The sequence below is a fragment of the Mytilus californianus genome, unplaced genomic scaffold, assembly GCF_021869535.1.
Source record: "Mytilus californianus isolate M0D057914Y unplaced genomic scaffold, xbMytCali1.0.p SCAF_4, whole genome shotgun sequence".
Classification (NCBI taxonomy): domain Eukaryota; kingdom Metazoa; phylum Mollusca; class Bivalvia; order Mytilida; family Mytilidae; genus Mytilus; species Mytilus californianus.
The window spans coordinates 90,104,974-90,249,152 of NW_026262690.1; the positions used below are offsets into that span (position 1 = coordinate 90,104,974).

At 32.4% G+C, this 144,179-nt stretch overlaps 3 protein-coding genes, 1 long non-coding RNA gene and 11 other non-coding genes across 18 annotated transcripts; 3 read left to right on the plus strand and 12 right to left on the minus strand.

The window, feature by feature from the left end:
- The first annotated feature begins 2,504 nt into the window (after window positions 1–2,504).
- LOC127698834 (uncharacterized) lies at window positions 2,505–7,109 on the plus strand. The gene is made up of 4 exons (XR_007980962.1): window positions 2,505–2,644; window positions 3,565–3,697; window positions 3,881–3,921; window positions 6,821–7,109. It is a non-coding gene; the product is annotated as an uncharacterized LOC127698834 (long non-coding RNA).
- An 18,478-nt stretch (window positions 7,110–25,587) lies between these two features.
- Window positions 25,588–55,251, minus strand: LOC127698796 (pre-mRNA-processing factor 39-like). Of its 3 annotated transcripts, XM_052202473.1 has the most exons (15): window positions 55,156–55,251; window positions 50,376–50,503; window positions 49,489–49,614; window positions 47,498–47,604; window positions 45,641–45,799; window positions 44,884–45,085; window positions 43,880–43,990; window positions 42,910–43,074; window positions 41,988–42,114; window positions 38,576–38,784; window positions 37,923–37,982; window positions 30,072–30,256; window positions 28,959–29,051; window positions 28,137–28,263; window positions 25,588–26,179 (listed from the first exon to the last, which is right to left on the minus strand). In XM_052202473.1, the coding sequence occupies exons 1-15, from the start codon at window positions 55,244–55,246 to the stop codon at window positions 26,114–26,116; spliced, it is 1,956 nt and encodes a 651-aa protein (XP_052058433.1). In that variant the 5' UTR covers window positions 55,247–55,251; the 3' UTR covers window positions 25,588–26,113. The 3 variants fall into 3 exon arrangements, with proteins under 3 accessions (XP_052058433.1, XP_052058434.1, XP_052058435.1); XM_052202474.1 differs by lacking the exons at window positions 50,376–50,503; window positions 55,156–55,251 and adding an exon at window positions 47,758–47,851 and having other exon boundaries at window positions 49,489–49,616; XM_052202475.1 differs by lacking the exons at window positions 50,376–50,503; window positions 55,156–55,251 and adding an exon at window positions 47,758–47,851 and having other exon boundaries at window positions 49,485–49,596.
- Window positions 26,369–26,451, minus strand: LOC127699289 (small nucleolar RNA SNORD53/SNORD92). Its single transcript, XR_007981166.1, has one exon. It is a non-coding gene; the product is annotated as a small nucleolar RNA SNORD53/SNORD92 (small nucleolar RNA).
- On the minus strand, window positions 29,533–29,613 carry LOC127699273 (small nucleolar RNA SNORD53/SNORD92). Its single transcript, XR_007981150.1, has one exon. It is a non-coding gene; the product is annotated as a small nucleolar RNA SNORD53/SNORD92 (small nucleolar RNA).
- LOC127699277 (small nucleolar RNA SNORD53/SNORD92) lies at window positions 30,975–31,055 on the minus strand. Its single transcript, XR_007981154.1, has one exon. It is a non-coding gene; the product is annotated as a small nucleolar RNA SNORD53/SNORD92 (small nucleolar RNA).
- LOC127699280 (small nucleolar RNA SNORD53/SNORD92) lies at window positions 32,505–32,585 on the minus strand. The gene has a single exon (XR_007981157.1). It is a non-coding gene; the product is annotated as a small nucleolar RNA SNORD53/SNORD92 (small nucleolar RNA).
- Window positions 32,733–32,813, minus strand: LOC127699276 (small nucleolar RNA SNORD53/SNORD92). The gene has a single exon (XR_007981153.1). It is a non-coding gene; the product is annotated as a small nucleolar RNA SNORD53/SNORD92 (small nucleolar RNA).
- On the minus strand, window positions 33,559–33,639 carry LOC127699278 (small nucleolar RNA SNORD53/SNORD92). Its single transcript, XR_007981155.1, has one exon. It is a non-coding gene; the product is annotated as a small nucleolar RNA SNORD53/SNORD92 (small nucleolar RNA).
- On the minus strand, window positions 34,038–34,118 carry LOC127699281 (small nucleolar RNA SNORD53/SNORD92). Its single transcript, XR_007981158.1, has one exon. It is a non-coding gene; the product is annotated as a small nucleolar RNA SNORD53/SNORD92 (small nucleolar RNA).
- Window positions 35,625–35,705, minus strand: LOC127699275 (small nucleolar RNA SNORD53/SNORD92). The gene has a single exon (XR_007981152.1). It is a non-coding gene; the product is annotated as a small nucleolar RNA SNORD53/SNORD92 (small nucleolar RNA).
- LOC127699282 (small nucleolar RNA SNORD53/SNORD92) lies at window positions 36,102–36,182 on the minus strand. Its single transcript, XR_007981159.1, has one exon. It is a non-coding gene; the product is annotated as a small nucleolar RNA SNORD53/SNORD92 (small nucleolar RNA).
- Window positions 36,886–36,966, minus strand: LOC127699279 (small nucleolar RNA SNORD53/SNORD92). Its single transcript, XR_007981156.1, has one exon. It is a non-coding gene; the product is annotated as a small nucleolar RNA SNORD53/SNORD92 (small nucleolar RNA).
- LOC127699274 (small nucleolar RNA SNORD53/SNORD92) lies at window positions 37,551–37,631 on the minus strand. The gene has a single exon (XR_007981151.1). It is a non-coding gene; the product is annotated as a small nucleolar RNA SNORD53/SNORD92 (small nucleolar RNA).
- LOC127698827 (transmembrane protein 179-like) lies at window positions 55,246–70,155 on the plus strand. Its single transcript, XM_052202520.1, has 4 exons — window positions 55,246–55,626; window positions 62,948–63,076; window positions 64,066–64,150; window positions 67,107–70,155. The coding sequence occupies exons 1-4, from the start codon at window positions 55,337–55,339 to the stop codon at window positions 67,266–67,268; spliced, it is 666 nt and encodes a 221-aa protein (XP_052058480.1). The 5' UTR covers window positions 55,246–55,336; the 3' UTR covers window positions 67,269–70,155.
- Window positions 70,156–78,112: 7,957 nt separating this feature from the next.
- On the plus strand, window positions 78,113–127,848 carry LOC127698785 (YLP motif-containing protein 1-like). Of its 2 annotated transcripts, none has more exons than XM_052202447.1 (21): window positions 78,113–78,425; window positions 83,319–83,502; window positions 89,614–89,730; window positions 91,213–92,641; window positions 95,512–95,542; window positions 96,534–97,625; window positions 99,932–100,033; window positions 104,672–104,859; window positions 106,377–106,516; window positions 106,862–106,939; window positions 108,153–108,381; window positions 109,238–109,391; window positions 110,024–110,143; window positions 110,833–111,009; window positions 111,557–111,640; window positions 112,071–112,154; window positions 112,839–112,934; window positions 117,552–117,600; window positions 119,021–119,142; window positions 119,801–119,975; window positions 127,455–127,848. In XM_052202447.1, exons 1-20 carry the CDS (start codon window positions 78,174–78,176, stop codon window positions 119,945–119,947), a joined length of 4,875 nt encoding a protein of 1,624 aa, XP_052058407.1. In that variant the 5' UTR covers window positions 78,113–78,173; the 3' UTR covers window positions 119,948–119,975; window positions 127,455–127,848. The 2 variants fall into 2 exon arrangements, with proteins under 2 accessions (XP_052058407.1, XP_052058408.1); XM_052202448.1 differs by having other exon boundaries at window positions 106,380–106,516.
- Window positions 127,849–144,179: the final 16,331 nt, after the last annotated feature.

Sequence of the window (144,179 nt, forward strand, 5' to 3'; positions counted from 1 at the left end):
ACCACTATCAATAAAGTGCTGCGCCATGAGCGCATTATATGCCCATCTTTTTTTCAATGAATAAAATCCCATAACTCAGAAACAAAAAATGTTTAATTGACAAAATCGAAAGGGAGCTTACGTAAAAATGAGAATGGAAATGGGGAATGTGTCAAAGAGACAACAACCCGACCTCAGAGCAGAAAACAGCCGAAGGCCACCAATGGGTCTTCAACATAGCGAGAAAATCCCGCACCCGGAAGTGCGCTTCAGCTGGCCCCTAAACAAAAATGTGTACTAGTTCAGTGATACTGGACGTCATACTTAACTCCAAAACATATAAATGAACTAAAATTAAAAATTATACAAGACTAACAAAGGCTAGAGGCTCCTGACTTGGGACAGGCTCAAAAATGCGGCGGGATTAAACATGTTTTGTGAGATCTCAACCCTCCTCTTATACCTCTAGACAATGTAGAAAAAACAAACACACAGAAATGCGCACAGTAAAAACTCAGTTTAAAAGAAGTCCGAGTAAATAGAGAATATCATATGGCTTTTTCAATATCACATCCGTATCAACCCGAGACACCAATATAATCCCAGGAGCTCTGCTCGAGGGATTATATTGGTTGAGGGTTGATACGGTGTGTGATATTGAAAAAGCCATATCATATACACTTTATTATATACATATACCTCACGTAGATGTTTTTTATGTGACATGACGACATACAGGTAAGGAGGTTTGAAATGACGTCATGCAGATTATAAGTTTGACATGACGTCATACAGATTAAGGGTTTGATAAAGCCTTTGCAACAGTGACTGCAATCGATGACGTGACGTCATACAGATTAAAGGTGTGATAAAGCCTTTGCAACCGTGCTGATATCGATATCATCACGGGTGGCTGATACAGCACGCTTGCCAATGATTGTATTACACATACAATTTATCTGTATTTACTACTAAGTATATAATAAATAGATATAAACAATTCACCAATGTTTCATTAAAATTGGTTAAAACGTTTGTGAGTTATTGCCCGACATGTTGACGACAAACAGAAGGACGGACTTACATACGGATATACGGATGGACTGACAACCAGACGAAAAACGGTATACCATAAAACGAGCGTATAAAAAAAAACCAAGGAACATGAATCAGGTTAATCTTATTCGCTTGGAGTATTCGATATTAAAAACGGTATTGATCGTGGCTCTTAGGTCGAAACCAATATTTTTTCACGACCTACCTAGTATGTACGAACACCTGCCTCGGAACCTTCTCTTAGTTCTTTTATTTTCCTTTGGATTTTGAGTTGATTTTTTTATTCTCTCCGTTTAACATATCTGTATTTGATATCTTCTATCTGACATTTAAGAAGAAAGACATGTTTAATACAATAATAAAAGTTAGGGTTAAGATTAATATAAGATAACGTTCAGCATTTACCAATAAACTTCTGAGGTAATGTTTCGATATGAACTTGAATTTTCAGTTACAGATCAAGTAGGATAATATTAAAGGGGCATTAGCTACGAGATATAAAAAAAATAAAATATGATTTTTTTTTCAATCATTAATGAAATTGAAATAGTGCAAAAATAATTCGCTTTTAGCAACCAGTTTGGTTCAATTTTGTAAAACATAAGCAAAGAAACATCGCTGATGAACTATTCACTTGCAAGTGAATAATTCGACCTCATTGAATCCGTATGCATGTGACCTTCAATTTAACCCCATAGCTAGAGATGGGTTACGCAGGAATGAGGCGTGTTCAGTTATTAAAACGAAAAGGATGTCAACATTGAAAGTGAAACAAGGGTATACCTTTTGATTGACCGATTCGATCCACAAAAACTCATTCTTATACAGGTAAAAACGAAGATTAACATATATTTTTGACCTATAATATGAATTCAAACAGACCTAGAAAAATCCAATTGCACGAGTTTGCTATCCATTTATGTTTATATTTATGTTTATATCGGGTTATATGACCGTCGACAGTCTTCGGAGGTCACCTCGATAGTTAAGTAGATGGCTACTCGACTTAAATACACACGAAATGCTGATATATTTTATCGAATCTATGCATTATAAATTGTTTATTTGAGACTTTTTATAATTTGGATATATGTTTTAGTATGTCATAAATCAAATATGAGAATTTGTGTGAAATCGGTGAACATGAATTTGACAGATAATGGTCCTTAAAGGAAGATATGGTTGTACAGTGAGTTCCATTATTTAAATCACATTTTTGGCAGTTATGTATGTTATTCGCTTAATACAAAATAAATTGGCCGAATGAAAGAAGTGACTTGGGATATACAAAATAACTTATTACATAATGTCTATACATATATAGAGGTAATAGAAATCCAAACTCAAGATTTCCATCACACCTTTAGATAAATTTCCTAGAAAAAAATAAAAAGAAAAGAAAACATGTCACGTCATGTCCTTTTCAAGGACATACTTAAATTTTTCTAGATTTGTGAATAATAATGACACGATTAGTTCCTAAAAATATTTAGAAAAATATGTTGTTGTCAGTGAAAGAATTTTTACGCAGGGCGTGTCTCGTGTCGGTGTTCACTATACATAAAACTATTAGGAAACACATTTATATTCTGCTTTTCTTGATTTACATGTAAGTATTATGTTGCTAAGAAATGAACACAACTTTTTGTTCATATTTGATTTGTTTAGATTTAGTTAAACATTTGAAGCTTACCAAAGTAAGATATTTATCACAAATTGGTCAAAACGATACTGTACATAACTTGAACAGCTATTTACTTACGAAAAGAATTTGAAAATTCTAGCTTAAGATTTTTTCCCCAATAAATGAAAAAGTTTTTTTCACTGTATAAAACAGACTAATTATACAAATTATTTGAAACACTTAGGTTTTGATACACAAAGCCATAGATAGCCTTAGTCGTATTTGGCTCAACGTTTCGGAATTTAGAGTTTTCAATTACCTCTAACTTTGTATTTTATTTGGTTTTCAAACTATTTTGAATCGAGTACCACTGATTAGTTTTATCAAGATGAAACGCAGTCTGGCATACTAAATTATAAGCCTGGTATCTTTGGTGAATTTTCATAAATAAACTTGATGATAATTTACAATTCATATATTGCAGCTGATTTTATATCCAGTTACTTTCCTACTGTTATACGAACTGTAACAGTGTTTGCAACATTTTATTTTATCAATGAACACAACGATTGGCCATTTGGTCTCGATAGTGTATTTGCTTTTCACACGCCAAATTTTGTTCAGAGGTGACTTCATTTTGTTGTCGCAAAAGCCATTACTAAAACTATTTTTTTATTGATATACAAACGATACAGACTTGACAAAAGTCATTTCTTTATATAATTGAATTATAATGAATACACTTGTACTTAGAACTACTGACAAGTTGCTGTCACGGTCAATTCATTCATTCCATTCGTTGTTGTTTGCCTTGTTGAACGCTTTTAGATAACTTTAGACTCAAATGGACTATACCTAAAATGATAATTGTCTACGTTGTTTGCTCAATATTTTTTTCATGTTAGATTGAAAATACTTCACAAGACTAATCAGATATGTCTGGACGTGGTGAAAGTGGTTCGTCATCAGACAAAAAAGACAAATCCGGAAAACCAGTTACAGATGAAAAATCTGGAGATCGAGAAGACAGTTTTAAAAGTAAGCGTTGTATTAGATTTAAAGCCTACAACACAAAAAAACACATATCCTTATTCTAGATTACTTTTTTTTTTTACAGATAACTTGAAAAAAAAAAATCTGAATTTGTTACAAAAAAAAACTTTTTAAATGTCCTGCTTTGAAATTCTTTCTTGATTGAAATATTTAAAATTCATATTGCAGGTTGTGGTGTGACTAGTGTTTTTGCGATGGCGCCTCCTAAAGTAAGCATGGCTGTGTAAAATAAGTTAAAATATATCAAAACATTTACAAAGATCATAATATAATCTTTTTTTACGCAGTTGAATACTCGCTAACTTTCCGGCGAAATCAACTGTTATGCTTATATATGTTTACTATTGGGAAGGGAAGTCTGCATCTGATTCATTGTAATTTGCAAAATAAGTCTTGAGATTTTGCAAGAAAAGCTAACTTCTAATTCGACAAAAAGGTAATTTTCTTGATAATTTTGATGTTCATACAATTCGAAATACTGAGATTTTATTACCTCTAGACATATATATATGGCCTCGGCGATATTTTGTGCATTTTTTTTGAATTTTCGGTTTCCAATGCATTTCAACTATTTGATTTATCCTTCCAACTGTTGAATCGAGCGCCATTGGTTAGTCTTGTGTAGAAGTAACGCGCGTATGGCGTACAAATTTATAAGCCTTGTGTCTTTGGTGATTTTCTAAGCAATATTAAAATCCTCTAATCATGGAAATATACAGCAAAACTCATTTTGACGAAAACCCGACCATTTACTATAAAACATGCCGTAAAAAGTGCAGAGGGAGTTTCATATGTCATAAAAACATTGGTTTTAATTTCGAACAGGGAAGATACAAAAACGTTTCTTACAAATTTGTAGAAAAACTAAATTTCAAACGAAATATAATTGCTTGATGATTGATTTATATCATGGAGAAAAAATATGAACTGGAAATTAAAATATTCCGATAGTTTCATTTCAAACAATAACACAAAAAGTTCCGGTGCCTGCGTTCTTGCCGATTAATAAATATTTGAACATGCTACCTTAACATTTTATAGAAATAAACGAGTTTAAAAAAAGCTTTCCTTTGAATTGTACAAGACCTTGAATCTAACTAAGGCGTATGATTTTTATGGAGTAAAATGATTATCAGCAAAGAATAAATGATTGATACAAAAGGGTTAAACAAAATTTAAGTAAAAAGGAAGCGACAACACAATTGCAAAAATCGGGGAAAAAAAGATTCTATAAAAAAGCATACAAAAACTAAAAACTATTTAACACTGAAAACAAGGACTGATCCCATGCTCTGAAAAAGGAAAAGCAAACCTTGCTCGACATATGAACCCGATCATGTTGTGTATGGTAAGTACAAATTCAGTGATGAGTCCCATTTTGTGATGTCACACTCGCGATAAATGGACAGGATTGAAATAATGATAAACAGTGAAACTATTTGTCGAAAATCGCTGTGTACGTGTTCAGATGTCGATAATTGATTCGTTAATTCGAGCTAAGAAAACGAAGATTCCACGGACAAATGTTCTCTACTCTAAAATAAATCTATGTTAATCATGTTTGACATTGTCTGTTCTAACAGTATCATTTAATCGTTTCATGTAACTATTTGTAAAAAAGGGAAATAACAACTATAAGTTGTTTTTTTTCTTCATAGTTTATGATTTCAAATTAAACAATTGTCTTAACGTTAGCCTATACATTAACCGTGAATTCTTTTTCTAGAATAAACGCTTCCTTAATCTTTCGCTTAAATGGACTCACCAAATTATATTCAATTGTTTCCTTTGTCTGCCTAATTTCATTAAGTTTGAATTGGCCAATTTACTGATTTCTGTTCACTAATGGAATTATTTTAAAAACTTACCGTTAGTTTTTGTAATTGTTATATGCCTTCACTTGGATTCGAACCCATCCTTGAAACCTGATTTGTGTGACTGACATCAACACATGGACGAAGCCTCTCGGCAACCAATGGGTTGCAATTTTAATTTTTAGTTTATATATATGAATATGAACATATGATACACATCGGTACAACAGACACAAAGGGCTTGTACCTTAATGTATACATAATAGACAATCGTATAGTATAAGTTGGTAGCCGCGAGGTTAACGTGGTTAATATCAATGAGTTAGAGAGTCATGTTAAAAGTAGAGACTTGTCGGTTTAGGTTCGAATCCCTGCATTCTCTTTGTTGTCTCTATTCTTTAGTTTTTCCGATTTTCTTTTTTGTATGTTACTGTGGATATTTTTGTAATGATAGTGGGTTTTCCCGTTTCTTTTTGGATTATTATTAGCTATGTCACATAATTGAAAAGAAAATGATTACATTCAATTTGTCCATTTTTGTTTTATAAATTCATCATGCTTTCATCTGTTTTACTACATATCTTTACAAATGTTTATTCGCAAGTTACTCCTATGCGAGTAAATCGTGATGTGTCTAGAATTAAGCTTCTTCAAGTTGATAGAATTTTCGGTAGCATACTTATTATATGTACACAGAAATAAGTTAGAATATGTCTTATTTGTAAATTACGAATAATGTTCAGATGCCTATTAATTTAAAGACAGACGTGTTATTTTATATTTATTTTTCTCTAACCAATTAATTGTGAACTTAGATTTATTAATGCATCGTTGAACATGATAACATGGTTATTTAAACTCACCAATTTAGAAAAGCCTTCAATTTTGAAAAGACATTAACACAATAGTTTAAGTTAGAGATACAATAAATAAGCGGTGATTCATGAAAAACAAACCATTCGCCCTCCAGGCTCATGGTTTCTTTTTCAAGAATAAACGCTTATTCATTGTATCAATAATACGGAAACTTGTCCGTTTGTTTCAAATTGAACATAATTGTATATTCATTATTTTTGTTTTACCCAAACAGAAATGTTAAAAGAATCAAATTGTTATCAAATTCACAAACAGATGCAAAATTTAAAAAGAATGTCCAAATAAGTACTGGAAAGAAATATTATATAGTAAAGAATATTTAGCAGAAAGTCCTACGGTAATCAATATAATGCATTTTTCTTTAGCTACATCAAATGCAATGTAAGCATATTTTGACCAATTATTTTCTGTTTTTCAGACCAAGAAATGACTTTGCGAAAAGAATGACACACAGATTTGGCAGAATTTTTTTTTTATATTTAATAATGACTTTCTTTAATATCTCTCTTCAAATGTTTTTTTGATAGAAAATAATAATGCAACGGTTTTCTCGTTATTTTTTCATGTCTTTTCGGCTGTGTTAACACAATACTTTTACTATTGAATTATTTTATCAGTTTCCACCATAAAAGATTGTTGTGTGATATCTATATTTCAGTATAGATATAATTTATGATAATAAGATAATAAAGTGTCTTTGTCTTTGATCTAGTATGTTCCTTTTGGTTGTATGACTCCTGACGTGACACGGTATTTATACATCCAGCTATCGGGTTTTGGGTTCCGCAAGAAGTTTTTAAAATGTTGTTTACACTTTTTTTACCCTCATTTTGTAAAACTTTTCTCATTATGAAATTCCTTAGAGTTCGGTATTCTTGTTAATTCTTTTGAAGATCACAGAATGTATAGTACTTGCTCCATGTCAGACAAATTTAACAATTTTATAACTGATTGTAGTCCCCTTTGAATTTAGCTTGTATTGTTCATAGAGGTTGATTTGTAAGTTATATATGCATATGTTAAATTGACCGTCTCGTAGCTTCTATTTGTATTATTCCTATATATATTATCCCTTAATTTGTATTTCTGATTCCGCCTTTCAGAATTTTATTTTCGAAGATGCCAATATATTAGCCAGCACAATTCGTATTCATACGAGTCACCAGTGACTCTCGAATCATAAATCAATTCAATAACGAATAGCATTTAAAAAACAGTGCAAAATCTGGTTAAGGAAATCTTCACCTTGAGTTTATAAAAAAAATGTCGCTGATGATTCTAACATCTAATGTACAGTAAAAGGGTTGGGTAATTTCTCCCTGTATTTATAAATCAGGGCAAATTCCTAAATTTATTTTAAACTTTACATAAAGTATCCACCATTTTTTTAAAAAGGAAATGCCTCTACCAAGTTAGGAATGTGACATTTGTTTTCCATTCGTTTGATGTGTTTGAGCTTTTGATTTTGCCATTTTAAGAGGGACTTTCTGTTTTGAATTTTCCTTGGAGTTTGGTATTTATGTTATTTTACTTTTTTCATAGTATTATAGCTCCAAGTGTAGTCTTTAAGGTTCGAACAATAGTGTGGGTTGTTATCTATAACCGCAGTTTTTGTTGATTTTGGAACTTTTAGAGATTATCAAAAAATGTATGAGAATGATATCCTTTACCAAAACGAAAATTGTATTAGAAGAAAAAACTTTCAGATACAAATCAACTCATTTTGATTAGCGACGTCCTTTGAAGCTAAACTTAATGATGTTGACTTTATGAGTGACACACGTACAGAGATAATTGACCCTACCTCTTCAAAGGAAATGGCCGCATCAATATTTCATATCAGCACTGTAGTGACTAGCCTGTCACAGCTGTTTGATGTCTTTTCTTAATACAACCCCCTCAAAGAATTGATGCGAAAGTCTTAACATGCTGCGAGCGTGGCACTTTGTCTTCACGAAACATCGAATTTAACGTTCATTCTGGACGGACAGTGCTGCGAATCTATACATTCCTGACAGCTAAACGAACACTCCGCTGGCAAGGGTTTGAAGTAAATTAAACTTTCTCTAAATCATCGACGTACCGTAAAGTTGTTAATCGTCGTCCATGTTTAAGATGGGATGGTGGAATCGGCTCTGGATCTTGGATATCTGTGGAAACATAAGTGATTAGTCGGTGATTGTGCGTGGCTTCGATCTCTGTTAATAAAGTCCTCACAGTCTCATCGTTGACGGCATTTAAGTTCAGATTTACATTCAGCTACTCTATGATTTCCAAAACAGTTAAAACATACCTTTGTTCGCTTTACAATTTCTATGCGTTTTTGACCATCTTTCACGTTTCTGTAGGTATTTGGATGATGCAATTCATAAAAAAAAACAAGCCTTTGTACATGCCTTTCTTACGTGTCATCGACTGAAAGTGTTTTTCGTTAATCGTTCCGGCAATAAATGAAGCGGTCGGTAAAATGTCTAATTCTTCATTACTTTACCCATAGATTGTCCTGCGACCAGTAGCATACTTCCTTCTTCATTGCTTCTGTCAAGTCCCAGTCTTCGTTTCCGCGGTCTCGAGTTATTTTAATTTTTTTTTCGTACATCGGACGAAAACGTATTGTATATAATAGAAGTAAGAATGGTTCCAAATATGCTCTGGCTTGTTCCTAAGGATTCTAAACCGTGTATGCTACACTCAATTCTGTCGGAAAGTTTCTAAAACGGTCTCCATTTGACCTCGGTGCAGGCAAATCAATCAAATTTTGAATATATGCGTTTGTAATTTTATAGTTCTGACCAAACCTCTCTTTCAGTAGTGACACGGCTTGATAGTAATTTGCACTTGTGAGTGGTAATCCGGCGATGCATTTTGCGGCTATGCCCTGAATTTGATTTTGTAAACTTTAGTACGTCTGTTAATGATTGGTAATTATGAGTTGTTGATTGAAACGGACCCCAGAAAGGTTGCCAGTTTAACAAATTGCCATTAAGATATGGAAGATTCAATTTTCAAATTGGTAGCTTTTGATAGATGCTAGAATTTGTTGCGCTCATTGACGATCTGTTGTGTATATCATTAATCTGCACGGGCTGTGGAGTATTGTATGTAGATGTGGAGTTCATATATACGAAACTCGCTGAATTTGGATTTAAGTTCTGATTAGAGCTAGTTTCATTTGATTTTTTTTTTTTTCTGTTTTGAACCTGATGTATTGCGTACTTTTGTCGAAATACGTTCTATATCTATAATATACCGGTCTGAGTCTCCTATCCTAGCTTCCATGTTTTCTTCAGTTATCTCCTCTAAAATGTTATCTTCCAGTTGCGTAAAAATGTCCTTTTTCTTCTTCAAACTCTCACATTAACATTTAATTTCGTCACGTTGTGTTGTTGATTTTTTCCAACTCTTCTTCTATCTTGGAAATTGATTTTCTTGCAGCTCCTCGATGGCCCTCAATCTTATGGCATTTTTTCCGTCATTGTATCCTGGTCACGGCAACAATGGGACGGATGGGTAAACAAAATGTATGGAGAGGCAATTAACACCATCTATTTCGTTTGACTATGTAATCTCAACTCAGTATAATAACTGATTACATAATGATAAAATAAACCCAGCGTTAACGTTTGAAGTAAATTAAACTGTTTCTAAATCGTCGGCAAAGACAGTCACGTTCTACCAACTGACAAAAAGATTACTTTACCAGAGCAGCCAATGGAGGATAATTATATATCTTCTATGTATATGGAAGCACCGCTACAAAATATGTTTACTAGAAACCCTCCGGAACAATAGCCATTAAGTTCTCAAAGCGGTTTGCTAGAATGAAGCCCCAAAAGTTCCCCTCATTTTAGTTTGTTTGAAAGTCGTTTGAAAGTCCATCTTTTTTCAATGTGGCTTTATATAGTAGACTTTATTGATATGTTTCATTTACAATCACACAGCATCTCTTTTTAAAAGGGTATTTGATTAATGTTTGTAAGTTTAAATAGATGCCCTCAGAATATTTCTAGTACCAAGTCGTTGTTGCTAGGGCTCCAGTATACACGACTTTAAATACTAGTATTTTTTTACGAAATATTGTTAAAGAATAGATTAAATTTACTAGGCCCTGCTTTCTTAAAATTTCACGGCCCTTCATACCAATCACCCCAACTATTGCTTTAATTGTCTTATTCTTCCTGGTCAGAATATCCATAAAGGATAAGTTAAACAATCTTGAGAATTATTTCATGAATATTCCGGACGATAGCAATAACAGATCCAGTAAGATAATATTTAAAATGATATGGTCTTATATGTATTTCCGTTCTTATTTAAAAATAAATGTTGTCCCTAGGATCTAGAAAAGATATTTGTCATATTATTTAACAACGCAAAATAAATTGTTTGCATGACAACAATGAACTAAATGCAATATAGAAAATCTTATATAACCTAGTTTGAATACAAAAGATCTGCAACATGACTTTAAATATAGATTATCGGAATGAGTCCAAACAAATTGTATGTGTCACGCCATGTATTTTCCTAGAAGACGTTTATCTTTCAGAGAATAATAATAAATGATTACAATGCCAAAACTAATGTGTTATCCTACAATGGACATTTTGCACATTTACTCATTTTAGGACAAACTAGAGAAGATAGGACTTATCCACAAGGATAAATTATCCTCAACATGCACAATAGCATCTTTCAAATAAGGCATCTTGCGAAATATCTTGTTTGATAAGACCAAGGCTCATATCTTGGTATTAATGACAAGACCTCAAAATGAGACTTTTTGTGCCAATTTTATTCAGTTCTAAGTAGTAATGCAAATATTAAAAATAAAATTTCAAATATATCAATACTGATATCTATCACGACATAAGAACTTCTGAGGGGTGTCATTTGATATATTCATAACAATTTAAAGGGGCAATACAAGTGGCCTTTTCATAACTTGTCCTTTTGCAAAGATACTAGCTTCTAATTCAGTAAAATGTAAAAACGATCTCACTTTTGTTGAAATCCTTTTGTATCAGATTGATACAGAATGATATTTGTTTCGGATAATGACGAATTATTTCGCAGAACTTTTAGTTTACCTTGATTATCAAAATTTACCTACTAGAGATTCAGGATTGGTTTAATACTGGCAAGGTTATTGCGTTTGTTGTTAAACAGAGAAAAGTGAGAGATCAATAAACGCCATTTCATGATATGCTGCATACTAATAAAACTGGTTGAATCTAAATAGGATTTCCAGCTACTGACAAGTAGTCCGACTTCAATTCGAATCACAAACTCCGAAACAGTGGTGACGTTGCTTCGCTAAACTAAAGTCAACGTAGCGTAGCAAGGAGGACGTTACCACTGTTTCGGAGTATGTTCGAATCAATCAGATCCCATCATGGTAATCATTTTATGAAAAATGACGCGCGTTTTGTCTACATACGACTCATTAGTGACGATAGAATCAGATCAGTTGGGCGGAAAAATAAAAAACGAAGTGTTAGAACATGTACTGTCGTATATTTAGAAAAAAAACATTATAAATTCAGTATTGCATTGACTTTTGGGAAGTAATGACAGGAATTTTTGGACAAAGGTAATGTTTTTTTTACATAAATGACGATTTATTTTACATGTACATGCAAAACAACAACTGGATTATATAAAGATTGGTTTCATTATCTATCAGATAACCTAGGGTTATACAGAGCTAACACTCAAATTACATTTATTTTGTCTGTTTAGCCAAACAATCTTATATATCTGTAATCTTGCGGTGGCAAACTTTTGTCCTTTATTAATCGGATTTGATGCATGTGCTGTGACTTTGAACAAAGAAAACATGTTACCTATTGAATTATTAACTAAAGTTTGGAAGTTGAAATGTTCACATATCATGCACGGAGCGTAAAGCTAAATAGATGTATCAACCATTGTCATACATTTATATAATAGATTTTGTTTATTAAAGGAAAGATGAAAAATTAAGATATACTGCTATAATAAAGGAATGTGTACGAATAATTAGTGGCATCAAGTTACTTCAGAAAAGAAATTTCAACCGTACTCAATATGACGCATTTGTTTTCAGCTAAATGAAATGCAATTCAATACGTATATTTTGACAACAATACTTCTCGATTTACAGGATTTAGCCAGCCCTTTCGAAATAATATGTCAGATCTGGAGGAAATTCTTCAAAATTTAATAGTAAAATTGAGAATGGAAATGGGGAATGTGTCAAAGAGACAACAACCCGACCATAGAGCAGACAACCGCCGAAGGCCACCAATGGGTCTTCAATGCAGCGAGAAACTCCCGCACCCGGAGGCGTCCTTCAGCTGGCCCCTTAACAAATATGTATACTAGTTCAGTGATAATGGACGTCATACTAAACTCCAAATTATACACAAGAAACTAAAATTAAAAATGATACAAGACTAACAAAGGCCAGAGGCTCCTGACTTGGGACAGGCGCAAAAAAGTGACTTCTTAGATTTTTTCTTGAAATGTAAAAATTTTAATAAAATTATCTTCTCAATAGCTTTTCGGTTGTCATAATTCAACACTTTAGTCTGTTTCTGGAATAACTTTCGTGTACAATAGATTTAATTAAAGTTTGGAAAGTCACAATGTTAAACATTTGTCAATGAGAGCTTAAAAACCAAAAGACGCTATATAGAACAGTCAAAACCATTTAAGGTCATCGTTGCCGAGTTGCAACCTTAGTTTAAACATAACAATATATGTAGACTTTGTGTCTGTCTTCAGTCAGGAACCCCTTATGTCATATCTTTATTTTTTTTTTGTTATTTCGGGAATTCGGTTTTGGTGGCAAGGTTGGGCGAAGACTATCGATTAAACAGTGGTATATAACGCCCTTATCAATACTCCTCAAGTAGTCAATACTGGTAAATACTGGTCAATTGAAATTTTCATGGTTCTTTCGACAGACGTAACTATTAATATAAAGCTCCCGTCACACTAGACCAAGACCATTAAGATCCTACTACGATCTATAAAAATAATAAGATCGCAGTGAGATCGTGGTATGGTTGGCTTGACTATTCAATATTTCATAGTTTTCACGTTCATGCCACGACCTTGCTATCATCCTGATTATATTTTTGAAGACTGTTCAACCCTTTCACCCATGGAGATTTCTTTAAACACAAGATTCGCATAGGATATTTCAACTAGACGCTGTAAAGAGCCCATGTCGCTCACCTTGGTCTATGTGCATCTTCCATCTGAAAAATGGACACTATCCTACATTGCAGACTAGAATATAATTTTTGACTAAAATCTCTTTTGTGTTGATCTTGTATTGATATTTTTTTATGTTACTGTTTCTCTCCATCTTCTATATGTATAGCCAAAAACACAAAAACAAAATCGTCATGTAAGGGCAACAACTATAAGGCAACTGATAATTTTATATGTGCTGACCGATTTGCAAATCTTGTTTTGCTGATGAATTTTGCTTCTTACAGTTTACATCTACCTATAACAGTTACAAATAATAGGCAATTACATAATACAAAAAAATATGTGCAATCACTCCTATACGGAGTCGCTGACTGAAAATTTCGGCAAAAATAACTTATTTGTAGATCTTGTCTTGAGCTGGCAATGTTTTTTGCTATTCAGATTTCTATCTTTTTATTATAGTTTAAAAGATAAAAGGCAAAAACGAAAAAAAAAATGTAAATAAAAGAAGAATGTGTCCGAGGACATGAGTGCTCCCACTTAAAGGGGTATAACTCTAGAACGGTAAATGACTCACTGTCCAAATTTATCTCTTATCTTTACATGTTTTCAAGATAATAGAAAAAATTGCATGTTACGCCCATATTCCATTTTAAGGCTAAGCTATATGCTGGCGGACTGGATCATCAAACCCATTTTTAGAACTAGATACACAAAGGATGATTGCTGCCCAGTAGTTTCAGAGAAAGATTTACGAGTAAGGTGAACCTAATCATTCCTTAGTCAACCTTTCAAACAAAATCGAATATGTCCCTCAGAATCCAAACTTATTTAGGATTTTGGAGAGGGATTAGGACATTCTACTTCCAAGAGAGAGTAGGGAAAAGTGGTCAACTTCTTGGAGAAGTGAAATTCAATCATCATTTCGGTTGTGTTGTGTTTTCATGCTTATCTAGGCATATACATCGTGTTATATATATGCAATAAATGTGGATAGTGTCCACATGTGGACACAGATGATGCTCCCGCTTGCATAGCATATAGTTATTAAGGGACATAACTGAAGAACGGTGAAAGTGACGCTACCCAAATTTGAATATGATCGGAGTTTTGTGGTAATAAGCATTGTGTGTAAGTCTCATAACATTTGGTTGAGGCTAACTTAAGTAGAGAACAGAAACTAAAAATTCAGCAATTTTTCTATTTGTAAACACGCATAACTCTAGAACGGTTGTGTGTAAGTCTCATAACATTTGGTTGAGACAAACTAAAGTAAGAGAACTGAAACTAAAAATTCAGCAATTTTTATGTTTATAAAGGGACATAACTCAAGAATGGTAAAAGTGTTCTCACCAAATTTCTTACTTAATCTGTATTATGTAGTAATAAGCATTGTGTATAAGTTTCATAACATTTGGTTGAGGCAAACTAAAGTTAGAAAACGGAAACAAAAAAATTGTACTTGATCTTAGTTTTGTGGTAATGTATATTGTGTATAGGTTTCATAATGTTTGATTGGGGCAAACTTAAGTTACAGAATGGAAACTAAAAATTTTGCAATCTTTCGATTTATAAAGGGGCATAACTCAATAATGGTTAAAGTGACACTACCCAAATTCAACTTGATCTGTGTTTTATCAGTGGAAGTCAAAATTAAACATTGCATTGTATAAAGCATTGATTGTAGTTGATTCAACTATAATCATGGACAAAGGAAGATAACTCCAATTTTAAAAATAACTTGATATTTAGAAGAAAATAAAAATTTTGCAATTTTTCCATTTATAAAGGGGCATAACTCTAGAACAGTAAAAGTGACGCCACCAAAATTCAAACTTGATCTGTGTTTTGTGGTAATAAGCATTGTGTATAAGTTTCATAACATTTGGTTGAGGCAAACTTGTTAGAGAACGGAAACTAAAAATTTTGCCATTTTTTCATTTATTAAGGGGCATAACTCTAGAACGGTTAAAGTGACGCCACCAAAATTCAAATTTGATCTGTGTTTGTGGTAATAAGCATTGTGTATAAGTTTCATAACATTTGGTTGAGGCAAACTCAAGTTAGAGAACGGAAACCAATTTTGGGACGTACGTACGTACGTACAGGCGGACAAGGGTAAAACTCAATGCCCCCACCGCTACGGCGGGGGCATAATAAAAAATATACCTGCAGCGTTTTTATATGATACTTTATCGCTATTTCTCGAAAATTTCCTTTGATCTTACCTGGGAACAGTATGTCTAACATATATGTTCCTGATCTTACTGACTGATAATTTCCTTTATCACATATTTGTTACGAATACGTTGGGTTTTGCATATGTAATAACCTCAAAATTGCCCGGGGCAAAAAAGAGGTTATTGGTTATTGTGCCCTGATTCCAAATGACGTGACGTCATTACGTCCTTAACGACAATGGCGAACAATGACGGTGCTCGTTTCATCGCAGTGGAGGAAAGCGATACGGCAGACTTTGTAGAGCAAATGTGCCCTAATTCCAAATTCCGAAATAAGTGGAAATGTGACAATAAATTTCTATGGAGTAAATGATAAAAACTAAATTTGAAAATGTGACAAAACTTTTGTGATAAAATTTTTAAGATTTTACCTGTTATATTTCATTAAATTGTTATAATTGAAATTTTATCTCTTTTCTGCAGAACTTAAATATGTGATAAATAGATTATAACATGTCTTTCCATATTGGCCCTGGTATCATCCCTCGACCCATATCGGCCCTCGGCTAAAGCCTCGAGGCCGATATGGGAGTCTCGGGATGATACCAGGGCCAATATGGAAAAGGGCATGCTATAATCTATACTTCTCAGCGGAGTCGAGTGATATGAAAATTATCGCTAGAAACTAAGGGGGCACGTGCCGTTGCTAATGAAATTGACATGAAATTGACAACGTCGTCATAGGTAAAATAGCGATAAACAGATTATCATTGGTCATCTCAACTCGATTGCTTTTCTCGCTTTCGCCGTACCGGCTCAAGCGAGAATATCAATATCGTTGAGATGATCAACGATAATCTATAAATATATATTGAAAACCCTGGTTAAAATAGTATTCTCCGGCTTCCTCCACCAATAAAAACTGTCCGCCACTAAATAGCCAACAGTGCTGAAAGTGGGTTTAAACACCAACCAATCAGTTAAAATAGTATTGAGAGTTAGTTGCTATTCTAATATGACGTGCTGCTTTCGCTTTGTAAACAACACCGTGATAAAATACTCGATATATATCTATACTTAGCGCAGACTCAGAGATATACATAATAATGGATGTTACAAAATACCTCCTACGTAAATCCACATGTATCGGAACCTATTTGCAAACGCTATTCCGATTTTATTGTTTTAAAAATTGCAATAGAAAAAAGACTACAGAACTTCTATTCTTATTCGGATGCATAACAAAAAGAATTAATGCACCAGAGCTCAGAGAAATCTATAAAACAAAAATAAAATAAAATTCCGCGAAAGTCCATTAATGCTTTTGGCGCATTTAAGTCATTTCAAAACATGACGTCATACAAATGAAATCGCTAAAGCTGACGGTTTTCCGTTACGTGAACCATCGAAGTTCGTATAAAATTGCATTAAAATGGATTTCTGAGGTAGGGTTTGTTTTATTTTCTATCCTATTGCATTATTTGCATATTAACGAATTTCAGTAAGTCAACATGGCGGCTCCTTTGTTACGAAATGTCAACTTAGGATTTGACGGTAGCTTACGAGAAAAACAAGTTAATAAAAAATGGCAAATGTAGGATTTGATAATTAAAAGAACTAAACACATTTTTTCTGGCGGTTATTTACGAAATAATTCATGCAAGCTACAGATTTATTAGAATGTTATAGCTTTATCTAACAGGGAGTAAAAAGGAACAACCACACACACGGCGAACCCACCCCCGCTTCAGTTTTTTAATGACCGTATTTGTCCTATTAGAATCGAAATAATGCATGGAAGCCATAGATTTGTTGTAAATTTACACATGGCCTGGGCCATGTGTAAATTTCCAACAAATCTATGGCTTCCATGAATTATTTCTTTAGTATATCATGCATTAGTTTCATGTGCATTTACATCTATTTCAAAAAGTTCAGAGAATAATTACTCCCAGTTTGTGTCTGATCAGTTGTTTTTTGTTGTTTTTTTTAGAATGATTGGGTAATTTAATTCAACTACTTAATACAATTTTGTAAATCATTATTGAATGTCCAAAAACATCATTTCAGTAATTTGAGATTCTCATGATAGATTGTAGGCCTATAAATGAAGATATGTGTCAATCACGTATCAATTAAACAATTAAGAGCATTTTTTGTTTTGTTTACAAAGGTCGTCGTCTTATTAACAAGTTGGTGGAAACAAAATACCATGCTAATCACAAGCTGATCGGTGTCATATGTTTGCAATCAAATTATCCATCAGCTGTTTTTATACTTTTTACTTTTTAAATTTAAATTTTTATTCAAAGAACAGCAAAAAATAAGCTCTTAATTCCCAACCAATAACCTTTCGAATAGTACAACGGGTCTGCTCGTAATAAATACAAATAAAAACAAATCAGCTGAGCGATTAAGCAACATTGTCATGATGAAAATCATCATAAAATGGTAAATCAAACTGTCACTCACTCGGTTTCCCATTTAAATTATTTTGAATGTTAAACCCAAGGATGTTCAAAGTCGCCGCTGTATTTATTTGATTTAATCATATACAGTATTATTCCTTGGTTATTTTCCTTGCCAGCCTCCATTTTGTTTACCTCTCCATCTTGTACATTCAAAGTTGACTCCCTTATACCGATTTTGATAGCGACTTGATAGTGAAGTTAGTCTGCGGGCAAGCTTTGGCATTTTTTTTTTTATTTTGCAACCTATATCGTCATTTGGGCAGCAAGATTATGCCTTGACTAACTACTGTTTCTTAAATACAGAAAAAATACTAGAAGTACAGAACATAAAAAAAATCACTATTGATTGTTGCTCATGGAACACCCTGTGACAAGACGAACAAGCATTCTGCGCGTATTGCCTGGCAATACATAGCCCCCTACTGGTTAAAAATGCATTGTACTGGAACAAGATGCAAACTTGATCTATAACTTGTCATGTTGTAAACTATACAACAAATATCAAGTCAATATCTTCAAGCATGACGAAAAAAAATGTTGAAAATTGATTACATGTACATGTATTTGAGTGAATTTTTCAAAGTCCAAGAACCATAAACTTTGCACAAAATCATTAGAGCAACATTCGAACTTGATCTGTAACTTGTCATGATAAAACTATGTACCATTCATCAAATCATTATCTTCAAGCATGACAAAAACAAGAGGCTTTCCAGAGCCTGAATCCCTCATCTGTAATTTTTTGCTTAAATCTTTCATCAATGATTATTTTTGCTTTTCAATACATATCAATGAGTGGCTTAAAAATGCCATTTAAATGTTCTTTGTATCCGTCATATTTTCTTCAAAAGCACAATAAAATGATTCGCTGGGGGCGCAGCTTGATACGACCGCAGAGGTCGAACCCTGAACAGTTGGGCAAGTATGGACACAACATTCAAGCTTGATACAGCTCTGAATTTGGATTGTTATTAAATATTTGACACAGCATAGGTTTCTGACACAGAAAGAATGTGGTCTAAGAACTTGAATTTTTTCAATTTACCTATTATGGTCCAATGTCCAAAATCAAAATACATGGTTAGATTCAGCATATCAAAGAACCCCATATATTCAATTTTTGTTAAAATCAAAAAAAGTTTAATTTTGGACCCCAACTTGGACAAACTTGAAAACTGGGCCCATAATCAAAAATCTAAACACATGTTTAGATTCAGCATATCAAAGAACCCCAAGAATTCAATTTTTGCTAAAATCAAACTAAGTTTAATTTTGGACCCTTTGGACCTTAATGTAGACCAATTTAAAAAAACGGGACTTAAAATTAAAAATATAAATACACGGTTAGATTTGGAATATCAAAGAACCCCAATAATTCAATTTTTCATGAAATCAAACAAAGTTTAATTTTGGACCCTTTTGACCTCAATATGAACCAATTTGATAGCGGGGCCCACAAATAAAAAATCTAAATTCATGGTTAGATTCAGCATATCAAAGAACCCCATATATTCAATTTTTGTTGAAATCAAAAAAAGTTTAATTTTGGACCCCAACTTGGACCAACTTGAAAACTGGGCCCATAATCAAAAATCTAAACACATGTTTAGATTCAGCATATCAAAGAACCCCAAGAATTCAATTTTTGTTAAAATCAAAATAAGTTTAATTTTGGACCCTTTGGACCTCAATGAAGACCAATTTAAAAAACGGGACCCAAATTAAAAATCTAAAAACACGGTTAGATTTGGCATATCAAAGAACCCCAATAATTCAATTTTTGATGAAATCAAACAAAGTTTAATTTTGGACCCTTTTGACCTCAATATGAACCAATTTGATAGCGGGGTCCACAAATAAAACATCTAAATACATGGTTAGATTCAGCATATCAAAGAACCTCAGATATTCAATTTTTGTTGAAATCAAACAAAGTTTAATTTTGGACCCCAATTTGGACCAACTTGAAAACTGGGCCCATAATCAAAAATCTAAATACATGTTTAGATTCAGCATATCAAAGAACCCCATATATTCATTTTTTGTTGAAATCAAACAAAGTTTAAATACTGGACCCTATCTTGGACCAACTTGAAAACTGGGCCCATAATCAAAAATCTAAACACATGTTTAGATTCAGCATATCAAAGAACCCCAAGAATTCAATTTTTGTTAAAATCAAACTAAGTTTAATTTTGGACCCTTTGGACCTTAATGTAGACCAATTTAAAAAACGGGACCCAAAATTAAAAATCTAAATACACGGTTAGATTTGGAATATCAAAGAACCCCAATAATTCAATTTTAGATGAAATCAAACAAAGTTAAATTTTGGACCCTTTTGACCTCAATATGAACCAATTTGATAACGGGGTCCAGAAATAAAAAATCTAAATACATGGTTAGATTCAGCATATCAAAGAACCCCATATATTCAATTTTTGTTGAAATCAAACAAAGTTTAATTTTGGACCCCAATTTGGACCAACTTGAAAACTGGGCCAAAAATCAAAAATCTAAATACACATTTAGATTCAGCATATCAAAGAACCTCATGTATTCAATTTTTGCTAAAATCAAACAAAGTTTCATTTTGGACCCTTTGGACCTTAATGTAGACCAATTTGAAAACTGGACCCAAAATTAAAAATCTAAATACACTGTTAGATTCGGCATAACAAATAAATAAATGTGATCAAAGATTTTACAAATCTAATGCGCCATACTGTGCAATTAAAGATTACTTCTTGAAATTTTTCAATATTTGAAATTTGAAAAAAAAATAATATTTGAAGAATAATTCTTTTTAATTTCTGAAATCTGAAATGAGAAAAAATTGACCCCCCCACAATTTCTTTTTACCCCCCCCCCCCCCTTTTTTCCCCCAAAAAATTCTTTCCCTCAAGATATGGCCATAATCTCAATTCAAATTTCCAATGGAGTTGGCAACCATAATTACCCATTTAAATTTACCATAGTGCTAACTTAATCTATTTTATAATAGAATTAAAAATATAGTGTCAAATCTTTCATATGGATTTTTTTGTAAAAAAAAAAGATGCAACATTTGCAGATATTTTTACTGGTCTTCCTTTATAAATATGCATTTCTTTAAACATAATTTAAAAGCAGTGTAAGGGAAGTAACCAAAACGTTGTATTTGGATTACCTCCCTTACACTGTTTTAAATTATCTTTATTGTTCATTAACCATTACTTTATACATAATTTAAAAGCAGTGTAAGGGAGATAATTTCAATGATGTATTTGATTTATCTCCCTTACACGGCTTTAAATTATGTTTTGTACTAAAGTATTTGTCCATTAACCAGGACAACCTTGTTTTCCCCCTTTTTTGCCCCTAATTCCTAAACGGTTTGAGCCATAACCCCCCAAAGCAAATCCTAACCATCCTTGGTGGTATGGAAACTTGTAGTATAATTTCAGAGAGATCCATACACAGTTCCACAGTTATTGTCTGAAAACTAGAAAATGCTTATTTTTGGCCCCTAATTCCTTAACTGTTGGTACCATAACCCCCAAAATCAATCCCAACCTTCCTTTTGTGGTATTTAACCTTATGGTCAAATTTCAAAAAGATCCATTCACTTAAACTAAAGTTAGAGTGCGAAAACCAATGTGTCTTCGGACGACGCCGCCAGACGACGACGCCAACGTCATACCAATATACGACCACAAAATTTTTTTGCGGTCGTATAAAAATGCATTTTACCCCTATGTTCCAAAATTGATACTAGATACTCTGAAACTCATTCAGCCAAAGTTTGGCTGAAATTGATTCAGCAGTTTCAAAGGAGAAAATTTTTTTAAAGTAAGCAAACTAAATCGTGAAAAATTGTCTTTAAAGGGCAATAACTCTTTAAGGGATCAATTGACAATTTTGATCATATATACTTATTTGTAGATCTTACTTTGCTAAACATTTTTTCTGATTACAGTTTCGTTATCTATAATAATATTCATAATAACAAATAAAATGCTCCGCTGGACGCAGCTTGATACGACCGCAGAGGTCGAACCCTGAATAGCTGGGGCAAGTATGGACACAGCATTCAAGCTGATACAGCACTGAATTTGGATTGTGATTAAATATTTGACACAGCATAGGTTTCTGACACAGAATGAATGTGGTCTAAGAACTAAAAAAAATTTAATTAACCTATTCAAACCATATCATTATTGTTTGCTTTTATATATAAATCAGAAATAACCAATTTAAAATGGAAAAGAAAAAAAAAAGGAAAAAAAGTATAAAAAAATCCCCCCCCCCCCCCAAATTTTTTGAACTCCCTTATGATTCATCACCCCCAAACTCAATCCCAGCCTTCCCTTGGTGGTATGGTACCTTGCAGTACAATTTCAGAGAAAATCCATACACTTGAACACAAGTTATTGTCTGGAAACTAGAAAAATTCGTAAGGGTTCCGCGGAACCCAGTGTCTCGCCTACTTTTGCTGTTAATCGCAGGCTCAACAAAAATGAGGAAAAAAATAAATAAAAATATTCCTCTCTATACTATCTTTTGATTGTTAGTAGCTTCTGTCCAAGTTTCGTAAAAATCCAGGATAGTTTATGAATCTAATAAATGTTTTAAAAACTTAAACTGCAGACTGTATGTAATGTTAACTGGAAGAAAAACAAAGTCCATTTATAAGTAAAATACGGAAAAAATCAAACAAAATTTTAACAAAATTTCCTTCTAGATACTAGCTTTTAATCATAAACAAGCTTCTGTCCAAGTTTGGTACAAATCCAGGATAGTTTAAGAAAGTTGTTAAAATTTTAAAAACTTTAACCACTGAGTGAATGTAATGTTAACTGGCAGAAAAACTAAGTCCATTTTTAAGTAAAATACGGAAAAAATGGATTTTTTTTTTTACAAAATTTACTTCTGGATACTATCTTATGATCATAAACAAGCTTCTTTCCATGTTTGGTAGAAATCCAGGATAGTTTAAGAAAGTTATTAAAATTTCAAAAACTTCAACCACAGATTGAATGTAATGTTTCTTGGCAGAAAAACTAAGTCCATTTATAAGTAAAATACGGAAAAAATGGATTTTTTTTTTTACAAAATTTACTTCTGGATACTATCTTATGATCATAAACAAGCTTCTTTCCAAGTTTGGTAGAAATCCAGGATAGTTTAAGAAAGTTATTAAAATTTCAAAAACTTTAACCACAGAGTGAATGTAATGTTTCTTGGCAGAAAAACTAAGTCCATTTATAAGTAAAATACGGAAAAAATGGAATTTTTTTTTTACAAAATTTACTTTTGAATATTATCTTATGATCATAAACAAGCTTCTGTCAAAGTTTGGTAGAAATCCAGGATAGTTTAAGAAAGTTATTAAAATTTCAAAAACTTTAACCACAGAGTGAATATTTGTGGACGCCGCCGACGACGACGCCGACGGAATGTAGGATCGCTATGTCTCGCTTTTTCGACAAAAGTCGAAGGCTCGACAAAAATGCTTGTTTTTTGGCCCCAAATTCCTTAACGTTTAGGGCAATTACCCCCAAACTCAAACCCAGCTTTCCCTTTGTGATATGGAACCTTGTAGTACAATTTCAGAATGATCCACACACTAACACACAAGTTATGTCTTGAAGTTATAAAAATGCTTATTTTTGGCCCCTAATTCCTTAACTGTTGGTACCATAACCCCTAAAATCAATCCCAACCTTCCTTTTGTGGTATTGAACCTTATGGTAACATTTCATAGAGATCCATTCACTTAAAGTTAGAGTGCGAAAACCAATGTGTCTTGGGACGACGAGGACGCCGCCAACGTCATACCAATATACGACTGCAAAATTTTTTTGCGGTCGCATAAAAACTGCAAATTTCCTTAAAATTACCAATTTAGTGGCAGCAACCTACCAAAAGGGTTGTTAGATTCATCTGAAAATTTCAGGGCTGATAGAACTTGACCTAATGAACATTTTTACCCCATGTCAGATTTGCTCTAAATGCTTTAGTTTTTGAGATATAAGCCAAAAACTGCATTTTACCCCTATGTTCTATTTTTAGCCATGGTGGCCATGTTTTTTGATGAAACAGAAAATAAAACACAAAGTTTATTCTAGATACCCTAAGGATCATTCACCTAAATTTTGATTGGAATTGGTTCAGTAGTTTCAGAGAAGATGTTTGAAATAGTTTACACCGTATGGACGACGACGACAACGGAGGACACCAACTGATGGCAAAAGCTCACATTTCCTTTGGAAAGGTGAGGTAAAAAGTGCCGAAAACTGATTATTTGAGTGAATATTCTAAGTTCAAGGACCATAACTCTGCACAAAATCGTCAGACCAGAACAAAATTCGAACATGATCTGTAACTTGTCATGATTAAACAATACACCAAATATCAAATCAATATCTACAAGCACGAAGAAAAAAAGTGTGGAAAACTGGTTTGTCGGACTGACGGATGGACAGACAGACGGAGTGCAAACCTAAAGTCCCATTCGACTTCATTGGTAGGTGACTAATTAAAGAGAGCAGTGGTTTGCAAATTTAAATTTTTGGACTACTTCACTGATTATTTTTGAAGTTCATGTTGAAAGTCATCCAGATTAATGTCCTAGTAAAAACGTAACATTATAAATGATTAAGGTTAGAGAACTATATCAGACAGACATACAATTATTAAATACAAAAAATATAGTTCAATGATTTCTTACATTACCTTAGAAAGAGACATAATCACAAGTACTAACCATTAACTAATGAACCATGAGATCAAGGTCAAGAAAACTGTATCCGACAGATATGTATACCTTGCATTAACTGATACCAAATACACTTAACTATTGCTCACAATAAAGATCACATCAAGGACTTTTTACATTTTCATTTTGTCAAAAATATTCTAATAGTTTTATGAACTTTAAAGTTTCGCCAGAAAAAAAAAACTAAATATTTGATATAAAATGATACTAAACTGACAAACTGAGAAGTAAAAATGTTTGTCAATGCTGCATAATATTTAAGCACAAGTTTTTTATTTTTTATTAATCTAGCCTAACAATCAACCTTGGGCACTTGGGCATACAAACTACTACTTGAACCATGGTTATCTACTGTTGCAAGAAAGAGTACATTACTGGATGGAAACACGAAAAAGCATCACTTTAAATACTAACTTCCTAGCAAAGGGTAAAGCTCCATCTTGATGGTCACAAACATGTGTTCATATAAACATCACCATACTGAATATTGCATTACCAACAGGAATTTTAAACTTTAATTATCATTCCATCAAAGTCAGTCTGCTATTGCGTACTAATGGCTCATCTCTTCATCTAAATGATCCTTAATGACATGTGTTTATTTATTTTAATCAACAAATTGATATACTAGTAACATGATACAAAATCATAACAAAGTGACAATTATGACTACATGCACAACATCTATTTATCATTCTCACATACTTCCTCATTCATACTAAAATGAACATTTGATTTCAGAAAACAAATATCAACATGATCAATTTCAATCTAAAATTTACATTTCCAATCCGAAGGAAAGAGTTGTTTTCATGAACGTTGTTTACACACATACTTTCTAATACTTCCATAACCTTTACAAATTGGAAGATTCTTGTTCATTAGTGCCCTTTGAACACTGACAGAAAATCTTCTTTAGAAATTCAAAGGCAATCTAGTCAAGGAGTACCAAAGCAGATCTTAGTTCAAGACTGACTTGTTTAAGTTGCCATAATGAACAATGATTGAGTGTGGCAACTGTCATGTTTCTCATCAGCATATGCATTCAAGTTTCTACACATTTGATGTTTTTAAAAATATTACAGTCAATCTCTTCATGGGTAGTAATGAGAACCATATGTTGTCCAGTGTTGTCCATACCCAGCAGCATAGCTTGAATTCTGAAAAAAAATTAAAAAAAATTCAATAATACTTTGAGAACACAGTGAAAAAAACATATATCAAAAATAAAGATTAACTTACATGTAAAACTATAAAAGGCCTGAGGTATTATTGAAAACATACAATCTTCATGTATTTAACTCAGAACTTGACTAATTTATTCGTGGTACACATAAAACCTCTAAAAATAGTTCAGACAGCCAAGGATAGTGTCATCAATAATAAATCAGGTTGTAGTTGCGAAACCATATCCTTTACTTCATCACCACTATTTTCAATGGCCATTGTACAAGATCATTCTTTTTTTTTTATAAACTATCAATTATGTACGAAATTGTTTTGTCAGTACTGTAGCTGATATTCAAATGCAAATACACCAGGTAAAATACTTTGAGCTAGTTTAATCAATTCTTGTTAATAGAAATAATAAACTGTTATCACAGAGATATGTCTCGCCTTTTTGTAATTTTGATAATGCAAATGTTGAAATTAAAATTGCAATACTTTAACATGTAAGTTATGCAAATATTCAAAGTCGATGAACCATGACTGAAGGTACATGGCTAAACAATCTCCATGGAATGAGATGTGCCAATGCTAATACAACTGCATATCAAATACCATGGACTTATTATAAGTCGTTCCCTTAAAACAAACCTAAACACAAACATTAACTTGTAAACTATGTAAAAGATTCAAAGTCAATGAACCATGATCAGGGGTGGGGCTATATAATCTCCATGGAAACGATACTTGCAAATGCCAATAAATTTGCATACCAAATCTCAATGACTTAACATAAGCTTTTCATCTTAAACTGATCTAATCACAACCTAATACATGTAAACTAAACAAAAGTTTCAAAGTAAATAGACCATGACTGAGGGGGCGGGGCCAAATATTCTCCATGGAAATGAGATGTGATAATGCTTATACAACTGAACACCAATTAACATTGGCCTACCACTAATGGTTCCCCTTGAACTGACCTAATCACAAACTAATACATGTAAAACTTAGCAAAATTTTCAAAGTCTATAGACCATGACTAAGGGGGCGGAGCCAAATAATCTCCATGGAAATGAGATATGCCCGTGCTTATACAACTGCATACCAAATATCATTGACCTACCACTAGTGGTTCCCCATAAATTGACCTAATCACAAACTAATACATGTTAACTTTGAAAAGTTTCAAAGTCAATAGACCTTGACTGAGGGGGCAGGGCCAAATAATCTTCATGATAATGAGATGTGCCAATGCTAATACAACTGCATACCAAATATCATTGACCTACCACTAGTGGTTCACCATGAACTAGGCCTAATCACAAACTAATACATTGTTGACGCCGCCGCCTGAAACAACATACCTATGTCTCGCTTTTTGACTCTGTCAAGGCGAGACAAAAATGAATGGGGCAAATGTCAACGAGGCAGCAACTTAACAGCACTGTTAAGAAAAATAAAGTCGAAAAATTTCAAAAAATCAAAAGGGAACTTCCTTTTATCAATTCCCACAATTAAGTAAAGTTTGGAGGAAATCAATCCAGAAATACTCGAGCGTGATTTGTGAAAAATAGCCTTAAATTAAAAATCGTAAGGGAGCTTCCTATCATCAATTGTCACAATCTGGTACAGTTTGGAGGAAATCAGTTAAGATACTGGAGTTTTTGTGAAAAATTGCCTTATATCTAATGGTTAAAGTTCTGGAATATACAAACCAAAAAAAATTAAAAATTAAAAGAGAGGTTTCTTCTGTCAATTCTTATGTTGTGTTAAAGTTATATTACAACTGGTTAAAGCAGGTTTCAGTTATCGTATGAAGTGTTGACGGACTGATGGACATTGGTATACCATGATATGTCCCTTCATCGACAAGTCTATAAAAATAACATAGACCACTTTCAAAAAAAATTTGTAAACAAATTTGTGGTTTCAGTTTATAAAACTTACATTATATGATCCCCAGTATGGGTAACTACCATGTTCTGTACCAGCAGACTGTGACATTGACTCACCAGCACCATTTGTTGGAGGTTCACTTTTCTGTTTTTTCTCAGGTGGCTCTTCACTCAAACTCCTGTTCAAATATTAAATAAAACAGTGAAAGGAGTGACACATTTTATAATTTTGGCTATTCCAGGAATAAATGTATGGTTGGGTTGGACAACACTTTTTATACCCCACCACTGATAACTTATTTTCATTCATAACAGAATTGTATTTGTTTTAACTCCTATTACCAACAGAAAAAATAAAGCATGTAATGTCCAACCCTCCAATATAGTTTTTCCTGAAATAGCCACCAATGTAAAAGAAGGTATATAATGTATTAAATTGTGACACACATTTAACAAAACTGACTTGTATTTCTGTTCTTCCTCTCAAAAGTCACAATTCAGCCTTCAACATGGAGCAAAAGATCACAGATATAATATATTCCTAAATGTGTATATTCATATCCCTTTTAAGTAGTCTCTTGGCATTTAATGAGATGAAAATACATATATCAAAATTTCCAGACATTTAATCAAGACAGAATAGCAATTTAAAAAGACTGAGACTAATAATATATTTGTGGTTATTCACATAACAGATAAGGTATTAGGTATATATTGAAAAGCTATGCCACATACAGAAAATGATTTTGAAAGACTAGTGTTATAACAATGTAGTTGCATTGCATTGTATTTCAACCTAATTTACAGGAATTGAAGAGTTTTCCCACCCATAACTCTTTAAAATACTAAAATCAAATTGTAATTCAATACTAACTGTGTATAATTAGCAGCATCATAACTTCTTTTCTTTCTCTCTGTATGTAAATCTTTCATCAATTTCTGGTGTTCATCATAAGCATCTTTTAATCTGTCAGCAAAAATTCATAATAAATAGAAAAAGTCCAGTTAAACATCTTGATAGTTGCCCACATACACAAAAATTGGGAGAAATATTTTGAACTGACTTTGTTTCTTGAGACCAAAGTATATGTTGTTAAATTTTACATAGATCATCCGAATGATGAAGATATTTTCAACTGTTGGTCAAGTATCAATAAACAAATCTTACTTTCAATGCTGTATCGCCTTGAACATGCGTGAAATATTTGCCCCTGCAACCAACAATCAATTCAATGCTTTACATTGAAACTGTCATTAGTAGTTTCTTTTTCTCTTTTTACTTTGGATAAAAACAATCTATATTTTGCAATCAGATCATGCTTCATAGTATAAATTTATGAAAAGTATATTGTCCTAGGTTTAACTAATTTTTTTTTAAGTATTATTCTATGTTCATTTTTTTATAATCGTTTTAAAAGACATATATATACACAATTATCTATGGTGTACAGTTCAGACAGCCAAGGATGGTGTAATCATTATTATCAGTATAAATATGCGAAACCATTTCCTTTGCTTCATCACTACTGTCAGGTTCATACACTTGTAAAATTAAATGTTTTTCTTTGGTATTTTCATGGGCATCCCACCACTTCGAGAATTTCTTCAGAGGTTAAAAAGTACCGTTAACAGTAAAATGGAAAATACATTTATAGAAAGCCACTAGAAGTTCAGCTGTCGCCTGTTTAAAAGTTGTCTGAGCCAGCTATTTTCTTGATAAAACAGAATTAGTACAATTTTACAGGCTTTTATGACTGCTATACAGCAAAATAATAAACCCTCTTTCAAGACCGTGAGTGAAAAGACTACAACAATTATATCAATTAGTAAACAATGTAGCTGAATTCATCATTTCTGCATATTTTACTGTCACACTGCACAAAACATTTTATTCATGTTATTTGTAATGTTTTACATAATTTAGATCACTTTATAATTTTGTAAACACAAAAACGTTTTTCTGCTTTTTTTACCTTTAGTAACTTACTTTTTTATATCTGAACAAAAATCTTCTAAAAATTCCAATTTTCTTTGCGACATTTTTGCCTTAGTTTCTAATGAGAAGTTTTCACAGTTCAATAAACTTTCAAACAGTATGTTGACTTTTTCTTCGTCGACAGGAGTACATTGATATTCCAAGTCCAGTGTTTGAAGGTATAACTTAAGATTTCCCTACAAAATTAAATTAAAAATTATTACACGACAAAAATTAAAAACAACAATTGATTATATCAGTTACTTTGAAAGTGAGATATCAAGTTTCACAGATTCTGTGGTAAATCAAATCACAACTTTTATTAACAGCAACTAAATGTTTTTCTATTCATGGGACTGAAAAATTAGTTCCATTTCTCATGTATTCCGTGTTCTATGTAAAAAGCTACTCCAGTTCCATCTACAGATGTTTGACAGTGTCTCTCATGAAGTAATGGTGGAGCATTCAAGACTGGAATTTGAAGGACTTTACACTGAAATGTCATGAAACATATTCTATTACTGTTAAGATATTTTAATTGATTTGAATAGTTCAGACAGCCAAGGTTGGTGTAATCATTATTATCAGTATAAATATGCGAAACCATGTCCTTTACTTCATCACCACCGAAAAAGGCAGCATTCTATTGATGTATTTCTTGTTTAATATGAAACTGAGTTTTATTAATAGAACTTTCATAACATTTCCAGAAAATGTGTGGTATTCAAGCTTACAGAGTTTTAGCTAACACAGCCCAATCTACTTATATCTTTGGAAAGTGACTCCCATTGAAAGACCATTTCATGAAAATGTCACGAAACAAATTCTATTACTGTTTAGATATTTTTGTTTTTGTTTTGAAAATGTCATAAAAACAAAATCTTTTTTATTGTTTAAATGTTTTAGTTTATAAAACAGTTCAGACAGCCAAGGTTGGTGTAATCATAATTATCAGTATAAATATGCGAAACCATGTCCTTTACTTCATCACTACTGCACAAAGGCAACACTCTATAATCAAGTATTTCATGTATAATATTAAAATGAATGTTGGTAATAGAAAACAAAAGGGTTATCTAACTAGAACAAATAAGAAATAATAAGCATTGTGTATAAGTTTCATAACATTTGGTTGAGGCAAACTCAAGTTAAAGAACAGAAACCAATTTTGGGATGTAAGTAGGAAGTACGGACAAGGGTAAAACTTAATGCCCCCACCGCTACGGCGGGGGCATAAAAACATCATAGTACTTTCATAACAGCTCGTGAAAATGTGTGGTATTCAAGCTTACAGAGTTCTAGCTAACTGGCTCATATTCAAAGACCTTTAGGCCAATTAAAATTAATCGATAGATTTTCATCCCCGCCCGCCCCTCTGAAATCGTTCTGCCATAATTTTTTTTATTTTGAAAAATTTATGATTTCCGGATTTTGTTCATTTTCGTTACCGGGAACTGTCGATAATTTCGTTTCATTAACAACTTCCTGTTTCAAATTTTGGTTTTTGCATTTTTTTGGGTAATTTAAAATGAGCAAGTCAATATATTTTCCTGCTCTATGATGACAACATCATCAACCGAGAATCGATATTGATTACATAAGAAGGGCATAAAATATCCAGGATACAAGTAACACATTGTGTCCAAGAACGCACATCGTGGTATGTCACACATTTCTGTGATAATCGAAAGCCGTGGATTTCTTTATTTAAACAATGATTTTGTGTCAGGGAATTAGGACTGTGAATGATATCCAAAACGAAAAAATCTAGAACACATTGGTACAAAAACATGACTGGATTAAAGAAATTGACACAAGCACGATTTTGTTCGATTTATGACTGTATATGGAGTTCAAAAAGTCCGCAAACATTCACGTTGTGTTATTATATACCATGCACTTAGATTTACCCATGGCTGTCGTTTTTTGTTGACAAACAGCAAACACCCTCTGTCCGAATACCCTCAAAAGAGTCATTAAACAAATGTCATTAAACAAATGAGTTTTCATTTTATTCTGTACTTCAAATACTTGTGTTGCATACCAATGCATTTGCTTCATTTTAATGAAACTACAAACCATCCATTAGACAGCAAACAAATTTAGTGCAGGTAGTCCAATAGAAGAGAGCATTTCTCCTCATATTTTGCTGTATACTAAAAATAGACGCAATTACATGTAGAACAGTGGTTACCAATCAGAGATATGTATTTAAGAATTTGAAAAATTATGTTTGATTCGTTATACATGTATATACATGATAGAACCTTATTATTACACTGACATATATGAAGAACACGTCACAAGAGCGTTTCATATCTAATAAAAAATAATAAATAAAATCCTCCCACCCGCCCCATTTTTTTCAAAAATTTAGTTGGCCTTACATGAAAATGTCATAAAAACAAAATCTTTTTTATTGTTTAAATGTTTTAGTTTATAAAACAGTTCAGACAGCCAAGGTTGGTGAAATCATAATTATCAGTATAAATATGCGAAACCATGTCCTTTACTTCATCACTACTGCACCAAAGCAACACATGCTAACAGAGTTCCAGCTAACACAGTCCAATTCTACTTGTATCTTTGTAAAGTGACTCACATTCAAAGGCCTTTACATGAAAATGTCATGCAACAAAATCTATTACTATTTAAATGTTTTAGTTTATAAAACAGTTCAGACAGCCAAGGTTGGTGTAATCATTATTATCAGTATCAATATGCGAAACCATGTCCTTTACTTCATCACTACTGCACCAAGGCAACACTCTATTGAAGTAGTTCTTGTATAATATGAAACTGAGGGTTGGTAATAGAAAAATAACTAAGTTTATCCAACAAGCACAATTAAGAAAAAAACATCACAGTACTTTCATAACATTTCAAGAAAATGTGTAATATTCAAGCTTACAGAGTTTTAGCTAACACAGCCCAATTCTACTTATATTTTTGGAAAGTGACTCCCATTGAAAGGCCTTTACATGAAAATGTCACGAAACAAAATATATTACTGTGTAAATGTTTTAGATTATAAAACAGTCCAGACAGCCAAAGTTGGTGTAATCATTATTATCAGTATAAATATGCGAAACCATGTCCTTTACTTCATTACCACTGCAGCAGGTCAATACTCTATGGAAGTGTTTCTAGTATATGTAAATGAATATTAATACTGGTATAAAAATAAGATGTGGTGTGAATGCAAATGAAACAACTATCCACCAGAGCCTAAATAATGTGGATGTATTAATGCCAACTACATGTCTAGTTTTATACTAGGTAAATTCAACAAACACCTAACCGAAAAATATTACAGTAATTTCATAAGTTTTTGAAAATGTGCACAATTCAAGCTAACCAAGATTCAGCTAATTGCAGTCCAACGCCATGTTATATCTCTTATAAAGTAAGGAGCATTTAATGCTCCCATTTGAAGGACCTTATATGAAATTGTCATGAAACAAATTCTATAATTGTTCGATATTTTAGTTTATTTGAACAGTTCAGACAGCCAAGGTTGGTGTAATCATAATTATCAGTATAAATATGCGAAACCATGTCCTTTACTTCATCACTACTGCACCAAGGCATTCAGTATTAAAGTATTTCTAGTAAATGTAAGTGTATGTTGGTAACAGTAAAAAGATTGCTTCCAGTATAAAATTAAGATGTGGTATGAATGCCAAAGAGACAACTATCCCCCAGAGCCTAAATAATGTGGATATAAGCAAACTGTATGTCTAGTTTAATACAAGTTTCTTCAACAAGTATAGAAGAGAAATAATCACAAGTTTCAGGAAATGTGTGCTATCTAGGCTAACAAAGATTCAGCTAATGAAGTCCAACTGCCAGTTATAAATTACATCTTTTATAAAGTAAGAAGCAATCTAGACTCGCATTTAAAGCACCTTACATGGAAATGTCATCAAAATATATTCTATTACTGTTAAGATATACATGTATTTTAATCTATTTTAACAGTTCAGACAGCCAAGGTCGGTGTAATCATAATTATCAGTGTAAATATGCGAAACCATGTCCTTTACTTCATCACCACTGCACAAAAGCAACACTCTTTTAAAGTCTTACTTGCATAATATGAAAATGAGTACAGATAGTAGTAATGGATTACTTTGGGATTGAAGAGATTTTATAGGCCAAATGGCTTCTCTGTTCATATAACCTCAAACAATGCAGTAGCTGCTATCTTAGGTATCTTTAAACACACGAGGCTTGCAACTTCTAATGGTCATTTAGAAATTTTTTTTAGAATATTTCCCATAAATATGTTGCATGTACACTATGAATGTAATAGAAACTTTGAATGTGTTCAGAATCAATGAATACCTGGATGTGAGATCACCTTAAGAGGTCCATGATTGCTAAAAAATTCGTAAGGGTTCAGCGGAACCCAGTGTCTCGCCTACTTTTTCTGTTAATCGCAGGCTCAACAAAAATGAGGAAGTAAATCAATAAAAATATTCCACTTGATACTATCTTTTGATTGTAAGAAGCTTCTGTCCAAGTTTGGTAAAAATCCAGGATAGTTTATGAATCTAATAAATGTTTAAAAACTTTAACTGCAGACTGAATGTAATGTTAACTGGAAGAAAACAAAATTTCCTTCTAGATACTAGCATTTGATCATAAACAAGCTTCTGTCCAAGTTTGGTACAAATCCAAAATAGTATAAGAAAGTTATTAAAATTTTAAAAACTTTAACCACAGAGTGAATATGTTGTTTCCTGGCAGAAAATCCAAGTCCATTTAAAACTAAAATACAGAAAAAATGGATTTATTTTTTTACAAAATTTCCTTCTAGATAATAGCTTTTGATCATAAACAAACTTCTGTCCAAGTTTGGTACAAATCCAAAATAGTAAAAGACAGTTATTAAAATTTTAAAAACTTTAACCACAGAGTGAATGTGTTGTTTCCTGGCAGAAAATCTAAGTCCATTTAAAAATAAAATAAGGAAAAAATGGATTTATTTTTTTACAAAATTCACTTCTGGATACTATCTTATGATCATAAACAAGCTTCTGTCCAAGTTTGGTACAAATCCAGGATAGTTTAAGAAAGTTATTAAAATTTCAAAACTTTAACCACAGAGTGAATATTTGTGGACGCCGCCGCCGACGGAATGTAGGATCGCTATTTCCGCATTTTCGAATAAAGTCGAAGGCTCGACAAAAAGCAGTTTAGAGCAAATAAATTTTTTTCGACTACATGTCAGGTTATTAAAAATTCCCACTACATAAACATATTTGGTTGGCCTAGAACAAAAAGTAACTACTCTATGGAAATGTTAATAGAAAATGTAAATAGTCCTGGTTATAGAGAAAGATCAATAGGTTTATTTAGAAAAAATAAATAAGAAAAACCTCGCAGTACTTTTATAGATGTTCAAGAATATGTGGGTCTTTCAAGCTCACCAAGTTTACCAAGCTACACATAATATCTCTTGTAAAGTAGGACCATTCAAGACTCAAATTTAAAAGCACTTTACATGGGAATGTCATCAAAAAAAATCTATTTACTGTTTGAAATTTTGGTTTATTTGTACAGTTCAGACAGCCAAGGTTGGTGTAATCATTATTATCAGTATAAATATGCGAAACCATGTCCTTTACTTCATCACTACTGCACCAAGGCATTCAGTATTAAAGTATTTCTAGTATATGTAAGTGTATGTTGGTAACAGTAAAAAGATTGCTTCCAGTATAAAATTAAGATGTGGTATGAATGCCAAAGAGACAACTATCCCCCAGTGCCTAAATAATGTGGATATAAGCAAACTGTATGTCTAGTTTAATACAAGTTTCTTCAACAAGCATAGAAGAGAAATAAACAAGTTTCAGAAAATGTGTGCTATCTAGGCTAACAAAGATTCAGCTAATGAAGTCCAACTGCCAGTTATAAATTACATCTTTTATAAAGTAAGAAGCAATCTAGACTCACATTTAAAGCACCTTGCATGGAAATGTCATCAAAATATATTCTATTACTGTTAAGATATACATGTATTTTAATCTATTTTAACAGTTCAGACAGCCAAGGTCGGTGTAATCATAATTATCAGTGTAAATATGCGAAACCATGTCCTTTACTTCATCACCACTGCACAAAAGCAACACTCTTTTAAAGTCTTACTTGCATAATATGAAAATGAGTACAGATAGTAGTAATGGATTACTTTGGGATTGAAGAGATTTTATAGGCCAAATGGCTTCTCTGTTCATATAACCTCAAACAATGCAGTAGCTGCTATCTTAGGTATCTTTAAACACACGAGGCTTGCAACTTCTAATGGTCATTTAGAAATTTTTTTTAGAATATTTCCCATAAATATGTTGCATGTACACTATGAATGTAATAGAAACTTTGAATGTGTTCAGAATCAATGAATACCTGGATGTGAGATCACCTTAAGAGGTCCATGATTGCTAAAAAAGCAGTTTAGAGCAAATAAATTTTTTTCCACTACATGTCAGGTTATTAAAAATTCCCACTACATAAACATATTTGGTTGGCCTAGAACAAAAAGTAATTACTCTATGGAAATGTTAATAGAAAATGTAAATAGTCCTGGTTATAGAGAAAGATAACCACTAGGTTTATTTAGAAAAAATAAATAAGAAAAACCTCGCAGTAATTTTATAGATGTTCAAGAATATGTGGGTCTTTCAAGCTCACCAAGTTTACCAAGCTACACATAATATCTCTTGTAAAGTAGGACCATTCAAGACTCAAATTTAAAAGCACTTTACATGGGAATGTCATCAAAAAAAATCTATTTACTGTTTGAAATTTTGGTTTATTTGTACAGTTCAGACAGCCAAGGTTGGTGTAATCATTATTATCAGTATAAATATGCGAAACCATGTCCTTTACTTCATCACCACTGCAGCAGGTCAATACTCTATGGAAGTGTTTCTGGTATATGTAAATGAATGTTAATACTGGTATAAAAATAAGATGTGGTATGAATGCAAGTGAGACAACTATCCACCAGAGTCTAAATAATGTGGATGAAAGCAAACTATAGTTCTAGTTTTAATACTAGGTATATCCAACAAGAGAAAAATATCACAACAGTATGTTTTTAAAAAATCCAGAAAAAGTGCACTTTTTTAGCTGTCCAAGATTAAGCTAATGAAGTCCAACTGTACATATATCTTGAGAGAAATTTAAAGGTCCCAGTAAATAAACTCCACTGAAAACAATACATACTGTATTCTTCTAATGGGACAGTTCATTGTCCAAAAATTTTAAATAGACACAGTTAAAGCTACTCTAACTGGGGAAATGTTTTATTTCCTTCTCAATAATAAATCATTTTGACTAGATCTATAAAATAAGCTCATTGATACTTTAATTCTGTTCATATTTAAATATCTTGAAATGTTTTGAACTTTTAGAAGTAATAACTTAGTGAAAGAAAGGAATTATCCAAACAATAACGTCTGTATGCAGGAAATGTTTTCCTTACAGTTCAGACAGCCAAGGATGGTGAAATCATTACTATCAGTATATATATGCGAAACCATGTCCTTTGCATCATCACTACTGCATGAATCCTCTAAAGATTTGAAATCAAAATTCATATTATTACTGTAGAATATAATGGTGTTTTAATTGTTGCAAGATGAGTTAACTCCCCTGTGGCTGCAATTTGACACATTAGCATATATTTGAACCCAGTAAATTAAATTTCAGACGTGATTTTTTTATAACTTTGTTAGAAGTATTTATCATTTTTTAAGTCATATAATCTGATGTTTACTGGGACCTAATGTCAAATTTAAGGATTTGATTTTTGAGTTGACAATAAAATGTCAAAGCTGACCATCACATGCTTACCATATCTTTTTCTATAGCTTGTTTAAACACTTCTCTGGCAGCATCTGGGTCAACCTTTATCTACACATATCCAAAAGAGAAAACACAATTTAAATGAAAACAACGTCCATTTTACAATTCTGTAAATATATGTTTCCCTGCAAACACTTTAAACATCTATTTAGCATATTTTTTAGATTGATGTGTGTGCAAGCTTTCTTTTTCAATTTAATAATCTCCTATACACAGTAATAATATCATTATTAGTAAAGAAAATTATACATAAAGCCTTTGGTGTCCATATATGTGTAATTTTTGCATACAATGCTATTAAAAGTGAGTAATGTTATAAAAATACCAAGTATAATTAACTTTGAATGAAAAGTGTTATTTTTCTGCAATTGTTCATAAATGTTTGGATCAGTTCTTGTACGATTAATACATAATATTGCCTGACATAAAAACCTGTCTATTTTGGCACTTAAACAATAATGCTCTGACCTCTAGACAATAATTCCTGCTGGCGTTTACAAATATTCAGTAATTTATAACAGCTCCCCACAATAAAGACAATGATGCATGAAGATATCTAGTCTAAAAACTCAACTTATCCAACCTTAATATGTTAATCGAACTGTCAAAAAGACACATGTATTGATAACCTATAATATTACCTTCAAAAGAAAACGAGCATATTTAATAGAATAAAAAGATGCAATCTCTGGTGATGCAGCATTTTCAATATAGTCTTTGAAAAATGTTTCCACAGTTGGTAAATTTCCTCGTCTTCTTTCTAAACTTATTCTTCTCATAGCAACCATAATCAGTCCAGGAACACTTTTCTCTAGAGTTGCCAGCACATCGTAAGCACCATCATAATTTCCTACAAGTGAGCAAGAAATTCATTGTATTATGGCAGAGAAATGATTTCTTCAAAATAGACAAGGAGTTATCATAGTTCGTAAATAGCCTAAATGAATGGCTTATCTGAAAGTTATTTCCACACAGTTTGAATTTGCCAGTACCTAGTCAATGAATAAAATTATATTAATAGTACAATCATAAACATAAATATTGGGTCAATTCTTTTTTCAATGAAAGAACCTTAGTGAGCGCACTCACAAACCTCACGTCCCCACATTGTCATTGGAGAAATAAAATAAGTGTAAGACAAATAAAATGCTCCGCAGGGCGCAGCTTGATACGACCGCAGAGGTTGAACCCTGAACAGTTGGGGCAAGTATGGACACAACATTCAAGCTTGATACAGCTCTGAATTTGGATTGTGATTAAATATTTGACACAGCATAGGTTTCTGACACAGAATGAATGTGGTCTGAGAACTTAAAAAATTTTAAATTGGACATTCACCTATTATGGTCCAATATCCAAAATCTAAATACATGGTTAGATTCAGCATATCAAAGAACCCCAAGAATTCAATTTTTGATGAAATCAAACAAAGATTAATTTTGGACCCTTTTGACCTCAATGTGGACAAAGTTGATTACGGGGCCCAAAAATCAAAAATCTAAATACATGGTTAGATTCAGCATATCAAAGAACCCCATATATTCAATTTTTGTTGAAATCAAACAAAGTTTAATTTGGACCCCGATTTTGGACCAACTTGAAAACTGGGCCCATAATAAAAAATCTAAATACATGTTTAGAATCAGCATATCAAAGAACCCTAAAAATTCAATTTTTGTTAAAATCAAACTAAGTTTAATTTTGGACCCTTTGGACCTTAATGTAGACCAATTTGAAAACGGAACCAAAAATTAAGAATCTAAATACACGGTTAGATTCGGCATATCAAAGAACCCCAATAATTCAATTTTTGATGAAATCAAACAAAGTTAAATTTTGGACATTTTGGACCCTTTGGACCTCAATGTGGACCAATTTAAAAACGGGGCCCAAAATCCAAAAACTTAATACACGGTTAGATTCAGCATATTAAAGAACCCCAAGAATTCAAGAATAAAACCCCATTGAAATTGATCAAGAAATAAGCAATTTATACGAAGTATCTTCTTTTGCACAATACTGTGCAATTGAATATTTCTTGCTATTGCGCAATACTGTACAATTGACAATTTCTTGCTATTGCGCAATATTGTGCTATTGGATATTTCTTGCTATTGCGCAATAGAAGATTTCTTGCTATTGCGCAATACTGTGCAATTGAAGATTTCTTGCTATTGTGCAATTGAAAATTTCTTGCTATTGCACAATACTTATTATATAATAATTTACACATCCTGTTTGGTGTGTATCTCCTACCATATCATTATTATTTGCTTTTAAATATAAATCAGAAATAACCAACTTAAAATGGAAAATTTTAAAAGAAAAAAAAAAGGAAAAAAAGAAAAAAAAAGAATCCCCCCCCAAATTTTTTGAACCCCCTTATGATTCATCACCCCCAAACTCAATCCCAGCCTTCCCTTTGTGGTATGGTACCTTGCAGTACAATTTCAGAGAGATCCATACACTTGAACACAAGTTATTGTCTGGAAACTAGAAAATTGTGTTTTTTGGCCCCTTTTTGGCCCCCAATTCCTAAACGTTTCGGGCAATTACCACCAAACTCAATTCCAGCTTTCCCTTTGTGATATGGAACCTTGTAGTACAATTGGCACTTAATTCCTTAACTGTTGGTACCATAACCCCCAAAATCAATCCCAACCTTCCTTTCGTGGTATTGAACCTTCTGGTAAAATTTCATGGAGATCCATTCACTTAAACTAAAGTTAGAGTGCGAAAACCAATGTGTCTTCGGACGACGACAACGACGCCAACGTTATACCAATATACGACCAAAAATTTTTTAGTTTTTGCGGTCGTATAAAAATTGTATCAGAAAAAAAAATTGAATCATAATTTCCTGTAAATGTGCACATCTACATAGTATGTCCTTTTTATCTACACAGTTTCATGAAATTCTGTTGTGTGGTTTGAGAGGAGTTGCAATGACAAAAGGTTGCAGTAGTATATTGGGCAAATAAGTTCAAAGGGGCGTAACTCCTGGAAAAAAAATTGAATCGAAATTTCCTGTCGATATGCACATCTACGTAGTATGTCCTTATTATCTGAAAAGGTTTCATGAAATTCTGTTGTGTGGTTTGAGAGGAGTTGCGATGACAAAAGGTTGCAGTAGTATATTGGGCAAATAAGTTCAAAGGGGCGTAACTCCTGGAAAAAAATTGAATCGTAATTTCCTGTCGATATGCACATCTACGTAGTATGTCCTTATTATCTGAAAAGGTTTCATGAAATTCTGTTGTGAGGTTTGAAAGGAGTTGCGATGACAAAAGGTTGCAGTAGTATATTGGGCAAATAAGTTCAAAGGGGCGTAACTCCTGGAAAAAAATTGAATCGTAATTTCCTGTCGATATGCACATCTACGTAGTATGTCCTTATTATCTGAAAAGGTTTCATGAAATTCTGTTGTGTGGTTTGAGAGGAGTTGCGATGACAAAAGGTTGCAGTAGTATATTGGGCAAATAAGTTCAAAGGGGCGTAACTCCTGGGAAAAAAATTGAATCGTAATTTCCTGTCGATATGCACATCTACGTAGTATGTCCTTATTATCTGAAAAGGTTTCATGAAATTCTGTTGTGTGGTTTGAGAGGAGTTGCGATGACAAACTGTTGCAGTAGTACATTAAAGTAAATAAGTTCAAAGGGGCGTAACTCCTAGAAAAAAAATTGAATCCTAATTTCCTGTCGATATGCATAACTACATAGTATGTCCTTATTATCTAAAAAGGTTTCGTGAAATTCTGTTGTGTGGTTTGAGAGGAGTTGCGATGACAAGAAATAGGACTGACGGACGGACAGACAGATGGGTCAAAAACATTATACCCTCCGCAACTCGTTGCGTGGGGTATAATTATCTGAATGTAGAGAACCGAAAGTTATTCTTTTTTTTCCCCTTCAATTTTTCTTTTTTTTCTTTACCTGTAATATGATATGCCATCACACATTTTACCTATATTCACAAACCAATGTAAAAAACACTATATCCTTGTATTCAATTCTAAGTCTGAACTAAAGGTAATAACAAATATAAATAAACCTTGTCTTTCTTCAAAAGATGCCCATGCCATGTGTATATATGGTTTCTTTGGTAGATGGATTTTACAAGCTCTGCTGTATACTGTTCTGACAGCATCCAAACTGTGGTCCTCCATGTATTTAGCATACTGCCAAGTAAACCAAGGTTCAAAATATATCATGTATGTGAATATTGAAATAAATTCAAACCAATACACTACGATCACGAAAATTAAGCAGCAACTTATTTTTTTTTTATGATCTTAAGATAAAAAGGATCACCAAAAAGTGTTTTATACACAATGAAATATTAGGGCTATTCCATTAGATTGTATGTGGGAGGGTAGGAAAGGACTTTCAAAATATCCCTACAACCAAGAACCATTTTTTAGATAATTTTGCATAATGGTAATAGACACATACTGAAAAAAGACCCTTGACCCACATTCAATAATTCAATAACTTCCCTTCCTACCCTCCCACATACATTTTAATGGAATAGCCCTTACTAGTTCCTATGAAATAAGAATTCTGATGGGACAGTTCACCTTCCAAGAATTTAAACACCTTGACCAACACCAACTGATTCTCATGAAAGGTTTTAATTTTTTTCTTATTTTTTTCACAAATAATTGGTTACTCAACAATAAATGTAGGAATCGATTGATTGATTAATAATTGCTTTGATAACATCACACCAGCACAAAAAGGGGATAAGAAGCTAAAGCCTAGAGCAAATGCGTAAGATAAAATTCATCAATACTGATACATGTGTACTGTAAATTTCTTATTAAATTTCTCATCACATTGTTTTTAAAATGTTTTACATCTAACTTTATTCAACTTCTGTACATTTGTCCTCTTTTCAATCAAACATAATATTAACAGCATATTATTTTTCCACTTGTATTTAAATTTACACACAACTGTATTTTAACCCTTACCTTCATCCAGAAGTCCTCATACAAAGCACATGCAATCATGCATCTCTCAAATAAAACAACAACTCGCTCATGAGTTCCATTCTGTATTTCCCAATCTAAATACTCTCTCCAGTTTTTCAGCTGACCTCTTTCTAATGGTTTCACATGGAAATAAGGTCTCTTTATCTGGAGAAAAGAACAGATTGTATAATACAACAAAGCAAGTAATACTTTTATTAGCAAGCAATCTAGGTTTTAAACCAAAATTTATCTATATGGCTTCCTTACCAAACCTTTCTCAGCATATTTAAGAAACACCATCAGAAATTTAAGAGGTATTTAGACATTGTTATATGTGCATTCAGAACAGAGACAGAATTAATCCAGAACAATGGAATTTCAAGGGTTGGAATGAATGATAAATAAAGATTATTTTTTGTTTTTATTTTCTTTCCCAAAACTTATTATAAACGCTAAAAATGCAAAAATCAGTATGTTATTGCAAATGTCTGTCATCAAAGTATTTCTAAATAAAGTTTTTCAATGACCATCTACATGAGCAATCTTCAACTGTATACATTCAAGTGCAAGGTTTTTCATTGAACATCAACATAAGCAATCTTTAACTGTTTACATTTTGGTGCAAGGTTTTTCATTGAACATCAACATAAGCAATCTTTAACTGTATACATTTGGTGTAAGGTTTTTCATTGAACATCAACATGTGTAATTTCTAAATTTATACATTTTGGTGTAAGGTTTTTCATTGAACTTCAACACAAGTAATCGTTAACTGTATACATTTTTGGTGTAAGGTTTTTCATTGAACATCAACATGAACAATCTCTAACTGTATACATTTTGGTGTAAGGTTTTTCATTGAACATCAACATAAGTAATCGTTAACTGTTTACATTTTGGTGTAAGGTTATTCATGGAACATCAACACAAGCAAACATTAACTGTGTACATTTTGGTATAAGCTACTTACTGCTTCTTCAAAATTCCATCTCTTACTGACTTCTTCCTCATTCTTTCTATACATAACTTCCCTTGTAGTGATTAATCTATCTTTTAATTTTATAGCTTCATCTGTATCAGCCTAAAAATACATCACATCAACTGTCAGTCAATAAGGTTAAATCCGTGAAACTGAATCTTGCAGTGTTAAAAACCACCAAAAAGTTACAAAGGAGTTGCACAGCTTATTCTAAGACTATGCATATGAAAACTTTTATTTGTGAACATTAACATAAATAGTATACTGTATCAGTAATACCATTACCTTACAAATTTAATCATAGCTATTCCTTTAATATTAATGTGGGATGATTGGATGGATGGTTTCCATGTAAGAAGTGAGATGTGGTTCATTTAAGGTTGTGTGTCTATTTGATGTATGCAAATTACCCAAGAAAGTGTATTAGTAATAGGGGGATTTTTGGTAGATAATTGTTGCATTGGAAATCATTCCTCATTTCCTAGTCTTTGTATGACAATTTTGTTTCATTTGTTTTTTTAGAATTTAAATAAGATTCTAGTATATTTCATACATTATTGGATTGAACACATTTCCCCCCTCTGATTTATCTTAATGTTAAACTAGCTAAACTAAACTAATTCACTCACAAACAAGTAAAAGTTGGAATTACATCACATATGTTATTTTTGATTGTAAATAATGTTTGCATACATCTTTTGCTTGTTTTATGTGAATGCAGGCTAACAGTTTGGTTATAAAAGTAGCCTGGTGAACACAGAATCTTGAATTGAATTAAATTGCAACTAAAAATCACTATGGACAAATGATGGAAGTGCTTTAATAAACCAAAGGATTTTTTATTATTTAATCACACAAGTTACAACAAAATTTCAACTTTCCATTGTTTTTCTATGACAAAACTACAAATCTGTATAACAAACAAACAATAGATGTTTAAGTAATCTCCCCCCCCCAAAAAAACCAACCAAATTGGGATTATTGAATAAAAGTACCTTTCCCCCTTCTGTGTCTTCCATTCCTGGTGGTACTTCAAGCCCAGGAGGACCTATGAAGGCAGGGGGACCTTCATCCATCACATGCTCATCATCATCTCCAGTCAAGATGGTCTTATTCACTATTTCCTTTCGAAGCTTAAGAAAATCATCAAGAGACAGGATTTCTTTAGGATGATGTGTTTCAACATGGTGCTTAAAACTGAAAATAATAAATTACTATAGCTGAAAATAGATCGATTGTGAGACAAATACAAATTTCATGAGATTGTGAATTGTTCTCGTAAAAAAATCCCATTGTTTCTGAATTTCAAGACGATTTCTTTAAAGTTGTTCTTCAACTTTTAATTCCAAGCATATAACATCAGTAACACATTGAAATTCAATATCAAGAAAGAAATACAATTATTAATCCAAGAGAAAATAAACGGGGAATGTGTCCATGGGACACAGATGATGCCCCAGCTTGCATATAATGTTATAAAGGGATATCAACTCAAAAACGGTAAAAAGACACTACCCAAATTTGTACTAGACCTGAGTTTTGTGGAAATAAGCATTGTGTATAAGATTCATAACATTTGGTTGAGGCAAACTTAAGTTAGAGAACGGAAATGAAAATTCAGCAATTTTTTTCCATTTGCCAGAAAGCAAATTTTGTTTCGCTGCATGTTTAGTATTACACTAAATCCATTGTTTTTGGTATGGTGTCAGTTTTCTGGACTCCATGAATGAATATATGAACAAAAATATATACCTGTCATAATGATGTCTATATAATTGTGTTGGAATGGTTAATACTCTGTCATGTAATGATGTAACATTTGGAAGATCTTTTTCCCAAGAAATGTATGAATCCCAAAGTTTATCAGATCTGAAGTCAGTACCGGCAGCTTTGATTGCCCTCTCATATAATCTAAAATATAACATAAACATTTTTTGACAGCAATAAATTTGATCTGATTTGTCAAAATATTTTTGGTATGAAGTAATAGTAATAATAATAATAAACTCTTTATTTAAAGTTAGTTACAACAAACTTATTTTCCCAGAGGCTCTCAAATACAAATTACAATACAATCAACAACAGATATTTACACATAAAATTTTCCCAAGATGTTGTTTTCAATCAGTTTTACCTTTGTTCTTCCATCCCCCTCCAGTTAAATTAGAAAACCCTGTATAAGAATCATTGCTGTAATTTTATATCAAAATAACAATATTGTCAAAAGCTTTTTCATTTTGCAAAAGAACTATGAGAATATTGGTTAAGATGTTTTAAGATGCATGCGAAATAGACATTGTCTTGGTAAAATGAGGGTTCTGCAGGAATGTAGGATTTGCTTTGATGTTTTATCAATATAAAAATGTGTGATGGGTTGCTTAAAATTTTGAAACCTTTGGATTACTTATTTTAACTTTTATCCACTAGATTATTTGATATAATTATACTGGATATATTTTAATTTTTGAGCATCTATCTTGCTAACATGTAAACATTTATAGGGTCTTTGCATCCGCACTAAACACATTTATTTAAAAACCAGTTGTTGGCATGACACGGGTTATGTTCTTCTCATATATGTTATGATGGTATGATACTAAACCCCTAACGGGAAGGATTGTGCCTGATATTCATATGATGAAGACATAATCTTTCAATCAGTTTAATTGAAGTCTGGAGCTGGCATGTCAGTTAACTGCTAGTAGTCTGTTGTTATTTATGTATTATTGTCATTTTGTTTATTTTCTTTGGTTACATCTTCTGACATCAGACTCGGACTTCTCTTGAACTGAATTTTAATGTGCGTATTGTTATTCGTTTACTTTTCTACATTGGCTAGAGGTATAGGGGGAGGGTTGAGATCTCATAAACATGTTTAACCCCGCCGCATTTTTGCGCCTGTCCCAAGTCAGGAGCCTCTAGCCTTTGTCAGTCTTGTATTATTTTTAATTTTAGTTTCTTGTGTACAATTTGGAGTTTAGTATGGCGTTCATTATCACTGAACTAGTATATATATTTGTTTAGGGGCCAGCTGAAGGACGCCTCCGGGTGCGGGAATTTCTCGCTGCATTGAAGACCTGTTGGTGACCTTCTGCTGTTGTCTGTTCTATGGTCGGGTTGTTGTCTCTTTGACACATTCCCCATTTCCATTCTCAATTTTATTCATTTCTAAATTCCAAAAGAATTTTTTTTAAGTGCATAACAGTTAAAAATGTCCATAAATTTCAAAAGCCCACCCTTTAACATTATGCAGCTTTAAAAAAAGCTTGATTTAATCATGCCGAAAGTTTTCCTTCTTTTAGAATCAATATGTAAAGGTATTCAAGCATTATTGCCAACATGGTTATTTAAATAATTGCAGATGACCTATGCAAAGTTCACGACTTCAGCAAACAATGAAGAACTTCAGTAACACAATTAATCTAGCAAATTTCTTTGGAATATTCATACAGGATTTTATGTTTTGACTTCCGAATTTGATAATATTACATTTTTCCAAAATAAAAGATTACAACTTATGGTTTGAATTTATACAGTGACTACTTTTTGCAAATATTTGACCATTCTGTTGATGGTCTGGTAACCATAATGAAGATAATGTCTACTTACTTCCTTATATCCTCAATGCTATCAGGAAAATAAGTTATGTAAAATGATATGTAATGTAACCATAATTCTACACAAACAGGAATGGCTTTCACTCCAGTCTCATACACCTACAAAAAATGGAAAAAAAATATTGTTTAGTCAGGAGAAATATTATCAACTTGACATGATGAAGAGCACTAATTGAACCGCAGACGGACATAATCGACATAACTCTATATATTGTTCAAATACGACAATGAAATGACCGATCGCGACATTACCATTCATAGGATGTTTCGACCAATGTGTTAGTCGGCAGTCCATCTTCTATTCCAAGTATCCAAGGTTCAGTCTGCTCCCTAGCACAGCTTACAACTAGGAAGAAATTAATTATTTCCTTTTATCAACTGAAACAGTCATGCGACAGTTTGAATATTTGTTGACATTCATCAATAAATTGTGAACTTTATTTCTGCAAAATAAAATTCAAATCAAATTTTTTGGGGGTCATGACTAGCTGACTAGAGTGGTGCTACAAAATATTGAGTTTTACGATGTGCTGTTAATATTCCCCTCTATTGTTCCTTACCTGTTTTGTCTTCAACATATATAGATCCCATTCCTTTATTTCTTCTGAAATCATGCTTTTAAAATTACAGGAGTTGAAAAAAGATTTTTAATAAGGACTAATTTATTTTTTAGGCTTAAAAAATGTTTTTCCAGTTTACTGTTTCAGAACCAGTATGATTACAGGTGATTTTATTGCTTACACACCAAAACTAAAATATTGTTAAGTCACTGGTATTATATCCATTGGTTAGGATGTTAACAGCCAATTTTTGGTGTACGCTTTAGAAATTATGCATTGGATTCTGAAACCATGAACTTTTAAACCCATTTACCAACCTAGGATAATATACATTTAGGTCATAGGAACATATGGCAGATAACTTTTAATGTTTAATCTGCTGTCATGAATAAGATTCCATGATTTATGGTAACACAAAAATAGATCATGTAGATGGATCAACAGATTGTTCATTGACACCAGCACACACTCATGAGTCAACTCAAATCATGTGCCAAGTGAAATGCATTTTTAAATCTTTAAAGTATATGTATTAATAATACACACAAGGTGATTTTGTTTAAAATCTTAGTAAAGTTGATTGATTTACTGTGAAATGTGGTAAATACTGATAATTGAGGTTAATTTACAACATTCTATGATCATACTGTGAAGGTTCGTATCACAAATTACCAACAGCACTTTTTGAAAAATTAATGGCAAATTAGACAATGAAATCACCAACTTTGTACAGTATGGACGAGAGTACAGAAATTAACATAGCTGTATCAAATGTCATTGACCTTTCAAGTGTGGATCCTATCAAATTTGCCCAATCCAAATACTTCAACCATTGCTCAATGCTTAAAAAGGAAAATCTTACTCTAGCCTTCTACAGCATCACAAAAATAACATCAAGAAAAAAAATCCCCCCCCCCAAAAAAAAATGAATATCTTACCCTTAAAAACAAACTGTTTTTACAGTATGAAATATTTTACCAACAGTTTATTTGCTTGTAATGTACAATAAATTGTGAAAATAAAACAGCAATAAACATATAAACTTGCAATGAGCTGTCATGTTTTAAATCTTGTAATTGGATAATAAAATGGCTTGTGCAGAAAATTTTGTCAACAGTATGGTAATTTTAGGTTAAAAATACAACAAAACATTGCATTTTGAAAGTTTTTCATTACAGAAAAATGCAAAATGGGGAAATTTATTGATTCTGATCTTTTCAATTTTATTTCTTTCAATTGTTTTTCATTAGTGTCACCAAAATGTTTTCCCCATGAATGCATTCATATTGGTCATGTTGGTGAGTTCTCAAATATGATGCCATATCTGATAGCTTTATTATGATAGCTTGAAAAGACACACAGACTTTCAGAAATAATAGAATATGTTGCCACATAAGGCAGAAGGTATGGTATATTCACCTACAGCTATAGCTTTATCTGTAAAACCATGTCGTTTTTCCATATCGGCTTGTTTCTTCCAATAGCCGTAACAGTATGCGTAGTGTTGGAAAAATGCATCATAAGCTTCACGGGCATCGTCAAGTTTGTTCTAGGAAGAAATGAAAATAAAACATTATCAAATGTTTCAAATCAATCATATTACCATGCTTTGCTCAAATATTTTTTTTTTTTGACATATGAGTGAAAAAACTGTAGGCTATACAGAAAAAGTGCAGACAGTTTTGAAAATTTTCACCTGTCCTACTTTTTTTTAATTGTTGTACTCTCTCTTCCTTCTGCTTATCCCTACAGGTTGTTTGGTTTGGTTGCTGTCTGAATAACGTATATACCCCAAAATTCCTTTTATTCATACAAAATACCAGGAAATAGACAAAACCAAAATTTTGTTTGTTTACATCTTTGCAGGTTAACTGTTCTTTCTTTGAAAAATGCAATACCCTCTTAACTATATATCCGTCTTAGACTTGTAATCATGATAATTGGTAAATACTATTTTCTATTTATATCATTTTCAATATCTATTATTAATGTATTCGTCTGTTTCAGTAAAAGTGGTTGTAAGACTAAAATTATCCATAATTATCAAAGTTGTTTTTATTGAAATATAGTTCTGTTAGTTTTAAAAGCTTCACTATGTAAAGGAGCAAGCCTTTAAAGAGAGATGAAGGAGTGATGGTATGAAGAAAAAGATACCAAATGCTGTCTTTATACCCTTAAACACATATAATTACCAATCATCTAAATCATTGTCATGAATGTGCCAGAATTATTTTCCAATGTACAGTGTACATAAGCAAACAAAAATCACTTAATTGAACCTTGTCATGTAAAGATAAAATTATTAGAAACCTCTTGCTCAACATATTGAAGTAAATATGTCCATCCTGTAAAATCGGACACATTTTCTTTCACAGCTTTCCAATATTTTCCTAGAGTTGTATTATCTTCAACATGTTCAACAGTTTTCACAGCTTCATCTGAAAAGACATATAACATAAAACAGTAGTCTCAACTTCTTTGCAGTTAGTAATCCACAGCCTTTAAGAGCCTGAATAGGCCCCTTCACGGTTAGTGCAGCCATGTTGAATAGGGGGCAGAATTTCATAATGGAGGTAAAAATGGTTTGAAATATACGGGAAAACATCATTAAAACAGAACAGTTGCTTGGAAACAAGCATAGGATTTCCCATACTATTTCCACCTCTATCCAAAAAATCTGCCCCCTATTCAATATGACCGAACTAACCGTGAAGTGGCCCATTGCTCTTCTAGTAATCCCCTAGCGTAATATTTACCCATACATATGATCATCTGGTCAGTCATAAATTACATTTTTGAAAACAAATTAAAATGGATGATTCATTTATGTCCAGGGTTGTTGACTACAACTTTCCTCATCATCAACTTAGTAAAAATGGAAAATTGCAGATGACAAAAGCCACTTTTGTGAACACTTGGGCTACTTAATATCGCTTTTGGCAGTCCAGGAAAAGCGAATTGATGAAATGGGAAAGTTTGTTGGCGCATCTTTTCTCAAAAATGTGAATTGAGTATGTTGTGTATAGCTGTGGAACAGTACCTCTTAGGAACATGTGTGATATACATGTATGTTGATATTTTTGTGTTTTATTGCCTACAAGTACAAAATGTACGTGTTTTAAGTGAATATCCTTATCTGCTCTTTACATTGCATGTGCTTTGTCTGTATTCATGCCTTTAATGCCTGTGTGTGTTTTATAAATATGTTGCATATGCTCTGTATTTAATCATATGTGCTGTAAATGTATATGTAGCTATCTAAAGATTGATCCTGTTATGTTATTATATATTTTTTAAGCTAAATAAACACAGTCTTCGAATTTAGCGACAAGTCCATCCCCAATGGCTTGTAAATCTTATTGGGGACTTGTAAATATTCTGTTGGTACTAGTCCGACTGGCATGTGAAAAAAAATTTGACCTGGGGGACTAGTATATATAGTCAAACAACCAGTCCGATGTGCTTTTGTATTTTGTCACTCTCTGCTTCCCTAAAAATCCAGTCGTTTTCAACAGACTGGACTTCACCATATGTTCAACTGGTATCCTGGTGTACTGCCCATTTACTCTTTATAATGAGGCTGCTCAAACTATTGCTTACGGTAATGAAGACAGTGTTCTCCCCATGGCCTTTTAGCATCATGGTAATGTGATGCTATAATCTTAAATGTGATGCTATCTGAATTGGTTTTCTTATAGATTATGTTATGGATGTGATGCTATAATTTTTAGAAACAAGATGGTATTTCAATTTCCCCTGTTTACCAGGATGCTAAATGAAATATCTGGGGAGAACACTGGAAGATAAATAAATTTATAGCGGCTTCTTTGATTGGTCAATATCTTAATGTTGACAATCATGACATGATGGCGTCGTTTTTGAGGTATGTGAAAGGTGCCCAACCTAGAAAGCCAATTAAAAGACCGGGCATCAACTGAAAACAGACATATTTCAAATCGCAAATACGATCAAGAGAACGTAAATTTCTCCATGTTTGGACCAAGGACAGACCTTGGTTGTATCTTTGAATTTACAAGAGAATGAATTAATAAAATTTATGAAGAAAACATATATTGTGTTCAATATTACTAATCCTTTTGAATTTATATATTTGGTATCTTCAAAACATGACTCTCAAAGCTCTCAGAATGCAGAATCCGACGACTGGTTCTTTTTTAAAAGTAATACCGTAATTTTGAGCTATGCAGTGAAAGTTTGTTTACATTAGCAACCAGTTCAAAAGCTATCTGAATACCGAAAAGATGCTAAAACAAAAATGAACAACCACCAAAATTTTGTCAGTCATCAGGACTGCCACTGCACATGCAATTGTCGGTCCTAGCCAATTTTTGGCGGTCAGGACCGACGGGACCAACGGTTTTCGAGAGCTCTGAATCCAGAAAAAAATTATATGTTCACCGAGTCGGATTCCAGTATTCTACACGTCCCTACCGGAAGTTCACCATTTTCTATATGTTGGTTGTAAAATAAACAGATATGTTACACTTTTAGTTAATTTTGTTGCATTTTAGCCGTAGTGGATACTTCTAATGGAAATTCAGATGACAGAAGTCTGTGAATTTATTGTTGAAATTCACATTCCACAAAATGGGATCATTCGAAATTTATTTTTCCATTTAACACACATATACTTTATTTGGCATTAGGAGGAACTTGAGAAACGTACCAGAAGCATGTAAATAAAATGTATCGCTGAGCACAGCCTGATACGACCGCAGAGGTCGAACCCTGAACAGTTGGGGCAAATTTGGACACAACATTCAAGCTTGATACTGTCTGAATTTGGATTGTAATCAAATTTTTGACATAATATAGGTTTCTGACACAAAATAAATGTGGTCAAAGATCTTATAAAGCCATTGCGCAATACTGTGCAATTGAAGATTTCTTCTTGAAACTTTTCAAAAATTCGAAATTTTAAAAATTTTGAAAAAAAATATGAATCCCTTAAAAAAAAATTGGGAAAAAAATCCCCCCCAAACTTTTTAAAACCCCCCTTGGAGCAATAACCCCAAAACTCAATCCCAGCCTTTCCTTTGTAATATGGAACCTTGTAGTACAATTTCAGAGAGATCCATACACTTACACACAAGTTATTGTCTGGAAACTAGAAAAATGCTTGTTTTTGGCCCCTAATTCCTACATGTTTTGGGCAATTAACCCCAAACTCAATCCCAGCCTTTCCTTTGTTATATGGAACCTTGTGGTACAATGTCAGAGAGATCCATACACTTACACACAAGTTATAGTCTGGAAACTAGAAAAATGCTTGTTTTTGGCCCCTTTTTGGCCCTTAATTCCTAAATTGTTGGCCCCATAACCCCTAAAATGAATCCCAACCTTCTGCTTGTGGTATTAAACATTGTGGTACAATTTCAGAGCAATCGAAATACTTATACACAAGTTATTATCCTGAAACTAGAAAAATGCTTCTTTTGGGCCCCCAATTCCTACACAGTTGGGACCATCATCCCCAAAATCAATTCCAACCTTCCTTTTGTGGTATTGAACCTTCTTAAAAAATTTCATAAAGATCCATTCACTTAAACTAAAGTTACTGTCTGAAAACCAATGTGTCTTCGGACGACGACGACATCATACCATTATACGAACCCAAAAAATTTTTTGCGGTCGTATAAAAAGTGGTATACAGGTCTAGTAAGATCTACAATTGAATATGGCGCACCCATCTGGAACTCATATATGTATCGCGGGCTGCTCTGGCTCCAAAAAAGTTCATGTAAATGGTCAATTAAATGAAGAAAAGAGAATAATGGGTGTTAAGATATATAGAATAGTGAAAATTTGTAAAAAAAATAAAGAATACAGAAAATGATGACCCAAGCATGCTACCAAGACCCACTTAACTTTTCCCATAACTCAAAAGTCAGAAGCATGTAGACATATCTTGAGCAGGTATCTCAATACTAGGAAAAAATAAAATTGAGTTATCTTTCTTGATTCGGGTGTGCTCCTTCTTCGGAGGGTAATACACAGAATGCTGTAGAAGTAAATACGATCAAAATGCCGCCGGTTTTGTTATTGTTGTATCAAAAGTGAGGGCAGGCAAAGACAAATTACGTCCGAGTTTACCATTTTTTACGGAAAACAAGTAAAACAATGTTTTTTTAACAAATTTATTATGGTATTTGTTTTTCTGTCAATTACGTTTTCTTCAGATTATGACACCTGTTGTAACCGTTGATTACATGTAGCTTGGGGTCGGAAACAAAGTCATAAACTTGTCGCCAGGTAAAATTTCATACAATTTATTCTTTTACTTTCACCAATTTAAATGAAGATCAATAATATTACCGTAACAGTCAAGAAATGAAAATTTTGACATAGGAAAATGTTGGCACCAGAAATATCACCAGCAGCTGTATTTTGTTGCCAGATGAAATAAAAAATTTGCGACATTGGCGAAGCCCAGCGAGGTCCCTGTATATGAAAGGGGATATAGAAAAATTGGAACGTATACAAAACAGAGGCATACGATTAATCAAGAAAAACTACAGGAGTGGAGAAACAGGGTCAATAACCAACATGAGACGTCAGGTAGAAATTCAGATCTAGAGGAAAGAAGACACAGCCTCCGTCTGATCCTGATATACAAGGTGGTTGAGGGTCTGGTGCCGGCTCTGAAACAGACAATATAATTGAACGGCACATAATAAACAACACCAGAGGACTTAAAGTGCCAGACACCAATAAGCCACAATATAAACATTCATTTTTTGTGGAAACAATCATTAACTGGAACCAACTGCCAGATAGAGTTGTGCATGCAGATTCTGTAGAGGCATTCAAGACAACACTACAGGAACACCGCCCATATCAACGGCGCTCTTCTTCATCGTGTATAAAAGCCTAAATAGGATTCTACACGTACCAATACAGATAAAGATACATGTGGATGTGTGGTTGTTGTTAAGATTTCTGGCGGTTAATTGCTGATAAATGCTTGCCATCTAATATCAATTATGCACTTAACATCAAAAGTTAGAGATCTGACAATGTAAATGTGTCTTTTGCATGCGTGATATAATTTGCAAAAAGAAAGATTAACCTGGATTTGATTCTGTTTTCACCGTGGAGTCTGCATCGCCGCTCGACATTTTTGTGTACGCCGGAAGTTCTTTATTTGGGTCATGTGACATCCAACTCTCAGCGAATTGAAACTGAAACTAAACTTACCAGAGGACATTTTTATTGAATCTGCACATTTACTTTGAGTTTGTTTTGTTAAAATGGGACTTGGGAACATACTCCTGTTAACACAAGTGATAGCTTATCTTGTCTCATTCATTGTGTCATTCTTCATATTTATACCAATAGCTGCAAATGTGAAGGAGTTCAATGGACACTGTTTACTCTATGCTGATGGAACGTTTGACAACAAAACAAGAGAATTCGTAAACATTGTTTGGGGGAATGACAGTGCTTGTGGTTTCAATATATTTATGGGTGTTATTATAATGCTATTATCCCTGTTCTACATGGTGTGGGAATCTGTGTATCTCTTCAAAAATATAGATGGGTATGTAGTCTGAAGCTAGTATTTTGCAATTAAAACATTTTTGTTTTAATAACTAACAGCCAAGAAAGTTTATTTGCCCGTATCTGCTTATGTGACATGCTATGTCTATTTCAAGGTTGGGTGGTAAATACAGTAATTGACAAGTAACGAATAAGTTTTATTGGTTGACCATGTGAAAAGTAAAATCACAAAAATACTGAACTCTGAGGAAAATTCAAAAAGGAAAGTCCCCAATCAAATGGCAAAATCAAAAAAACAAACACATCAAATAAATGGATAACAACTGTCATATTCCTGACTTGGTACAGGCATTTTTTTATGTACAAAATGGTGGATTGAACCTGGTTTTAAAGCTAGCTAAACCTCTCACTTGTATGACAGTCGCATATTGACAACGATGCGTGAACAAAACAAACAGACACAATAGGTAAAAATGTCAAAAATAGGGGTACAGCAGTCAACATTGTGTTATCATCTTAATCACTATAAAAACAAACAAATGTAACGAAGAAGCACAAAAAGGCATACATCAAATTTAACATCCTCATTTTGCTTATATTATACAATTTTATTTATCCATGTAAAATCCACCCATAAAGGATGGAAGGTTTTAAGTACTGGCGTTAAATCACGCGTTTGAAATTCGCACAGGTAGACATAAAATAATTTTGTCGTTCAAAGTATGAGGGGATACATAAATACAGAGTCGCGTAAAATGGATATAACAAAAAACAGACTTAACAGTAAAAGTAATATTAATAAATAAAATAAAATAATTGTGTGGTACAAAGTATGACGATAATACATAAGTACAGTGAAAGCAGGTTACAATTATTACTTAATTGACAATGTTTCCCCAAAGATGTTGCAATTTTTTGTACATACAATGTTCTCACTACATTCTTCACCAGGTGGTAGAAATTCTGCATTACAAGTTCATTTGTTCATTTATATTTATTTGTTATTATTTAGATAGGTTGTAAAGTACATTTGTACATTGAAGAGATTTGGGAATCAAACATTTTGTCAAACTACTTTTCTGCTTCACATTTGCGAAAGAAAGTTGTAATTTATAAAAAAAAAAGAATCAGTGAAATGTAGTGTTAAATACAGAACTTATCACCTCTATTTACACCACAGAATGAAAATTTTATGCTTTGAACCTGTTGAATATAATTTCAAAACTTGGAAGAAAATTTGTTTTTATTCACTATCTTTTATTTTATATTCTTTGTTGTAAAATTAATGGTTTTTCTTAAAATGATTAACCTTTTTGTTCACTGTATCTTTTATTTCATATTCCTTGTTGTAAAATTAATGGTTTTCCTTAAAATAAGTAATCTTTTTATTCACTGCATCTTTTATTTCATATTCCTTGTTGTAAAATTAATGGTTTTCCTTAAATGATTAAAAAGCAGTTTAAGGACAAATAAAAAGATGACCTTAGATGGACTTGGTTAATTGTTCTTTTTAGTTCATTTTGGTCATAGAGCACCCCACATGATCGAGGTTCTTATATGTTTCTAAGGCTTTCAAATTTTTGTATTTAAGTGGTATTTATCATGTTTATAAATAAGATAAGATAAGATATATATTATTACCAATTAAGGGCCCACAAGGGGCACATAATCCAGAAATGCTCTTCAGATCGACGCACCAAATTTATAAAATTTCATCATTAACTATAACGACATTATTACTTCATGGTGTACTTTGGTAGTGGACCAATTATTAAGCACAGACACATACGAAAGGAAGTCATGATGCCAGGATGCTACTACTGTATTACTTGTAACAAAGTGCAAATATAAACAATATTCAAGTTGATCTTCATTGAGAAATTATCAAAACTTGCATGTATTATTGCTACGTATTTGCCCTTCCTCACCCAGAGAACCAAATGGTTGCTCTCTTTCTGTTGACCAAAGATACATAGTTTATATTACTTTGTAATATAAATGTAACTAGAACACACCTGCAACATCGCAGGTCTGTGACTGAATTAAAGTACCTACACCTTATTTTAAGCCTGGATTTTTAGTATTCATATTGTCATCTGATAAAGTCATGCGAATTATAAGGTGCACAGTTTTCTGTTCTTTCAAAATCTTTCTGTTTGAACCCGTCATCCCGGAATTTGTTAATTATTGGTATTAATTATGTGGAAATTTTTAATCAACACTGTTGTCCTATATTAGTTATATATAAAGTTGAATTCTTTGATTCGTCATTTTTACGTCATGCCGGCTAACAAATTGGAAAGTAGCTACGCCTTATTTTTATCCTGGATTTTTAGTATTCATATTGTCATCTGATAAAGTCATGCTGATTATAAGGTGCACCATTTTCTCTGCTTTCAAAATCTTTCTGTTTGAACCCGTCCTGGTTTTCTTACTACATTGTACAATTACACTATACTAATTGGCTGTTAAACCTGACGTTTACTTTGTCATGTTTGTAATATAAATGTATTATATATATATGATAGTGATTTCAGATAACTGGTTTGTTACCGATTTCACATGTTCCTTTTTCAACTTCAGTCCGGGATGATTTGATCAGATACATTTGAGTGAAACATAATACGTCATTTGAAGATGTGCATTTGTAGATGAGCAAATAAAACTTTTGTTCAATAAGTACGGAGCACTTTATATATGTTTCATCATGAATATCTTCAGATAACAATATCTTAAGTATATTAAAAAGTAAAAAGTAAAACCTTCCTGTTAAAAGGAAGTTTAAAACTATTGTCTGAAAGAAATCTCCTTTCTTCTTTTGTTCACATTAAAAAAGAAAGAGATGGAAAGTAGCTGATAAAAAATGCAAAACTTTTATTTACAGTGCATAGAAAAGATAATTGAATCAAACCAGTCCTGAAACTTTACTAAGAAACTCAACATTTTCTTGTATTCACATTTATACTTAACAGCTTGTTTTTTCTGTCATTGTAATTGCAAATGAGAAACGAATATTGCAGTAATGAGAATTTTTTACTCCATGATTAAAACAAAAGAACAAAATTCCAGTGCGTAAAACAATTTGATTAGAAAACAAACAGACATGTGAAAAAGTTAACAAGTGACAACTGGAAATTTGAAAATTTTCAGCTGGGGTTTGGGCCTCATAACTAGAGATCTTTTTTAATCCAAGGTTTCAGTGTCCATTTTAATAATAAAACTACACATTTATCTAGTTTAAAAATGTGGCTGAGGACCTGGGTTGTCAACCAACATGGTTGACATGGCTAAGAAAAGAACATGGGGGTAAAATACAAGTTTTGTCAATGATCTTGAAAACCGCTATATATAGATAGAAAATATTACTGGGTCAAAAGTGTTCAGCATGTTTTGATCTCACTGTGAATTTTTGACGAAAATTTGCATACAAACTATTTTTCACCTAGAAAATTCAAATATGTTATAAAAGTTATACCATCATATGCTACTTTTAGAGATAAATGGGGCTGAAATTTAAGACATTTACACCAGTACTCAAAATCTTGGTTTCCTGGATATTTCTATTCTTTCGACAGACATACCCAACTTATTGTTTCAGAAGGAAAACACAAAAAGATTTTTGTAGAAACATTTGGACTATCTTCTCTAAATAAAAAAGACTCTGAATTTTTTATAACAATTCTTTGAACATAATTCATTTTTATCAAATTTTTGGGATTTTAGAAAAAAAGAACAGCATTTTTTGCTGTATATTTATCTAATTTAAAAAAAAACTCTGTCTGTGATTTGTTCATGAAAATTGGTACAAATAATCTTCATACATAATCAAGCCAAATGTCAATTTTAAAGAGCTTCAAATACAATACAGTTATCTCTAAATCCTAATGCAATTGTTTTGTATCAATGGTTCTGATTGGATGACAATAAGTGTAAACATGGTAAAATTCTCTATCTCCCTGATGTCCATGTGCTCGTTTTCAAGCTATTGGCCACAGACCACAATTAAATTCCCCTATTAGTTCTTTATAACGTTTTGTTGCATTTTTGTCAAATCGTTTGTGTGTGTAATGTATAGTACTAGTCCAAAAATATATCCAAAATTCAGAAAGATTGAACCAATGACTCTTACAAATTTAGCCAATACACCTCCATACCCCTATGGACAAGTCAAGAGATGTTCCGAAAACTGTAAATATCACCTTTTTGCACCTGGCCTAATCACTCTTTCCATATCAAAATCAGTTAAAATACAACATCCAAAAGTTTATTTCACCTCTCTTCTTTTATTTCCACCCAAAAAAAACTAAGAAATGAGTGAGGAAGGGGAAGAAAAAAAATTAAGAAAAACTACACTCTAATTAAAAGGAACTATATTCGTGGACAACGAAAAGCGGGATCATTAATTGTGGTCTTGGGCCTATTAGGGGTCTAAAACTTGACCAATTCTAATAAAACTTGGCATGATTTAAGCTTAGTGTATTATAAAACAGTTTACAAAGTTTCAAAGCCATATGATACCAATTATAAAAAATGTGGCATTTTTTATATCTGAACTTTGGGTGCTGAATTGTGGCATTGAATTAGAACAATTTCAACTATCAAATTTGGGCTTCTAAAAACCAAAATATACCAAAACTTACATTTTTTAATGTTTCTATGTATAAGTTATCACCTATTAAAAGCAACAGATAGCATACTTCATGTTTCAGACTTATAAAAAATGGCCAGAAGTAAATTTTATATGAGCCTGTGCCAAAAAATAGAGGTTTTCAAATGAAGTCAGGCCTTTTATGAAATGTAATATTTTTCACTTACCACAATTTTCTGAAGTTGTTAAGTTATAAAAAAACCTTTTACATGTTATAAATGTACTTTTAATGGAAATATAAGTTTCAAATAGCATAACAAATGTGAATAAAATGGTCTTCAGCAATGTCAAGCTTAAAAAAAACAGGTTGTCAATTTAGGTCGTTCCCCACATTTGCATATTAAAAAGCATATAAATGATATGGTAGATAGAGATATGCTTCTTTTTGCTCAAATCTTTGTTTAGATATGATAAAACATGGAGCCTGGATGTAACATGACTGTCACTTTCAACTATATATGTAGACAGTATGATTTGATGCAAAGTTATTTACTTTACTTTTTAAAACCGGCATGAAATTTCAGCCTCAAAAGGCCAATATTTTAACCACTAGCTATCAAACAAAAGAAAATAAAGGTAGTCTGTGAAACAGACAAGGTCAAACAACCAGTAATAAGTGCTTTTGATACAGATTCAGTGAAATCTGCTAAAAGGAATTCAACTTGTATGTGCATAGAACCTCATTTTTCACTTGCTTCATACTGACCGTTAGACTAAGACCATTAAAGCAGCACATTTTGCACTCTTATTCTGATTTTATCTACTTTTTGTGTGTTCAGTGTTCAAAAATGAGTTAAACATCTACATAAGTTACCACAAACACAAATAAAAAACCAGAAAAATCTGTCAGAGAGAAAGTAAGCATGCTACTTTTGTAAATATATTGAAACAACTGAAAAATTTCAATTTTGGGCATGGAGGCTGAAATGTCACTTTTTTACAAAATTTCTATCAAATAAAAGTGGAAATCATTTATTCTCATGTAGTTTGACAAATTAATACCAATAGATCATTCAGGGAAGTTGTCAAAGTACAAATTCAATATTTCATGAATTCACCTCTTAGGCCACAGACCACAATTAAATTCCCCTATTAGTTCTTTATAACGTTTTGTTTCATTAAAAAAATTGCACCTTGCATTTTTGTCAAATCTTTTGTGTGTGTAATGTATAGTACTAGTCCAAAAATATATCCAAAATTCAGAAAGATTGAACCAATGACTCTTACAAATTTAGCCAATACACCTCCATACCCCTATGGACAAGTCTAGAGATGTTCCGAAAACTGTAAATATCACCTTTTTGCACCTGGCCTAATCACTCTTTCCATATCAAAATCAGTTAAAATACAACATCCAAAAGTTTATTTCACCTCTCTTCTTTTATTTCCACCCAAAAAAAACTAAGAAATGAGTGAGGAAGGGGAAGAAAAAAAATTAAGAAAAACTACACTCTAATTAAAAGGAACTATATTCGTGGACAACGAAAATCGGGATCATTAATTGTGGTCTTGGGCCTATTGTGATTAAAATCAGTAGAAATATGCATCTTTTACCGATTTGTCATAGTTTAATTGACATCACGTAAAAATAACATTTTACGTTGGCAACGTCATTATCTCCCCTGTAACTATATCGTATGCCCTGAAAGACAAATTTTACCAATATTTAAAATTTTTGCTTATTATCTTGAAAGCTTATAGATAGTCAGAAACTTTAGCTAGCAACAATTATCAGCAAATCAAGATCTACAAATAAGTCAACATGGCTGAAATCTTTGGTCAACTCCTTATTAAAGTTATTGCCCTTTATTGAAGATTTTTACCATTTTTTTAGCATTTTTGGCCTATTGTCTTGAAAACTATATCATGTATATAAAAGATAGATGGAAACTTTTTACAGCAAAATGACCAGAAAGACAATATCTACAAATATGTTGAATAACTGAAATTGTCAGTTGAAGCCCTAAAGGAGTTTATAATCCTTAAATGACAATTTTTACCAATTTTTTGTGTCACTGCCTATTATTTTGAAACAATAATAGATAGAGAGATAATTTAGATAGCAAATGATCCACAAGGCTAGATCTACAAATAACTCTTTATACGACTTAATGCCCTTAAATGACAATTTTACCATTTTTTTTGTTTTTTTCTATCATCTTAAAACATAAAAAGTATAAAAGATAGATAGAAACTTTAAAAGCAAAAATGATCAGAAATACAATATCTGCCAATAGGTTAGCATCGAAAAAATTGTCAGTTGATTAATAAGAGTTTTCAAACATCTTTCCAAGAATCATGATAAATTAAAGAAGTTATAAAAGTTTAATCAGTAAAACAACAATATAGTTCATTTGTACTGGGAATATTCTGGTATGTTACCTTGTCACTAAACATACTAAAGGTTCTTTAATTTTGTAATGATTTACCAGTACGTAGACCATACAGATACAGATCCAGGAGATTGAAAAAGGGGGGTGGGGGAGGGTCATGGTCCTCAAACTAGACAAAGTTTAGAGTGGAACAGGTTAAAAGTCTGGATTAACCATAAATATAGCTCAATAAGTGGGGGAAGCCCCCCCCCCCCCCCCCCCAAAAAAAAAAAAAATCAGCCTCTGCCATGGTATTTTTAAACCTGATATATGTTGATATATTTTGCAATGATAATTATTTATCTGAGTTTGTGATATATAATTCAAAAATATATTTACAGGTCATGGTTGGATTGTTTCGTCACAGCTTTAATAAGTCTGCTAGTTTGTCTGATGTTGTTTGGATCATCCCTCACACTGAGTGTTGGCTTTAATGAATGGTGTGGTTTGATAGTTAAATCAGTAATCAAGTAAGTCTTCTCTTAAACATATCATTATAATTTAATTTTGGATGTAACACGTCTTCTGATTGGCTGAAAGTGTTTTGTCTATCAGCTCATAGACCTAATTTTGTCATGTGACCGTGACGTCATCAACGTTTTTATCATGATTTACTCCTTTTTAGAATTAAATTATAAGGAATGACTGTAATATTTTTTCTGTCTTTTCGAAATAACCTAAAAAATGTGGTGCACACTTTTAAATAACCCGCTACATGAGTTATTCAGTGTGCACCACATTTTTGATGTTATTTCTTCATAGACAGAAAAAATATTACAGTCATTCCTTAAATAGAAAAGAATGGATATGATATATTGAATTCATGACACAAAATCACTAAATGTGCTGGAAAAACAAAAGGCAAAGGAACTATTATTTTTGTTCTTCAATTGTAGGTCCCAATACACTTGATTCCAATCGTTATCTTTCCGTCAAAGTGCTTGGTTTTAGGTTACATTATTTGATGTCATTTGTGTGTTTGTTCGGCATTAAATCACACCAGTACGTTGAGCTAAGGGATGAATATTCTATTGAGGATAACTTCCTTATGACTGCTCCGATAAATGTTTTTAAATGATAAAATTAATATATTTCTTTAGGCGGGGTTGGATTATGTACATAAGAATAAAGACAGGTGTTTGAAAAATGTCAAGCAGTCACAATTACTTTATCAGTTCAAAGATGCAGGGATTCAGTTAGGCCATAAAACGTTTAAATGACATGAGAAATCAGAGTATAGTAAAAGAGTATTTCTGGTAATGGAAATGATATGGATCAAATGTATTGAGTGAGATTTTTTTCTCTCCAGAAATTGGCACCTGAACAAAATGAAAGTAATAACAGAGATGTAATATTGTACTTCATAAATAAGTAATTTCTTGGTAATATATAATTTCAATTTTATTGTACATTCAGTATAAATGTGATCTGTTGTTGACAAGGTTCTATTATATTGCAGCTGTGAAATGGGAGATTTCGTAACATTTACTGAAGAAAAAGACATAAATACATCTAACTTTTACTTGGAAATGATGATGGCTCAGGTATGATAATATAAACATTAATTTCCAGTTCATCTGTCAATGCAAGAAATATGATGTTTTGACACAACTTTTTTAACATAACAGAAAATAGTTTTGACTTTAATACAATTGTCTTTTGTTAGAAAAAACCAACACTTTACAAATTTCATGCATCGGAAGCACTTTTCTTGATTTACCTTCATCAGGAATGCTCAAAGCCTAGTATTTGAAAGCTATGGATGCAGGTGAAGAGCTATATGACCAAAAAAGACCTAAAAATAATAGCCAAATCCATGCAAGGTCAACTTTGCCTGAGTGAGTTGCTGAAACCTTAGTTTCTTGATAATTCAAATAATTGCAAAACTAAGGTGTGTTGTAGTTATGTCTCTGATGATTAAATTCATTTATTGGATACAGTTTGATGTTGAGCATAGCTACATGTTTCAGTACTGTCTGAGATTTTCTGTCATCTGCAACAGTCTGTTTATCTGTTAATTATACGACCGCAAAAATTGAAAATTTTTTGGTCGTATATTGGTATGACGTTGGCGTCGTCGTTGTCGTCGTCGTCGTCGTCGTCGTCCGAAGACACATTGGTTTTCGCACTCTAACTTTAGTTTAAGTTAATGGATCTCCATGAAATTTTACCATAAGGTTCGATACCACAAAAGGAAGGTTGGGATTGATTTTGGGGGTTATGGTACCAACAGTTAAGGAATTAGGGGCTAAAAAGGGGCCAAAAATAAGCATTTTTGTAACTTCCAGACAATAACTTGTGTGTAAGTGTATGGATCTCTCTGACATTGTACCACAAGATTCCATATCACAAAGGGAAGGCTGTAATTGATTTTGGGGGTAATTGCCTCAAAATTTTAGGAATTAGGGGCCAAAAAAGGGGCAAAAAACGCATTTTTCTAGTTTCATGACAATAACTTGTGTGTAAGTGTTTGGATATTTCTGAAATTGTACTACAAGGTTCCATATCACAAAGGGAAAGCTGGAATTGAGTTTGGGGGTAATTGCCCTAAACGTTTAGGAATTGGGGGCCAAAAAGGGGCCAAAAATAAGCATTTTTCTAGTTTCCAGACTATAACTTGTGTTCAAGTGTATGGATTTCTCTGAAATTGTACTGCAAGGTACCATACCGCAAAGGGAAGGCTGGGATTGAGTTTGGGGGTGATGAATCATAAGGGGGTTCAAAAAATTTGGGGGGGGGGATTTTTTTTTTTTTTTTTTTTTACTTTTTTTCCTTTTTTTTTTCTTTCAAAATTTTCCATTTTAAGTTGGTTATTTCTGATTTATATTTAAAAGCAAATAATAATGATATGGTAGGAGATACACACCAAACAGGATGTGTAAATTATTATATTATAAGTATTGTGCAATAGCAAGAAATTTTCAATTCCACAGTATTGCACAATAGCAAGAAATCTTCAATTGCACAGTATTGCGCAATAGCAAGACATCTTCAATTGCACAGTATTGCGCAATAGCAAGAAATATCCAATAGCACAATATTGCGCAATAGCAAGAAATTGTCAATTGTTCAGTATTGCGCAATAGCAAGAAATATTCAATTGCACAGTATTGTGCAAAAGAAGATACTTCATATAAATTGCTTATTTCTTGATCAATTTCAATGGGGTTTTATTCTTGAATTCTTGGAGTTCTTTAATATGCTGAATCTAACCTTGTATTAAGTTTTTGGATTTTGGGCCCTGTTTTTAAATTGGTCCACATTGAGGTCCAAAGGGTCCAAAATTTAACTTTGTTTGATTTCATCAAAAATTGAATTATTGGGGTTCTTTGATATGCCGAATCTAACCGTGTATTTAAATTCTTAATTTTTGGTTCCGTTTTCAAATTGGTCTACATTAAGGTCCAAAGGGTCCAAAATTAAACTTAGTTTGATTTTAACAAAAATTGAATTTTTAGGGTTCTTTGATATGCTGAATCTAAACATGTATTTAGATTTTTGATTATGGGCCCAGTTTTCAAGTTGGTCCAAATCGGGGTCCAAAATTAAACTTTGTTTGATTTCAACAAAAATTGAATATATGGGGTTCTTTGATATGCTGAATCTAACCATGTATTTAGATTTTTGATTTTTGGGCCCCGTTATCAACTTTGTCCACATTGAGGTCAAAAGGGTCTAAAATAAAACTTTGTTTGATTTCATCAAAAATTGAATTCTTGGGGTTCTTTGATATGCTGAATCTAACCATGTATTTAGATTTTGGATATTGGACCATAATAGGTGAATGTCCAATTTAAAATTTTTAAGTTCTTAGACCACATTCATTCTGTGTCAGAAACCTATGCTGTGTCAAATTTTTAATCACAATCCAAATTCAGAGCTGTATCAAGCTTGAATGTTGTGTCCATACTTGCCCCAACTGTTCAGGGTTCGACCTCTGCGGTCGTATCAAGCTGCGCCCTGCGGAGCATTTTATTTTTATTTTATTCTAATATTTGTGAAGTTATAATGTTAGTTGTATCTGTTATCAATGAAATTTGAATGATAACTGGTGAATTAATCTTAAGGATGTTCGCAACTCTGTTTCATAATAACAAGCTTTTTAAAAGATTGTTATAAATTGATAGTATATAAATAAAGGAACTAAATAAGCAGAAAAAAATGAAGGGTCCGTGTGCTTGTTTTCAAGATATAAGCCATTTAAAATTTGGTGGGAAATAATTCTCTCTAGATTTTTCATATATTTAACATTGGCACAATTTTTCTTTCAAAAACTACGAAAAAATAACAAGGATTTTATAAGATTTTCAAATATGGCTTTTGAAACTATATGTAATAAAATTATGAAAAGAAAAGTAGGGGTTAGCGGGCAAAATTTTTGAATGGCACTACATGGATTAAACCAGAGGATTCCGAAAATCTGGCAAAAATTCAAAAACAAGAGGAGCAAACTTCCTTAAAATACTATCATTCATTGACCCATAATATATATTATTTCAGTTCTGTACCTGGATCTGTTGGATTTGTTGGGTTGTTTTATCAGTTGTAGCTGTAATTAAAGTTTACAAATACCATCAACAAGAGTCATTCACCATTAGTATGAACAGGGAACGTGAGAGACTGTTGCAGAGAGCTGGACATCGTCAACCTGTTGTCTTATAAGATTTTTGCAGCCTGTTTTATACAATATAACAGGGTATACCAATTGCCATGATAGGTTGCATAAGAATCAAGTCTTATATAGTCAAACAATACTAAATGTTTATTTATAGCATCCACAATTTGCAATTGTAAAAACTGGCTTATATATTTGATTTTATATAACATAACATATTTGAGAATACTCTTTAGAAGTGAGCAAAGCTTAGTGATTGTGAAGTAAAGTACTGTCATCTAGTGAAATGTACAGTACCTCTAATAGTATATGTTGTCAGTTTTGTGTACAAATCTGACTGAAATCTTCTGTTTGATGAGCTCAGACTACTAGTAGAACTGCATACCTTTGTCATGTAGTGTATAGTAATCCATGCAGAACAAACAGATGATTCTATTCCGATAATGGTGGTTACTTGAGAATAATTGAGCACACAATCATGATGTTCATAGTGTCTGTCAATTCTTGAACTTGTTTCTGGACTTTCCTCAAGTAAACTATAGATCTTGAATCGTAAAAATGAACTTAAACCCAGTCAGTCTCAAATGTCAGTGCCATCTTATTGTGTATCAAATTAATCTTAGTATCACTGACTAAAACTTCTTTATGTAATAGATATTTAGGCATAATAGGTCATTTATTTTGTGTGAAATTAATTAACATCAATTATTATCATGAGTTATCTCCCCAAATGGATCAGTTGTAAAATGTTTGTTTAAATTATATACAAAATACAACAGTAATTGCCAAAATCTCCCACTTTTTTTAAAAAAAGCAATCTCCCTCTTTGATGAAAGCAATCGTCTGCTTTTATGAAAGCAATCTCCAACTTTGATGTAAGCAATCTCCAACTATGATGAAAGCAATCTCCAACTTTGATGAAAGCAATCTTCCACTTTGAGAGAAGCAGTCTCTCACTTCAATGAAAGCAATCTCCTCATTTTATTCTCTTTCACCATTTTTTCACAAAAAGTAGTTGTTCAGTGAGAAAAAATGTACAAATCTCTATCAAAACATAGTTTGTTTACACAATGTAGAGTTCTAAAGCTACATGAAATATTGTGTTGTTAATGAATTGTCTTTAATAATATGAATGCATCTGAATGTTAATTGTTATCATACATGTGACAGAGTTGTCTTGTCACAACTGGAGATTTGAAAATTTTCAGCTGGTGTTTAGGCCTCAAAACTGAAGATTTTTTATCGACGTGTTTCGTTGTTCCAGGTAAGGGTTTGTATAGTATACAAATCCTTGTTCAGGTTAATTTTCATGCTAGTTTAACTACACATTCCTCATTTTCAACCGGATTTTTGAAGGAAAAATTGGTTATTGATTTGGGGATGTACGACGGGCGGCTGCCAAACAGTGTCTCTTCAATTACATGAAAACGCTGTGATGATTTTTTTTCAAATTTAGATATGTTGTTTCTAGTGACTAAATGAAGGTCAAGTTCAATTTTCACAGTTGTAGTATTTCTCCTTTTTGAGTTATTGCCATTTTTAATATCCAAAAGTGGTATTTTTAAATATTTTCTCTTGTAGTCATAAGCATATGGTAAATGTCTTATCTCACAATTATAATTGGAGTGACAGATTTATTTGAAAATTTTCTATTAAAATGAGAGTGGTAAAGTTCATTATTGAAGACTTGTTAGTCTGATTTTAGACGAAAAAAACAATAAAAACACTATTCCTTTTAGCATATCAGTTATTTTTTAGTATATCTAGCCAGAGATTTTAAAAGTCAAATGTATTTTCATGTCTCACAGCCCGTGCAAATCCCCTGAAAGGAAATCAGATTTCAGAGCAATCTTGGACACTATATTGTGGATTAATTTATTTTCCGTGGGCACCAATTTTCTTTTACTGAGGAAAAACGGTATTTTCATGGATATTTGATTTCATTGTTTTTCCAACGTCTGCTAAGAAGCCTTAAGAAAATTTGTGTTTGTAATTTGTGGTTCTCATATACCCTTGAAATCCATCAAAATTGATGATGTAGTGCTCAACATCTCATAAAAGTGTTAAATACAAATGTTTTGTTTCTGTTCTGTGTTTCACAGGGAAAGCTGCAGAGTTTTGGGAAAATAAAGGCAAGTGTTTAATAAAATAACACAAACAAACTTGGGCATATTTATAAACTGAACTTGCAATACTATTAACTTGTTTGTTATGTTATCGAGAACCGATGACACCAGGATATCCCACAAATATTAATGAATCAACAATATTTAAATATTCGAGTGGTGCATTTAGGTGCTTTGTAAGTTAAAGATTGTATTAAAGATGCCATATTTTATTGTTGTTCTGTATCAAAAGATATTTATTCTACGTAGTATAATAAAATATTGTTTCCATTTTTTTTTTCCATTTTTATATTTATATTATAGTATTATTTTGTATAGATTTATTGTATATTTGTGATAATGTAATTTATAAATTAAAATATTGTGCCCTTCCAACAGGTTCTGCATATCTTCAGTTTGAGCTTATATAGCTCTCTATATGACTATATAAGCTCAGTGATGGCTATAGAAATTATCTCCCTTTTCAATTTTCTAATGAAATTTTTGTTTTTTACTTATTTTTTTAGAAAATGCAGTCTAAAAGTATGCAGACATGATTAAGAAGTACTGCTCAATATAATTTTGCAATTTATTTCTTTAACTGCAAAATTAATAGTATTCTAAAAATAAATTTCGTTTACATAGAATTAATCAAGTATTATAGGCTGCACTTTTAAGTATACAGCTAGATGCAGAAACTGAAATTTCATTTGAATATATTTGAAAGGGAGATAATTTTTTATAGCTAAAATAGCTTAGATTATTTCTAAAAAGCCCAAATGTGCTATATAAACCTGAACACCAAATATACGGGACCTGTCAATTTTATTTAATATTTAATATTTTTACATGTCCAAGTACAAGACAGATAGATTTTTTTCTAAAGAAATCTCATTGATTGAACAATTTTTGTCAAAAACCTTACTCTAAACAATAATATTTTTGAACAAAACTTTCCTGTAAAGATCGTAACAAGTTCATGTATTGTCCAGACCATATGAATGATAAAAGGGAGTGATTTTTTTGTTTTGATCTTTATTTTTTATGTGTACTTACCTTTTTAGAAATTTTTTTATTTTTATTTCATCTTTCCCATGCTGTCTCCATTTGGTTTGTCTTTTTATAATCTCACCAAAACTGAAAATGAAAGAGTTAAGTGTATTTGAATTGCAAAATTTGTGTAAATGCAAACTTTTTAGGGTGCAGTGTTTTTCAGATGTGTTCAATTATGTTATATCATTTAATAAAATGTATTTTACGCAAAACAATGTACCAGGTTATGGTTTTATGTGCTTATATTGATGATAGCAAAAAAATTGTTATAAGATTTAAAGTTTGTTTTATTAAACAAATTCATAAAAATTACTTTTTTGTCTTTTTTTTTCCAGTTTACAAAAAAAAAAAATATTTTTTCTCAAGAAATCTTATAATAGGAATTTGCTACTCTGATATTGAAAATTCAACCAAAACTCTCTATCCTTCCTTTTTGAAGCTGCTGGACTAAAAGGGATATGATAATCTGTGACAGTGAAAAATCAGTGATATATGTGTGGATCCCAGTTTATTGTCGTATTTCCTTTACTTCTGTTCTGACGTTACCCCAAAATAATGATTTCTGTTATAAACATAATCTGCTTAATTGCATAACTTTTTCTGACAAGAAGGGTATGCAATTAACAGGAATCAATTATATAATGAAACTTTATCTTCTAATAGGTGACTGTGTGAAAGGACTTGCAGAATGCTTCTTGGGTAACTCTTGGTTGCAATGAGTCTTAGACACAACATGTCTAGATGTTAACTTTTGAAAAATGTTTTAACAGCGTTATTATCCTTAAATACCACTGTTTCAAATATTTAAATTTGATGCTGATAAATAGCTCATTAAACAAAAGTTAAGATATATTCAAGGCTAAAAAGTCTGGCAATATGCATGAAAATAGAAACACCCCTTTTGAGAAATGTTTTAATTGACTTGTCATACCTAAGTGGCAGATCCAGGGAGAGGGGTAACCCCCTTTTTGTTTAACAAATTGTGCATTTGTATGCGGACATATGGGTTGGAATCCTCCCTTTTTAGCTCACCAGGACACAAAGGGCCACATGTGAGCTTATGCCATCGCTTGGCATCCGTCGTCTGTCGTTGTCGTCGTCTGTTGTCGTCTGTCGTCGTAAACTATTTCAAAAATCTTCTCCTCTGAAACTACTTGGCCAATTACCTTCAAACTTTAACTAAATGTTCCTTAGGGTATCTTGTTTATAAATTGTATCCGAAGTTTGTATCCATTGACAAACATGGCCGCCATGGCTAAAAATAGAACATAAGGGTCAAATGCAGTTTTGGGCTTATATCTCAAAAACTAAATCTTTTAGAGCAAATGTGACATGGGGTAAAATTGTTTAATTGGTCAAGATCTATCGGCCCTGAAATTTTCAGACAAATCGAACAACCCATTGTTGGGTTGCTGCCACCGAATTGGTAGTTTTAACAAAATTTTGCAGTTTTTATTTGTTATTATTTTGAATATTATTATAGATATATATTAACTGTAAGCAGCAATAATGTTCAGCAAAGTAAGATCTACAAAAAAGTTAATATGACCGTAATTGTCAATTGACCCCTTAAGGAGTTATTGCCCTTTAAAGACAATTTTACACAATTTGTTCATCAAGTTTGCTAACATTTAAAAATCTTCTCCTCTGAAATACAGGTGAGCGATTCAGGCTCTTGAGAGCCTCTTGTTGTATAACATGTATGTGTTGGAACCTCCCATTTTTAAAATGGCTGGATCCACCCCTGTACCTATTGAAAAGTTGATGAGTAATGTTGGGAGGGGGGGTATGGTTTTTTGGTGTTTTTTTTTTAAATATTCTGATCCCCAATTTGATGGAAAAAAAATATTGTGATCAAGCAGATGACAAAAAAAAATATTCTGAAACCAGATTTTTCCCATACCTTATAGTGTTAAATTTTGAAAAAAATAATTTGATTGTTAGTGTCGAAAAACCAAAAAAATGTTTGCACTTTGTGCGAAAAAAAATTTCTGACTCAGACAAGAAACCATAACCCCCCCCCAAGTTTAAATGATTGCTCCCTTATTATCATGAAGTTGGATGATGGTAGTTGGTGTGGTCTGTTGTACTGTCCAATATTTTTAGTAATTCTTGAAACCAAATACATGTAAATTTGAATCCACTTGGAAGATATGTTTCTTTGAAGGATATTAAAGAGTGTTGTTACTTTTTGGTGCCAATCTGAAATTCTAAATTGCTGTCAACAGAAAAAGTTTACCTCAAAACTATATTTAATTCATTTTCTAGAACATTTGAAATGAAATCACATCAACCCATGCAGGAGAGGTCTTTAGAAGGTTCTACAGATATGCTACTTTGAATGTCTTCGGATAGTTATGTTTCTTGGTATCAATAATAATAAAAAAAAAATATATTTTCTTATCACTTTTGGCACCCATTGGTTGGATAAAATTAGACAGGAACCTAACAACTAAATAAAAAAAATGATAAAAGAAGTTAAGTGATCAAGTTTTTAATTAATAAATAAATGTCAGTGACATATGCTCCTAAATGTCACATAAATTGCCTTGGGAGTCCAAAGGTACAGACAATTCCAGATTTCCAAATAGACAAAGAAAAATAATACAAGGCAAGAAAGAACTTTGACTTTCAATTAAGTTGTAAATAACTAAACATGCTTAAGACAGGTCAGCATTTATGTTCAGTAAAGAACTGATGATTTGAGAACAATAGAAAAATGACTCTAATATGAAAAAGTCAACAAAATCAATAATAAAACAATTGCTTGTGATGATAGTCATCATAATGATTGAAAGTTATTTCTAAACAACAATCATACATTTTAAAGAAATAAAATTGAGAATGGAAATGGGGAATGTGTCAAAGAGACAACAACCCGACCACAGAACAGACAACAGCAGAAGGCCACCAACAGGTCTTCAATGCAGCGAGAAATTCCCGCACCCGGAGGCGTCCTTCAGCTGGCCCCTAAACAAATATATATACTAGTTCAGTGATAATGAACGCCATACTAAACTCCAAATTGTACACAAGAAACTAAAATTAAAAATAATACAAGACTAACAAAGGCTAGAGGCTCCTGACTTGGGACAGGCACAAAAATGCGGCGGGGTTAAACATGTTTATGAGATCTCAACCCTCCCCCTATACCTCTAGCCAATGTAGAAAAGTAAACGCATAACAATACGCACATTAAAATTCAGTTCAAGAGAAGTCCGAGTCTGATGTCAGAAGATGTAACCAAAGAAAATAAACAAAATGACAATAATACATAAAATAACAACAGACTACTAGCAGTTAACTGACATGCCAGCTCCAGACTTCAATTAAACTGATTGAAAGATTATGTCTTCATCATATGAATATCAGGCACAATCCTTCCCGTTAGGGGTTTAGTATCATACCATCATAACATATATGAGAAGAACATAACCCGTGTCATGCCAACAACTGGTTTTTAAATAAATGTGTTAAGTGCCGATGCAAAGACCCTATAAGTGAATCAATATTAACGCCAAAATATGCAATCTTTAATGACCTGACAACAGTATCGTAACTATATCCCTTCTTAATAAGTCTATTTAAAGGTTTTGTTAGTTTCAGAGGTGAATACTGACATTTTTGTGCTTTATAAAGAATATTTCCATAAAAAATTGGATGTGAAATACCTGAACGTATAAGAAGTCTGCATGTTGAGCTATATTTACAAATGATGTCCTTATACCGATGATAAAATTTAGTAAATGTTTTGACTAGTTTGTGATATCGAAAACCCTGGTGTAATAATTTTTCAGTAATACATAAATTTCTCTCGTTAAAATCTAAAACATTGTTACATACACGAGCGAATCGTACAAGTTGAGATATATAAACACCGTAAGATGGTGACAAGGGAACGTCACCATCTAAAAATGGATAATTAACGATAGGAAATGAAAAATCATCTCTTTTATCATATATTTTAGTATTAAGCTTTCCGTTAATGATATAGATATCAAGATCGAGGAAAGGGCAGTGGTCATTGTTAGTATTAGCTTTATTTAAAGTAAGTTCAACAGGATAAATTTCTTTAGTATACATACTGAAGTCGTCATTATTGAGAGCCAAAATATCATCCAAATATCTAAAAGTATTATTAAATTTGTGTATCAGATGTTGTTTCGATGGGTCTTTACTGATTTTTGTCATAAATTGTAACTCATAGCAATACAAAAAAAGGTCCACAATAAGTGGTGCACAGTTAGTCCCCATTGGAATTCCGATAACCTGACGATATACGGAATCTCCAAAGCGAACAAAAATGTTATCTAGTAAAAATTCAAGGGCATATATAGTATCAAAGCATGTCCAATTGACATAGTTTTTTTGTTTATTGCTACTAAAAAATTACCTAAAAGAGTTTGAACATATATATTCACATTCTGACTTTTTAAATGCCCATTTAATTAGGTGTGTGAATTTTTTCTTAATGAGAATGTGAGGCAATGTGGTATATAGGGTAGAAAAATCAAAACTTTGAACAGATTCAAAATCGCCAATATATGCATGCAATTTATCAAGTACTTCCAACGAGTTCTTGACACTCCAAAAGTAATTAATTCCACTATTTTCGAAGGCCTTATTTGAACAATTTATTATCAGGTTTTTGATTGTACCAAGTGTACTGGTAAGAAGAATAGACAATTTAGTAGTGGAACAATGGCTTGAAGACGAAATGAATCTATATTTGTAAGGTGTTTTGTGTAGCTTCGGAAGCCAATACATAGTTGGGACTTTCATTGTATTTGGTTCTGCTTGTAAAGCGGTAGCTAAAAGTTAATGTTTGTTACAGATGTCGTTTTCTGAAAATGGAGTCAGTTGGAATGTTGGTGAATTGGTGATTTCTTTTTTCAGAACCTCAATGTAAAATTTACGTCAAACAATAATAATATTATTAGCAGCTTTATCGGCCGGGACAAAAACAAATTCCTTGGCTAGTTCTTTTAGTTTATGTTTGATACGAGAAATAGGTTTATTGTGGTTATTGTTAAGAGTAAAATGTTCTTTAAAATGTTGAATACGTATATCAACTATGTTCATTACTGATTTAAAAAAAGAGTCCAAAGATTTTTTGTCAGCTTTTTCCCGTTTTATCCATTTCAAACAGTAAGTATGGAGTGAGTCGTGGATGATATTACGACACTCATTCCAATTAATAATTGACGGGGGACGATATTTAGGTCCTTTACTGAGGAATGATTTTAACTCTCGGTCTTGAACGATGTTAAGATCTCCTGTTATAAAGTATTTGTTTTAAAAACTGTGTTATTAGAAATACATGCAAACACATGATGTTTTATTTTCATTATTTATCTAGATAATTGCATTAGAAGCTTTCGAAACAGAAATTTGAAAAATATTAATCTTTGCTGCATTAATTGATAATTTTTTTTTTTTAATAAATCGGGTACATACAAAATTGTTATCTCTTTTTTTTAGTCACCAATTTTCTGAGTGTTCCACATTGCCCTTAGCATGTTCCAAAATCTAACTATTTTCCACATCTAAGTCTTTGATATGCCTTTCTGCTCTTGTCAAGTATTGATGAATCAGCTTTCAATATAGAAATATTGTCTTCTTTGTGAATATATAACAATTTAAAAGTTGTGTCTGTGCAGGTTGGAAAATTAAAGATAATGATTTTACAAAGAATTAGGTTAACTGTTAAAAGGTTTTTACTAAAAAAAAAATCACAATTTTAACATAAGTTTTCTCGATTTCTCTCTCTTCAAGAAAGTAAAAGCAAGACTTAGGTGTGGCCTGTTTCAATGAACCATTGAACAATAAAACAGTTTTGTATAACAGAAAAACATCAAAGTTAGACCCAACAAGCAGGGGCAGATTCAGGCAGGGGTGTGGCGGGCGTGCGCCCCCCCCCCTAAAATTTTTTGTCAGCTTTTTCCCGTTTTATCCATTTCAAACAAACAGTAAGTATGGAGTGAGTCGTGGATGATATTACGACACTCATTCCAATTAATAATTGACGGGGGACGATATTTAGGTCCTTTACTGAGGAATGATTTTAACTCTCGGTCTTGAACGATGTTAAGATCTCCTGTTATAAAGTATTTGTTTTAAAAACTGTGTTATTAGAAATACATGCAAACACATGATGTTTTATTTTCATTATTTATCTAGATAATTGCATTAGAAGCTTTCGAAACAGAAATTTGAAAAATATTAATCTTTGCTGCATTTATTGATAATTTTTTTTTTTAATAAATCGGGTACATACAAAATTGTTATCTCTTTTTTTAGTCACCAATTTTCTGAGTGTTCCACATTGCCCTTAGCATGTTCCAAAATCTAGCTATTTTCCACATCTAAGTCTTTGATATGCCTTTCTGCTCTTGTCAAGTATTGATGAATCAGCTTTCAATATAGAAATATTGTCTTCTTTGTGAATATATAACAATTTAAAAGTTGTGTCTGTGCAGGTTGGAAAATTAAAGATAATGGTTTTACAAAGAATTAGGTTAACTGTTAAAAGGTTTTTACTAAAAAAAAAAATCACAATTTTAACATAAGTTTTCTCGATTTCTCTCTCTTCAAGAAAGTAAAAGCAAGACTTAGGTGTGGCCTGTTTCAATGAACCATTGAACAATAAAACAGTTTTGTATAACAGAAAAAACATCAAAGTTAGACCCAACAAGCAGGGGCAGATTCAGGCAGGGGTGTGGCGGGCGTGCGCCCCCCCTAAAATTTGCAAAGCATGCTGGGTTGTCATCAGCGTAAAGAATATTTTCGATAATTTTACCTCAAAAAAATTTAGTTTGCGCCCCCCTAACCTAAAATCCTGGATCCGCCCCTGACAAGATAGAATATATCAACGATGGAATCCCAATCAGTTATTGAAAAGACTACATGTAGCTACCCTTACCTTAAATAAAAGAAATGGTTTTACCATCAAAATATATACCATTAAAATGTCCATTAAATTACCATTACCAGGGCTGCCAAGTCTCACGCTATTTAGCGTGAGACTCACGCATTTTCATGCTTATTTGGCGGCATTTTCCTTTGATCTATTGTTTTTTCTCTTTGATCTTAAGATTTTGGCCAAATCTCACGCATTTGCATTATTGAGGGGCCTGATGGGTTATTTTCGTTCTTCGTGATCGGCGCATTTTCACTATCGTGATCCGTTTTTCTACAGATTTTTTTTTCTTTTATATTTTCGTGATCCGTGATCATGGAAATTTATTTTCTGTGAATCGTGATTGACAAAAAAATTAACTTGTGAATCGTGATGAGACCCCCCATCAGGCCCCTCATTATTAAAAGTTGGCAGAACTGCATTACTTGTTCTCATTTATTTCAAACTATTTCCTTCTACTTATTTCATTGATCACACTTAAGAATGTTCAAAGTCATACATTATATACAGAAACATAATATATATAATGTCTCTGTTTAATATTTAAGCTTTAAAAGAAATATGTCTTTGTTGAAAACATTTTAGTTTATCAAGGCAGCAGAGTTATTTGTAGTTATATTAAGTTTTATCAAACAGCTTTACACTTTCAGTAAGGAGTAATGATTACCTTTTGTCTTAAATGAAGTTGGAATTATCCATGTTATTGAATATACTATCTTTTTTATAATGGTACTTTCTTGTTCTAACGTGCATTGTCTTTGTGGTATTTATTTGCACCAAGGAAAAAAAATATGATTCAAGGCCGATAATTTGATAGTGTATGCGACGCCATTCCACGCTTGTTTCGATTTTAAAACAAAGCTCAAAACCTCAAAATGTATCCAAACTGGCAACAAATGGGAGCGGCTGTTCCCGCCCAACAAATGCAGTATAACCAATATCAACAGCAAATGTACCAGTGGTACTACCAACAGCAAAATCCAATACAAAATCCAGCCGGCGTCGTTCAGCCACCAGTCCCAACTAGCATGCCACCTCTGCCAGAAGCAGCCCCACCACCCCCGTCAGAGGAGAAGCCACCATTGCCTCCAGAACCACCACCACAACCACCAGCAGAGGAAGAGAAGGTAACCGTCTCGGTCAAATACATCTTGACAATCTATTTTATGAAAATTATACATGTGTGTGTATATATATAAAGTTATAACTGTATAAATTATTGCTGTGAGTTTGTTAATTCTACATTAGCTAGAGGTATTGGGGGTGGGTTGAGATCTTACAATTCATGTTTAACCTCGCTGCATTTTTTGCGCCTATCCCAAGTCAGGAACCTCTGGACTTTGTTTGTACTTTTAATTTCGGTTCATTAATATATTTCGGAGTTTAGTGAGACATCCATTTTCGCTGAACTAGTATACATTTTTGTTAAGGGTCAAGCTGAAGCCTGCCTCTGGGTGCGGGATTTTCTGGTTGTGTTGAAGACCCTTTGGCCAAATAAAAAATATATGTGTGGTTTCAGTTGCATCCTCAAAAAAGATAGGGTCGGTAGGTCAGCATTTTTTTAGGAGGGGATTGTCAAAATCTGGTAAAAAATCATGTTCCCCGAGTCAGATTCCTGTATTATACTAGCCACAACTGGAAGTTCGCCATTTGAGTTTTACCCTTGTCCGTCTCTTCATCTGTCTGTCCGCAGGTCCCGAAATTGGTTTCCGTTCTCTTACTTTAGTTAGCCTCCACCAAATGTCATAAAACTTATACACATTGCTTATTACCACAAAACACAGATCAAGTTTGAATTTTGGTGGCATCACTTTTACCATTCCAGAGTTATGCCCCTTTACAAATTTTTTGTTTCCGTTCTCTTACTTAAGTTAGCATCAACTGAATGTTACGAAACTTATCATGCTCATACACAATGGGGCATCATCTGTGTCCCATGGATACATTCCCAATTTATTTATATGTTTGGTCGTAAAATTAATTTTGTTGCATTTTTAGCTGTGGTGGATAATCCTAATGGAAATTCAGATGACAGAAATCTGTAAATTTAATTATTGAAATTCACATTCCACAAAATGGGATCTTTCAAAATTTATTTTACAGAATTGAAAAAAAAGTTCTAGGGTCGGGGGGTTTAAACTAGGTTTGGTCGGGTAACTGGAACCACACATATATTTTTTTTTGGCCTTTGGTGGCCTTGGGATGTTTTCTGCTCTTTGGTTGGGTTGTTGTCTCTTTGACACATTCCCTGTTTCCATTCTTAATTTTATGTACTGAACTTTATATAATTTATAACAGTTATATGAGTATGTGGACTAAAGGTTTTCTTGTTTGCAGTTTGGGATCAAAGACCCAATGAAAGGCTTTTGTACCCCAATCAGGTATCAACTTACTGTAATTAAATTTTTTATGCCCCCGCCGTAGCGGAGGGGGCATTCAGTGTTACCCTTGTCTGTCCGTACGTCCCAAAGTTGGTTTCCTTTCTCTAACTTTAGTTTGCCCAAACCAAATGTTATGAAACTTATAAAAAATGCTTATTACCACAAAACACAGATCAAGTTTGAATTTTGTTGGCGTCACTTTAAAGGTTCTAGAGGTATGCCCCTTTACAAATCGAAAAATTGCTGAATTTTTTGTTTCCGTTCTCTAACTTTAGTTTGCCTCAACCAAATTTTATGAAACTAATACACAATTCTTATTAATTACCACAAAACAAGTTTGAATTTTGGTTGCATCACTTTAATCATTCTAGAGTTATTCCCCTTTACAAATGGAAAAATTGCTGAATTTTTCGTTTCCGTTCTCTAACTTAAGTTAGCCTTAACCATGTTAACCGAATGTTATGAAACTTACCGTTCTTCAGTTATGTCCCTTTATAACTTTATATGATATGCAAGCGGGGGCATCATCTGTGTCCCATGGACACATTCCCCATTTATTTTATTCTGGATCAGTCTTCCAATAAACTTTTGAATCTACAGGCCCGAAGCTGATTTATACGAAAATTTTAGTTGATTCTATTGGCCTGTAAAGATGATTTTTTATAGGCATAACAGCATATTTACAAGCCTGTCTGGTTGGCCTGTGTTTGAGGGTGAAGACTGCCTGATTATGCATTGTGTTTAAAGGAACGGCCTCAGTGGTCTATTGGGAGCTTGCTTGCCTTGGGTGCGGGAAGTCATGGGTTTGATTTTAAACCCCAGCTGGGTGATATCCGAAGAATTGAAAATCAGTATTTGCTACTTCTCTGAGAAGCACACAGCATTTAGGAGTAAGAGCAAAGGCTTGTCGGAATAATGTGTCCGGGTAAGGGGACATGTCTTCCTGCAGACTGTACGTTACCTTGTGAAGTAGCAAGTTAAAAATCAGGCTCAGCCTGTTGGTCTAGTACAAAGCAAGATTTATATTCATATCATATTATAATGTTCTCATCCTTAATATGTATTCAACTTGCCACTGGATGTTAAACAGCCATCCATCCAGATTTAAGAAATGTATGCGGTCTGGATGGCTGTTGAAAATTAGAATACCATCATAATAGCCTTTATTGTCTGTGCTTTTGTTGCAAGTTCTTAGCATGCTTAGTAATTCAAAATTAAATAGAACTGCCTCAGGTAATTTTATTTTTATCTTATGTTCAATTGACATACTAGACTTTTATCAACACAGGAAAAATTACAAATGAATACTTCTGGTTTATCATTATATATACATCATTATATACAAGTCTAAATTGAAAACAACGTTTAAACCTATGATTGCGTTGGATAAAAACCGCAATTTTTATATGTGTGCATGCAAAACAAATTTCTTGGTAGAGGGGTCTAAATACAGCACAAACAACATTTTCCAAAAGAACAAATAAGTGAAAAAGTATATTTTAACAAAATGCATTTGACTAGCAGGTCGAAGAATGGATGTTCTTAAACCCTGCTGACTGCCACGGCGATTGCAAAATAAATGGATCACCAGATGTAACAAAATGGATCTTAATTATTAATTTAATACCAAACAGAAAACAATAAACTTGTGGAAATGATGGTATACCGCAAACATGAGGTGCAAAAATTGGTACACTATATGATATATCCGCATTTCGACAATTAATGTCTTTTCAGTGATGTTAGGAATCGAAACAGTATTTGGAAGGCCATAAAATTTACCTCAATTTAAGATAGACTCTTGAATTTTGAAGAGTCGAAATAGGATGAACGGATTATATAAACCCGAAGGCAAATATAATACAAGCCCAAACGAAAAAATAGTTTTCAAAGCATCAAAAATACAAATCATAAATTGAAGAGATGCAAATGGATTACTGTAAATTCAGAAATTATTGCGTGCATTTATTATTGCGATTTTGTCATTTAAGACTAAAATGCGATTTTAATTTTTGCGATATTGAGAAAAATCCTGTTTAATTCATATCAAACATTTCAAAATGCGAGTTTAAATTATTGCGATTATAACCCTGTCGCATTTTTCGCAATAATAAAAACATCGCAATAATTTCTGAATTTACAGTACATATTAATGAACCTTGAGCAACCAATTAGTCCTTGTTTCCAATGATCTGTTACACACTAATCTTAAGTGTCAACTTAAATGGAGGTTGGCACAGGTTTGAATAATGTGTCTGGTCGGTTGACATGTATTCTTGGATACTATAACATTGTGAAGTAGCACATTAAAAATCTGTCTCTGTGTGCTAGTCTTGTGTAAAACAGTGTTCTAAACACAATAAGATATTCTTATCCTGATATGCATGTAATATTTGCCACTTGATACTTATCCATCATCACCCTTTGAAAGCTCAGTGAGTGCAATGTTAAATTATAAAATATATACAGGTACACTTTCGTGATGAGCCTTGAAAATTTGTTTTTAATTGTACCTGCAGGTTCTTGTCTCTGAAGAAAGCTGCAGAAGCTGAGATTAGATTCAGATCCCGACATTTCCTTTTTTGAATTAATACGGGAATTGTGAAAAGCTGCCACCCTATAATTGAAATTAAATTCTAAATCAAATTACAAATGTATAGAGAGATTTGATGATTTCTCATGTATAGAATCAAAGAAACCTGTTAAATATAAAATAATAAAAAAAAGTGGGATATTTATCTAAATATAAAAATAAGATTTTGATTTTTGGTGTTTTAACGCCACATTTAAGCACTGCTTTTGGGCTATTTCGTGGCGGCCAGTTTTTATTGGTTTCGATGGAGCCGGATTGCCTGGAGAAAACCACAGACCTTCGATAGGAAATAAAAATAAGAAGATGTGGTATAATTGCCAATAAGACAACTCTCCACCAGAGACCAAATGATAGAGAAGTTAACAACTATAGGTCACCTAAAGCATGTTAAGTTCAGGTAGTAAAGAGCAAATCATACATTTTTTGCTACTTTTGGTCCTTACTTCATAAGTAATGCCTAGGTTATCGAAGATAGTCAAAACCATTCAAAGGTCAATTTTGCCTGTGGGAGATTTAAGGTCAGTTTGTGTCCAATTTTCAAAACACTCCAACAGAGAAACCATGAAATATGTACCGGTACACAATAATCCTGACCTTTTGCTTCAATCTGCACCGTTAGCCACTTGTCTGATGCCCCAGACAAGTAAAATTCTATTTGGAATTGTATATTTGTAAAACTTTGTTTAGACACATAAATAAGATGTTGGAATGTTGATAATCGGACTAGTAGTAATTTAGTGCAGACTTGCTTGACCATTGCTAAAACATAAATATTCAATATTAGGCGGATTATGTTCATAAAACAATTCAGTAGTTGTAGACATAGTAGTACTAGTTAAACAAAGGAGAATTTTTTATTATTTACACAAATATGTATTTTTGTGAATCCATCATCATCAGGAATTTCTTGCACCAATAATTGGAAAAACAAAAATTAATAATTACACCTACCGGGGGACGGTATATATAATTACATTCAAAGTCTTATGTTTTGATTCATTGTTCTCAAATGGAAAAGACCTTAGTATTTAAAATCTTTCTTTCAGCAAGAAGAACTAAAACCAGTCACAACAGAAGAACAAAAGAAATTAACAGATTTACAACAACAGGCAGCTCAGTGGCAGCACACTCAACAATGGCCACAACAGTGGCCTCAACAACAAGGTCAACCACAGCAACAATGGCCTGACTATACTCAACAATATCAGCAACCACAGATTGCTGCTCCTGGTAAATAAAACAATCCTTTTTATACGACCGCAAAAAAATTTTTGTGGTCGTATATTGGTATGACGTTGGCGTCGTCGTCGTCGTCGTCGTCGTCGTCCGGCGTCGTCGTCGTCGTCCTGCGTCGTCGTCCGAATACACATTGGTTTTCGCACTCTAACTTTAGTTTAAGTGAATGGATCTTTTTGAAATTTTACCATAAGGTTAAATACCACAAAAGGAAGGTTGGGATTGATTTTGGGGGTTATGGTACCAACAGTTTAGGAATTAGGGGCCAAAAAGGGGCCAAAAATAAGCATTTTCTAGTTTCCAGACAATAACTGTGGAACAGTGTATGGATCTCTCTGAAATTATACTACAAGTTTCCATACCACAAAGGGATGGTTAGGATTTGCTTTGGGGGGTTATGGCTCAAACCGTTTAGGAATTAGGGGCAAAAAAGGGGGAAAAACAAGGTTGTCCTGGTTAATGGACAAATACTTTAGTACAAAACATAATTTAAAGCAGTGTAAGGGAGATAAATCAAATACATCATTGAAATTATCTCCCTTACACTGCTTTTAAATTATGTATAAAGTAATGGTTAATGAACAATAAAGATAATTTAAAACAATGTAAGGGAGGTAATCCAAATACAACATTTTGGTTACTTCCCTTACACTGCTTTTAAATTATGTTTAAAGAAATGCATATTTATAAAGGAAGACCAGTAAAAATATCTGCAAATGTTGCATCATTTTATTTTACAAAAAAATCCATATGAAAGATTTGACACTATATTTTTAATTCTATTATAAAATAGATTAAGTTAGCACTATGGTAAAATTAAATGGGTAATTATGGTTGCCAACTCCATTGGAAATTTGAATTGAGATTATGACCATATCTTGAGGGAAAGAATTTTTTGGGGGAAAAAGGGGGGTGGGGGATAAAAAGAAATTGTGGGGGGGTCAATTTTTTCTCATTTCAGATTTCAGAAATTAAAAAGAATTATTCTTCAAATATTATTTTTTTTTCAAATTTCAAATATTGAAAAATTTCAAGAAGTAATCTTTAATTGCACAGTATGGCGCATTAGATTTGTAAAATCTTTGATCACATTTATTTATTTGTTATGCCGAATCTAACAGTGTATTTAGATTTTTAATTTTGGGTCCAGTTTTCAAAATAGTCTACATTAAGGTCCAAAGGGTCCAAAATTAAACTTTGTTTGATTTTAGCAAAAATTGAATATATGAGGTTCTTTGATATGCTGAATCTAAACATGTATTTAGATTTTTGATTTTTGGCCCAGTTTTCAAGTTGGTCCAAATTGGGGTCCAAAATTAAACTTTGTTTGATTTCAACAAAAATTGAATATATGGGGTTCTTTGATATGCTGAATCTAACCATGTATTTAGATTTTTTATTTGTGGACCCCGTTATCAAATTGGTTCATATTGAGGTCAAAAGGGTCCAAAATTAAACTTTGTTTGATTTCATCTAAAATTGAATTATTGGGGCTCTTTGATATTCCAAATCTAACCGTGTATTTAGATTTTTAATTTTGGGTCCTGTTTTTTAAATTGGTCTACATTAAGGTCCAAAGGGTCCAAAATTAAACTTAGTTTGATTTTAACAAAAATTGAATTCTTGGGGTTCTTTGATATGCTGAATCTAAACATGTGTTTAGATTTTTGATTATGGGCCCAGTTTTCAAGTTGGTCCAAGATAGGGTCTAGTATTTAAACTTTGTTTGATTTCAACAAAAATTGAATATATGGGGTTCTTTGATATGCTGAATCTAACCATGTATTTAGATTTTTTATTTGTAGGCCCCGCTATCAAATTGGTTCATATTGAGGTCAAAAGGGTCCAAAATTAAACTTTGTTTGATTTCATCAAAAATTGAATTATTGGGGTTCTTTGATATGCCAAATCTAACGGTGTTTTTAGATGTTTAATTTGGGTCCAGTTTTTTAAATTGGTCTTCATTGAGGTCCAAAGGGTCCAAAATTAAACTTAGTTTGATTTTAACAAAAATTGAATTCTTGGGGTTCTTTGATATGCTGAATCTAAACATTTGTTTAGATTTTTGATTATGGGCCCAGTTTTCAAGTTGGTCCAAGTTGGGGTCCAAAATTAAACTTTTTTTGATTTCAACAAAAATTGAATATATGGGGTTTTTTGATATGCTGAATCTAACCATGAATTTAGATTTTTTATTTGTGGGCCCCGCTATCAAATTGGTTCATATTGAGGTCAAAAGGGTCCAAAATTAAACTTTGTTTGATTTCATGAAAAATTGAATTATTGGGGTTCTTTGATATTCCAAATCTAACCGTGTATTTAGATTTTTAATTTTAAGTCCCGTTTTTTAAATTGGTCTACATTAAGGTCCAAAGGGTCCAAAATTAAACTTAGTTTGATTTTAGCAAAAATTGATTTCTTGGGGTTCTTTGATATGCTGAATCTAAACATATGTTTAGATTTTTTATTATGGGCCCAGTTTTCAAGTTTGTCCAAGTTGGGGTCCAAAATTAAACTTTGTTTGATTTTAACAAAAATTGAATATATGGGGTTCTTTGATATGCTGAATCTAACCATGTTTTTTGATTTTGGACATTGGACCATAATAGGTAAATTAAAAAAATTCAAGTTCTTAGACCACATTCTTTCTGTGTCAGAAACCTATGCTGTGTCAAATATTTAATAACAATCCAAATTCAGAGCTGTATCAAGCTTGAATGTTGTGTCCATACTTGCCCCAACTGTTCAGGGTTCGACCTCTGCGGTCGTATCAAGCTGCGCCCCAGCGAAGCATTTTATTAAATTATTAAGAAGACTTTTTAAAACATAATTTGATATGTATGTATATAAATTATGTAAATAAGAAGATGTGGTATGAGTGCCAATGAGACAACTCTCCATCCAAGTCACAATGTATAAAAAGTTAACTATTATAGGTCAAATTACAGCGTTCAAAACGGACCCTTGGCTCACACCGAACAGCAAACTATAAAGGGCCCCAAAATGACAAGTGTAAAACAATTCAAACTGGAAAACCAACGGTCTAATCTATATAAAAAACAAAAAACACCTATGAACCACACCAACAAACGACAACCACTGAATAAGAGGCTTCTGACTTTAGGACAGGTGCATAAAAATGCAGTTGGTTTAAACGTTTACATGTATAGTGATTTAAATGTCTGTCATCTGCCTGAAAAAGAGCATTTGATGTTGTGTCATATGATTATTTGAAATTTTTCTGAAGCTAACCATTTGTGTTTTAGAAAAGCGGAAGACAATAGAATTATGTTTTAACATAATAAGGTCATGAAAGATGTAGAAACTAGGGAGTAATTAAATGTTTGAAAATACCAAAATTTTCAAATAATATAATTTTGTGAAAATAGGATTTTTTTGGCCTTTCTTGGTTTCTAAATTTTGGAAAATTTAACCACTCTTGAACTTGTACCCCAAAAATTTAACCAATGTACATGTAAATTTAATTACACTCCCTCTCAATTGAAAAGGGGAGATATTTTAAAATCCCAAGAGAGGAACGACTTTGTCATAAATGTAAAATATTAGAGGATGAGAAACATTTTTTACTCTATTGTGATTATAATAAAACACTAAGAAATGCCTTTTTTGAACACATATGTACTGAAAATAATAACTTTAATAATTTAAATGAAGAAGAAAAAATTCATTATTTACTAAATCCATCAATGCCTTTACAAACAAGTAAGTTAGGATCCTTCTTGAAAAAGTCATTAGAACTGAGGGCAGGGGACTCTTAACAGCTTGTTTGTTTTTATAAATTTTGATGCTGTTTATATTGTGTTTGTTTGATATGTATGTATACATTGTATATGTTTATTGTGTTAATACATGTTGGTCACAAACTGTAAAGTTTATACGACAATAAAATATTTGATTTGATTTGATTTGATATTTAAAAATAGTCACGAAAACAAGCCATTGTATGATTCAAAGTTTATGATATGGACAGAGACATGGAAAAAAATGCAATTATTACAGCCTACTTGAAATGAATTGCACATATATATATATATATTGAGTCAAATATTTCATACAGATATTAGATGAGAGAAATAAAAAACGGTGATTATTAAAAACATGTCGGGGGGGGGGGGGGAACAGAAATTTTGCATAACCACAAATTACCTATTAAACTGTGACACAGTTATTGCCAGATCTTATTAAAAATTTGAAGCGATCATGTCACAACCCCTACACAGGGCAATGTATTTAACATCCCAATTCTTTCTTGATATAACTGGGGTTAATGTCAATGACTTACATGACAATACTCATAGCAACCTAACAACACAAATAATGCAATAGTGACATTTATTTGAACATAATGAACAGTCAAGGATATAACTATAGGGTTATTAGAGAAAAATAACATACATTTATTATTGTGGAATAAAAAATCAGAGAACTGTGATAACAAATGTATGTTACATGTTTCAAAGGGCCAGTAAACATCATTTGTTTTGTTAGAATGTATACAAGTTCTATTGATATTTTTATTGTCTTTATGTATTCTTAACTATTGAAAGATATAACAGTTCATAGTTTGCCAATCATGCATAGTACACCTATGTTATTACAGAAAAAAATTACAGAAAAAATAAGCCTGTAATAACTAAAGTGTGTTATTACTCTTCTCTACATCACTTCAAAGCCTTTATTCAGACATACATCATACTTAATCACAATGTATTTTAATTTATCGTAAGAAATAATGATCAGAGCATGTAATGAGGTTCTGCGCAAGCTTCCCAGAAATTCCCAAGTGTCTCATATAATAAGTTACATGGCTTTAATAACTAAGCCTTGTTATTACAGCTAAGTTTATCCCTTAAAAGCCTTGTCCCATTGAATTACCATGATTGATGAAAAATGTATTAATTTAAATCGAAAATTAGTTTTCAAGGCTATATATTTAGTTTCTGCACAAAGTTTCAAGAATTCCCAAGTGCCCACTAAAAATTGAAATATTTATGATTTATTTAACAAATAACAAACATGTTACTACAGATTAAGAAAATTTAACATGTATAAGGAATAAAGAGTAGACAACAGTAAAAGATAAAAGTATCTGTAATAAAACATGCAAGATATTTTCTCTAATAACCCTATAAGAGTTATATCCCTGACTGATGAAGAAGACTCACAATTTTAGGCAATAATTTTAAAAAGCAATTTTTTTAACAAGATATATAATTAATGAAGTTGGGGAGATTAAGTTAGGAAAATAGCTTTAAAAGTGAGGCAAAAGATACCAGAGGGACATTCAATTTCATCAGTCGAAAATAAACTGACAACGCCATGGCTAAAAAAGAAAAAACCAACAGACAAACAATAATACACAAAACACAACATAGAAAACTAAAGACTGAGCAACACAAACCCCACCAAAAACTCAGGGTGATCTCAGGTAAGGGTAAGCAGATCCAAATGGTCCAATTTTGCATGCAAGTTGTTGAAGTGTTTTATGTGTAATTGATATAGATTGACAAGGTACTGGATGCATGCAGATTTCTTTTGGTTATTTGTGTTGTTTGTCAATGAGCTGCTGTGTCATTGACATATATGGATATAAGAAGATGTGGTATGAGTGCCAATGAGACAACTCTCCATCCAAGTCAAAATTTATAAAAGTAAACCATTATAGATCAAAGTACGGTCTTCAACACGGAGCCTTGGCTCACACCGAACAGCATGCTAGAAAGGGCCCCAAAAACTACTAGTGTAAAACCATTTAAAAGGGAAAACCAACGGTCTAATCTATATAAAAAAACGAGAAACGAGAAACACTTATGAACCACATCAACAAACGACAACTACTTTACAATTACTTTAAACACAGGTTAATGAAAAGAATTTTGTTGTTAGGTATACATGTACAGTTCAAATAGAGAAAGGAAATATATTTACAAAATAAATAATTTTATATCCATACTGTTTGTGGTAAAATATCAAAAATACACAAGCAAGACATGCTATGTGTCAACAGTTTATTGAAGGCAGTACTGAGTGACACAGAAAATCATTTTTAGGTTTTAAAAAAGGTTAATACAAATGTTTTTATAGTTACAGGGGAAGATGCAAAAGTACAGTTTGAAGCGTTACAGAAAGAAGAAGCAGAGTTTGAGCAACAGTACAGTCAATGGAAACAGCAGTATGAAGACTGGAAAAATCAAAATCAAAGTATTTATTTCATTTTGCCACTCTTTCAAATGACTAATGAAAAAAATCTTTCTCATGAACCAACAAGTTATTTTTTGAATAAGGCAATTGTTTATAATATTTGCCCTTCAGCTCTTTTTGTAATGAATTTATGTGTCACTGCTATATCTATTTGTTCACTTCAAGTTTATATAAAGATAAGGAGATGTGGTATGATTGCCAATGAGACAACTATCCACCAAAGTTCTAATGAAGTTGATGTAAGCAATTATAGGCAACCGTACAGCCTTCAACAATGAGAAAAACCCGTACGGCCTATAATTATTCTCTTTTAATTTAAGCTGTTTTCACTGTTGATTTGATTGGTATACTAGTACATACTAATTTTTAAAAAATCCCATGAAAATACTTCAACGAGTGACTTAACTTCTGTGGAAGAGTATTAATATTGGTTCTTTTAACTCTTCTTGGAAATGGATTGCTGGAAAATTATTTTCTGAAAGGAATTCCTGTTCACATCCAGCATGTCCAGTATTTGTTCATTTTAGTGGGATCTCCTTTTACTTATACGAAAAAAATAAAGTATACAAATTTTATGGTTCTTTTTTTTTCTCTCAAAAACTCTGTGCATCACCATTTAAAAACAGCAGATACATCTAAAACTTTTCCATACACATTATTTCCTGAAGGAACTTCTACTGTATAATTAGCCATCAGTGATCAACTTCACAAAAAGATCTTACAAGAAAGAAAGCTTTGAGTTCCTGAACATTTCAGTAGTACCTACATTCAGTTTTAAACACAATATTGTTTGTGAAAAGAACAACAGGTACATACAAAGGGTTTTGGAACAGTCATATTTGTCAGACATGACCTAGACTGAAAGTTACCTTTTTGACCAAAATTTCAGATTAGGATTAAGTCTTGAAACATTTTTCATAGAAATAATTTTAGTTATTTTAATGAGATCAAGGTTTTTTAATCAGTATTTTTCTCTTATTGTTGTTTTGCAATGTTTTTCCGGTAATAAACTGCCACTCAGGTATAGTATGGTATTCCAGATGTATCCTATTAATGCCTCCAGGAGATATCTGCTTATGATGGCTAATCACTTTTTACCTGTTCTCAGACATACTTGACAGTAGTGATCAAGCTCATACTTATATTATTATGAAATTCTGTTCCTTGACAAGATATTTATCATTTTCTAATAAATTTTCATCAAAGACAATCGGCCATTCCAATTTAAAAGTTCAAATTTTTATTGAATAGAAAAAGGGCCCAGTCATCTCAAAATGACTGAAATTGTGTGAACAAATTTCAGGATCCTTGGTTTATTCTGTTTTTAAGTAGGTTCTCCACTGATCAATATAAAAAAAAGTTGGGTAGTCATATATATGTTGTCCTGCTATAATCAAAAGCTGTATTAAATTATTTTTTTAAAGAAATTCTTGATGAAGGTATGTTCCTTGACATCTGAATATTTGATATTTTTATTTCCAGATCATCCAAATAAAGAACAATTCAAACAGTATGAAGCACAATGGCAACAGTATGAACAACAAATGGAGGATAAGAAAAGAGATATCCAACAAAGAAAAACAGTAGTCCAGAGTAATATGGCCATGGCACAACAGCAACCCCAACCACCAGGAATGCCAGTTGTTCAACCTGGAATGCAACAGCCATTGATGGTGCCACAACAACAAGGAATGCCCCCTAATCAACAGGCTCCGATGCTTAACCAACAAGGAATACTACAGCACCCTCCTGGAATGCCACCTAGTCAGCCAGGTTTACCTCAAAATCAGCTAGGCATGGGACATAACCAGCCAGCAATTCCACCGAATCAACAAAGCATCACATTGAATCATCAAGGAATGCCACCAAATCAACAGGGCATAATGCCAAATCAGCAAGGATTGCCAACAAGTCAACAGGGCATGACACCAAATCAGCAAGGAATGCCAACAAGTCAACAGGGAATGCCACCAAATCAACAAGGTATAGGTGGTCAAGGAATGATGCCACAGAAACAAGGTCAGATGAGGATGGGTGGACCAATGGGAATGAGACAAAGTAATCCACAAAGAATGGATGGACCTGGTGGGCAGCGGATGCGTTTTCAACCAAATGATAACATGAGAATGCAAAATCCTCAACAGATGAGGATGGGAGGGCCTGGTCCCAGAGGCCAAATTAGAATGGTTAGTGAGGAACAACAAAAAGGTGGAATGAACCAGAATCAATCTGGATTTGGAGGACCAAGACAAAGATTTCCTGGTGGTCCAGGCTTTAATAACATGCAGAATCAAAATCAAATGAATAGAATGCCTGGACCAAGAGGACCGTTGATGAGGGGTCCAAGACCAATGACTCCTGAAAATCAGTTTAGACAGCAAAATATGTATGGTGAGGAGGAAGGCCAAGGAGATAACTTTCAAGATGAAGGGGGAGAAGAGGACATGTGTTTAGAAGATGATTCTGAAAATTCTTTTCCGACCCCAGTGGACAATCCATTTAGACGACCAGATATTGTGCAGATGATGGCTAACGATGAAGATGAGGAAGAGATTTCTGAAGAAAGCATGGATGGGAACATGATGGGAGGTCCAAATCAATTCCGTAGAATGCAAAACATGAATATGAGAGGCAATGGTTCTAATAGGATGTTGAGAGGACCCAGTCCAAATAACAATATGCAGATGAGAGGAAATTTTCAAAATATGGGAAATCCTCGGGGAATGGGAGGAGGAGGACCAAGAGGACAGATGCCAAATCCAAACCAGATGAAACAGTTGGGAAATGCTCCACAGAGAATGCCACTAAAAGGGGGACCTATATCATTAATGGATATTAGGTTTGATAAACCACCAGCTCCAATAAATAAAAATGATGAAATGGAACAAAGAAGTGATGAGCAAGATAAAGGGTATGTATTTCATTTCAGCTTTATAGGTGGATTTGCTTTTTTGACAGTCCTAAACCTAGGAGTAGACACAGGATGGGCAGACCCTGCTAGTTTGTCCATCCTGCCCACTCCATTCCTGCCTACCCTATGGAGTGGGCAATCTATAGATTTACCAAGAGTTTCCATTTGTATAATCAAGTAAGCATTTGCAATTACTGTGGACAATGGTGGATTGATTAATTTTCGTTATTTCTTGAATTGAGGAAAATTATATTTGAAAAATACATGAACGATTCTGCATTAAAGCCTATTTTTTCAATACATTATTTCATTGTTCACCTTAATCGACAAAATATTACACCATGAAGAGTAAATCCACACGCCTCTAATTTGGTTCATGGTTTTGGAAAATGTTACGTAAGACTTTAAGTTTCAATAACAAACCAATGAACAAAATACCTTGTGATTATGGTCATTAAATTCTTTTTTGAAAAGTTTTGCAAGAAATAGGGGCCATATTAGGGCAAATCGAACCTACTCCTTTGTATTAGTTAAAATTTGAATGCAGAGTAATTTAAGAGAAAGAGAGGCGAAAGATACCAGAGGGACATTCAAACTCATAAGTCGAAAATAAACTGACAACGCCATGGCTAAAAAAGAAAAAGACCAACAGACAAACAATAGTACTTGCAAACATGTTAACAGAAAATAACATCAAATGAGAACAATGTCAAAGCTGGTTATAGGTTGCATTTCTGTAAATATTGACAATACAATTTTCTATAGGAACTCTTTTTACGGCTAAAACTTTTACTATGAAGTTTTGAAAAAAATGATATCCTAGAATGGAAAGTTTATATGCACTACTATTTTTTTCAAAGGTCAAAATATAGGGCTGTGTGGCATATTTTCAACGTTCATATGCCCTGAACTTCTAAGAGTTTAAACTAACACTGAATTTCTTAACTACCCCTAACTGACTTTAGGACTACCACAGATTTCAATATCACCGATATGCATACATGTATGTATATTTACTGGTAACATTCCCAAGTTATGTCTCTATGAGATGAAACATACAGATCATAACTGGGAACCAGTACGTAAACAAAATTAATTTTCTATGAATATTATATATCTCCCCAAAAGAGGCGTGGTTAGAGAAACAGCTCTATTTACAACGTGCAACCTATAAACATAAGAATAAGATATTCAGTTGCATGCAGTTTACATGAGGTAGTTAAATGAAAATTCTAATATGACGCTCTTCAAACGCTTTGCATACACACCCATGGTCAAATATGAATATATTGTATGTCAGCTGATCGACAATGTCATGATTTGTTTGGGCTGTTCCGCTCATACTCCCATGTCATATGCTTTTTATACGCCCGTTTACGGGACGTATTATGGTATACCGTTGTCCGTCTGTCCGTCCGTCGTCAACATGTCAGACATTAACTCAAAAACGCTTTAACCAATTTGCATATAATTTTGATGAATTGTTTATATCTATTGACGTGAGCTCCCTTTCGTTTTTTATAAATTTTAGATTTAACGTTTCCGAGTTATGTGGTTTTATTCATTAAAAAAAGGGGGGTTTTCCAGTTTTCGGACAATAACTCAAGAATGCTTTCACCAACTTGCAAGAAATTTTGGTTAATTGTTTATATCTATTGACATGAGCTCCCTTTTGATTTTTATAAATTTTAGATTTTACGTTTCCAAGTTACGGGGTTTTATTCATAAAAAAAAGGGGGATTTTCCAGTTTTCGGATAATAACTCAAAAATGCTTTCAGCAGTTCTCATAAAACTTTGATGAATTGTTGATATCTATTGATGTAAGCTCCCTTTAGAATTTTATGAATTTTAGATTTTACATTTCCAAGTTATGGGGTTTTATTCATTAAAAAAGGGGTATTTTCCAGTTTTCAGACAATAACTCAAAAATGCTTTCAGCAATTCTCATGAAACTTTGGTGAATTATTTATAGTTATTGATGTAATCTCCCTATTGATTTTCATAAATTTCAAATATGACATTGAGAAGAAATTGAACTTTATTTGTTTATAGTCTGACAACAGATCTACTAAGTATTGCGCAACAGCATAGTGTATTGCACAACAGCAAGAAATCTTTAATTGAATATAAATTCAATTCATATAACTAATTTCAAGTTCTTTGACTACATTTATTCAGAAACATATAATATGTCAAATATTTAATTACAATCCAAATTCAGACCTGTATCAAGCTTGAATATTGTGTCCATTTTTGCCCCAACTGTTCAGGGTTGGACCTCTGCGGGCGTATCCAGCTGTGCTCAGCGAAGCAGTTTATTTATGATTGAGCTACCGGACGTCAATCAGTGTAAATGACATCATTGAACGATGTTGAAAGAATATAAGCATTTTACGGGAAAATGCACAGTTGTGAAAAACAAGGAATCATAAACAAACGATGATAAAATATGTTAAAAGACAATTTTTTTACATATAAGTAAGATTATCATTTAAATTCATCCAAGCCTATCTAAGTAGGTTATTGTATAAGTAGGCTATCGCTCATGGTAAAATATTTCATATTCTATTTCCAAAGTTTTACATCATTTATGGGGAAACCAGATATTAACTGATGTCATTTTGTTAATTTTATACTTACAGACCATATTTTTAGCCATTTCACGGAAAATTACAATATAGGTATTCTTGAGGTTTTGAATTTAGCATGCTTTACAGTAAATCTAAGTCTTTTTTTAATTTGTCTATTGTGTAAGTACCTTAGTTAACACAAGTAATGGACTAAATGTTTGGATGTCTGCACAAGTGCTATGTAAAATGTATTGAAATATACAGGATTCATGTTTAATTTTTTTCTGTTATATTTTCAGTGAGGAAAACAAAGCAAAGCAGACCAAAAAGGTAAGGTTTTTAGAAAGCAGTTGATATTGTAGAATGTTTGTCCCCACAGCTACATCATGCGTCACATGTACAAACTAGTTTGAAATAAGTGCTGAGCAACTATTTTTTCAGGAGTTAAGCCCCTTGGTATGTCTGAGCATTCATCTAGGCTTTCAATTTTTGCCAGATTTTTATGACACTTTATATCAAAAGTTGAAATTCGCAGTCTCGTAAATGTTGAAAATTAGTGCTTACTATTTTTTAACTGAGTTATGCCAGTTGGAAATATAAATTATATGGAAAAATGCATTGTACTCTCAATATTACATTTCTTGAATGAAGTTTTATATCTGCAATGTCTTGGTAAAAGTTAAATGATCAGCACTGGTTAACTATTTCTAGGGGTTTTGTCGTTGAGGGGAAATAGAACTTTAATTATAAAATTTCTTTTTCAGTGATAACATGCTTACATTTCTTGTAGGAAAAAAAAAGCAATGTTGGAGTCTTTTCCCTTGCTTATATTAAATATGTGAATCAGCAAGGGACATTAGAATGCTGTTTTTGTAGGATTTTAAAATTTTACATTTTATAGTATATTTTTTGGTTACTTACATTTATATCATAGGTACATTTACTTGTAATTTTTATTTTCACGTTCTTGAAAAAGATGAAAATTTAGTCTTGAAAACTCAAATTTGTGTGGCATTCTTTTATAGAAAAAATGGTATATCACACAATATCACTATACACACACATGAAGAACATAGATGAAATAGTCAATCAATATCTTATAAGAGTTGTTGCCCTTGAAGACTGATTTTAACCCATTTTTTGGAAGAAACTATAGCAGTTAGAAAGAATCTTCAAATATTAAAAATGATCAGCAAAATAAGATATACAAATCAGTCACCTGGGCGAAAATAGTCGTCTAACCCTTATAGGATCCTTTATAGTTCATTACCACTGAGAGCAATCATGTTGTAATACTGTTCATTATTTACCTTTATTGCAGGAAAAGGAGATGACAGAACCAGTTGGACCAATACAAAAAGAGTTCGCTCTTGGCCTCTCTGAGAAGAATGCTACATCTGGTTTAGGAACAGGGAAAGGAATTCCTGGACTTGGTGATGGAAAAGATGTGCAAGTAGTGGAAAAAGATCTAGAGAAAAAGGAAGACAAAGAAAAATCTCCAATTGATGACAAATCAACTGAAAATCAAAAAATGGTTGAAGAAAAACAAAATTCCGAACAGATGCTGGACAACCAAAATCAAGGACCAAAACCACTGATGGGACAAGGTCTTAGACCACAAGGGCCTGGTATGAATCAACCATTTGGTCCAAATCAAGGACAAGGTCCTAGACCATTTGGTCCAAATCAAGGACAAGGTCCTAGACCTTTTGGTCCAAATCAAGGCCAAGGTCCAAGACAGTTTGGTCCAAATCAGGGTCAAGGACCTAGAGGATTTGCTCCTAATCAAGGACAGGGTCCAAGACAATTTGGTCCAAATCAGAGTCAAGGACCTAGGGGGTTTGCTCCAAACCAAGGACAGGGGCCAAGACAGTTTGGTCCAAATCAGCAGCTGGAAAATGAATTTGATCAAGACCCCCTACAGATAGATCTGATGCAAGGCCAGCAGGGTCAGAGGCAGTTTGGAGCAAGAGGCTTTGGTCAAAGAGGGGCAAGGGGACAAGTTCCAGGTCAGAGGGGGACAAGAGGACAAGTTCCAGGTCAAAGAGGGGCAAGAGGACAAGTTCCAGGTCAGTTTGGTCCTAGGGGTTTTAATCAGAATCAGGGACCAAGAGGTTTGGGATTTCAAAACCAGATGGGACAGAATCAGCGAATGTTAGGGCAGTTTGAAGAAGAGAATTCTGAACAATATGGAGAACAAAATTTTGGACATTCAGATGAACCACTTGAATTCATGGGAAATTTCAATCAAAATAAACCTGACAGAGGAATGAGAGGTCGTGGAAGAGGTCAGATGAACAGGGGTCGGGGCCGAGGTAGAGGTTGGCAACTAAATCAGTTTCAGGAGGAACAGATGAACCAACAACAACAGCCGCAGCCTGTCGAAGAACCTGAAGTTTATAATGAAGAGGAGGTGAGTTCCAAAATTTTAAAAAAAGGGTTGAATTAGAAGCTTTTTAGTGTGGATTTGATATTTCTGTAATTCATTGAGGTATAAAAACAAAGTAATTAGTCTCTTTTGTTTGGCAGTTTTCATACATAGGGAATTCACATAAATAAATGTTTTGTTCTTCAATCCAATTTTATTTCTTTCATTGGCATGATTGGTGAAGTTTTATACAATAATTTCTCTGACATGATGAACAAAGGGTAAAGATTATTTTTATAGAATATGTATATCATGCATAAAAAACTTACAGAATTAAAATTAAACCTTTTTAAAATAATCATATGAGGACACCAGAAAAAGCTGTCTTTAATTTTTTTTTAGTGAAAGTTGTTTTTGAAATATAATGATTGATTGGTGTTTAAAGCCACTTTCAGAACTAATGGCTATTTTGTGGCTGTTAGTTTTTATTGGTAGAGGAATCCGGAGAGAACCTACCGACCTTCTGCAGAAAAACTGACAATCCTAGTCAATTAAGATTGTGGTCAAATGCACCTGCCTCGTGTGGGTTTGACTTCATAACCTCAGTGTTAACAGGCGAGTGATATAGTTGTTGGTCCACTTGGAACTCTTGGCCATTGAGGCCTCTTTTTAAAAATATAAATGAATGAATTGACTTATTATACAATACATGTGTGTTTGTGAAAATGATATTTATCACGTAAACTGGAGACCAAACTTTTGGAAGTCGAAAATGTATAAAATATTTATACATGTAGCAACAAAGATTAAAAAAGAATAGAGAGGAGCCAAATCCATATACGTGTAGTCACACTTTGCCTGTGGGAGTTGCATCTTTAGTTTGAGTACAGTGTACATACTGTAGAAACATTGATTTTCGTTGGGTTGAAATGGGCTATATAAATATTTGTGATTTCAAGTATGTTAAAGTAATCTACTTTGTGAATTAAATTTTCCTTGGAGTTTTAATCTCGTAAATAATAATGTCTATCCACAAAATAAACGAAATCAATACTCCAAGAAAATTTCTGCTTTTACTTTACAGTACTTCATAAACAAAAATTTACTATTGGAATGTCATGAATAGCTTAGTGGAAGCATCTAATTTTGTTTAATGGTGCTTTTTGTATGGTTTAAACTTCAAATAAAAAATATTCAAATATTCAAAAAAATTAATGAAAGGAAGTGTATACTTCAATGAGACAGCAATATAAAAATAAGAAAATATGGTGTGATTGTCAATGAGACAACTCTCCACCAGAGACCAAAAGACATAGAAGTTAACAACTAAAGGTCACCATACAGCCTTCAACAATGAGCAAAACTCATACCGCATAGTAAGCTATATAAGGCCCTGATATGAAAAATGTAAAACAATTCAAAGGAGAAAACTCACAGCCTGATTTATGTACAAAACAATAAGCCAAAAACAAATATGATATACAACAACAAATGAAATGACAACCACTATATTACAGGCTCCTGACTTTGGACAGGCATATAAAGAATGTGGCAGGGTTAACATGTTTGCTGGTGTCAAACCCTCCCCTTCACCTGGGACAGAGGTGTAACAGTACAACATTAGAACAAACTTTAAAAATCAGTTGAAAGGCCTCAACTCATCAGATCGATACAAAGCACAAAAATAACTAACAAAAACAAAAAGTACACAAAGTACAGATCTAAGAGTACTAACAGTTATTGAAAGCTATTTCAAAGCCAATAACAACTGGTAAAAAAATCACATATCTAAAACTAGAATATCAATCATTACACTTCCAATGGATTTAGTGTAAAGATGTCATTAATAGTCTGAGAAAAACATGACTTTGTGCAGCACCAATAATACAATCAAAAGGTAAAATATGTTCATATACAGTCTATAACAATAGATAAGTTTAAATAATTATGTCAAGGTCTTTATTGCACAGAGTATAGACAGGTAATGAATAAATTTTATAGAAACTACCATCTAAGATCTGCCACCAAATTATCCAAAGAGGTAAAAACCCTACTTAGAATCTATGCAAAGACAACCCTTGATTTGGTTCATGACATGGACTTAATACATTAAAATGAAGCTTGTTTTATGTTTTCTGTTTTAAATTTTGCACATACACAAACACATCTGTGCTATAACATTGTATAAAGCAATGAATTTAAAATTGGAAAGGTTAGATCATTGCAATGACAGAATATAGTTGAAAAATGATCAATATACCAGGCTTTTTATAGTGATCACTGTGAATAAGTAAATTGCATTTGATAATGTTTTTTTCTATTCCTTTCATTTTCTTCATTTTCAAATGTAGGAAAAAGAGAGATTAAGAAGAGAATTGGAGGAAGAAGGTGAACAGTGGATGGCAACACATCAACAACAACAAGAGGAAATTAAGAACATTGAAAACAGAAGGGTAAGATATCTAGTTGGGGACACTTTTGAAAAAGATATTTAGCACTTGGGTCATACTTTTATCAATCAAAGTCTGAAATAAGAATTTAGTTTAATTGAAAAAAAATAAGGGGAAATACAAACTTGAATTTAATAAAACATTTAGAATAGAACTTTCAGTTCATTGTTGATTTTGTTATTTTTACTCTATTTAAGATTCAAAGGTGAATATGAACATTTTTGGCATTGCCTTTTACAAAACTTTAGGCTTTCTTAAGTTCAATGCTAAGCATGTCTTGAACTCTGTCAACTTTTAGGCATGGGAATACCTAAATGTGATTTTAAAAGAAACTTGTTAATTACAAAAAAATGCTATTATCCAATTTTGGCGAGAATATGGTAATCAACTTTAAAATAACAAAAATAGATCCCATCGTAAAAATATTTCAGGAATATCAAAATGTTACATGGTTTGAAATGAGATTGCTTATTTAAGATAAGAGTTACCAATCCATCAAAATTCACATTTGAATAAGACAGTTATTCCTCCTTAATATCTAAGTAAAAATTAAAACAATCTGTTGGCTTTAAATAGATTTTCATAGTATACTTCCCATTTAAATATTCTTTCAAGTTTTTGGCAAATTCAGGAAAAACTTGGAAAGAAGCTATAATAAGAATCTCCCTCTTCTCTCCATATTTTTATATGACCGCAAAAAAATTTTTGTGGTCGTATATTGGTATGACGTTGGCGTGGTCGTCGTCGTCGTCTGGCGTCGTCCGGCGTCGTCCGAAGACACATTGGTTTTCGCACTCTAACTTTAGTTTAAGTGAATGGATCTCTATGAAATTTTACCACAAGGTTCAATACCACAAAAGGAAGGTTGGGATTGATTTTGGGGGTTATGGTACCAACAGTAAAGGAATAAGGGGCCAAAAAGGGGCCAAAAATAAGCATTTTTGTAACTTCCAGACATAACTTGTGTGTTAGTGTATGGATCTCTCTGACATTGTACCACAAGGTTCCATATCACAAAAGGAATGCTGGGATTGATTTTGGGGGTAATTGCCTCAAAATTTTAGGAATTAGGGGCCAAAAAAGGGGCAAAAAACAAGCATTTTTCTAGTTTCATTACAATAACTTGTGTGTAAGTGTATGGATCTTCCTGAAATTGTACTACAAGGTTCCATATCACAAAGGGAAAGCTGGAATTGAGTTTGGGGGTAATTGCCGAAACGTTTAGGAATGGGGGGCCAAAAAGGGGCCAAAAATAAGCATTTTTCTAGTTTCCAGACAATAACTTGTGTTCAAGTGTATGGATCTCTCTGAAATTGTACTGCAAGGTACCATACCACAAAGGGAAGGCTGGGATTGATGATGGGGGTAATTGCCTCAATATTTTAGGAATTAGGGGCCAAAAAGGGGCAAAAAACAAGCATTTTTCTAGTTTCAGGACAATAACTTGTGTGTAAGTGTATGGATCTTTCTGAAATTGTACTACAAGGTTCCATATCACAAAGGGAAAGCTGGATTTGAGTTTGGGGGTAATTGCCCTTAACGTTTAGGAATTTGGGGCCAAAAAGGGCCCAAAAAACACATTTTTCTAGTTTCCAGACAATAACTTGTGTTCAAGTGTATGGATCTCTCTGAAATTGTACTGCAAGGTACCAATCCAAAAAGGGAAGGCTGGGATTGAGTTTGGGGGTGATGAATCATAAGGGGGTTCAAAAAATTGGGGGGGGGGGGGGGGGATTTTTTTTTTTTCCTTTTTTTTTTCTTTTAAAATTTTCCATTTTAAGTTGGTTATTTCTGATTTATATTTAAAAGCAAATAATAATGATATGGTAGGAGATACACACCAAACAGGATGTGTAAATTATTATATAATAAGTATTGTGCAATAGCAAGAAATTTTCAATTGCGCAGTATTGCACAATAGCAAGAAATCTTCAATTGCACAGTATTGCGCAATAGCAAGAAATCTTCAATTGCACAGTATTGCGCAATAGCAAGAAATATCCAATAGCACAATATTGCGCAATAGCAAGAAATTGTCAATTGTACAGTATTGCGCAATAGCAAGAAATATTTAATTGCACAGTATTGTGCAAAAGAAGATACTTCGTTTAAATTGCTTATTTCTTGACCAATTTCAATGGGGTTTTATTCTTGAATTCTTGGGTTTATTTAATATGCTGAATCTAACCGTGTATTTAGTTTTTGGATTTTGGGCCCCGTTTTTAAATTGGTCCACATTGAGGTCCAAAGGGTCCAAAATTAAACTTTGTTTGATTTCATCAAAAATTGAATTATTGGGGTTCTTTGATATGCTGAATCTAAACATGTATTTAGATTTTTGATTATGGGCCCAGTTTTCAAGTTGGTCCAAATCGAGGTCCAAAGGGTCCAAAATTAAACTTTGTTTGATTTCATCAAAAATTGAAATATTGGGGTTCTTTGATATGCCGAATCTAACCATGTATTTAGATTCTTAATTTTTGGTTCCGTTTTCAAATTGGTCTACATTAAGGTCCAAAGGGTCCAAAATTAAACTTAGTTTGATTTTAACAAAAATTGAATTCTTAGGGCTCTTTGATATGCTGAATCTAAACATGTATTTAGATTTTTGATTATGGGCCCAGTTTTCAAGTTGGTCCAAATCGGGGTCCAAATTAAACTTTGTTTGATTTCAACAAAAATTGAATATATGGGGTTCTTTGAAATGCTGAATCTAACCATGTATTTAGATTTTTGATTTTTGGGCCCCGTTATCAACTTTGGCCACATTGAGGTCAAAAGGGTCCAAAATTAAACTTTGTTTGATTTCATCAAAAATTGAATTCTTGGGGTTCTTTGATATGCTGAATCTAACCATGTATTTAGATTTTGGATATTGGACCATAATAGGTGAATGTCCAATTTAAAATTTTTAAGTTCTTAGACCACATTCATTCTGTGTCAGAAACCTATGCTGTGTCAAATATTTAATCACAATCCAAATGCAAAGCTGTATCAAGCTTGAATGTTGTGTCCATACTTGCCCCAACTGTTCAGGGTTCGACCTCTGCGGTCGTATCAAGCTGCGCCCTGCGGAGCATTTTATTATAGAAGTAGAACAAGAATTTTAAAATATATTTTAATAAGACCTGAAGAGAAACTTTTACTTACTGACTTTTTAGAAAGTTAAACAAAGGTCATGAGGGTTTACACATATTCATTAAGCATTTCTTTAAATATTTGCTTTATAAAATTTTCTTAGCTTGAATTTAGACTGAAATTTAACATTCTGTTATATAAGGTACTGCATGGCTTCCAAAACGGTCATATATTCCCGACATTTATAAATTTACTGGACATTGTCCGCCTGGGAAAATCATGAAACGGACATCTACTTTTTAGTTCTCAAGGTTTTCTTAAGAGACGGTCATTTTAACATAATCCAATTGGAAGTTTATGCGATCTTGACTTAACCTTTTGCCTTAAACAGCCACACATTTCTGGTCATAAAAGTGACATGATGATTAAGTCCTATCAAAACAACCCCTACTTTAATACTTTCTCATTTTAATCAAGGCTAATTAGTTGTCGGACAGCTAAAATTTACGTGTTCAAGTGACCGGTGAACTATTTTGTAGAGGACATTGATCGGTCTATTTAGAGTTATTTTCTTACATTTCAGCGGTTTGCATCTAATTAATTTAGTCACAAAGATTAAATTATTAGAAATACGTTTATAAACATGATTTGATGAAAAATTTAAAAAGGTTTTAAATGAAAAATCGTCAGAACCACGTTGTTTGAACTAGTACACGTTTGCGCAGGTGGGAAATTTAATTATGCATCCTAATTTCTTCAAAAATGCTTAAATTATCATTGATACCTTTATCTTACGTTCTTTTCGAGCATTTTCTTGAAGAAATAACGTGGAAAGAGCTACTAACACTCAATCGTGCTTTGTAAATGTACACGGATTTTAGGTATCCGTCTCTGGTCCATGTTTTACCATTGTCAAGTCAACATCCTGTATTAGTAAAATGTCTTTTTAAAAACAAAAGTAAAGTTTTGACAACGTTATTTTGCACAAATAAAGGCAGATATTAGTACGCTGGTGCTGCACACTTCGAATGATGCACTACCAATTTAACAGTTACCATCAGAGTATCGAATTTATATCAAAGTAAAGTTTAATATCGTTTTTTTTATGTCAATCATTGGTTATATGATGGCCAACTGATTACCATAATTGACGTTTGAAACTTAGTCTTAAGGGATTAAAATCAGGATAAGACATAAAATGTCCGGCTGGCTCAATTTTTTTTTGGAAGCACTGGGTACTGAATGTTGACATAATATAAAAAAAGATGTGGTATAATTGTCAATGAGACAACTCTCCACCAGAGACCAAATGACATAGAAGTTAAAAACTATAGGTCACAGCACAGCCTTCAACAATGAGCAAAACCAATACTATATAAGCCATTTTCTCAAGTTACGTATGAACACTTCCATCCATTGAAACTAGTTCTTGGATTTTAAACTTCTTTTGAAATAATTTTTACAAATCTAGAACTTAATGCAATACCTAAAGAAACATGTGATTCCAGCCAACTACACCAAATGATGCTCAATGAAAGAATTTTTACTGTACATTACTTACAGGAGCCGTGGGGAGATAGGCGAACACCACCATTACATGGCGACAGATTTGAAAGACCACCATATGATGATAGACCACCATTTGATGATCCTTATAGAAGAGATCCTTATTATGATAGGGTGGATCCATATTTTGACAGGCGGGATCCATATTATCCAGACAGAAGACCTTATGAATATGATCCTTACAGGTTAGTACTGAAAGAGTAGACAGGGCTAGATGGAAATAACTATTTTAAGCATGTATTTTTAAAGTTATGGTGTATTTATTCTTGAGATAAATTTTCTTATGTGTGCCACATCATTCTCTGAATTTTAGGCCAGTTTATGTTCTAAACTTTAAATAAGACGTACACCACCTATTTATTCTTGGCCCTTACTCCTATCCACTTAAAATTTTTCACTTCCATAGATAAAAATAAAAATGGGGGCGGGATCAATGTTCTGTTATTTATACATCAGGCCGTACTGGTTATAGGAATTCTGAATATGCCAAACCAGGTACTTCATATCTGAGAAAAAGGCAATATATGCCCTCAATTTTAGAATTCATTCATACATTTTTGTAGTATTCAAAATTATCAGCCAAAAGGCATTCTACAAGAATCACCAGTCCTTCGCCTTTGATCTGATACCTTAATAATTAAAATATATTCTACATAGTTTTATATTTACACCTATGCATAGGAACTATTTTGTTTTAAATATGTACTACTTTCCAGTATGTTCTTTTTTTACCGGGCCCGATATAAAAAGGCAATTTGGTGGTGTCACATCTTACAAAGTCTAACCCAAATTATTTTTGCAAATAATTCCCCCCAAGCTGGTGCTAGGGGCTGTTTAAACTTGCAGTGAAGTGAGAGTTTTTTTGCTCCATGTTGAAGGCCTCACTGTGACTGAGATGAAGAACAGCAATAAAAGCTTTTTGTGTTTTTTTTGCTGTTCATGTACTGATTAAGTTCCATGAATGGATACCCCATATCTTTTTTTTTTCTTTACTTTTTTTTCTTTTTTAAATGTTCTCTGGAAGAAATCCGTGAAGCATACATTTACCACTTTGTTAGTTCATATGTTTGACCAGAGCAAAAGGTTTCTGAATGATATCTTTGTTTAGTTTTGTAATATTATTGACATGAAATGTGGATAGAGCTCAATTTCAGCATTGTACAATATACTGTTAAAAAAGTTCTATCCCATGGAATGTAACAGTCATATAAAGTTAAAAAAACCAAACCATTGTCCAGATGATTGCCTTTGGAAGCTCATTATATATGCACCTTGAACCTCTTAAATCAGTTTATACTACATGGATCTAGTGTTATACTTGGACAAATCATGTTGTGTTTTTGAAAGCAAGCTTCTATTAATTTTGCCTTTCTGTCAGCTTGCTGTTAGATGTTCATCTTTTTTATACGCCCGTTTACGGGACGTATTATGGTATACCGTTGTTGTTTTATTGGGTTATTATTTCATTGATAATTGCATCTATATATCATGTATTTTTATGAATAATAAAAGACATCAACCCAATGACAAAAAAAAAACCAAGAAAGCAACTGAATTTGAATTTTCAGGAAGTGCATTTAAACAGCTTGTTTAAAGAAACCTTTGAAAAGTTTGAGTTCAAAGTGGACATAATCCAGAAAACCAGATGAGAGTTTTACATTCTTACAGCCTTATAATTTTGTGCATATGCTTATATTTTTAGCAGTAGACCACATGACTATTGGTACCCTGACAGATATGGAGCTCCGCCAAGGGAACCATCACCGAGACTGTTTGTAGCACCGGAAGTGATAGATCATGGTCACAAGTCAAGTGGACTGACAGATTATCCGACAGACAGAGGTACACACTTTATTATGGCTTTTTTTATCAGATTGATTTAAGTCATATCGTACCTAAACTCTAGGAATGGAAACTTCAGTGCATTCACCTCGTTTATTTGTCAACAAATATTTGTCCCACTTTTCTCTGAGGCACTACCAAACATTATGATTTCATATTTGGTCAGCAGCTTGACAGTGATGAATTGTAACGTGTTAGCTCTGTTTGGATCGGTCAGACACCTATTTCATGTTTCCTGATACTTGAAATTTAGCTTTTGAATGAACTTTGTTTATGGAAAAATCCAAATAGAGAACAACTTGACTTTTGCATCACGTTTCAGTATTTTTATTTCTTTTTCAACAGAGCCAATAGAATACAAACCTCCACAAGTTATAGATTATGGACATGGGAAATCATCAGATGATGCACCACCAAGTTCAGGTAAGGCTAGTTAAGTTGTACATGCATATTCTGTAACGGGGAAGACAGCCATGTACTGTAAATTCAGAAATTCGTGAAAGTGAAAAAGGAGGGAGGAAGGAAGTTGTTGAAGAATTGAAATAAAGACCTACTTCAACTGCTACATTGTTTTTAACAAAGTGCTTCTGCCCTAATTTACTTTCTTATTGGGTATTTAATAGACATGAAAAGCTGGATAACTCGGAATGTCAAAAATATGCACTTTTGCCTGTTCTCTACTCTTGACTTAGGAATGCTTGTGTTGGCTTTGTTCCTGGCAAAGAAGATCGAGTGAATGTTGTATTCTTTATTTCTAGAATAACTACTGTAAAAGCAGAAATTTTCGTGGAGGATTTAATTTCGTTTATTTCATGGAAAGAATATATCCACGAAATTAAAACCCCAACGAAAATTTAACCTACATATAATATCACTTCTATTTACTGGAAACCACGAAATTAAATCCCCATGAAATATTATATATAGACCAAACCACGAAATTTTAACCCCACGAAAATTAATGTTTCTACAGTATATTTTATGAGATACTCAAATTTTCTGAACATTATGAATACTTGCCGAAATATATTACTTTGACATTTCTGTAGATTCAGATTTTGAATCCTGAGAGTTACAAAACATTATATCTGAAATTCTGACGATAACAAAGAAAGCATGGAATGGGAAAATCTGAGAAGCCTTGTTCTCTGTTTTTTTTTAAGTGTTGCTGTTGCACTGAAGTTAAACTTACATCTCGTTTTATTGATGTTTGCATTATATGTATAATACTTTTGTTTTTTTTTGTAATTGCTTACATCTACTTCATTTGAACTTTGGTGGATGGTTGGCAATCATAATTCATCTCCTTATTTTTATATGGTTATGGTCAATCTAATTGATCAAATCCTGTGTCAACGTTATGTTTACAAGGATCTGACTTTAATCCTATTCCTTTTCTGTTCTGAAGATCTTTTTGGAATCCTTAAGATTTGCCTAAATGTTACTATACCTTTAAAAAATTTCAGACAGGAATTTCATTGATAAAGGGATGATTATTAAAAGCAAAAGGAGAAAGGAGCAGATATCCTTGTAAGCAAAGCATAGACAAAGCACCTGAATTTCAATAAGGTTTACCAGGCTGTTGTAGGAAAATCTCAGTAGTTCAGTTACTTGTAAAGTTATTTTCATCTTTTAGATATGTCTCATGGTTTCAACCCTGACAGTCGACAAAGCTATGACAGGGAATCTGACTTCAGTAGGGATTACTATGAAAGAGATAGTAGAGGCAGAGATAATAACAGAGATAGTAGCCGAGATGGTTATGGAGATTATTCATCATCATCTTCGTCAAGGGACAGAGACAGGGATAGAGACAAAAATAGAGATAGAGATCGAGATAGGGAGAGGGATAGAGATAGAGATAGGTAAGTCGCTCTATCATGAGATAGGGAGAGGGATAGTGATAAGGATAGGTAAGTCGCTCCATCATGAGATAGGGAGAGAGATAGAGATAGAGATAGGTAAGTCGCTCTATCATGAGAAAGGGAGAGGGATAGAGATAGGTAAGTCGCTCTATCATGAGATAGGGAGAGGGATAGAGATAGAGATAGGTAAGTCACTCTATCATGAGATAGGGAGAGGGATAGAGATAGGGATAGGTAAGTCGCTCTATCACTACACAATCAGTGCATGTTTATGAATATTTCGATGTAAAAGCAGTCATAAAAAAAAATGGATGTGTTAAATATACATCAATTGGGGTGAGGGGGGCTGTAGTAGTTTTTGTTTTTGAGGCATTCAAAAATTAAATTGAAAATGTATTGAATATATTCAGACATGTACCTTGATAATTTCGGTTTTGGTTACAATTATGCTGTATTATACTAATGAAAGGATAACCCAACATATAAGTTGAAAGGATATCCCCATTTATTCCAGAAATTTTACATTAGCAGAAAAAATTTGAAAATGGTATTGAAATTGAGTCTCTAGATTCCATACAAAATATCAAGTAGCTATAAAAGTTTCATACCTGTGAAAGTTTCAGTCTGGGTCAAAAAGATGCTTTATTATCATAAAGCTGGTTAAACTTTTTTTTTGTTTAATTGAAAGAGTTAGCATCCTTAAATACAATGAACTAGCATCATGTTTGTCATTTATGATTACCCTGAAACAAAACAACTGTGAGGATCATTCTTTGATTGTTCAAATTATAAATTATGTACAATAGTAATTTAATGATGCATTTGAATGATAGACTATGTTTTGTTTTGTTTGAAGGTCTAGTAAATCAGTACATGAACCAAAAGTGGAAACAGTTAAAATAGACGATTTGTTAGTGCCACCTGGTAGAAAACACAGGCCACCACAGATTGTTGTTATGCTGAGAGGACTTCCAGGGTCAGGAAAAACATATGTTGGCAAACTTATTAAGGTAATGAGAGTTGAAATAAATTCTGAATGATTAATGAACTGTTGCATTTTAACGTACATGGTTCCCAGGGATAGCATTTTGAAAATAGAGTAACCACAAGTTGAAACAATTTTGGATTTAAAAACTTGTATGAACAACACTATATTTCATACTGACCCATTGTTTTGAATTCAAGTTGCCTTTCCTTGGTCCAATATAGGTTAATTGAACAGTTCAAAGAAAATTTAAAAATGATTCACTCATAAAAATATCATTAAAGCTGACAGCTGGCAGATAACAGCAGACAGGTCAAACATCTAAACTCGACATTGAAAAGTCCGAGAAAATGATGAAAATATATTTTGCATGACTGGATCAGGGATAGTATTTGCAACCTTTTTCAGTCAGATTTGCGCCACAATTCAACAAGACTATACAGGTGGCTAAATTAAAGTGTATTGTTTTGCAAGATGTTTTATCTAAGTCAAATTTTCACCTTGGGTACTCCCATTTTTCTCCGCCAATAAAACTGACCATCACGTAATTTTATAAATTTGTAGAAAATTGATTAAAATTTAAACCACATCAAACAAACACATATATATCCATGACTGTGTACATTTTATTCTAATGATGGGTTGTAATCATTTTAGGACAAGGAAGTTCAGCATGGTGGTGGTGCTCCCAGAATGCTTTGTTTAGATGATTATTTCATGACAGAAGTTGAAAAGACAGAAAAAGACCCTGAAACAGGCAAAAAAGTAAAAAAGAAGGTTGGTATGATAATGCATACTGTCAGGCAATGTACGACTGTTCTTTTAAGGAGATTTCACATGTTATTTTATTAGATCCCTTGAATGCTGTGATACATGGTCTTTCAAATTCAAAATCAGAAATGCAGATATTTGATGAAAGTCAAAGGTTACTTCTAAAGCTTATTCAAGAAGAATTTATTAGTTAGTTGTTTAAAACCTTGTAAACATCTAGATCAGGAACTGCAATTAAGTTCTATTTATTTGATCTACATTTTATGATTGAGTGACTCTTTTGGCATTTATGTTAAAATCATAGCTTTAAAAATCATTCTTAGAGGTTTTATTGTATCCATCACTATAAACATACACTATGAGATAGTATCATTTACAAAAGGTCAATGATGGCCTGAAAATTCTAAAAATTCATTTGAATATAATTATTGTATCAATTTAAGAAAGTAATAAATAAAAAAAACCTGCTAAATACAGAAGCAACAGGTTTTGGTTTGTTTGAATCAGTGCTGATGTCATGGTGACATCTTAATTATGCACTTGATGATGAAATTTAAATTTTGACTGTTTTAGGTCTATTTTAGAACAAAACTAAAGTCACAACGTATGAACCAACACAAAAAAAAATTCTGGTAATAAGACTAGGACTTGAAATTGTATAGAATTTTTTTATGGTTTATAATGTTTCATTATAGGTCTTAGAGTATGAGTTTGAGCCAGAATTGGAAAGTTCATATAGGAAAAATATGTATAAAAGTTTTAAAAAGACAATTGATGATGGATTCTTTCCTTTCATCATTGTTGATGCTGTGAATGAAAAAGAAAGACATTTTGAAGAATTTTGGAGCTACGCAAAATCTAAAGGATTTCAGGTAGGTTGAACTCATCAGATATTAGGCTAGCATGCAGACTTAGGCAAATACATGAAATTAAATATCCATGAAAATACAATTTTTCCTCAAACCAGGAAAATTTGTCTCAACAAAAATGAATTAATTCATAGTTTGTGCAACTTTAAACTAGTTAACACTAGATTAAAAAAATTTGGGATAAGAACTCAATTGTTGTACTTTTTATAAAATTTCTCACGATTACAAAATTAATTCTAAAAAAAAAGGTAAAACAAATAGAGATACAGTGTTTTCCCTAAAGTTTTAGTTAGCAGACTGATTTATAAAAGTAAAAGACAGAAAACTGTTTACATTGATAACTTTACATCTGACATGAAAGTAGAAAACATGAATCATGATGTAGATATATTTAGCCTGCTACCAGTAAGGAAAGTACTGATGATACTTATATGGCAATTTGTAAATATTGAAATATTGAAATGTCGTAATTGACGTATGAAATTAGTATTGCATTAGTTTTATTGGTTGTTATTTTATAATCAATCTCAAGTTTGATTTTATTTTACAGGTTTACATTGCTGAAATACAGGCTGATGTTGCAACCTGTGTTAAAAGAAACACACATAACAGATCTCAGAGTGAAATTGAAAAGGTGAGATATAGCAATACATGTATTTAAGGCTTCTGTTCAACTCAAACCTGTTACCTATTCTCTTTTCAATTTTTCTGTTTTGCGCAAAAGGAAGGGGTATTATAAGAGCCATTATTGCAACATTCTAAAAAATTTTAATCCTTTCAAAGTTGTGTTTTCTTTTATGAATAAATATGTAGTAGGTTGAGGTAAGTAAAGAAGAGTTTTTAAAATTTCTTATTGTATGTTATATATATTGTCTACTATGATTTGCTTAAAGAAATTGTACTGTAAGAGTTAGTAATTATGTTTTAGTACTTACTACCTGTTTTCCTGCCAACGGTTGTGATTATCTCAAGGCACACCGGCTTCCTCCACCAATAAAAAGTGGCCACAGCCTACTAGTTTATATATTGTTTATTAGATTTGAAAGACATTATTCTTTTTTCAGATTGAAAAAGGCTGGCAGGAGACACCAAAACATTATCTACGATTAGATGTTAGATCAATCCTTCAAGAAGTCTCAATACAAGAGGTACAATTTATTTTGTGAAAGCATATCAAGTTTCTTCATTTGAAGGCTTCTTATGATATATTTAATGAAAAATTAAAATGATTGTGAAGATATTTCATGTTAATAGTTGATAATTCAAATGATTATGTCCACATTTTTAACATTGTAAATTAAAATGGTCAGAAAGATATTTTAAACATAAAATTAAAACTGTAAAATGTTTTAGAAAATAATTTAAGAACGGTTCTTCAACAAGTTTCTCTTGACAAAATTAGACCTGTTCATAGGGCACATATCCCTTTTGATTTTTTACACAATTTTTACAAGTCAATAGTACTTCAGTCATGCAAAATTACACATGAACGACAAAATGTGATGGTGCAAATGGATAAGTAAAAAGTGTTGGTTAAGATTTATGGAAAAAATTGAACCTGCAACAAGTATTATTCAACTCTAGCATTTAAAAGGTTGTTAAAAGATTAAAACAACCCAAAATAGTCTTTAATGATGGTTTTAATTACTCATTTTGTTAGATAATTATTTTGTAGACACTTTAAGTATGACTATTGTTAAATGCAGATTCAAGGTAAATGTAGATACCGGTTTTCTGCTCAAGACCTGGATAGACTAAAAAGCAGCCAAAATACTTTGAAACTTATTGATATATTTTTCATTTAAGTAATATCTTGATTTATTCATTGAAAGGTTGAAATGGAAACTGAAGAGGATGAGAAGCCGGAACCTAAACCAGACAAGCGTAAGAAAGAAGAAAGTGATGAAGAAGAAGATGTCAAGTTTGGGGTGAGTATTACAAAGTTCCTAAATACAAAATTAACTCATCATTTTTTCATGTTTTAGACCAAGAACTTGGGGGTAAGTGTCAAATAAAACATTAAGTATTGATTAATTTGTGACTTTGGTTCTAGTTTCAGTTGGAGTTCAGGTAAGTACAACAATATTGATTAACAAACAAGTTGTTTCTAGTTTCAGTGACAGGGTAAGTACATACTGTGGATATATATTATTCTAATAATAAATTGAGTTTTCAGAGAACTGAACACACAGATTTGCAGAACAGTAAGTATGATTGAACAATAGTTTGTCAAATATAGTTTGACTATTTATTATGGTATCATACAAAACCCATCATAATACAGTATGCTGAGTAGATAGGAGAAAAAAAAATGCCTTGATATTTCTATTATAAAGCTTAGTCCAATTGTGAAATATACTTTACCCATGCATATCTGATATCTTGAAAAAAATAAAGGTAAAGATGTGAAGATATAAAATGAAATATGTACAGTGCTGCTGTCAACATATAAAATACATTCAAGTAAGGTCCCGTAAGAGGACCCATCTCGAATGAAAAGAGGTTCCTATTCATACAGAGTTCTCCACCAATATATCATGAAATTTGTATTCCCAATTCTCAAAATTGCCCAAAGATTATCTAGAAAAACCCAATACTCTGATCAGTTAAGAATCAATAAAGATATCTTAGAACAGTACTTCATCATACTGTGTATCTATCTTTGAAAAACTAACAACCTTGAATTCCAATACCATGATAGTACTATGACTATTCTCCTCTGAATACAGCATCTAATTTAGTATATATATATATATATTGATTGAATGTTCATACATATACTACAGTCTGGATTTGTTACAGTTCAGAGCCCTTTTAGATTATGATAAAACCTGTATAAACTGAAATGCTTCATGAGTTTAGACAGGTTTCAAACTAATTTAAATTCCTAACATTCTGCTCATTTTGATGCAGTTTAATGCATCACCTGGTTTGGAATTTGAAGTCTGTAGTCATTTAGGTATTGACAACCACTCTAGCAATGTGATATGAAACATTTTCACTTGTATTGACAAAATTTGAAGGAAATGTCTTTAATTATATTTAATGACAGATAAGTAGATTTAAGGTGCATTTAGACTAGATTATAACATATGAAGATTACCTATATTCTGATTGGAGAAAAATAGAATAAGGACTATGATCAAAGTAACTTATCCCTCCCAAAAACACAATAGCAAAGCATTTCTTCCTTGTTTCCCCCCCTCAATATTACTGAAGTTACATATTAATCAATGCCAATATGAAGAAATTGGAGACCCTTGATTCTTCCTAGAACCTTTACATTAGTTTTTCAAATGTTCCTCAGTCAAAACTGTTAAAAGTATCTTATATAATTTAAATGGCAACTGCTATTTATGCATTGAAATTGACCTGTCTGTAAATTTGTAATAAAGTTACTGAATATTTATGTAGAATTCTTTTTTAGACATTAACAATATGTTCCATAGAAATTTATTGATGCTCCAAAGAAATATTTAGGTTTGCAGAATTTTTACATCAGCTCTATTTCCAATATTTAAAATTTCCACCTTAAAATATCTCCTTTGAATAGTTTTAAGCCTTGCAGTATAAAGGAATTACTGATATTTCAGATGCATACTTTATTTGTACGTAACAAGAAACAGGATATACATGTTCTGTGTGTCCACATTTCTTCATCTTTCTATGCTTTATACATTTAATTTTTTTTATTCTGACCATGTATAGTTAATTCATATATATCATCCCCTCCAAATAAACGTATGCAAGACTTGTTGACTATGGACAAAATCAAGTTATATAGAAGCATGTACCTTCGAGTCAAATTTATCAAATATACAACATTGAGTTCTTGAAGGATGGGTTATTTGAAATATTTGTTTTGCACAACATTTTTTTATTTTGTTGCATGTACATGCTTATTTAAAGCAGCAAAAAATCCCATTATTTGATGTTGTCACCATTTACTATGGATGATGTATAGACAACATGCAACACTTAGATATACATCTGGTTCTTATTGTTTAACCTCTAGTATTGCTCATTGTTACTGGAACCCATTCCGATGCAAATGACCATTCCAGTGATTGATTGGTTTATTAATGAAATTTGTTGTAAATGAAATTAAGAGGATTTATAGCATAATATGGCTCATTTATGAAAATATTCAGGATATCATACTTCACAGATATTTTCAGGACTTTTGCTGGTATTCAGCCTTTAAAAGTTTTGAGAAAAACTATTGAAGTTGTATCAACAACTTATCTTTCCACAACAGTTGTATTATGAATAATAAGTGTTTGACAAAAAGGAATGTTCATGTCCAATATTTTGTCATATATTAAAGACAGTCATTTATTGCATAATACACAAAATCAAGTCTTAAGTCCAAAATATTACTTGAAAAAACTCCAGATTCAGTTTGAATATTTTTAAATTAAACAACAGAAAAACAATAAATAAAAAGCATTATCCAAATTTAAAGATGAAACTACTTGGAAATCCTATAATTTCAAATGTGTGAATTAGTGGAATAAAGGAATATCTCCATGGGTATCCTAATTTATGTTTTGTTGTTGATAAACTGGCATGTTGATTTTAGAAGATTTTTTTTTTTATTATTTTGCATTTAATAATTTGCTTAAATTGCAATTTGCATTTACTTTTATTGGAAACATAAAACTGTATTGCTCACAGTGTAGTTAAAGCAAATTCTTTTTACATAAATGCCTTTTTCACAATATACGCATACATAAACATGCCTCGACATTTGCCAAATTTTCCTCTTTTGGATGAGATAGATGCATTATCATGCTTGCTTAGAGATGTAAACAGATCGTATCATGTACATGAGAAGTCTTTTAATGGTATTGTGGTTATGAAGTTGAAGTATGTGACATACCATGTGGAGACAGAAAATCTAGGAAAAGAGATTGCTTTTCAACTAATACTGGAAAGATAGTCAAGTGTAACTATGTATGAATTGTACCTTTGAGCATCATTTAAATAAAAGAAGTATTCTTGAAATGCAATTGAATATAAAAATTTTGACAACATTTAAAATTAACTTTTTTTTTTGGCTGATGTATAGATTTCCAAGAAGATATGAACTTGCGTTATATTACCTGTAGAAACTTCTGTTTCAGGCATAAATATTCACGTCAATACTCATTTGTATCGTTTTCTAGAGCTTCTTTATGGAACAGTTTCTAGTTGAAATTATTAAAGAGACCCATAAAATAATTTTAAGGGGTATTTTTATTCAGAAAATACAAAGACGGGAAAGAATTTAATGAAAATCTTGTAGATTTATTGTAGGGCCTCTGAGGAAAGGTGCAGAATTATTATTTCTGAAGCAGTTGCCAAAACTGAAAAGCTGAATATAATGTTTTACAACAAGTTTCTTTCTTTTTAGCCTTTTAAATGCTAACATTTTATGAACCGGAAAAGGCATTTAGGACTATGCACCATAAAACAAGCTTTCTTCGTTTCAGTTTTAAATGGGAAGTAATTTACAGTAGTATGAATAATTTGCCGCAATGATTTGATTTTCAATGCAGTTTTTGAGACAATGTGATTCTGATTAAGATTAAATAATTTACATCTTTTTTTTTTCTTTAGACATTGTTAGATGAGCTGCAGCTTGCATTTGATTTCACTGTTAAAGTAATGTGAGATGTTTTTTTTATGATTTTTGTATTGTTTTTAGGACAATTGAAGTCTGTGGCATGTACTAGGATAATTTAAGGAATGTGTAGGAAACTGTCTGCTTATTTCAGTGTTAATTTTATGTACAGGAGTCCATCTTTTTTTGCAGATTATACATTTATATAACTGACTAAAAGTCATATCTTATTTGAACATTAAGAAGTAGAAGTAGATTATGCAAATTTGATTTAATAAAACTTTGAATACATATTATCCAAAATCTATAGTATATATTGAATTATTACTATTAAATTGTCATTATGAATTCCACAAATCAAGAGATAAATACCTAAAGAAACTAATGCAGAAAGGATATATCAAACAAGATCAACACAACTCTCCAATACTTTTAGACACTGCTGACTGAAATTGTATTTCTGTTTTTCAAAGGCCAAAAGTGGTATCTGTTAATTTCATAACCTTTGAAGTCTATCACCACCATCATGCAATATTGTCAACGTGCACTCGATCTTTAAGTACCTTATAATCCCCAGTCAATCCCTGTTTAAGCATATTGTATTGCTCATAAACTATAAAAACAGATGAGACACAAGTTTTACAACCTGCTAATGTCTTTGATGTTTGATGGAGATTGGTGCATCTTCTCTTTTTAAATTCTTTTTGCCCTTCTTAGATTTGATGATTTTCAACATACTACAGATTCCAAAGTCATTGAGGTTTGAGTAATGGTTTTTATTTGGTTCCCCTTGCATATATGATCCATCTCCGAATGTATTGTATATTGTATACCTGTGTCAGATTTCTGTTACCATATTGCCTGTGCAATTTATGACTACCTATTATTTATTTTTTTCATAGACAATGTTACATTTGTTAGATATTTTATGTCTTCATAGGAAATAAAGAAGAGTAAATGGGAAGTTGAACCCTCTGGAACACAATTAGGTAATTTTTTTTATACCTGTGCAGAAAAGTTTGAACAGAAAGCAGATTGATTTAAAATACTTTATCCTAACAGTAGAGATAGCCAATTGTATCTGATGTTTCTAAATTTATTACTTGTAAATGTATCGAAATGACCATAAAACTCACTGGTAAATCAAATCCATCAATTTGGAGGACAAAATGTAAAAGTTATGGTAATGCATTAACACTTATAGTTTCCAGACACCATGCTTAGCCCATAATGATGTTGTGTAGCAGAAATGTTAAGAAGAACCAATTTTATGGGGACAGAAATAAGTGCACTAGATGTACAGAACGGTTTCTAGAAGGATACTTTTGAACAGACTGAAGGGTTCAAAAACTAAAGTTATAGGAATGAAAATACTGACATCAAGGTGCCCTTAAATGGTGTATTGATTCAGAAATGTGGATCACTTTGTTGAGGACCACAGTCTGTTAGAATCTCATTGAATTAAAAAAATAAATGACTTCAACAATTTTTGTTGAAGCAAAAACTGTTTTTACAAGATATTTCAATATTTTTAAGAAGGCAGTTCCTGAATGGAAAATTATAAAATAAGATTGTTTTCATTAATAGGAAAACAATTTTAACAGTTTTACCATGGGAGTTAAAATATAAATCCTCTCTTGACTGGCAATTTCTGAATATAGCTGCTGAAAAATGTAATCCCCTGGTTGTTAAGAAAGAATACATATTCCTGAAGTAAATATATGTATCATTATTAATTGACATTTATGCAAAAGTTTATTTTTAATATTTCACCAAAATTTAAAAAAAAGTTCAGGTTATGTTGACAGTTTTTTTTTAAAAATAGTGTTCAAAAGTCTTGCACCTGTTAATCATTTCAGAGATTTTCTGAAGAAACATCTGTTCCTTAGTCGGAAGATACTACTTAATCAGTTTACACTGTATCTAACCAGATTAATTTCATAATATTGAAATTACAATTAAAAAAAAAATGATAAAAAAATTGGAAAATTAATTGTTAGGGTAAAACAATAACTAGTGAAAAAAAATAGTAATTTGTAATTCTTTATTTACCCTCATAAAAAGATAAATGACATAATGGACATATTTACAAACTGACATGGAAGACCTTTCTGAAACACACCAAACCTTTGATAAATTGTTTAATGTTTCTCATTTATAATGGAACATTTTCAGAATTGAGTCACTAGACCCCACAAAACACTAACCAGTTGCTTAAACAGAAGATTTTATGTGCTTTGAAAATTTAAGTCTGTGTTATAACAGGAATCTTATTTTTTACAATAGTGTTAAAAAATTCTGTATTCTATTATGTAACCCTGTTAAACAAATGTATGATGTTGGCAAAGCTTTATATCATCACCGAATTAAATGCAACTGTGATTTAGAAAAAAACCTACCTATTTGTAGATAAACTTGATGGTTTAATACACCACAATAAGAAGATAGCTCCAGTCCACCAGAGTATGGAAGATTTCCTGCAGCTGCCTGATGACTATGATACTAGACCTCTAGCTCCAGGACAAAAGAGGGTAAGGATTCTAAACAACAAGTATATCTCAGAGCCCTGCAGATGGACAATTGAACTAAAATCTTTTTTTTTTTTTGCTTTTCTTGATAAAATTGCTCGAAGAATTACTTGAAAATGGCTATACTTCTTTATGACATGACTTCAGTTAACTGATGATTTCCACTAGAAAGTTTGAAGACAGCATATAATTAGAATTTTATAGTAGAATATCTTTGCAATGATCGGACTCTATGTATGTTGATGACCTGTAGCATATCACACATACTTTTTATTTTCTATGGTAAGGATACCTTAAAACACAGTAAAAATTGTGCCCCTTGATTTCTTCTCCTTTTTATCCCAAAACTTTGTTAGGTTATAACATAAGGTATTTTATTCTATTTTATGTCCAGTATTCCATGTTTCCATGCAGTAAATTATGCAGATATTTAGAAAATTTAGGGGTCAGTCTGCAAAAGTAGATCATCATTTTAATGCACTTTGGGGGTTATCTGTTTCGAAAAATTCTCAGAACTTATTTTAGAAAACTTTCAACTATTTTGAGGTTATCAGTTACTGTCTTTGAATAGTGTTCAAATCTTGATTTAGGAAAAATCACAAATCATCAGATCTCTAGGTTATATTTATAACTCTAAAATTTATAATTTATTCTTAAACAGGTTAGATGGGCAGACATTGAGGAGAAAAAAATTCAGTCAAGACGACGCGACATAGGATTTGTGGTGGGACAAACACAGCGAGACTGGGAACGAATAACAGATGATTCTTATGCTGAAAGGCAACTCAACAGAACTAAATATTTTTAATTAATGTTTTATATTAAATAAAAAAAAGGTACATAATTTTATTCATATTTAAGTCTTTTTGTTGTGTAGTTCAATAGGTAAGTCAATATTTTATGTTTCCGATTAGAAAGTTCAAGTAATTGATGAGATCCAAGAGTTACATATATATGTTGCGATAAGATAATTTAGACCCAAACTTGTGCTGAATTTTGACAAACATTTAGAAAATACCCACATCATTACCTTATCATGTAGATAAAAACAGATCATTATAGTTCATTTGAGAAAAAAGATCATCATCACCACTGCATCAGCTGTTTCAAACTGAAGTATACATCTAACTTCAGTCTGTACATGTACATACACTGAATATTAACTATACAATTTCCTGCCTTTAAAAACTGAAAGTGTATTTATTGAAGTTAATTGTCATTTAATGTACAACCCTGATGATAATTGTGATGTTTAGTTGCTTGTAGTGTTTTAAAAATACTACTGCCCATTACTTACAGTACTGACTATAAGAAATCTGTATCTCTAGTCATTCTCATTAAACACCCAAATATTTGTAGTTATTGCCGAGGCAATTCCATGCACAATTACCTTTCTGTCCATGATTTGATGACCCATTATGTAAAGTGAATTTATTTATCAGTGATTTAACATAAAACTTGCCTTTGAAAGTCAACAGGTTTTGTATATGCAGATCATGAACTGCTCAATATATTTTTGATTTGTCTTAGATAGATAAATGCTTGAAATTACCTTGAAAAATGTATTGTGGAGTAAAAAAACACTATTTCTAATTTCCCCCAAATATGTATGTATTCCCTTTGTACCATGTCAGAAAAAGATATGAAGGTACAAACACTCCTGTTCTGTCCTGTACCGGATATGAATATTGACAATTATCTCTGTGCTGTCCCTATCTGATATATAGCATCAACAATTTTTTTATTCAACTGTAAATTGAGATGCAATGGATTTCAGAGTATTGACATATTATAACTACGGTACTCTTTTATCATACATGATTGACTTCGCAAATACTGGGGGTGAATTGGGTAGAACTAATATACATCAAACTGCATTTCTTTTTGTGAAAGTGTGTGTACATGGTGAACTGGTCATCAAGGTTAAAGGTGAGGTTATTAAGTCTGAAGCATGACTAAATTAAAAAAATAGTCATTCTAACTAGACTTTTTTCTACACTGAAAGATTCTTAAAGCGTAAATACCTATATGTGTTTATTTTGTGATAGTGGTCTTTGAATCTTGTTATTTTAACGTGTGAACACTCTCATTTCTTTTGATATGAATTAACAGATTTTCTGATGAAAGGTTATAATCTGTGTTTGCTGTCTATTGAATCATCATATATTATGTATACTTGTTGATTACATTATAAGATGAAAATAACAAAATGTTGAAGACTAGTATGCTGAAGAATGTGGTTTTTGCATATTTTTTCTATATACCCAAAACCTTGCTTTTGCCCTCGTGAAAAATGTTGACATCTGTTCCATTTGATGAAATAATGTTGTGACATTCATTTTTTAATTTCCTAATTATTTTTATGTCGTTATTGCTATGAATGTTTATTTTGGTCTCAAAATAGATGGTAGATTGAACTGTTATTACTTGGAATTTGATAAATGGTTAGTTTTTAATTCGAATGCCATTATCTTATAATTAGATATAAAACTTAACCATACAATATGTTTAATTAATTTGAAATGCAAAGGACAAGTTTTCAAATTTTACTTTGCAAGTCATATTTTTCTTAAAACGATACTAGTAATTATCAAATTTAAAACATTGCTAAAGAATGAAAAACAAAAATGTGGAAGACTTTTATTAAGAAATACATGGAATGTTTGTTTGTACTAGAGGTTTAGAAAATTTTGAACAGAACTAAAGTTACTTTTGATTTATAGAATATATTATTGTATTAAGTAGTATTTCACAATCTTTAAATGAGATGTAGAAAGTTTCAAACAGTAGTTCTATTTCCCAATAAAATGCAACATCAGTGACTGCATGTGCATGCATAACAATGTAAAAAGGTATGCACAGAAATACAAATGGTGAACTGGATCAGACATACAATTTCAAGGTTATGGCACATAAAATTAATGCTACTTTTTGTTACTTAATAGGTTTGACACACCAATAAAATTACAAAACAAAACAGTCAATTATTAAATACTGTATGACAGAACACTGATATCTTTGTATTAACACAGATTTTAATTATACTTGGTATGAAAATGTTTAATTGGTAAACCTAGAAATTTCTTGGACTAAGTATAATTAAACATGCACTGATATAAGGTAGAATCTGAGGTAAAGGATAATTTGTATTTTAAAATAATGAATGCATGCAAATAACTCGGACCCTCAATTGGTATGTAAAGAACTGAACTCTGATGCAGTCATTCCTATTCAATGACAATACAAAGGGATTGGTATGGTTAACTTTCAAGGGTCATGTTGGGAAGATATCATGATAGTTACATGTTTCTGATGAGTTATTACACCAATCTCACTGAGTCTTTCAAAGAGTTGATTTAAATTTTAACTTATCTTTTGATCCACTCGGTGCATCTGAAATGTAAACCCATTTGTGGAAAGTGATATATAACTAATGGATAATTGATTGCTATAAAAGAAAAGTGATTGAGTTTTAAAATGTTATCAAATAATTACACATTGATAAATCAAGAAAATATTTGGTAAACTAAGGTTTCAACTCCTTAGATGAATTTGGCTATTTTTTAAGGTCCTTTTTGGATGTGTCCCAAGAATTTAAATATTTTACATCCATGGCATTGGAAAATTTAGGATTGAACGATGCTGATGAAGGTATATCCAGGAGGGTGCTTCTTCGCACAAACGAAATTTATAAAGTGTTTTCATAATTGGTATATTATTTTAAGATTATAACTATGGCTTGACACGTTAGAATGTTTGATAATTGTCATTTAGAAGTACACACAATGAAATGAACAAGGATGTTAACGGGATGCATCCTTATTCTTTGGTCTTTAGTGGATAGTTACCTTATTGTCAGTCATACACATCTCTATATTTTAATATTGCAAAAAATTACATAGTCTGCATGTTTGGTTATGTAGACTTTTGTCTCTCTTTGCATTTAAATTTTGCTATTTTCTTTATCAAACTTATGGATATGATGGAATGTTGTCAGTGTACCGGTAATTGTTATATTTTTAGAGTAAGATTAAGACTATTTTAATCTTGAATTAAGGAATTAGAGAAATGAACCTGCTTCTTTTTATCGTAAATGTTCAAGACAGTTTATGCAATAAAATAAAATAAATTTATTCGAATGATAACAGTGATAACAGATTAAGTATTCTCATAAATAATATAACTTCTATCAATAAATATTTACTTTAAAATACCTGCTAGTTGTCATACAGTAAAAGAAAGAATAAAACATTTTCTAAGAAATATCTTGACTTAGTGGGTGTTCGGATATCATTTATTTACTAAAGTTTTCTCCAACATAATCCATCTGGAGGAAATGATGATAGTTAGGCAATTGAAACATTTTTTAGTTTCTTTACCACTAGTCTTATTGGTTATCCTGCCTCATGAACATACCAGTCCGGTCACTTTCATATGGACTGGTGGTATATGCTTTGAGGGTTCCTGATGAAGGTAAATCCAGAAAAGCGCTTCGGTCGCATTAAATTATTAAACGTGTTGTTTTCAATTTTTTGCCTATTCACATGAACCTAAAGTTCAAAAAATTGTCTGAGGAGCTAAAGAATTTTTTTATGGTCTTAGTATACCTACAATGAACCTTGTTTCAACATTTTAGAACTTTACTTTACTTGAAACTAATGTCTCCATATCCATTATTAAATTTGCTTTAAGATACTTCAGTTTTATTCTCATGGCTTTCATGACTAATGATCCAAACCGAAACAATTGAAATTGTGTGAAAAGATTTATTTGATTGTCCTACTATACCTTCTCTTTGAAAATTGACCGAAAGCTTAAGATTTTTTTTATTGCCATACTATAGGTGCATTATGTCATTAGTGTAAATGTATATTTAAAATACAGTAAATGTCGACAATCAAAATAAAAAAAATAGAAATAAAGTAGATTTAGTATTAATTTAGTAAGGTTGATAAAGTAAGATTTGAAGTTTTATTGCCAATTAAAATCCTAATGAGGTATCAGTTATCGTAATCTAAGTTGATGTGGGTATGATTGAGAGTGTGATGTATTGCTACTATTAACTTGTCAGAACTAAATATATGTCATTTTATAATATGCTTTCTACTGTGATGATGGCTTAATTGATTGCAATGTGATTTTACTGCTAGTTTCCTCCCATTTCGACAAATTACTGCGTCGATCGTTGAATGATATCTTGCAGGAGAAAGAAAACAGTTTACAAGTGTTAATTTTCAATGAGTGTTAAGTAAAGTTTTAATTTAATTTCGTTTATGAGACCACACATTAACTTGATCTCTGCAGTTTTATCAATATCATTTTCAACGGATTGATTATTTTTGTAATTGTATAGATGAAAGACAAAGGAATAACACAACTCTGGTAATATAGAATTCCAGTGGTTTACGTTCACAAATTATATTTTTTAATAACAGCTTATATTATATATAATATTTAAAGAGTTGACAAAATACCTGACTGGCAAGTATTATTTGTTTGCCAATGAATTAAACACTTATAATACGGAGGTTTTCAAAGCGAGCTCTTCTCACAATTGATGTATTGTCCTCATACCGTTTACCGATACGATTTAGCATGTCCTTGTGGTCTTGATCCTTAAACAGCAGAAAATTCGTCTGATCTTAACGTTTAACCGACTGTGTCTTATTCCATGTCGTGACATTTGAAATTGAAGCTGAATTGACATGGTTTGTACTGCATGTATAATAGAAGACGATGTACCCGGTCTCTCCCCCTTTGAATTTCATGCTATTCCATCGGATTTTTCTCTTCGCTGTTGGTAAATTCCAAATGACTATGTGAGTTAGATCATGGATAAATAAGTATGAACAAAAAAATCGAACTCCAAGGTAAATTAAAAAAAAGAGGAAAATCCATAAAACCTGACAGAATCAAATGTTAGACTATATCAACCAACTGAACGAATAGAAAACAACTCATCTTCCTGGTACGGGTATTTTCCGAAGAAAATGGTGGGTTAACCTTGTTTTATAGCTAACTAAACCTCCCACTTAAATGACAGTTGTTTATGGTTCTATTGTATTGACAACCTCAACTGTTGTCACCTCTTGTATACCAATGTTCATTGGGGGAAATTCGATGAAAACATGTCTTTTACACAATGTTTTCCCCTTTTAATAAAAGCCTAAAAGCCTTATGGTTCTAACCGACCAGAGCTTCATTTACATTTTTGCGTTCATTGTTAAGAAACTAGAGGTTTAAGTTCTCTGAGTACGTTGTTTTTGTTTTATTCTCGAAAACTTCAGTAAGAAAAGATTTATATTATAAAATTACAAACCATTTTTGCTTTACGTTTGATACAATAGAGTGGTTCTAAAGTAGATTCAATTGGCTTGTTGATATAGATATACCATAGTAAAAGAAGAAGATAATTAAAGTAATACGATATTTATATACAAACCAAATGGTGTTTATAATAAAATTTAAATGTTTATAAAGCTGAAAATGACTTATAGTATATATCATTGTCATTTCAAACAGATAAAGTGTGAATGATCTTCAGCACTCTATAGTCTTATAAATACATCTTTCTTCAATGCAGGTGTTGTTAAGTCTCTGTTCACATTTAAATTGTCTGGCATTTTGAATTTAATTTCTATCTAGTAGTCACTCCCTTTGAATCTGTAGTTTAATTTCTTCCATCATTCAACACCAGAAAAGGGAAAGAACCAGAAGAAATAAAAGTGAATGTGTTTATATATAAATGCCAATTATTTATCGTTTAAACAATTTTGGTGTATTTTTTTACTTTTTGCACATAAGTGTTCTATCGTGTTTTTGTAAGTTGAAAAAAAATACATATTTTCAGTTTAAATTTAATCTTGAAATGTGTTTGTAAATTTTATCAGACATGCATACTTTGATTCATCAGAACAATTTTTTTATTGCTTGTAGGATATCCTATTCAAAATTTATTAGGTATTCAAATTAAAATTACAAAATTGTGTAATACAAATTAATTGTAATGTAATATCATGAATTATAAGGTTATGGATAATATTTACATAAATAGTTTCAAAATTGAATACTTTATCATTGACAAGACCAGGATATTAATTCAAAATTACTCGGCAGACTTTGCAAACGCCATACAATTAATGTTTAAGGACAGTATTAAAAAACTGTTTTTGGTCAAATTGATTTCTTACTTAAGAAATTAGTTTTTAATTGGAAATGTCCATATCCATATGATCGCACTTGATAGAGCACTTTTGAAACCCGTTTTCATATGCTTCATTGGACAGTACTAAATCCTGTTTCTGCATCCTGGTAGAAGAACTACCAATGTAATATAATATTGTTTCATTGTTGTTAGCTAATACAATGACAGAAGTACGAATTGTGCATTGATGATAATCATTGACAAGACTTCTTTGGGCCTCTCGTTTCTTTTATAATCTTACGTTTTAATTGATTATCCACTGACACAACCCATGTGATCGTCTGGTTCCTATTTTTTGAACTTTTAGATTCAAACTAATTTTGAATATTGCTGATTTTGTTTATGTCTGGCTTATGTTTAACTGACATGAATCCTCGTTAAGGAGAAACATCATTAGTTCTTTGATTATGTATTACCAAATTAACTGTAATGATATTCCAAACACTATCTAATTTTGTTTTTCTATTTCTCCGTGTTTATACCATAATGATTCTCCACACTTCCTCTCTGTATAATTATACCATGTCAGTATTGGTTAGGTTTGTAGAGCATAGAAATTTACGACATAGTAACTAGTACTTTAATCTGCATATAAGTGTTCATTAGATTTTTCATTTGCCTCTCTACATTCAGTAAATGGATTTTGAAAGAGTTGTGCGAGTACAAAATGTGTAAAAAGTCCAAATTACTAATTATGTTAATGATTGAAATGGGAAGTAGCACAGGTCCCGAAATATGCCTGACCTCCTGACATATCAGGCAAATTAAGGTTTGGTCAGACAAGTATTGTCAATTGTCTGACCAAATTTCAGACAAATTATTTTTTTTTTTAGATCGTCATATCTGCCAGGCAAATTATATTTTGATCAGGCAAAATTTTCATTTTCCTTCCTGACGTCAGTTGCAAATTTCGAGACTGCAAATAGACTTGAATTTCAGTGTAAGGTGAATAGAATCAAACAAACATAATCAGTGGTTTTCTGAACGACCCCCTTTCAAAACCGTTCGGAGACAAATGTGTGGAATAGATAAAAAAAAATGCAATGTTTTTGTTTTAAAAGTAAAATGATTGAACAGATGAGTTTATGTTATTTATTTACTTTATTTTCAGACTATTGATTGTATGATTGAAATGAAATGAATGGGAAAATAACATTTATCGTATGGGAAAAGGAACAAGAAAGAAAGATTTACTTTGAAGATTTGGAAATATTCTTTGTTCAGGATGCCATTTCATAAAAGTGTTTTACAATTGTGTACAGATAACGATTTTAATGGATTTTACTTGTAATTTTTGTTCATTGCTGCATTTTAAATACTTTTGAAATAGATTCATGCATAATGTTATATTTCAGATCACTGTTGTAAATTTGTAAGGAATAGTGTGTCTGTTAGAAAATAAAGTTACATATTCACTCAATCACTAATTTCATACAGTCAAGTCCATGAAAGTTGTTAGATATATTTGAATATTGTGAGTCAATAAAATGTCATATTCATGTGTATCATCTGTTACCTTTTACATTACAACTATTCAAGGAATTGAAGCCTAACCATGTCATATGTATAATACAGAAAGCAAAAATGGAATTACATTTTGTACTTTCTTACGATGTTCATTTATTCTCTTTAATTATTTCAAGCATCCGAAACAGTTGTCAAGCTCTGCCGTCTTAATTCACTATTTAAAGAAAATTACTTCAACGTTGTAAAATGAACTATAAAAAAACCAGCGGCTTTTAGTGTAACGAAAAAATCATAATACAAAACAAATAATAGTTAAGTATTATATGACATGTAAACATTGTCAATTTAGGACGTTATTTTGAAATTCAAGGGATGTAACCCTATTTTATCCATGCTGCTTGTCTAGATAGAGGTCATATTCAATATTCACAAAAAAGCCCAAAAAGAGATGCTTTTCAAACTTTCCTGAGATAAAAAAAATTTCACAAGGTTACCGAAAATGAACATTGAGGTAATATATTTATCACCACTTCCATACCAGTTTACATGAAAGTACTGATAATCTGTAATACGTGCAATATTATAGTTGTTTGATAATATTGCATGTTCAGCTAACGCAAGTATTGTCATTTGGAGGAATCATTATGTTTTAATATTGATAGAAGAATTGAAATAAAGATGTGATCATAAATAACTTTTCAAAATAATTTCCCCTAAAACAACAACTTCTGACGGAAGTTGAAGCTTCTAAATGAATGACAAAAGTTTAATATGCATATTATCTTTATTATTGATTAAACTAAATTGTACAAGGTGAGTAAAAGTATAGAAACAAAATTTTCAAAATATCAACAATACTCAAAGACTGTTTGACAGATAGCTTGCACATGTGGTAGAATTATTTATTATCGTATTCTCTTGATCATTCTACACCGTTAGTGTACTGGAGTTCTGGGTATTTGACCATTTATTTTACTATCCTATCATAATGACATGTTGTGTAGTGAGAGAACTTTTTACAGAAAGCTCTCACACGTGGTATGATTCAAATTTGTTTGCCATCATGTGTAGTTGACCATATTATTTTTATTATGTACATTATATTCCTATTGTACATATTTTTATGCCCCACCTAAGGGCATTATGATTTTCGGTCTGTGCGTCCGTTCGTTCGTCCGTCCGTCTGTCCCGCTTCAGGTTAAAGTTTTTGGTCAAGGTATTTTTTGATGAAGTTGGAGTCCAATCAACTTGAAACTTTGTACACATGTTCCCTATGATATGATCTTTCTAATTTTTATGTCAAAATAGAGTTTTGACCCTACGGTCAACTAAACATAGAAAATGATAGTGTGAGTTGGGCATCCGTGTACTATGGACACATTCTTGTTATCTATATGTCCACACACTTCTGTTCCTAATTTACACAGCTATACAGGACATTTTGCTGCAGTGTAATAATCTAGACATACCTGGTTTACCTCGAGACAGTTTTTGTTTTCTTTCCAGCAAACTAAAACTTTAAAAGAGTGCTTGGGGTTGGACAGAATAGAACTTGCACCTATCATTTATTGAATGTATCGTTTTGAATGAGTTTCATCTTGTTCGTTATCGTGGAATTTGTAGAATTGTATGAGACATATACTTAGATTTTAAACTCAACAGTTGCCTTTTTATACCCTTTTGTCACAAATAGTGTTATGTAGATTCTATGCTCAAAAGTGTCGAAGTTATGTTTTTTTTTTTAATTCGTTGTCATTATCGTACATGAATGCACTACGAAAGTTTGACTATCTGTTTTCATGGTAGATGCATTAAAGATCTTCACGGATGTATTTCTTCGAGAGTATCACCAGCCCCTCTGTGTTGACATGAAATATCATTGATATGGTGATAAACAAAATTATCTGTTTACGAAACTTTGAAATTTTCGAAATACTAAGGATTTTGTACCCCAAGAATATAATAGCTTAGCTGTATTTAGCAAAGCCTTTCGGAATTTTGAGCTCAACGCTCTTCAACTTCTTTTGTATTTGGCTTTGTTAACTTTTGGATTCGAGTGTCCCTGATATGTCTTTTTTAGACGAACAAACTCATCATAGATACCAGGATAAAACAAATTGTACGCCAGACGCGCGTTTTGTCTACAAAAGACTCGTCAGAGACGCTCGAATAAAATAGTTAAAAAGGCCAAAATAGTACGAAGTTGAAGAGCATTGAGGATCCAAAATTCTGAAACGCATATATAGCGTACACATTTTTAAGCCTAGCATCTGTCATGAGTTTATTTCAGGTGAAAATATTTATTATTCAAAGTAGATACAAGTCATTATCCGAAGCAAAGGTCGTAACAAAGTCTATATTTTCATACTAACGAACAAGTTCTGGTACACGGTATCTACCGAAGGATCCCTATGATAATTGGAATTAATTCTTATTTATCCTTGAAAATCATCTTTAACCCATTTTAAAGCCTTAGATTAGCAACAACTTCAAACTCACTTTCTAGTCGAATCTCGATTTATTTTTGAGTAACTGACCGTTTTGTATTTGTAATAGAGTCATTAAACATTATCTTTTATGAAAAGTTGAGAGAAGAAGAAAAAAAACCTGATTGAAATGGAATTTTATTGACAACAACAATATCTCAACTTAATAATAAATATTTTTTTTACAAAAAATTAAAAGATTGAATACCATGACTATCAGCCCCATTGTTACTTCATGATAGATCTGGTTCGATTCATCTCATTTTGAGAGTAATGAGGTCAAATGGAACAATTTCGCCGACTTGTTCCCTTTATTGACTCTTTTGCGCTGAACAGGGACAGTGTGATATGTTGTTATGAATAGTTGCATTATTGAAAAACAATGTGTGATCCTAGTCTTCAGGTTTTAGAACAGAAAAAAATCCTGATCTTAATCAGGTGTCGGTAACGTTCGATATAAAAACACATCTTAAGACAAGTGGTCCAGGAATAGAACAATAGATCAGTTACCAGTAATCAATGAGACCGCCCAAAATAAAAAACAATCCCCTTGGATTGAACCGAGTACAGGAGATTGTATTCGATGCCCTACCGGGTTTAAAAGACAAAAATATTTGTTCCCATTGTTAATTAAAAGTTGACTGAGTGTAAATGAGTAAAGTTTGTAAATGAAGCAATGTAATTCAGGACTTTGTTATTTTTAAGAAGTGAAAGGTTATGTTATGTGAAATTCATTTACGAGTTATTTGTGTTAACAAGATGCGGACTATACGTTCCATGAGAATCAACGCATTCGACTGAAACCGAATCACAAACTGTGGTTAAATCTAGAAATAGGGATGCCGTTGTTATCATAATTTGATGTCTGGATAAAAAGAGTATCTTTGACCTGTTTATTTAAACAATTCATTATAGTACTTATATCATTTCAATTAGTAAGAATCCTTAACTACGTTCGACCACAAGCGCACCTGGTAGTGAATTTTTGAAAGGTATTTTTACAATGGACCGTGTTCACCGGATTTCTTGCGTAATTGCATAACTAATAAAAACAACTTGGCAGCTTGAATGTAAGTTATTATTGCATAAAGAGCATGCAGACATTATTTTTACAATCGACTATTGTTATGAATAGACAAGTAGAAAAAATGTATGGATTAAACTTGTATTCCCGATCGAGAGTTTACCTATTGAATGTTTTCCGTAAACAACTGTTGTGCGCATTGGAATCTTAAGAACGTTTGTGTGACATGTCATACTTGCGAAACAAAAACTGTTGACTCTTTCGATTCAATAGATTTCGTGTCAATTTAATACAGGATGTGTGCTCCTCCTGATTTTACTTATCGTATCTTTAAATTGTTGCTGATGTTTTAGTTTTTAAAATAAAATATTGTTAAAAATTATTACTCTCACCTACACTAGGTATCATATTTAACGTAACAATTCCGACCGAACGTGGCTGCGTGGTTTTTTTTTTTTTTTTTTATTTTACTAACAGCCAAACGGACGCGCCAAGGGAGCAGTCCAGGGATGACCATATTTCTTTACCCCAGTCAACCCTAAGGGTGTTCGATGGGTTTAATTTTGACAGGTCAATCACTGCAAAGTAATATGGGACTTTGCTTGCTAAAAAAACTTTATTTTTCAAATACTTTACAATACTTTTAAGTACATTACTGGAAACGGGCTTACCATACGCTTATGACGTTGCAGTTTATTTTCATTTTTATAGAAATATACCCGAATATGTTGGCCTTGTGTTTTATTATCTAACTAGTTATGAATCATTATTATTGATTTTGATGTTGCAAAATTCCGGTTTGATGCACCGTATGTGCATTTCAAAAATTTATCCCTGGTGCTTTGATAAATGTAACCGAAAGTATAAAAAGTTGAGAAGCAACAATTTTGACTAGAAATGATTGGTAACATTCGTAAAATAAATAGTAACAATTTGAAAATACTCAAATTGCCTACATATGGTTTAAAATTCGAAGATTCAGCTTACTTGTAGTTTACAATTCACAGATTTAGCTTTCTGTGTTTACAAAACAGATTTCTGTTTAATATATTCTTCTGAAATTAAAACAATTGCTGCGAAAAATTGCGTTTTTTTTCGAACTACTCCTCCCATATTGTGTATAAGGTAAGTAAGTAAATCATCTATGGAGTATATTGATCCCATATGCATTAACATATATATATATATTTATTTAAAGACTTCCATTTACGTACGATTTAGTTCCCCGAATTACATACCGATAAATGCTTTATAAACATAAAAATTGCTGAATTTTTCGTTTCCGTTCTCTAACTTTATGAAATACTTGAAAATTACACAACAATCCTAAATTTTACCCTTGCATCGTGTAATCCTACTGTAAGAAAACAGCTGCTCTCGTAAAAGTTCTTTCAGAAATAGAACTAAAATCTGGTACATAATTTTGGTTGAATGAATCGCTATATTTACCAGTACAGCTCATGTCACCATGTTTGACATATTTACAAAGTGGTGTTTGAATTAGGCTCGGATTTATGAATGCGAAATGTTTTCAAATACAAAGCCTTTTTTGTATTGCTACCCTAGAGATCGAACAATAAGTGTGTGAAAAATAACCATTGACGAAACACGAGTGAAAATAGAAAAATAAACACAAGCCAGGAATATGTCTCCTGCATTTAGACGCTAAGCGTAATTTGTAAAAGCATAAAACCGAAATTTTAGCCAGAAACGACGTTATTTTTTCTCCATTTGTAACAGTGATGCTCGCTGGGATCTGCTTGATAGCATTGTCATGGAAGTCTCGTGTATTTTTCTTTCTTCCTGTCCGCTTACACAAAGTGAATATTTAGTATGGTGAATTTCGGTTAAGCAGGTGGACGTTCGGGCTGGTGACCATGCAGGGAAAAGGGATTTTTAATTTGTGTTAACTACACCGACATTTTTCAACCCCGTGCCTTCAAACCTTCAAATATGCACCTCGATTTGTGCTAGCTTGCACTAAGATAACTTTAACAGCCTTTTCCCGATGGTGAAAGCATCAATTTCAGTTGAGGGTGTCCGTTTTATGTAACTCTGTGGATACTTGATTTCGTGGTTTTGCCAAAGTCTCCATACAATCCTATAGAAAATTTGAATTCATGGTTAACTGGTACCCACGAAATCCACGAAGATTGGTATCAACAAAATAAGACTGAGTTCACAGAACATCTCCAAGTTATCAATATTGAGCCTCACAATTTTTTTTAAATGTTTCATTGATGTTCACCTTACTTTGTGAACACCCTTCCCTGTTGACGCTTACCCTGTTTGCGCGTCCGGTCTCGCTTCAACGTTAAGATTGCATGAGTTTCCCTTGTTTTTGTCTCGATTTTTGTATTCAAAATGGATTTACGAGCTTTGAACATCGGTCAGCTACTTTTGTCTCGTATTTTACAATTTATACCCAATATAACATAATCGAGTCTCTTGCAATTTTTGCAGATTCCCAGATAGTGAAACCTACTCAATTAGTCAGTAGATATAACCATTACTTACTAGCTCCCTAAATTATAACAAATACTGGTGCCATTACCATTAATAAAGCCTTTCAAGTTACAAGTCAAAACTGTTACAACTCGACCAGGGTTATATTTTTTTTCCTTTCTTCTGTTATCTTGCCAGCTGTGTATTATATATTTTATTTGCTGGAAAGTAGAAGCGGTTTTTTTGCAGTCGGCCAATTTTTGTTTGAAGACGTGTTGAGAATGAAAAGCATAGTAAATGTTCCTCTACTCATACTGAAATATGTGTACAAGTTTTTGTCGAGTTTGGTAATATGATATTCCAACAAACAATCGGTATCCCAATGGATACTAATTGTGCACCCTTACTGGCGGACTTGGTTTTTTTTTTTTCTTTATTTGAAGCAAAATTCATACAAAACCATATCAAAGACAAAAAAAGCATCCTGTCATTTTTTTTTTTTTTATTTTACGTTCAGATATATTGATATCCTTAAAAATCGCTAACCCAAATTTCAGCGGATGTTTGCATCTCATACATCCCAGAGAAAATTAGATTAAGGATAATTCCGGAACAAGAATACCTTCTTCAAACTAATATATATATTATGTCACGATTTTACTTTGCCCATTTTTAAATTCCTATTTCTCAGTAGTAACCATCTGTCCCATCATATCTCTGTTCATACATCACATGTGTGTATGTTCACATTATGAGAACTTCATTAATAAAGGTATGCACTTCACACAACAAATCTTCCATCAGGATAATGAAGAGGAACGATTGAAATCGATACTTCTCATGTTCTATTGTCACCATCACGATGGATGACCGATATGGGGTGTCTTTGTCTCAATTCAGAAGAGACATATTTTCGTTGTCTTTAGATCTTGAGATACCAGAATATTCGTCTGGTCTAAATTTACAGATTGTGTCATATTCTTTGTCGTGACATTTTAACAGAGTCTGGATACGCATAGTGGAGGATGCATGCATGACAAGAGACGGTTATCCTGATGACGCGTCCGATCTCGCTCCACAGTTTGGATTTCTTGCGATTCACTTGATTTTTGTCTCGATTTGTGTATTCAAAATGGATTTACGAGTTGTGAACATCGATCAACTACTGTTGCCTTGTATTTTACAATTGATACCCGATATAACATAATCGAGTCTGTTGAAATAACACACAACATAAAAAGTGATGAAATACCTATTAGGAAATAAACGATACTTAAAAGACCATGCATTGTCTTTTTAATCATATTTGTACATCGAAGAAACTTTATATAGCAGGTATCTTAATCACTAACAAATGAACAGTTTACCTTGTCCACACTATAGGTTTAAAATATATTATAAAAATATCAAAAATCTGTTTTCCTCAAACTATTCCTAACGTTTCGAAATATATGTATATATGTGTGTGAAACGATATTCCTGTTGTGCTCTCATTAAAATTAAATGAAGTGCTATTCTGCTACAAACGAATGAAGAGTATTTCAGAGTTCAATCAGTATGCTGATTTTCATTCGCGTAACCACACAACACCTGAACCTGTCGTACGCTGGAGGCGAATGTTTGCAATCTAAATACTTGCATAATATTAGTAAGATTAAAGTACAAGAAGACCCAGCACAAAACATTTTGATGAATGATAAGTTTTTGTTGGGGTAAAAGATCAAACAACAGCATCATGAGCATGGACGGCGGAATACACTTTTTGGTTGGTGTCGTTATGAATAGAAAATGTTTACGGTTCCATATGTATCTCTTTATTTCCTCCAATAATGAAGAGCATTAAAAGTAATGAATAGTACAAAATTTGTGCAACAGTGACATGGTATATTAATGCAGATTTATAGCAGAGTAATGACTTTTCTTCTAGGGATGCATATTCGATAGAAAGGAAGGTTTATACGTAAGACATCTCGACTTTGCGATCATTCTTGACAAAATTCAGCGCCATTTCCATTCACAGGTAGATCACCTTCCTCTTGTAATGAACACAGAAAGGACCATTTCCAAATGTATTGATCAGAAATATATCAGTAGAAGGCATTTTGGAAGGTTGCTATACTTATGATTGCTAATTGCTGATTGCTTAATTAAGATTATAGGTCCGTAGTTTGAATGAAAGCCATATAAAACCACATTCTTTTGTCTTTCTCGGAGTTCCACTCTACCTTGAAAACTGGGAAAATGGTGCAACTTTGTCAGATTATCTAGCCCCGGAATGGGCTTTGAAATTTTTGTAAAGTGAAAAAAGCCGGGAAACTTTCGCGCTTTTTTTAATTTCCTGTAAAGACCCCGATCATTGAAGTTGCAATCTGCTATCTACTCGACACTGCAAAATAATTTCTATACAGGGAGGCATGTCCAAATGTCTTTAAAAGTAAAAAGTAAATTATTCTTTATCACCATCCTTGAAAATAGATGACGGTCTTTGAGAAATCTAAGGAAACTCCTGGATTTTTGCTGAAAAAAATGGAAAACACCTGTAAACACTTTGAAAATTGGATGACACAAAACTGCTGAATCATTTTCATACTTAAATTTCCTTTCTAAACGGCGGAATTTTACTTTACGGAAGCAAATGTCGTCGGTGATGCCCACTAAAAACAGCAAATACTAACAAATTACAGTTCGGACCGTGTTTACCTTCTGGAAAATCCGGGATTTTTTACGATGATGAATGCCATGCCAGTTATGCTTAAAACTGAAGGCCGAGATAGAGTAAAAATGCAAAATTTAAGCGCGAAACGTGATGTTTGTGCAGTTTTACTGAGGATATACTCAAGGGGCTTTGGCAACCTCTTATTCTTTTATGCTGACTGATTGGATAAATGTCATTGAGGAATATATTCGAAAGAAAAAAACACTTATACGAAATTGAAAGCATAATGACCTACATATTACAAACGACAAGACAACAGTAAGCATCATCGGCTCTCACCCATGCGCAATTATATGCTCTTAAAATCCAGTTTGACATAAATTCCTTCAAAGTTGAAGGTATTTCCTTATTTTTTTTAATACCGACTGCTAATATAAATAAGTAACAATGGAATGATACTTTTTTAGAATAAAAGAAGTACAAATGTAGCATAGTACAAGTTTAATGAAAAGTCAAGACGTCTTTTCTCAAGACTCTTGTTTACGCACATTGCCTCATGAGCTTCGTCACTTTACGTCCGTCACTCTCTGAAACATTTTAAAAATCTACTCTGAATGATCCTTAATGTAACTATTATATTAAGGTCTGTGTACATACCAACGTGGTCGCCATGACTAAAATAGAATAAAAGGGCAAAATGCAAATAATACTTAAATATCGACCCCAAAAAAAAAGGTAGAGAAAATCTGAAAGGGGTAGAAATACTTTGAAAGTCAAGAACTCTCTATTCTTCATTTCTACAAAAAAGACGACTCCTTATAGGAGTTAAGTGTCCCAAGACATAAACTGTAAACACCAAAAATGACAAGCAATACAAGATATACAAAAATGACAATATGACTGAAACCTTCAATTGACTCCTTATCGGAATTATAGTCCTTCAATGACGATTTCTGATAATTTAACATTTTACCTATATATATGGTCTTCAACACTTTAATATATAAACAGAAACTGTCGACAGCAGAAATGATCAGCAATACATGATCTACAATGTAAAAATATGTCTGAAACCATCCATTATAAAACAAAAAGGAGATGTGGTATGATTGCCAATGAGATAACTATCCACCAAAGTTAAAATGAAGTGGATGTAAGCAATGATAGTCAACCGTGCGACCTTCAACAACGAGAAAAACCCATACCGTATAGTCAGCTATAAAAGGCCCCGACTTTAAAAATATGAAACAATTCAATTGAGAAAACTAACGGCCTAATTTATAACAAAACAATTTACGAAAAACAAATATGACAGACATGAATTGACATCTTGTAGGTATAATTGTCCTTTGATAACACTTTTTGGTGGAGTTTAGCAATTTTTGCGCATTATCTTGAAAACTATAATAGATGGACAAAAACTTCAATAAAAAATATATATACTCTGCAATACAAGACCAACAAAAAGCCAATACGACTGAAACCATCTTATAGAAGTTATTGTCCTTTTAAAAAGTAACGAATTTGTTTAACAATTTTAGAATTGGTGTGTATTGAATTGAAAGAAAAAAATATTACAAATAAACAGAAGATTTACACAGTAAAAATGATCAGCTATACAGGATCTACAAAAATTCATTATGTCTGAAACCATTGACTCCTTATAAGAGTAATTGTCCTTCAGTGGTGATTTTTTTTAAAACATTTAGAATTTCTGTCTATAATCTTTTAAACTAAAATATAAAACAACAGAAGTGATCATTAAGGTAAGATAAACAAATAAGTAACACGAAAGAAACTGAAACTGTCAACTGACCCTTTATTGTCCTAACTTATTGCGCTTTCATGACGATTTTTCTGAATTATTTTTATATATTTTTCTTGAATTGATAAACAAATTGAAATCATCTTAATAGTATGACTGCTTAGTTGAGTTTTTAGTGAAATTGTAGTTTAAATCTTTGAAGAATTGAAAATAGTGTGTTTGATCCTAATTTTTTCAAGGTCATGCTTACCAACAATATTATAGACCCGTCACCGAAATCATTGCAGGAAATATTTTTCCGGGTTATAACTCTAGAACCCTACATGGAATTGGAACCAAACTTAAATATGTGGTCACATAATGAGTGATAGATGGCTATTCATTTTGAGATAACTGTGTCCAAAGTCAAGGTTATAGCTTAAAACATAGTAAAATATGTGCAGAAAAGCGAATTCCGGATAACATCTCTAGAACATAATATGGGATTGTAACGAAAAATGCATAATTGGTCACGTACAATGGGAGAAAGATCTCTTGCTTTTGAGGTCAACGCATCTAAGTTCAAGATCATGGTTACTATAAATAGACTATAATGGATTATAACTCTAAAATCTTACATGGTTTTGAACCCAATATAAATAGATGTTCACATATGATAATTGGAATAACCCTATTCATTTGGGATCATTTTTACCATGGCCCAGATCATAGTTGCTTAACAATAGACTGAAATTAGGAAATGAGTTGTCGGATTATAACTCTAGAACCTTGCATGGGATTTGAACCAAACTGAAATATATGATCACCTTAGATGAGTGGAAAACAGCTATTCATCTTGGGATTACTGTGTCCAAAGGCAAGGTCGTCGTTTTTATAAGTGCGAAAAAAGGGATTTCCGAATAAGAACCTAATATGGGATTGCGACCGAAACGTGCGTATATGGTCCCATATTATCGGAGAACTGATTTTGAGACCATTGCTTCAAAGGTCAAGTTCAAAATTGCGGATTGAAATTCGTGCAAGAAAGAGGTTTCAAAATAATAACCTCAGAACCTTACATAAGAATTGGAACCAAAATTGCAAATATGGTCGCTGATAATGAGAGGAAGATCCCTATTGATTATAAGGTCAATGCGTAAAGGTCATAGTTACTACAAATGAATAGAAATAAATGCAGGAAATGGTTTGCTTTCATGGGATGGAACCACATTTCTATGTATGGTAATAATACAAAAGGAAGAAGATCATACACATTGATTTTTAACTCCATACGTCCAAGGTTAATATCACAGTTACTAGAAATTGAGTGAAAACTGAACAATACGAGCATAACCACACAGTATCAGATTGATTTCAATTCTACACAACCGCTTAGGTTGTCTCGTGGTAGCGTACTCGCCTTGAGTGTGGGAGATCAGGGGGTTCGATCACTGCGGGGTCAAACCCGACTTGAAAATTTGCTGCTTCTCTGCTAAGTACGCGGTTTTTATTGACGAAATTACGGAATTGAACAAAAACCAACGAAAAAAAAAATATATAAGCTACAATTAAGGTAAAACATTATGGACATAAAATTAAACTTAAAAATGAAATTATCCAGATAAATAAATATAAATTCAGGTAAAGAAGGTGTCATTATTACCACTGTCAAATTGTTTGGATTTTATAGCCTTAACCTTTAATATACGAGTTGGTAAATATCACTGAGAGACCTACCAGGTCAATTAGGCTATTGATAGCTCGAGTGCAATAAATATATCTTATCGATTTTGTGTTCTTGGAAGTACATTCTAAAACTCCCAATGCGTAATCATAATCTCAAAGAGTACAAAATATTATACTTGAAATAAAGAATGTCAAAATACATATATCGCAAATTTAATTACTGGTCAAGAGCTGTATTATATGGATGATCTCCATTTGGCGTCCGTCCTTCCCCGATATACACATCGAAATAGGTTGTATCTCTAATTGTTAAAGTTTTGCTTGACATATAGTTAGGATTGATATTTCGTCATGGTTCTAAACTGTTTTTAAGTTTGTTATTCATTACAGATTGTAATCCACTAATATCTTATGTTTATGTCTATTTCACAGCTATATGTACTTCTTTATCTCTGAAAAAATACCTATATATATATAAATTCAGTTAAGTACCATGCAGTATATATTTTACTCTTTTAGAGACAAGCGCAGATACTCAACTTTCAGAATTGTCAGCCTTTTGCCGTCAAATTGTGTGCAATTTTAACTATGATAAAAAAAAACCTGATAAAGATTCATGGTTTGTTTTAAACTCTATGCTCCTCACATCTGAATGCGTCGGGATGATGTGTCCCGGTAGTGTGACATGTCTTCTTGTGGACTGTTACATTGTGAACTATCACTTTAATAATTCCGACTCAGCGTGTCGTTTTAATACAAAGCAGGGTTTATATTCATTTTACATTTTCCTGTTCTCCTAAATATGCGATTAATTTGCCACTGTTAAACAATCATTCATCCATCAATCTTACACTGCATTGAAATAGAAAGAAAATTAACATACTAATCATGACATAACATGAATATATACTGAATCCTTACATTTGTGATGATGGATCTTAAAAGTACTGAATCTTTGGTTTTGTAAAGATCTATCATAGCTAGAATCACAACTTTGTCTTGCCACTAAGCTGTTATAGCTTGGTATATTCTGAGCTTTCTGACAAAGGTTTGTTAATTGATTTATTTGATAATGCGATCCTGAATCATGGGAACGAAATAATTGCATGGCCTTTATTTCACTTAATTGTGAATGACAATCTGAATCATCGAATACGAAAATATATATCAAACTGATATATGTTGCCAGGTGAGCGATTATTTTAACATCTATTTCATTTAATCTGCGAAATCTTGAACTTTGCGCACATTTGTGAAATGTCAAGTGGATGCATTTACACAGTAAAAACCATTTCTAGTGGTCGTATCCAAGAACGCGTTTAGCCAACCTTGATTGGCAGATATAAACTAATAAAAATACTACCCAAACTGAGGTTTTCATAAATGCAATTGGGACAATGACTGATTGATTTTGTGAACACCTGCTGAGACTCGAATATAAGCGAAAGCAAATAATCTGGCATCGGAATTTTTCATTTAATGCAGTTTGCACCGAGAAAACACCGGTACCAACTTTAAATTACAGATCCGAAACTGTGGGTGATAGAAGTTTTACCTGTTAATAGACCAGAAATGTCTTGGGTAAGTATGTGATATTGACTAATATTGAAGTCAGATGAAGTTGAGAACTATTTCTAAAAACATGGTTTTTCAAGAAATGATATTAATATAAAGGTATTATGCATTTATAAATATACATACAAAGGTATGTAAATTTATAATTACAAATAACTTTTTATTTCAATCATCCCTCCCCTTCACCCACATCTCAGATACGCGTGAAACACGTGATATCTATATCGTACTTGCTGTATTTCGATCTTCGTAATTATACGTCTTAATAACAGTGATACTAGCCTGTTTTTTTTAAATTGAGCATCAACAGAAAAAACAGCTATTATGATATAAAAAAAACTGATAAGCAGTCTCCCCCCCCCCCCCCCCCCCCCAAAAAAAAAAAAGGAAAATAGTTTACAATTCTCGCCGCGACAAAAGAATATATGTGCTGAGCGTTGTAAACATATATCAATCAATCAACGTAATTCATATTTATGTTAAGTTGATGCATACATTAACATGTTTGGACTGGTAATTTTTAATTTTTTTACGCGTGAATTATGACAGTTTGGGTTTTATTTATCGCGAACAGTGATAAGTATTTATCCTCCCATCGTATTACAAAATTCTTCGTTTCGTGTTGATGGAAGTGACCGCAATTATGCAATACAACCTCCAATTGAACCCTATGGGTCATCGCATGATGCGACATAGCCGTTGCCATTTAACCACACATCCAACATCTTTGAAACAAACAACAGGAGCAAGCAAACAATTAGCATGGAATCCTGTCTCGCTGCACAACAGACGACGCGAAGCAGAGATTGGGCCATGATCCCCGAGTAGCAAAATATAGTAATAAAGCATAAAATGACACATCACGAAAATCATCAGAAGAAAGGCATGACATTCAGAGGAAATTATTTATTATGTTGAGCATGATTGTAGTTTGCTGTTAAAGTCTCAAAGTAAAACTAAATATATTCTCCATATAAAATAAGGAGATGTGGTATGGTTGCCAATAAGACAACTATTCACTATGCATGTATGTAACATTGAATGATATGTCTAAAAGTGATATTCATCAAGATTCGTATTCAGATTCAATATTTTATTACATCATCATATAAACCAGTTAGCTATACAGGTTCATTGAAGTCTTTTGTCCGAAGTACATTATATAAACGTGCAAATATGCATGCGGTTACAAAATGCAATTAGTTTGAATTATTATAGAGAAGGCCTGTATTATGCTCCCACTCACTGAATGGGTGGTATACTGCAATCATTATGTCCGTCGGTCTCAGGGAAGTTCATTCAGATTCAATATTTTATTAAAGTCTCACCACTTGTATAACATAAAACATTCAAATATACATAGAAAACATAGCGTATAACATAAAACCTTCAAATATAAATAAGAAGATGTGGTATGAGTGCCAATGAGACAACTATCCATCAAAGTCACAATGTGTAAAAAGTAAACAATTAAAGGTCAAAGTACGGCCTTCAACACGGAGCCTTGGCTCACACCGAACAGCATGATATAAAGGGCCCCAGAAAGACTAGTGTAAAACAATTCAAACAGGAAAACCAACGGTATAATCTATATAAAAAAACAAGAACCACTTACGAACCACAACAACAAACGACAACCAATGAACAACAGGCTCCTGACTTAGGACAGGTGCATAAAAATGCAGCGGGTTTAAACATTTTAACAGGCGCCAACCTTCACCCTAACCTGAAACAGTGTTATAACATTACAACATTAAAAAACGTACAATAAAATATCAATTGAAATGGCTTAACTCGATCAAAAAGACAATACATAATATAAAACATATCGTATATTAAAACTAACAGTAAACAAGTTTGACCTTTCTAAAAAGGTGTGGACTGTTTCGCTCTATCCTAATTTAAGGTAATATGTGTGCATGTGGTTGTTGATTTAGTGTTGGAAATGTGGTATTTTTATATATTGATTGATATAAAATGGATGTCTTAGACTTGGAATATCAATTTTTGTATATACATTAAGATGAACTTTTCTGAAATTTTAAACTGGCTGTTCAGTGTGTGCGTTATACACCCATTTTGCTCACTTTACTTGTTGAAAATTAAAACATTTACAAATAGACACGACTCTGGAGCTGTGCCTAGATTGGCAGAAGTTATAAAATACAGATAATGCATTTTTGTAAACATTGTATAGGAACATTGTTTAACAAAACAAATCGTGCAAATTGCAGATTAACAAAGCAAATAAACACGTATTAATAATTGATATTTCAATATTGAATTTCAGTGTGCAATATATGCATAATAAAACGAACATGAATTAATGTCAGTTATTTCGACTGAAACTAATAGCTCCGCACTTACTTGGGGAGGCCTGCTACGAATGATTCCGACGACAAAGGTAGGCGTGTGTTTTACACCATTGTGTAGATAAATCAATTTAGATTTACGGCATAACAAGTTTTAGTGGGGTTGAAAACCGAAAATCGAAATATAGCGGAAGTTCGCGACCGGGTGAGATTTTTCAAAAATGCGAGTTAAGTACCTTGTCACGGTTATATTAAGGTATATAGGATTTTTTTTTCAAAAGACAAGTGCCTGTGTCTATGTTGGAGGAAGAGGAGGGGGGCAGTGAAATGGTTACAAGTTTTTATATACATATTTAATGGTTGTATTTACTGAAACTATAAGTACCATGTTGAAGACCATCTTTTCATCAGCGCCAGTCGTCGGTATCTCATTTTTGGACA

Excerpts from the sequence above, each read along its gene's own strand:
- LOC127698796 (XM_052202473.1), bottom strand. The coding sequence starts at position 55,246 with ATGTCACATGACCCAAATAAAGAACTTCCGGCGTACACAAAAATGTCG. Across the intron at positions 50,504-55,155 it reads GAAAACAGAATCAAATCCAG|ATGAAGCTGTGAAAACTGTT; the intron begins GTTAATCTTTCT and ends ATGTCTTTTCAG. Across the intron at positions 26,180-28,136 it reads CATACTGGGGATCATATAAT|AATTCAAGCTATGCTGCTGG; the intron begins GTAAGTTTTATA and ends ATTTTTTTTCAG.
- LOC127698827 (XM_052202520.1), top strand. The coding sequence starts at position 55,337 with ATGGGACTTGGGAACATACTCCTGTTAACACAAGTGATAGCTTATCTT. Across the intron at positions 55,627-62,947 it reads CTCTTCAAAAATATAGATGG|GTCATGGTTGGATTGTTTCG; the intron begins GTATGTAGTCTG and ends ATATATTTACAG. Across the intron at positions 64,151-67,106 it reads TGGAAATGATGATGGCTCAG|TTCTGTACCTGGATCTGTTG; the intron begins GTATGATAATAT and ends ATATTATTTCAG.
- LOC127698785 (XM_052202447.1), top strand. The coding sequence starts at position 78,174 with ATGTATCCAAACTGGCAACAAATGGGAGCGGCTGTTCCCGCCCAACAA. Across the intron at positions 111,641-112,070 it reads CTCAGAGTGAAATTGAAAAG|ATTGAAAAAGGCTGGCAGGA; the intron begins GTGAGATATAGC and ends TTCTTTTTTCAG. Across the intron at positions 119,143-119,800 it reads TAGCTCCAGGACAAAAGAGG|GTTAGATGGGCAGACATTGA; the intron begins GTAAGGATTCTA and ends ATTCTTAAACAG.